Genomic DNA, 144,179 nt, shown 5'->3' on the forward strand with positions numbered 1-144,179 from the left:
AGCTCCTTGCTTGAAATGCTCATTTGCTCACCTTCTAGCTCAATGCACCTAGTCAAACAAGAACCAACACAATAAGTAACCAAAATGAAAATAAAAACAAAGTAAAGGCATGATCAAAAGAGTACTAATTCCTAATTGATTCCACAAATACGACGTTGCCTTCAATCAATCCCCGGCAACGGCGCCAAAAACTTGGTGTGTCGTCAACCCAATCTAAAGTTTGTGCACCAAAAGATAGTGGTGTAGGGCTATGATGAATGTGGCCAAGTTTTACATTTAGAAATTACCACTACTACCTTTCACAAAAAATATAGTTAAGGCGAGTAGGGATCGTCCCAAGGGATTGGTGGGTCGTATTAGGTTGTGGAATCTAGATTAGGATTAGTAGGTCGAGTGATCAAAAGATTGGTTGGTGGTTGAATTACACTAAGATGCAATTTAAACTAAAGTAAACAACTAAATGTAATAAGGGAAAAATAAAAGAGAGAGAGATCTTGGGGTTTAGAGATCACCACTAAGCATAGCTATTCTACACTTCTTAATGAATGATTAATAAAGGGGAACACATGTATTGCAACATAGTGTGTGTGTGTGGTTGTTTCAACAAGCATGGCTGACAAATTAAACATATATTGTCTAAGCAATATAGTGGATAACACAATATATCAAACTAAGCCATTAATCATTTCTTTAAGCTCATAATCCAAATACATCACAAGGTTAGAGATATATGCTACCTGCTTTCGTAAGTATGGAATATCAAACTACAAGCATGGATTGTCCTCCCATTTAACCTCTAAACTACAACTGCACTACAATTAAGTTAATGACATGAAATTAAACTAATTAAACTAAGGGAGAGGCACAATCCATCAAGAAATGAGTATGAACCATCAAATAAACCACAAGAGCATTCAATTAAGCACTATGTCTTGTCAATCTCTAGATCTATAGCATTAATACACATAGACATGCATCAATAACTAAGAAATAGAGACAAACACAAAAACATCTATTCTAGCATACATAGACATATGGATAGAATGAAATGATCAATTGGAAGCATTAAACCACACAAATCATTGAATAAACAAGATATATATATATAAAAGTGTCAAAACATGTATCACAATACAAATCCCCTAAAAAATACATAAATCAAGATGTAGAAAACATATTTAAGGCTAACTCTAGCCCCAAGAGGATGTCTAGCCACTCATGGATGATGTCCTCCAACCCTCAAGGGCTAACTCCATGGTAGAGATTGTTCCTCTTCTTGGTTGATGGAAGAACTCCAAGCTTGTGTCTCTAGCCTCCTCCTTTCTTTTCTTTCTCACTAAGAATATTGAAAATTGTGTCTCTAGTGTATGTATCTAGCCTATGTCAAGAATGGTTTATATTCCTTATATAGGTAGGTTAAATATCACCCCCAATAAGCTGGGCTCGTACACCAATATTCCCCCCAATGATTACATATGAGACAACTTTTAATGAGCTGGAAATTGGATTTTCTTGTATTTTGGGAAGTTCAATCGATCGAACTTGTGGTGAGATAGTTCGATCGATCGAACATGGTGAGATCTATCGAACTTAAGCTGGATCGATCCTCTATGGTGGCGCCTTTTTGAATAAAGACAAATCTGAAATATTTTGAAAATATTTTTGAAAAAGAGACAAATGTGGTAGGTAGAGTGGTATAACTGGATAAGATGGAATCTTTTCAATCGATCGAAAAAAAGTTGGATCAATCGAACTTTGTGGGATCTTTGGATAAGGACAAAATAGCTTGGATCCATCTTGAAATATTGAGATCGATGAACTTTCGATCAATCGAATATTTTCTGAGATCGATCGAACTTGTTGAATTTCCACCACTTGCTTCCTTTTGCTCCCACTTTGCTTCTTTCTTTGATTCATCTCAAGATTGCTTGAATTATGCTCTTATTTAGCTGAGTTAGCTTATTTTAGGGATAAGTACCTGAAAATAAAAATAATACAAAATCAATCTACAGGGGAAAAATAAGATAGATAAAGGTTCTAGAATACCTAAGTTAAAGGGGTTTAAATGTGCACTTTTCAGCGCTCATCAGATGTTGAAGTCTAGAATGTTAAGCAAAGAAAGTGAGCTTGATGAGGATGACCCATTTTTTGATGCTGATGTGCCTGATAAGTATAGCAAGATGAAATTCAGTACATTGACTATGCTTCAATCGATGAGTTTGATTCTGATTATAGCTGCTTTAGTATGTAGTCTTTCGATTCCAAAATTTAGGAAGAAGAAATTGTTTAGGCTTCAATTATGGAAGTGGGTGCTAATGGTTCTGGTTCTAATTTGTGATCGATTGGTGTCTGGTTGTGGAATTAGGATTGTTGTGTTCTTTATAGAGCGTAATTTTCTGTTGCGAAAACAGGTTTTGTATTTCGTGTATGGGTTGAGGAATGTTGTTCAGAATTGCATTTGGTTGGCTTTGGTTTTGATTGCTTGGCATTGTATATTCAACAAAAGAGTTTAAAGGGCGACTGCTGGAAAAGTCTAACGCTATGTGACTAAGATTTGGGTGTTTCTTTTAGTGGGTACCTTGATTTGGATTTTGAAAACACTATTAGTTAAGGTCCTTGCTTCATCCTTCCATGTGAGCATGTTTTTTGGTCGAATTTAGGATAATTTTTTAATCAGTATGTAATTGAGACTCTCAGATCCTCTTGTGATCGAAATTCAGCACGAACAAGAGGAGGAAAAGAAAATCATGGATGAGTGTGAGATATATTTTATTTTTAGCAATTATTGTAAACAAAACAAGTCCAAGTCGAGTTGTAATTTAAGTTACTTGGTCTGTAAGTTATCAAGTTCGACAGCGACTACAGAACTGGAAAGTTGTTCAAACTTACCATGATTGAAGATCTTTTGAAGAAAAAGGTAAGAACAACACTTTAAGAAATATTCTAAATAGGGTTAGACACATTCTACACTTTCCATATTTTTAAGAACTTACCGTAGAATGATTTTAGGCTGAAAGAACCAAGGATATCAAGTCTGCCAAACTTGAACTGGTTTAGCCTCTCTGAACTGATTCAAGATGCTCAAGATTGGCTTCGAATACACTCTGTCAATCTTGAACCGGAACCGGTTCAAAAAGTCCTGATAATATTCCAATTTTAATTTTTTTCTTCTGAATATTTCCTTTTTGATTCCAACTTCCTTCCAAGTCCTATGCATGAAATTTATCATATTTTCTGAGGGATTGGGACTTTCTAAACTCTATATAAACCTTGTCATACACATTGGTTTGAAAATGGCGTTAGGGAAAATCAATTCTATATTTTGAGAAAGCCTTTTAAAGAGAGAAAATTCAGAAAATTAAATCTGATTGTTCTGAATTTATTTATGAGAGCATACACATATATTTATGAGTGATTTAGTAGTGTTATTCTCTATCTCATCGGAATTGAAGCTATATTGAAGATTCAGATATTCTGTATGAAGAGCAGGATTTAATTTTTCTACATCGAGTTCAGATCTTGAACAACAGAAATAAAAGCGATCACACTTTGAAAGGGTTGGAGAATTAGATGAGTGTTGTCTGATCTACTAGCTACCCTTCTACAAAGATCAAGCATAAACCTGAGGTCAGGTTGTTGTTGGACGGGGAGTCGCAAAGCCAGATGATTGTCAGCAATTGGTGTTTGGTAGAATGATAGGGTGTAAGACAGTACTTTGTTTCAAACATAGTGGATCGGTTTACTTTGGACTGAATAGTTCACGAGGTTTTTCCTAAGCAAACAGTTGACGTATTTTATCAACTGGGGTTTCCTCGCTAAAAATCCTGGTGCAATCTCTCTAAACTTTTACTTGTTCTACTTTATAGTATTTATATTTGTGATTATGGATATTTAAATTGATCATATAATTTAACCAATCATAAATTGAGCAAGTTGACCTAATAATCAGATCTAGGTCATTTAAGGAGTTAATCATAATTAAAGTCAACTAACTGTTTCCGCACCTCGCGTAACTCTATTTTCACAATGAGGTCCAGAAGCTTCAGAATATAGGGGCTACTATGCCTGCTGACCTCAAAGCCAATGTTTTCCGAGGAGTGGGAAAGTGACAGGGAGTGGAAGGTACCAAAAGAGACCCAAAGCTCATAGAGTCCCAGATTTTTTACGACTTTGTCTCCAAAAATATATGAAGGGATTTCAATTGACCACTTACACAGGCTAAATTAAAAGAATGTTTTAGCTTGGAACATGTAAAGATTGATGAATATTGTTCAGGAAAGGGTCCTATCGACTTTGGATGACCGCATACAAGATTCGATTGGTGAAGACGAGTCCTCATTGCAGATCACAAGTGAAAACTAAGCAAAAGTTGCAGCCAAGAAAATATTCTACAATGTGGCTAAACCAGGGTCCAAATAAGTTATTATCTATTTCCCTGTAATGTGCATCACTGTAAAGATATAATTTGTAAATATATACCTTGTATTTGTTTTATAAATAAATATGTACCTTGTTATCTTAGTAGAGCGCTGGTTATTTGATTGCTAGATGCATTGTTTTCACTTTCAATCAATCATGCATATATTTGTAATCATGGTTAGTTGGTTACTACCTATTTAATGATGAAGTTCATTTGTTCCATACTTATCCATTTTTCATGTTAATGACAGAGGCATGCATCACTAGGTTGATGCATTAGGTATAAAAAGAGAGAGTGACAGGGCCCAGAAGTTTCGCGGCCTCACATTAGAGTATATGCTTAGGTGTAGAGTTTATATAACATCTCCAAATTAAAAGTCGCATTCTAAAAAACTATATGTACTTCATAGAAGCTGCAGTTAGAGGTACACAAAAATCCGGTCAAACCGAAAATCCAAACCGAACCAAACCGGACCTGACAATTTGGTTCGGCTTGCTAACGTTTTGGTTCAATCACGGTTCCAAATTTATGAAACCGTAAATATATGATTTGGTCATGATTTGAGGTCCTTTAGGATCGAACCGTTTAGTTATATATATGTTAAATTATATATATAATATAATATAATCTTACAATCCAAATCCTTTAGATGTTTGTAGCAACAATTAATCTTACGGTCCACTCTTAATTCTCTTAGGTCTAATCAATTTATTAGATGATTCTTATTTTTTATTGATTTATAATGGCTGAATTTTGTTGATTTTCTGAATTGTGGCTGAATGTTTGTTGTTGAATTAGTAATTCTGAATATATTAGCTTATTAGCAATTTTGAATTTATTCACTTCAGTTCTAGAACTGACAGAGAAGAATGAATTAAAAGTTTTGAATATATTAACAATTCTGAATGTGTTGGTTAACTTGGTTTATTGTTATGCATATGGATTTTGAAATATGAATACTTCTGTATCAAGGAAAAAAAAAAAGAAAAAAAAAAGAAGAAGGAAAAAACAGAAGAAAGAAAAGGAACCGTGGAACCGAACTGAACCGAACTGGTTTCTCACGGTTTGGTTTGGTTTGGTTCCTTTGGTCAAATGGTTTGGTTTGGTTCTATATTTTCTGGAACCATTAGGATTGATTTGGTTCCAAAAAACTTTCAAACCGGTCCAAACCAAACCGTGTGCACCCTTAGATGTAGTCATAATCTATTTTTCCTGGACATTGTATGATCTTATTGTCAAGAATTGGTGTAACATCTACAGTCTATGTTTATCCTATTTATTGTGATAACTTGATGATCTACATATATTTGCCAACGTCTTAGTTTTTTTATCTTTTATTATCAGATATATTTGCTTGGAGGATCTTATGCGCTTTATGAGAGAGGATGAAGCTTTGAAGACCATGCGTCTTTTTGAAGGAGCAAGTGAAGGCAAGGGTATCAAGAAACGAGCTTTTAAGAATTGGGTGGTAAATGAAATCTTCATATTTTTCCTTTTTTTTTTGTCCTTGTGGCAGGTTGATAATAATTAAGTTAAATATTCTTGTATCATAATTGAATGAATTTTTGGTTGTGCTCTCTGCCTCTATTAGGTGAGGGTTTTTAGTCACCAGTTGCAATTGGACAACGGCAGAGCCAGAAAATTTCTTCAAAGGAGTAACCATTAACACTTATATGATAAGAAGTTTTGAATGAAAACAATAAATCTCAAAAGAATGTCTTTTTTGAATTTTAATTTTTTAAAATTTGTGAGACACATGAATTTTGAAAATTATGTTGTGTTAATGAGTTAGAAAATGAGGGGTCTTTTTGAATTTTGGAAGATTTTTTAAAGGTCTTTTGTAAATTTTTAGGGGTTCAGTGGGAGCACATTTATAATTACTAAAGTTTATGTAGAGAAAATAGAAATCACAACAAATTCCAGTCGGGGTAATTTATGGAACGATAGTTTGTGGCATGGTCGGATCGAGGTTCAAGGCCCATTGATCGATAATTGCTTTTGCTGAGTTAGATTTCCAATATCGACCAAGTGTTGGTCATTTTGTCTTTTTGCTATTGTGTTAAGTTGATTTGACTTTTGATGACGTGGCATAAAGTACATCCACAAAGACCAAAACGAAGTCGATGTTTATGGACCTACCAAAGCAAGATCAGAGATCTCATAGGATGTTGAAGTCTGGAATGTTGGGAAAAGGAAGTGAGCTTGATGAGGATGACCCATTTTTGGATGCGGATTTGCCTGACAAGTACATCAAGATGAAGTTCAGTACATTGATTGTGCTTCAATTGATGAGTTTGATTTTGATTATAGTTGCTTTAGTGTGTAGTCTTTCGATTCCGAAATTTAGGAAGATGAAATTGTTTAAGCTTCAATTATGGAAGTGGGTTCTAATGGTTCTAGTTTTGATCTGTGGTCGATTGGTGTCTGGTTATGGAATTATGATTGTGGTGTTTTTTATAGAGCATAATTTTATGTTGCGAAAACGGGTTTTGTGTTTCATATATGGGTTGAGGAATGCTGTTCAAAATTATATTTGGTTGGCTTTGGTTTTAATTGCTTGGCAATATACATTAAACAAAAAAGTTGAGAGGCAACTGTTGGAAAAGTCTTACCTTATGTGACCAAGATTTGGGCGTGTCTTCTAATAGGTTCCTTGATTTGGCTTTTGAAGACACTCTTGGTTAAGGTCCTTCCTTCATCCTTCCATGTGAGCGCATTTTTTGATTGAATTCAGGACAATTTGTTTAATTAGTATGTAATTAAGACACTTTCGGGTCCTCCTGTGATTGAAATTCAGCACGAATAGGAAGAGGAGGAGGAAAAAATCATGGATGAGGTTAAAAAGCTTCAGAATACAAGGGCTACTATGCTTGCTGACCTCAGAGCCAATGTTTTTCTGAGGAATTGGAAAATGATAGGGAGTGGAAGGCACCAAAAGAGCCCCAAAGCTGCAAAGGGTCCCGGATTTTCTACGGCTTTGTCCCCGAAAAAAGATAAGGGGATTTCAATTGACCACTTACAGAGGCTGAATCAGAAGAATGTTTCAGCTTGGAATATGAAGAGATTGATGAATATTATTCGGGAAGGGGTCCAATTGACTTTGGATGAGCGCATACAAGATTCTACTGGTGAAGACGAGTCCTCATTGTAGATCAAAAGTGAAAACCAGGCAAAAGTTGCAGCCAAGAAAATATTATGCAATGTGGCTAAGCCATGGTCCAAGTACGTTATTATCTGTTTACCTATAATGTGCATCATTGTAAAGATATAACCTGTAAATATATACCTTGTTTTTGTTTTATAAATAAATATGTTCCTTGTTATCTTAGTAGAGCGTTGGTTATTTGATTGCTAAATGCATTGCTTTCACTTTCAGTCAATTCATGCATATATATGTAATTCATGGTTAGTTGGTTAGTACCTAATTAATGACGAAGTTCATTTGTTCCATACTTATCCCTTTTTCATGTTAATGACAGAGACATGCATCACTAGTTGATGCCAGCCTCTGAACCAGAAATAAATGGGGATAGAAAGAGAAAGTAATAGGGCCCAGAAATTTCATGCCTTACATTAGAGTCTATACTTAGGTGCAGAGTTTATATAACATCTCCAAATTGAAAGTCGTAGTCTAACAAAAACTATATGTACTTCATAGAAGCTGTAGTTGTGGACCATTTTTCCTGGACATTGTATGACCTTATTGTCAATAATTGGAGTAACATTTATAGTCTATGTGTGTCCTTTTTGTTGTGATAATTTGATGATTTACATGTATTTTCCAACGTCTTAGTTTTTTTATCCTTTATTATCAGATATATTTGCTTGGAGGATCTTATGCACTTTTTGAGAGAGGATGAAGCTTTGAAGACCATGCATCTTTTTTAAGGAGCAAGTGAAGGCAAGGGTATCTGTGATACCCACCGGATTTTCGAATGCAGATTGGTCAGGCCCATGCCTGAATACCCGAGGATATCAAAACAAATCGGCAATAAACGAACACAAAATACATATAAATAAAAATGCTGAAAAGAAACTAAAAGGATAATCCAATAACTCCTCAGAATAAATTCTTATTAAAAAAAAAAAACATTCTAATACACTTAATCCTCCATTAATACAACTTGGGAATCCATACTATATGGATCCCTAGAAAAAACCCAACTGAACAAATGACAGCAATAACTGTCTACATCAGGAAACTGAAATATAGAGGAACTCCTATGCAGATAAACCGGAAGAGTGAAGTAGATGCTCCCTGCTCAGCACGAACAATACCTACTCCTGACGCATACCTGAAAAATAAGGATGGGTCAGGCCTACAAATAAATTCTACTCTACTACAGTCCAAGCATAGACCTGATACACGTATACATCCTAGTCAATCCAACAATAACTAGTAGTCCATATACATATATAGATACACACTATAGGACGCTCACTGTAACATAGGTCGGTCTCAACCTGAATAAAAGGTATCACTCAAATCGCACATAAAGTGGACATGAGCACCTCGACCTACCAGGGCACCCAGATGTCTACTATGTCCAATTATCCATCCTAGACGATATACGCACCCTAACCGTGATCCTGAGACTCAAGCTCATATCACAGTACCATAATCATATATATATATATAATCCATCATATCCAGTATAAAGTAATCATTTAAAGTAATCCGCTATAAGTCATTCAACTTGTTTAGTTGACCTGACTTGAATATAAAGAGGACTTAACATTTTAGTTAATTCATTCCCTTATAAAAATAGGTAGGACTTAACTTCTTTTGTTAATCCGTCTCTAGAATGTCACCGTCCCATATCGGTGCATTAAACCACACAATCCAACAATTGATGTACCAATTAAGGAAATACATCAAACAATCCAGAAATAATTATAATAATATGATATCAAGTTATCACAAAATAGGAATGACTTATTATTTATTCAAGCTTCCTATATCATATGTCCTACACAAACTGAATCTTATACATAATGATATATTATTATACCGTCAAATAAGTATTCTCCATATCCGATTCATCCTACACATTTAATCCCGATTGATTGAACAATTTAAAAGATTAAATCCATCCGTTTGTTTAAAACATTCAAATAGCAAGCATCATTAAGATCGAGTCTATTAAGATTGAGTCTATTTAAGTTTATTTAAACCCATACCTAGTCCCTATTTAATGTTCCCTTCAAAATTAACAAAAAGTAATACTACGCTGTTTACAAAACTTCTCCAAATAATGCTCGAGCTTTTATCCTAAATGCTTGAGCACCCTGTCCAAGGCTCGAGCATCCTACTTCAGGCTCGAGCTTTTCACCCAATTGCTCGAGCTTTACATCCAATTGCTCGAGCTTTTCCTTTCGAGCTTTTCATCCAAGTTGCTCGAGTTTTCCTTCTCAAGCTCGAGCTTTACATCCAATTGCTCAAGCTTTCCTTCTTAGGCTTGAGCTTTTCATCTAAGGCTCGAGCTTTGCCCCCAAGGCTCGAGCACTGTAATAGCGGTCCGAGCACTGTTACATGAATCAACCTAGAAATTCACTGTGCATTCATTCTTTATTTATTTCAGGAATCCTAAGCATGTTTCTACATTCCATCAATATACAGATATGAAAAATATATAATTTAAATATGTAAAAATTCATACTAGAAATCAAATCAAAATCATGAATTTATCAATTCATAACACAAGAACAAATATGAACCAATTTCATAAAACCTATGTTTTAATCCAATTAAACATGCATTATTATTTAATTTTATGTGTTTAATAAATCCTGAAATTTTCTAGACATGTACAGAAACACGAATCAAATGGAGGGAGATAGAAGAAGAATTTGCCTTAAATTTTCGGATCGAAAGTTAAACCTCTTCTTCCTTGATCTTCTCTCTAGAAGATTTTCTCCTCATTCTCTCTCTAACTATCTCTCTCTAGAAAAATCATGTACTTTGAAGCCTCCTACAAACTTATACTTATGTATATATAGGCTAAAGAAAATTAACCCTAATCCTAATTCCATTCCAAGTCAACTTAATAAAGAAAATAAAAAAATAAAATATTAAAAAGGTAACGTAAAATATGTTACGTATATAATTTATGTATCTTTATTAAATAAATAAATTATATACATCCATTATTTATAAACAGATTGTCTAATAATACTTAATTTATCATAATATTATAAAATAACTTAAAACATGATACGTATAAAATCTATGTATATCCTTATTATATAAATATATAAAAATATACACCAGATTAAAAATTAATACACAAGTTACCATAAAAGTAATTTATAAATTACTTTCCCTTTTATATATATATATATATATATACATACACAACTATCCATGGGTAATAATCCATAACCATCCAACCTCCTATCCAAGTAGTCCATGGGACCAATTGGTTGACCTATTACTACTAACCATAATCATAGAAGAAAATAAAAGAAAATAAAACATTATAAAAGAAAAGAAAAGAAAAGAAAATAAAATATTTAATTTACAATTAATCAAAACACCATCTAAGCATATAAATTCGAATTAAACAATTAACACATAGACAAATACAAATTACACATAGACACATAATTCAAATAATCAAGTAACACTTAATTCAATTAAATACATAAGCAATTAGTTAAATAATCAATTAAATAAATAAAAATACAATTAAAACAATTAAATAAAAACTAAGACTATTCTTTTAAAATTAAGGGTATTACAGCATCAGCAAGCGAGCTCTTAAAAATTGGGTGGTAAATGAAATCTTCATATTTTCCATTCTTTTTTTTTGTCCTTGCGGTAGGTTGATAATAATTAAGTTAGATATTCTTGTATCATAATTGAATGCATTTTTGGTTATGTTCTCTGCCTCCATTAGGTGAGGTTTTTTAGTCACCAATCACAATTGGACAGTGGCAGAGCCAGATAATTTCTTCAAAGGAGCAACTATTAACACTTATATAATAAGAAGTTTAGAATGAAAACAATAAATATCAAAAGAGGGTCTTTTTTAATTTTAATTTTTTTAAATTTGTGGGACCCATGAATTTTGAAAATTATGTTGTGCTAATGAGTTAGAAAATGAGGGGTTTGAATTTTGGAAGAATTTTTTTAAGGTCTTTTGTGAATTTTTAGGGGTTTAGTGGGGGCACATTTATAATTACTAAAGTTTATGTAAAGAAAATAGAAGTCACAAAAAATTCCAATGGGGGCAATTTGTGGATCGACAGTTTGTGGCTTGGTCAGATCGAGGTTCAAGGCTTATCGATCGGCAGTTGCTTTTGCTGAGTTGGATTTTCAATATCGACCAAGTGTTGGTCATTTTGTCTTTTTGCTATTGTGTCAGCTTGATTTGACTTTTGATGACGTGGCATAAAGTACGTCCATAAAGACAAAAACGAAGTCGATACTTATGGACCCTCCAGAGCAAGATCAGAGATCATAAAGGATGTTAAAGTCTAGAATGTTGGGCAAAGGAAGTGAGCTTGATGAGGATGACCCATTTTTGGATGCTGATTTGGCTGACGATTACAACAAGATAAAGTTCAGTAGATTAACTGTATTTCAATCGGTGAGTTTGATTCTGATTATCGCTATTTTAATGTGTAGTCTTTCAATTCTGAAATTTAGGAAGATGAAATTGTTTAGGCTTCAATTATGGAAATGGGTGCTAATAGTTCTGGTTCTGATCTGTGGTTGATTGGTATCTGGTTGTGGAATTAAGATTGTTGTGTTCTTTATAGAGCGTAATTTTTTATTGCGAAAACGGGTTTTATTTTTCGTGTATGGGTTGAGGAATGCTGTTCAGAATTGCATTTGGTTAGCTTTGGTTTTGATTGCTTGGCAATGTATATTGAAAAAAAGAGTTGAGAGGGCGACTGCTAGAAAAGTCTTGCCTTATGTGACCAAGATTTGGGTGTGGCTTTTAATGGGTCCCTCGATTAGGCTTTTGAAGACACTTTTGGTTAAGGTCCTTGCTTCATCCTTCCATGTGAGCACATTTTTCGATCCAATTCAGGACAATTTGTTTAATCAGTATGTAATTGAAACACTCTCGGGTCCTCATGTGACCGAAATTCAGCACGAATAGGAGGAGGAAGAGAAAATCATGGATGAGGTCCAGAAGCTTCAGAATTCAGGGGCTACTATGCCTGCTGACCTCATAGCCAATGTTTTCCCGAGGAGTGGGAAATGATAGGGAGTGGAAGGCACCAAAAGAGCCCAAAAGCTGCAAAGAATCGCAGATTTACTACGGCTTTATCTTTGAAAAAAGATGAGGGGATTTCAATTGACCACTTGCACAGGCTAAATCAAAAGAAAGTTTCAGCTTGGAACATGAAGAGATTGATGAATATTGTTAGGGAGAGGTCTTATCGACTTTGGATGAGCGCATATAAGATTCGAATGGTGAAAACGAGTCCTCATTGCAGATCACAAGTGAAAACCAGACAAAAGTTGCAGCCAAGAAAATATTCTGCAATGTGGTTAAGCCAGGGTCTAAGTAAGTTATTACCTATTTTCCTATAATGTGAATCACTGTAAACATATAATCTGTAAATATGTACCTTGTTTTTGTTTTATAAGTAAATATGTACCTTGTTAAGATGCAATGCTTTCACTTTCAGTCAATTCATGCATATATCTGTAATTCATGGTTAGTTGGTTACTACCTACTTAATGACGAAGTTTATTTGTTCCATACTTATCACTTTTTCATGTTAATGGCAGAGGCATGCATCACTAGGATGATGCCACCCTCTGAACCAGGAAAAAATAGGCATAGAAACAGAGAGTGACATGGCCAAAAATTTCATCGCCTCACATTATAGTCTATACTTAGGTGCAGAGTTTATATAACATCTCCAAATTGAATGTCGCAGTCTAAAAAACTATAAATACTTCATAGAAGCTGTAGTTGTGGATTATTTTTCGTGAACATTGTACAACCTTATGGTCAAGAATTGGAGTAACATCTACAGTCTATGCCTGTCCTCTTTGTTGTGATAACTTGATGATCTACATGTATTTGCCAACGTCTTAGTTTTTTTTATCCTTTATTATCAGATTTATTTACTTAGAGGATCTTATGCGCTTTATGAGAGAGGATGAAGCTTCGAAGACCATGCATCTTTTTGAAGGAACAAGTGAAGCTAAGCGTATCAGCAAATGAGCCCTTAAGAATTAGGTGGTAAATGAAATCTTCGTATTTTCCCTTCTTTTTCTTGTCCTTGTGGCAGGTTGATAATAATTAAGTTAGATTTTCTTATATCATAATTAAATGATTTTTTGTTGTGCTCTCTGCCTCTATTAGGTGAGGTCTTTTAGTCACCAATTGCAATTAAACAGTGGCGGAGCTAGAAAATTTCTTCAAAGGAGCAACATTAACACTTATATGATAAGAAGTTTTGAATGAAAATAATAAATATCAAAAGAGGTTCTTTTTTGAATTTTAATTTTTTAAAATTTGTGGGACCCATGAATTTTAAAAATTATGTTGTGCTAACGAGTTAGAAAAAGAGGGGTCAATTTGAATTTTGGAAGATTTTTTTAAGGTCTTTTGTGAATTTTTAGGGGTTCAGTGGGGGGCACATTTATAATTACTAAATTTTATGTAGAGAAAATAGAAGTCACAAAAAATTTCGGTGAGGGCAATTTGTGGCTCCACCACTGCAATTGGATGTAGTGAGAGGGGAGCAAATATGCAATACCATTTGTTCATTTACAAAGATATTTAACATTAACTCTATTAGTATTTATCATAAGACTATTTTGGATGAGAAAGTAACAGAATGACATATTTAATTGAAAACACGATAAAGTATGCAATGATGCCACATAGAACTATATTCTTGTCTTGTCACTGTCAAGGTTGTGACAACCAAAAATAGACCGTCTCATCATGATACATGGCAAGTTCACTTCAGAAACAATTATTTTACTGAAATGTCCTGAAAAAGACCTTCAGAACTTAACAAGATGCCATTATTATTTATTTTCCTTTTTATGAATAACAAAATGGGAGTTTTTTATAAACCCATAATTTCTTTAAAATATAACAATTCTAGTGATTTTTAGCTGAACCAATTAACAAGCCTAAATCAAGCTGGGAAAATTTCTTCTTTTTGACATTCCCGTCTAGAATGTTTTGATTAAATCATTTTACTATTTACTTTGATGGTGCCCTATTTATAGAGACGTTCGATATGCAAGCCATATGTACATTGTAGTCCAAAGTTAGTAATATACAACAATCCTAATATAATGTCATGATCTTGTTTGGCTCACAAAGTGGTCTGAAGTCACTGGCCAATGAATGGCTGACCTGAAACGTGAGCGTACCAGAGTCCTGATGGACTCGAATATTTCTTACCAAACTATTCCTATCGGGCCAGGTCACCAACCTAATGTATGATGCCCCTCGAATCCGAGACATGGGTTGATTAGGCCCAAGCCCAAACCCGAGGGAATATCAGACAATTAATATATAAACGAACATAGAATAATTTTTTTTTTTTTTAAGAATACCATAAAGCTGAAAGAAATACTAAATATAAAATCCTACAAAGTTAAAGATTTATAAAATTTAACTCTCCAAAACCACCAAGAGTACAACTCGGGAATCCATCTAGTGGACCCCTAAATCAAATCCCAACTGAACATAAAATAAGTGGAAATAAAACCAAAAATAAACCATGGAATGAAATCCTACGTCGTCGGTTGAATGAATGATAGTCCCTACTCAGCACGATCAAGCCTAAGACTGGAACCATTCGATATCTGAAAAGTATAAGAGTGGGTTAGGCCCATGAACAAGTTCTAATTTAACTGCAATCTATACAGTGACCCGATACGCAGATACATCCTAGATATCTCACAATATCTATCTAGTCCATAAATATGTATATATCTCCACTAAGGGACATTAACTGGACTACAAAGGGGGCCTCAACCTGAATAGAAGGCAATATGCAAAAACGCACCCAAAGTTAGGGCATGAGTACCTAGACCTAACAGGGTACACCTCAACCTATCATAGCCAGCTACGAATTCATTGCATATACGCACCCTAACCATCGAGCCTGAGACTTAAGCTCATCTCGTGGCACCATAATCATATATTTAAAGCCCGTCCAAAACCAGAGTATGTCATTCAATTGTTCATTGATCTGACATACAATTTATAATCCAGTTAATCACTCAACTTATTCAGTTGATATGACTTAACTACTAACAATAATTAATCCATGTGGTCACTCAACTTACTTAGTTGATCTTACCTAAATATAAGTAGGATTCAATTTTTACAATCCATTCCTTTATTCCAACAGGGTAGGTCTTAGCGTTTTGAGCTAAACCATCCCTAGAATGCCACCGTCCCATACCGATGCATACAATCCACAACATCCAGATAATTGACAGAATTTAATGCAATAATTCAGCAATCATAATCCACACATAAATCTAGATAATTAACAGAATTAAATATAAGAATTCAGCAATTATAATCCAACACATAAATCCAGATAATTGACAGATTTTATTATAAGAATTCAGCAATTACGATCCACTACATAATTCTAGATAATTGATAGAATTTATTATAAGAATTCAGCAATTATGATCCACTACATAGTTCCAGATAATTGACAGAATTTAATATCAGAATTCAACAATTATGATGCAGCACATAATCCCATATAATTGACAGAATATATTTTAATAATTCTTCAATTAAAATCTAAGAGAAATATAATAAAGTCTAATATGTATAAGACCCTATTATGCCTGCAAAATAAACTTAGAAGTTATACTCCAGTCATCTAAGTTGCTAAAATAAGTTTAAGCAACTAAATACGTTATATACATCAACAGTGTGCGACATTGCGTAAAACTTTCACACTGTGAGAACCATTAGCATATAGAGATAATTTATGCATGGTGGATCTAATATAGCATAATATCATGTTTAGAGTCCATGCTACAATCCGTTAAATTGTTAAAATAAGATTAAACAATTTAATCCTTCCTATCCGTTATCAGCGTGCAAAGTTGCTTATTTTTATACTGTTTATTCTATTTGCACTACGGATCAAATTATGCAATTAGAGAGTTTAAAGTCCCATGAAATTACTTTTAAAATTCTCAGTCCAGTCCTTGAAACAATTCAGAATCCCAAACACTTCCAAAACAGTGCCCAAACTGTACAGGAACACGTCCAAACAAGGCCAAATAAGGGAGCCTGCTATCTAACCAATAGAGCAGGCTCTATGCACCATGGAGCCGGCTCCCTAGCCCTTGGAGCCAGCTCTGTGAAGAGGGGAGCCGGCTCCTAACCTCCTGGAGCCGGCTCTCTCCCCCTTTGAGAGCACTGTTCCGCTTCCTGCTCTATTTCTGACCATCTGCTTCATCTCCGGCCATTCCAACTCTTCTGTTCCTCTTTAATACTGAACCTAAGAGTCCTAGTTATACCTAGTAGCATCCCAATGATTTGTTTACAATAGTTGGAATTAATTACAGTGACTTAAACTGCTACCGATTCATTACGCGTTAACACAGAACTTGATCTTCAACTTGCAAGCACAGTTACAGATTACATTAAAACATATACAGTTGAGTAATTTAATGTAAACTAAGCATGCAAGATTCAGTTAATATTTAATTAAACCCTAAAGACCATCTAGGTATGCATAGAACATAAGCCAACGGGAAAGAGAAAGAAAAGAACTTACCTGTGAGGTTTTGGAATCAAAACCTTGTCGCCGTCTTCCTAAGCTTTCCGACGACGTCCGTTTATTGTCGACTCAACCTCCTACTGCTCAACCTTCCCTCGTCCTAGGTCCGATCTTTAATCCACAGCTGAAACCCTTACTGCAATTGCTCTGTTTTTCTCATAATCGCACTCTGTTTTCTCTCCATCTTAGGTATGTGAATAGGGTTTTTCTAACCCTAGTAGATGTGTTGTTCTATATATATATAGGCTTTAGCCAAAACTTAATTCTACTACATTAAGAGACCAAACCCTAGAATCAAATAAAAACTAGTCGGCTATCACATACGGGGTTAATTAAATGAAATATAAACCCTAACTTAAAACAATAAATGAAAACACATAATTACAATAAAACAGTTAATTCAAATAAGTCATAAATTACATCATTTAACAATTTATTCTAACAATCCAATTAATCAAGCAATTTAATTTAATAAACAATTCAACAATTAATTAAAATAACCATAATTAAACAATTAAACAAATAAAATTACACTTAAATAATTTATTAAAATACCAGGACTATCCTTTTAAAATTAGGGGTATTACATTCTTCCCCCCTAACAAAAGGAATTCTATCCTCGGCATTCGCTCTTACCTTCTTCCAATATTCCAGGAAATTGCGAGCGAATGACATCCTCCCGTTCTCAAGTAGACTCAGCCTCATTGTGATGACTCCACTGAACACGCACCAAAGGGATAACCTTATTACGAATAATTTGATCCCACGGTCAACAATACGACACGGTGGTTCTAAATAAGTTGCATCCGGCTGCAACCCAATCTCCCCAACATCGATATGCTGATACCGATCCTTTAAATCAAGAACACACGACCGAAGCATATCCTTCATGATCTGATTCACCCTTTCAGTCTGTCCATCAGTCTGAGGATGACAAGCAGTGCTAAGATGCAACTCGGTACCCAAAGCCTGCTGAAAACTCTTCCAAAATCCAGATACAAAGCTTGAATCCCTGTCCGATATAATAGACAACGGAATACCATGCAACTTCACAATCTCTGTAATGTAGAGTCTCGCCAACTGCTCCGAAGTAAAATCAGTGCGAATAGGTAAGAAATGAGTTGATTTAGTCAATCTATCCACGATGACCCAAATGGAATTGTGATCCTTATAGGAAGTAGGCAATCCCTCCACGAAATGTATAGAAATGCTCTCCCATTTCCACTTCGGTATAGGTAGTGGCTGTAGAGCTCCTGGCGACCACTGATGATCAATCTTGATCATCTGACAAGTACTACATCAAGAGACAAAAATAGCAATGTCCTTTTTCATACCTGCTCACTAAAATTACCGCTTCATATCCTGATACATCTTGTCTCCTCCTGGATGAACAGAAAACTTAGAGTGGTGAGTCTCAGTCATCACATCCTTCCTCAAATCATCAGCAGAAGGTACCACCAACCGTCCTTTGTACCTCAAACCTCCATCAGCCAACATAGTAAAATGGAACATCCCCGGAAGCTATCTCTGCAACTCTTTCAATGCACTGCTGATCCGTGAGTCATGCTTTCAAAACTTTGTGAATAATAGATGTGTAACTACCACGCAAGCCATGAAAGCATCTGATAATTTATCCACCGTTTTCAAAGCATTCCACTCAGTAGTGAATAGAGCAAAAAAAATAGTAACAATTCAGAGACTGAGTGCATCTGCCATCACATTCGCTTTCCCTGGATGGTTCTGTATAGAGAAACGATAGTCTTTCACAAACTCTAACTATCGGCGTTGTCTCATATTCAGCTCTCGTTGAGTGAACAAATACTGCAGACTCTTGTGATCGCTAAATAATCTGAATGACTCACCCAATAGATAATGCCTCCAAATACGTATGGCAAAGACCACAGTTGCCAACTCCAAATCATATGTTGGATAATTAAACTCGTAAGGTTTAAGCTTACGAGATCCATACGAAATCGGTTACTCCTCCTGCATCAAAACACATCCCAGACCTTGCCAAGAAGCATCTGTGTAAACAAGATACTCTATCCCGCTCTGTGGAGTAGACAGAATCAGTGTAGAAGTCAACTTAGTCTTTAGCTCATCAAAAGCTTTCTGACAGTGTTCATCCCACACGAACCGTACACCCTTTTTAGTCAAATGAGTGAGTAGTCCTGATATCTTGGAGAACCCAAGAAAACTTCGAATCTCAGTAGGTGAAGTAGGTGAACCCTACTCAATCACTGCTGAAACCTTGGCTGGATCTACCGTTATTCCCCTTTCTGACACCACATGACCCAGAGACTTCACTTCTCGTTGCCAAAATTCACATTTCTCAAATTTGGCACATAACTGGTGCTTATGAAGCGTCTGTAGGACAATCCGAAGATGTCTAGCATGATTATCCTCTGACTTAAAATAAATCAAAATGTCATCGATGAAGACAATGACAAATTGATCTAAATAAGCCCTGAAGACTTTGTTAATTAAGCCCATGAAAACTGCTGGTGCGTTAGTCAGTCCGAAAGGTATAACACGAAACTCATAAGACCCATATCTGGTGAGAAACGCTGTCCTCGGAACGTCTTGCTCCCTAACCCAAAGTTGATGATATCCAAAGCGCAGATCAATCTTAGAGAAGTATGTAGCTCCCTTCAATTAATTAAAAAGATCATTAATCCTGGGCAAAGGATTTGTTACGAATAGTAACCTTGTTCAACTCCCTATAATCTATACACAGGCGAAGTGAACCATCATTCTTCTTCACAAACAAAACCGGCGCTCCCCAGGGTGACGTACTCCTACAAATAAAACCCTGGCTGAGTAATTGTTGAATCCGATCTCTCATCTCTACTAGTGCCATCCTGTATGGTGCCCTAGCAATAGGCGTAGTGCCTAGAGCTAAGTCAATCACAAAATCGATCTCGCTACTAAGTGGCAACCCCGGAATCTCCTTAAATACATCCGGAAATCCTGTACAATTGGTATGCTATCCAAAGATACAGTAATCCCTTCCTCCGTTTCCTCCTCCATATGGAACAAATAAGTGCTCGTGACCCCGTTAGAACGTGGCATAGCAACGACGTACATATCCTGACCAGGTATTGTGAACACGATAGACCTATCATAATAATTAACTTAGGCATGGTAGTGCGATAACCAATCCATCCCAAGTATCACATCATAAGTGTGCATGTCCAGGACCAAAAGATTGGCTAGAAATCCGAGTCTACCAATATCTAATGTCACAGGCCCATCACTCTTATGTAGAATGGCTGTATTGCCTAAAGATATAGAAATACCCTGAGGTCTACCGCATACCCGCGTCATCATCCCAAAACTATATCCCAAATGTTTTCGAATACTCCGTAGAGCAAAAACAGCTAAGGTAAAACAAAATGCTCCGCAATCTTCCCATTTTTAGATTATCATTCTATCCTGGGAGTTCCTCCTTCTAAACCAAACCTACCACAAGTTCTTTTATAAACTCCTTGGTAATCATCCCGTCTCAACACAATGTACTTACAAGCAAATGTTTGCTTGCCTGTTCAAAAATACCCAATCACTCCACTGTGATAATCATTTATTATCGCAACATACACATCCCAATATAGTCTAATAAAACCATATGTGTATATATCACAAAAATGTTATCACAAAATACAATAAAGATAGCTAAAACTGCTAGTTCACTTTATTAAGAACTTTTTCAAACCATAAACTGTCAAATGAATAATCGTAAGATATTCTTTAACAAAAAAAAAAAAAACTAGTGTACGTGATTAAATCCGTACTACGCTTTTAGTAATATCTGCACTACTACTAGTAATTAAAATTACTCTTAGAAGAGCATTCATCCTTGAACATCGGTGCCCTCCATCTTGGATGCTCGGGTATCTCTTCCATCCTGATCTTCTTCAGGGTCTTCCTCCCCGCTTAGCTTAGCTTTGAGCACCACCGAAGTTGTGTTAGGTCCATAGTATGGTGGCCAATCCGGCACACTAGAAACCTTCCTTGACTTATACTCCGAAGCAACACCTATTGGAACCAATTCATTGGTCTCCAATTCTGTCTTCTTGGTCGGCCTTCGCAGGGGAATCGTCGGAGTAACCTTCTTCTTCCTTGGGTCCTTCTTTGCTTTCATCGCGGACCACATCTTTTTCCTAGTGCCAAACATTCTGAAATTACAGAATAAACTTGACATCAGTACTTGCTAAATGAACCGTAAAGGAATACAATGAATCCTAAACTTAAACTCTAATCCAGAGAAAACGCTTCGCGGAAGTCTTACTACAAAATACCCTAGAGACACTTGAACCTGGAGTCCTCTGATACCAACTATGATACCCCTCGAATCCGAGACATGGGTTGATCAGGCCCAAGTCCAAACCCGAGGGAATATCAGACAACTAATATATAAACGAACACAGAATATAAAAAAAAAAAATTAAGAATAACATAATGAAGCTGAAAGAAATACTAAATATAAAATCCTCCAAAGTTAAAGATTTATAAAATCCAACTCTCCAAAACCACTAAGAGTACAACTCGGGAATCCATCTAGTGGACCCTTAAATCAAATCCCAACTGAACATAAAATAAGTGGAAATAAAACCTTCCAAACCATGGAATGAAATCCTACGTCGTCGGTAGAGTGAATGATAGTCTCTGCTCAGCACGATCAAGCCTAAAACTAGAACCGTCCGATACCTGAAAAGTATAAGAGTGGGTCAGGCCCATGAACAAGTTCTAATCTAACTGCAATCCATACAGTGACCCGATACGCAGATACATCCTAGATATCTTACAATATCTATCTAGTCCATATATATATATATATATATATATATATATATATATATATATATCCATACTAAGGGACATTCACTGGACTACAAAGGGGGCCTTAACCTGAATAGAAGGCAACATGCAAAAACGCACGCAAAGGTGGGCATGAGTACCTAGACCTAACATGGTACACCTCAACCTATCATAGCCAGCTACGCATCCACTACATATACGCACCTGAACTAACGAGCCTGAGACTCAAGCTCATCTCGTCACCATAATCATATATTTAAAATCCGTCCAAAATCAGAGTATGTCATTCAATTGTTCATTGATCTGACATGCAATTTATAATCCAGTTAATCACTCAACTTATTCAGTTGATATGACTTAACTACTGACAACAGTTAATCCATGTGGTCACTCAATTTACTCAGTTGATTTGACCTAAATATAAGTAGGATTCAATTTTTATAATCCATTCCCTTATTCCAATAGGGTAGGTCTTAGCGTTTTGAGCTAAACCATCCCTAGTATGCCACCGTCCCATACCGGTGCATACAATCCACAACATCCAGATAATTGACAGAATTTAATGTAATAATTCAGCAATCATAATCCACACATAAATCCAGATAATTGACAGAATTAAATATAAGAATTCAGCAATTATAATCCACACATAAATCCAGATAATTCACAGAATTAAATATAAGAATTCAGCAATTATAATCCAACACATAAATCCAGATAATTGACAGATTTTATTATAAGAATTCAGCAATTATGATCCACTACATAATTCCAGATAATTGACATAATTTATTATAAGAATTCAGCAATTATGATCCACTACATAGTTCCAGATAATTGACAGAATTTAATATCATAATTCAGCAATTATGATCCAACACATAATCCCACGTAATTGACAGAATATATTTTAATAATTCTTCAATTAAAATCCAAGAGAAATATAATAAAGTCTAATATGTATAAGACCCTATTATGCCTCCAAAATAAATTTAGAAGTCATACTCCAGTCATCTAAGTTGCTAAAATAAGTTTAAGTAACTAAATACGTTATATCCGTCAACAGTGTGCGACATTGCTTAAAACTTTCACACTGTGAGAACCATTAACATATAGAGATAATTTATGCATGGTGGGTCCTAATATAGCATAATATCATGTTTAGAGTCCATGTTAAAATCCGTTAAATTGTTAAAATAAGATTAAACAATTTAGTCCTTCCTATCCGTTATCAGCATGCAAAGTTGCTTATTTTTATACTGTTTATTCTATTTGCACTACGGATCAAATTATGCAATTAGAGAGTTTAAAATCCCATGAAATTATTTTTAAAATTCTCAGTCCAATCCTTGAAACAATTCAGAATCCCAAACACGTCCAAAACAGTGCCCAAACAGTACCGAAACACGTCTAAACAAGGCCAAACAAGGGAGCCTGCTCTTTAACCAGTAGAGTAGGCTCTATGCACCATGGAGCCGGCTCCTTAGCCCTTGGAGCCGGCTCTGTGAAGAGGGGCGCTGGCTCCCAACCTCCTGGAGCCGGCTCTCTCCCCTTTTGAGAGCACTGTTCCGCTTCCTGCTCCGTTTATGACCATTTGCTTCGTCTTCGGCCATTCCAACTCTTTTTTTCCTCTTTAATACTAAACCTAAGAGTCCTAGTTATACCCAGTAGAATCCCAATGATTTGTTTACAATAGTTGGAATTAATTACAGTAACTTAAACCGCTACCGATTCATTACGCGTTAACACAGAACTTGAACTTCAACTTGCAAACATAGTTACAGATTACATTAAAACATATACAGTCGAGTAATTTAATGTAAACTAAGCATGTAAGATTTAGTTAACATTTAATGAAACCCTAGAGACCATCTAGGTATGCACAGAACACAAGCCAACGGGAAAGAGAAAGAAAAGAACTTGCCTGTGAGGTTTTGGAATCAAAACCATGTCGCCGTCTTCCTAAGCTTTCTAACGACATCCTTTTATTTTCAACTCAACCTTCTACTGCTCAACCTTCCCTCCTCCTAGGTCCGACCTTTGATCCACAACTGAAACCCTCACTGCAATTGCTCTGTTTTTCTCATAATCGCACTATGTTTTCTCTCTATGTCTTTGGTACGTGAATAGGGTTTTTCTAACCCTAGCAGACGTATTGTTCTATATATATATAGGCTTTAGCCAAAACCTAATTCTACTATATTAAGAGACCAAACCCTAGAATCAAATAAAAACTAGTCGGCTATCACATATAGGGTTAACTAAAAGAAATATAAACCCTAACTTAAAACAATAAATGAAAACACATAATTACAATAAAACAGTTAATTCAAATAAGTCATAAATTACATCATTTAACAATTTATTCTAACAATCCAATTAATCAAGCAATTTAATTAAACAAACAATTCAACAATTAATTAAAATAACCACAAATAAACAATTAAACAAATAAAAATATACTTAAATAATTTATTACTATCATTTTAAAATTAGGAGTATTACAGAATGTGATTCAGGCGAAAATTGGAAAGTATGAATGACCCTCTCCTTAAGGTTGCCATTGCCTTTAAGAAAGGACTTTAAACATTCAAGATAGATATCAATTAGAAGCAAATTAATTGAGCAATAAATATACCTGAATCTGCAAACCTTTCTTCATTGAACTTTGGATTGATTACAATGATGAATGAATTATAAACTCTTGATTGAAATGGAAACTAAAGTATTGAATGCTGAAAGATGAATTAAGTACTAAATTGATAGTGATAATTGAACTTGATGAAATAAAAACTAAGTATTAAGTGATATGAATGCTAAAGGCTTAAACTTCAGAAATGGTGTTGGACCCCTTCCTTGTGAGACTTAAGTGAGTATTTATAGAAGCTTTAACCTAGCGTTGTCCCTTTCAAACATTTTTTCTAGAAATTAATTGGTTATAAGTTGAAAACGACATCTCCTAACCATCTTGCTGAGCTGGTCAGGTTGACTGACTTACACATCTCTCTATGGGCAGATACAAATTTGTCTGACATAGTATTTTTGATTAAATGGTGAATCTTCTTTCAAGCTTGATGATTTTGGTCTTCAGGCTATTTTCAGCTCTCTGCACCTGTCATGCTTGGCTTGATCTGTACATTGGTTATGGAATCATCTGATTACTGATAATTCTGACTTTCTTCATCAGATGTAGGTGAGAACCTTCCATCTGTAGTTCTGAATCTCTGGACCTTTGACATGATCAAGTTGTCTTTTTCTATTTCAAGCTTTCTTTAAGTTTCCAGACCTAACGTGTTGGGTTCATGGAACATTGGGATTCACGACTAATCTTCATTTGAATTACACCAAATATTCTTCAAGTGACTATGGCCTGAAGAGATATGAGATCCATCTTAATCTGAGCTTGTCCATCAATTAGGCGTACTCTCGATCATTGGTAGAGAGTTTCGACCCTTATTAGTCGAGAAACTTTCTTAGGTCATAATGACTGAGAGATACATGACTGAGACTCTGGATCATGACCATAGTTGGCTATGGGACCTTGGTTAAGACTCTTGGCACTAAGAAATAATGGCCGAGACTCCTGTTCATAATCATAGTGACTAAGAGTCTTGGTTGAGACTCTAGATCATGACCATAGTGACTGAGAATCTTAATCATGGCCATAGTGACATTGAGAAATAATGGTTGAGACTCCTGATCATGACCATAGTGACTAAGAGTCTTGGTTGAGACTCTGGATTATGACCATAGTGACTGAGAGTTTTGATCATGGCCATAATGACATTGAGAGATAATGACTGAGACTCCTGATTATGACCATAGTGACTGAGAGTCTTAGTTGAAACTCTGGATCATGACCACAGTGATTGAGAGTTTTGATCGTGATTAATTATGAGCTTAATGACCTAAGAATTCCATTCTTCTTAATTCCCAATCTTACTTTTGATCACCGTGATTAAAGAAATTAATCTTTCGCCCCGATGGTCATGGGTTGACCTAAAGTTCAGGCCTCGAGATTTTTGACCACGTGGCATGATTATTTCAGATTATATTTTAGGTGTTAACAGATCTTTATTCTTCGACCCAATTAGTTCTTTTTATTATTATTATTATTATTATTATTAATAATAATAATACACACACCCACATCCACATTCAAGTAGAGGAGATGACAATAGAGCTAAGCTCTTGGCGGTGTCAAGCAACCAAACTTGATTCAGTTGAGCTGGGTTATGGGAGAAAAATCTGCAATTCAAGTTGATTTTAAGATATGATTACTTTTGTCTATGTTAACCCATTACAAGAAAAATAGTTTTTTAGAATACCCTTTTTACCACGGTTTTACAATAACCGTGGTAGAAAGTGTCTTTTACCACGGTTTTTAAAAAAATCGTGATAGAAAGTAATATATTTTACCATAGTTATTGTAAAACCGTAGTAGAAAAACTTTCTACCACGGTTAATAAAAAATCATGGTAGCAATTATACTTTCACCACGGTTATTTTATAACTATGGTAGAAAGTGAATTAATTTCACTTAAATTTATTTAGATTTTTGTAGCACTCCTTTTACCACGGTTAATGAAAAAACGTAGTAGTAAGTTATTCCACCGTGTTCCGGCTCCATAATAGAAAGTGAATTTGGATTAAGTTGAAGCGCGGGTCGTGTTCCCGCTACTTTCTTAAAAATTTTAAGGCAAATCATTTTAGACCAAACACACCATACCACACATGTTAGGGCAAATCATTTCAGCCTCCCAAATCGCCTCCATATCTATTCTCGTTCTCAACTCTGAACTTGCCCTCTCTCTGTCTCTGCAACTGTAAACTACAAAATCTACAAGAATCGGATCAGCCTCCCAAATCGCCTCCAACTCTATTCTCGTTCTCAACTCTGAACTTGCCCTCTCTATGTCTCTGCATCTACAAACTACAAAATCTACAAGAATCAGAACCCATATCGGCATATCATTTTAGATTGTTTAAAAAATTAAAACCCATATCCTTTAGTTTCCATCGCCCGCTGTTCCAGTTTGGGTTCGTTGTTCGAAAGCTTCAGCAATCGACCAAAATTGCGGAACTCTACAGGTAAATTTCTAGGGTTTTTCAGCCTTGTCTCACATGGTGATTGATTAGCAAAAAAATCCTAGCGATATCTGTTTTCTCTCTTTAGGGTTTTTATCTCAGATGGAAGGCGTCGATGATGATTTCGGCGATATATATGTAGACGTTGAAGTTCAAGCAAGTACAGCCATCAATGGCTTCCCAAACCGCACTCAATCATACACAATTTAAGGAGTGGAGGGTTTGATGATGAAGAAGAGGAGGAAGGTTGTGATTTTGCAGCTGCAGAGGGGAATGGTTCGGGTAAGAATCGGAAATGGGTTGATCAATGCCAGTTGGGCGATGGATTGGAACAGTGTTCTAATGGTACTGGTAGCGGTGAGAGGGGAAATCTGGTGAAGGGCGGTTATCATTCACAATACAAGGTAGCGTTATATATATATATATATATATATATATTCGGATATAAGAATTTGTGTTATAGGATCGAACTTGGTGTGAATAAAATTGTGAGAGTTGATCAATAATTTGTGTTCGTTTTAGAAATGAGATTGAATTTGGCAATTTCAATGGGTAGCTGTCGGTATAAGGCCTCCAAGGCTCTACCTTGGAGATCGATACCTTTTATTTTGATGTATGTGCTTTGTTCTTATCAAATGTTTGAATTGGGAGCATTTTTGGATTTAAATGGATGATCTCTTGGGAGGAAGCAGTGTGGTCACATAATTCCTGATTAAGTTTTACTTTGTAACTGGACTCATTTCAAATAATAGAACTCTCAGTTTAGATGATAAAGATAGGTTAATGTCTTTCCTTTTATTTTCTTTTCCCTTTTTTTTTTTTTTTTTTTTTTGAGATTCTTTTATTTTATTATGATATGATGATGACATTTACATATGAGTTCTCTCTATTTCTCTGTAGCAGTAATATAATCATCCTACCTGAAGCAGCTGTTTATTGTTATTTGTAATTAATGATTTTTCTGGGTTTTGTGTTGTGTAGTACTTAAGATATCAGACAGCAGCTTATCCTTGTAATTCAAAAGCCAATGGATCCATGGTTTCAGCTTCCTACTCTTCCACCTTGGCTAGAGGCAATTGGGACAATAATGGGTCCAGTCAACATATGGGCTCAAGCTCAGTAGTAACTCAAAGTGGATACAATTTCTCTCTTCCCTGGTATAGGTAAGTGAATTTGGTTATGATCTTGATTGTACTCAAGCTGGGTTCTTTGGCAAACTAGTTGTTGTTTATGACATGTGATAGATATGTCAAATGTATAATAGAATTAATATTAGTTAGGATAATGTAATAATTCAATAGTTAAAAATGTACTGATGTTAGAAGCATTATCTTTCTTACCACATTTATGAGAAAAAAAAGGATAATGTGTATGGTGAGATGCTGAGAACAAATGCTATATGAGATTTCTGGTTCTCATAAGGGCCACTTTTGGCACTAGCGTAACACTTATTCTGTTCTTGATTCATGTCATTAAAGGTTCTGTATGCTGTTGATTAAGCGGCATCCCATTTTTTCTTGCAGGACTATACTAGATGTAAATATTGCTATGTTCAAACAGAGGCCATGGAGGCATACTGGAACTGATATAACAGATTTTTTTAAATTTTGGGTTCAACGAGGAAAGTTGGAAAAGTTATTGCAACTGTCTGGTAAATGAATATTCTTTTAATTTTACCTTCTAGTAAATTTACATTGCTTGTCCGTAAATACCAAGGTTGGTCTTCTTGGGCATACACGTGTATATTAGCTGGGGTGAGGTTCTACTCCATTTCCAGTTGATTTGTTGTTATGCTGTTGATGCACTCAGCATACAACCAACCTGGTTTACTTTAGTTTACTTTCCTCCCTACTCTTCCTTCTTACCTGATTTTCAATTGCATGGCCTATCAAGTACATCAAAATTTGTAAGTGACGCATTTCTTTTATGATTACGCATTTTTAATGCCTTTTATACTCATGCTCAGGGGGTCACGTGCCTTTAAGTGACCATTTTGTGGTGTATAGGGGGTCACGTGCCTTAAGTGACCATTTTTTTTAAAATTTTTTTTTTAATTAGTGTCCATCAAAATCAACACTTTAGTAGTTTAGTGGGTTTGAATATTTAATAAAGTCAAAGCACTATTTGTTACCTTTTCATATTTGATAGATAAAATTCAGGAGAAAAACATGAAGATAGCACAAGCATAGTACAAAAAATTAATAATTTGTCGTAGACAGAATATTATTCGGGTTTGGATTGAATTGATGAATAAGTTGTAGACAGAGTTGTTACTTTGGTAATAAGACGATTGCAGAAATACAGAATAGGAATGTGAAAGAAAGCTACTTCTTCGGTGTACCTTTGCTGTAATATTGTCCTTTCTTTTAAAGCTCATTTTCAGTAGATCAAGGCCAGTACTCTTATCTTTCAACATCAAATTCCTCAGGAATATACCACTTCAAAGTCTTGCATGATTGCATCATCTGTGAACTTAGGTGAGTAGTTGCTTTTTAAAGCGTTTTAACGATGGGATGATATTGTTATTGCGTTGTGAGAAGGAAACTTGGCCTCCTAGACATGTTTTCCACTGAGATAAAAATCTAGGAAAATAAATAAATGGTTAGTGGAATAGATATAACTTAATTCCTATAAAAAAAAAATTAAAAAAAAGGTACAACACACTGATGCCTCATATGCCCATGTTTATACTTATTACTACTTTGTAGGAAATTAACAATGGTGTTTTAATATGGTAATTTATAGAACTGTGTTTGTTGTAGAATTTTTTTGACTATGTGAAAGTCACTGTTGGTTAGCCACTGCATTAAATAAAATGTTGGAGTGAGGCCAACATGCTCTTGTTTTTCTTTGCAAATTAAGGACCTTGTCTTCATGCATGTCTAAGTTTCATGTGTGTGTGTCTGTGTTTTTTTTTTGAAAGCTAGGTTGTGTGTGTGTGTTTGGTGCTACTTTTTGGACACTCATTTTTAAGATCAGAACAAGGAGCAATAGCGCGCGCACACACAAATATATGTATATATTCCCTCTTCTCCTCCTCCTCCCCCATATATTTTTTGTTTTTCAATTCTCTTAACTCAGGGAAAACAGTGTGTTGGATAAATTATAAATATATATATAACAGTAGCTCATATTATTGAATGCCTCCAATAACTTAAAACAGGAGCTACTATCTTAAATCTTAATGTAATTAATGATACATTCCCGGCCTAGTAGCTAAGACAATGAATGACATTGTCATTTTCCAAAATACAGAACTTCTGTTCCGCGTTATCTCAGGGGTAATTTTCTGTATAAACTGGACACAAGTTGATTCTACTGCCCTTCTAGATATACATTGGAATGAATATATTGCCAAGACTGTCTTTTGTAGCTTCCATCATGAATTCATGACGAGTAATGATAAAAATGGTGCTGATAATTGTTTTGGTGAAACAATCATTTTGGTTAATTGATTTGAGGACCTTTCTTTTCCCAATGCTTATGCAGTTGGATTGCTAGAGGATTTGATGACGAGTCTCGCATTTTAGGCTAGAAAACTGCATTTCTTCAACTTTTCTTCGAGTTCCAATTTAGGGAAAAAAAAAAAAAAAAATTTCTATGTCCATATATTATATATATATATATATCCTTAATTTGTTCTTTTCTTGTTAGGTGCCTTAGCAATCAATTTACTATAGTATCACTTCGTATAAGAATCACGTGAGTATTAATTTCTGCTTCTCTCTCTCTCTCTCTCGCTATATATATATATATATATATATATATATATATATATAACTCTAGCGGGTACCTTCACAGAGAAAGACTACCCCAGCTTTAAATGTTGGCTCAGCATATAAGAAGAAGCAAACATAATACATCCTAAAAAAAAAAAAAAACATTCTTTTGGAAATTGATTGTGTTTATGATTGTTTTGATACTTCTGCAATTGCTTTTTGTCTTGGAGGGGGAACATCAGTGGGGACCGATTGGTTTCAGGTCACTTTCTATTCCTGGTGTTTGTCCCTGAAATGTTGCCTTGTGTATGTTTCTTTCTCTTTAGATTGCATGGTAATAGCTGTGTCTTTATGATATACTGAATGGATGCTTATATTTCTCCACAAATAAAATATTAGACAATAAAAAAAAAAAAAAAAAAAAAAAAAAAAAAACATTCTTTTGGAATTTGATTGTGTTTATGATTGTTTTGATACTTCTGCAATTGCCTTTTGTCTTGGTGTTTGTCCCTGAAATGTTGGCTTGTGTATGTTTCTTTCTCCGACAACCCTGAGGACCCTTGTTTGCTATATTTGTCTCTTTAGATTGTTTGCAAATAATAATTAGGTCAGTTTTGAATGAAAAGGACATAACTTTCTTCGGGATTAAAACCTGAGAGCAGTTTAAGTCACAACCACTCAGACTGTTAATGGATGTAAAAGCCTGAAATTTCTTTACCAATAGAACTTCTGTTATATTTTTCAGATAAATCTGGTTTACTTGTTCATGGTCAACAAGATAACTATGTACAACGATGGGAATTGTCTGAATTTATTTTTTCTGTAAGTTTTTTTGATGATATCTGCATTATTAAAAAAACAAAAAGTTGCAAATTTCATCAAACTGCCCAGAGGAGGCTTATACAGCATAGTGTAGTTACACAGCCTAAACTCAAGGACAGTGAAGCCTGTTTCTAAAATCAATCAAGAAATATGCAACTTGCTTTCTGTTTCCTAGAAAATCTTTCATATACATATTGAAAACAATTTGATCATAAATATAATGGGTGGACAATTTGATCAAACTTTGTTTGAAAAGTGGTTTATTTTTATTTGTTGTATCAACTTACTTTACATTAATTCTCTTACTTCAACTATTTTTGTAGGTCAAAGCTAGGATTGCGGGTGCAGTTACTTTTTTTGTTGCCGTTAAATTTTTTGTATGGTTCATGAAGGAGAAGTTACAAGAAGATATGAATAATTTTTGTTTTATTTTGATTAAGTAAAATATATAAGGTGTGGATCATGTACTTCTTTCAAATTTGTATATGGTTAATTTTTGTATAAAACAATGATTTGGAATTGGTTTATGAGTTGTAAATTATTTTGGTTATAATGCTATTTTGTATTTATTTAGGGTTCTGTAAGGCTAGTAGTAGTAGTTTTTTTTTTTTTTTTTTAATTTAAAAAAAGGCCCTCATAAGGTCTGAACTATTATTTTTTAAAAAAAATATATAACACTTTCTATCACGGTTATGCACCGTGGTAGAAAGTCTATTTTTCTATCACGGTTTTGCACTGTGGTAGAAAAAAAAACACTTTATACCACGGTGCATAACCATGGTAGAAAAACGACTTTCTACCACGGTTGAAAACCGTGGTAGAAAAGTACACTTTCTACCATGGTGGAGAACCGTGGTAGAAAGTCGACTTTCTACCACGGCTGTTGTTATCACGGTTCAAAACTGTGGTAGAAAGACTTTTCCACTGTGGTGAAAAGTTATTTTTGTTGTAGTGACCTCTGATAAATATGAAACTGTTTTAAACCCTTTTTTCCAGGTTAATGCATTCAGAGAAAGGAGAGCCCTTGCATTATCTCTCAATGATACAAAGACGGCTGTAAACAAACTTCATCATATGTTGAACGTCATTGTAGGGGATCATCATATTGGTTATCTGGCTTCCTATACTAAAAGTCGCAAAAACCAGTTCTTTATCTTTTTAAGCTCACTTCTTTTAGTGGTGTTTATGTTTGGAAACACATGCAAGACAGATATTTGAGGCAATCATCTTCTTATTTGTAATGCACCCATTTGATGTAGTTGTGAAGTGGAAGGAGTTCAGGTAAATGATATCTTACATAAAGTTGTGATTAGTAAGTCGCTTTCTATTGGATTTTTTTAAGTTTCTAACCAAAAGATCATATATCCAAATAGTGTGCTAGCTACAAACCCTATCAGTAATTACTATCGTAGTCCAGATATGGGAGATGCAATTGATTTCTGTATCCACATCTCAACTCCTCTGGAAAAGATTGCTATGATGAAAGAGAATATAATGCGGTATGTATGGAGATGTGTCTCTTTTCTCAATGACTTTTTCCTCCTTTCTTCAATTTTTGCGGCAACGTCAAAACGGTTTTGTACGTCTTATAGTGATGATAATTGTGCCATTGAGTATTGGTGGAACAACTCAACAATCTTATTAAGTTAACCCAAATTTTGCTCTCTTTGAATTTAGCCTAAATCACACCTTCCAGACTATAATTAAACATCAAGAGTCAGGAGACATAATGGTTGTTCATAAGAATCATAACATATTGATATAGTGTTAAAAAAAAAAAAAATTCTATACTTCAAAGAATAATGTATAGTAAGAAAAAGAAAATCTCTCTAAATTATTGACAAATTCATATGTTTCATTACACAGAAATAATCTATGTTCCCGTATAATTGAAAGATGACCTTCCAGAAACATTATCTCTTCTCTCTCTCTCTCTCTCTCTCTCTATATATATATATATATATATATATTTTTTTTTCAAGTTTCTCTAAAAATGCTAACAAGAAAGGTGACTTCTAGAAATATTATGTTTTTTTAAAAATATATATATTTTGGTCTTTTCTAAAAAGACATATTTGTCAAAATAATTTGTGTTTGCTTAGATGTCTTTCTTTTTCTCTGAGATTATATTTGTTGTGAATAGACAAATTTTAAAACTTAAATATCAATCACTTAAAAGGCATATAATCTTTCAATAATTAATTTTAAAATATATTATATATATATTTCCAGTATCATATGACACGATGTAGAAGTGAGAACTGGGAAGTGCACGACTCCTCAATCCCTTGTAACATATTATTTAAATAAAAATGTATTTTTATTTATAACAAAATGATATGACATTGATCCCAATGAACGAAAACATTTCTACTCAAAAGTTGTGTATGTATATTTTGCTTATCTAAAGGCAAAAATTGATGTTTGTGGGATATCTGGATCTTCAATGGCTAAAAAAATTAATACCATCATCCTCTTCGCCATTCTTGCTTTATTTTCGTAAGGGATACTTGTCCTTAAATATAATTTGTATTTTTTTTACCTACGCACTTATAGGTCTCAGTTATATGTGTCCAAATCATCCAACACTATCATTTTTTATTTTTTGTTATTAATAGGTGTCACTCATAATTTTTTCTCTTACAATTTCATTAATAATAACCATATCCATTCAAACCACTTCAACAATTCACCTAACATTCTTAATTCCCCGTAATATATATATGCGTTATTTTTTATTTTTAAGTCCAACATTCCACTCCTAGCATGTCAATGCTGCTCAGGAGTGCAACTCGATTAGGTTGGACATGTTGGGGTTAACTCTTATAATATTCCTATAAGAGGCTCTCAAGTTTCACGCTCAAATTAGCGTTTGTTATTAAATTCATTATTAATATGTGAATTCAATTTTGTCAATTCTTTTATTCCATTTGTAAAAGAAAATGATTCTTGCACTGAATAGGTGAAGTGAATTGCTAGATTTACCCTTTTAAATGGTTAATTATGCAATAAATAAGGAAGTGAACCCCTCCACTTAGTTGTATTTGATATAAATAACCAATTAAAAATTATTCAACTAGGCAATTCATTACAAGTGTTGGGTGAGTATCACTACTCATTTATAAATTATAAAACTTATTAGGATTTTTTGTTTCTTAAATAACAGGCATTATAGATAACAAAGAACTAAAATAAACCTCTTCAAAAAGTATCAAGTATAAAGTTCGATTCCTCTTGAATACAAATAGTTCTTTTAGGGGAGGAGTCGAGTATCAACGAAAAAAACAAAACAATGAAATAAAATGTTCCAAATACTAAATAAAAACCAATTATTTTGGTGCACATCTAAGAATGAACTTATAATATTAAGAAGGACGAATTGCAAAAAAACTCTTTGGCTATTACCCATTTGTAAGAAACTCTTTTGTGAATGTTTTTGGCAAGAAACCTCTCTCAACTACGAGGAGGGTGTGATTTAACTTACCCCTGTTTAACAATCTTATGAGGTAATTTTTTCTGACCAAATTACCCCTTGGGTCACATGCTTTATTTGGGTCTTCTCCATTAATTAATTAATTAATATATATATATATATATATATATATATATATATGGACTTTGAACTGGTTGAAACTTGAAAGTATCTATATGAACAGATTTAAGGTTTTTTTTTTTTTTTTTTTTTTCTCTTTTTTCCAGGAAGTTATTGCTTTTCAAAACAATTTGCTCTTATGGTTTGTTTATTTATTTTTGTTGGTCATGAATTAAGGAAAAAGGCAAAAGAAAAGAGGTTATCATGTTCTTTATATGATGCTAGTACTCTGTTTGTGGAGATTGTTCTTGGGAGTAGATGCATAAGCTCGGTGTCTAGCTTATGTACTGGAAAGTGGTACTCTATACTTTTAGTGGAGACGTCTTTGAAGCATTTGTATGAGGTGCAGTTATTAAATAATCATCAACATCATTTAATTCCTGCTAAAAACTAACGAAGTAATGATGTTGAACAATAAAAGCATCTCCAGGTTCTACTCATTGAACAATAAAAGCATCTCCAGGTTCTACTCATTGAACAATAAAGCAGTTGGGGTGTGTTGGTTTATAAAAATAAATTTTACAATTTTTAGAAATAATCTGTTATTTTTTTTTAGGTTAAGGGCAAGCAGAATCCAAGTTTCTCCATCGAAACTGATTGTTGAACCATGACAATGCTTCTGCATTACATGCAATTAACGTTATGAACTCAACAACAAGTGTATAAAACAAGTGTAGGAGGTTGATAGCGCTTTCTCACATATGCAACTCTTCTCAGTTTTGTATTTATACAATTTAAATGATTTTGTCAAATCCTTAAACTGCAGAGCCAGAGAGACCTTCAAAGAAGAGGGACAGAAGAAATGATGCCCGTGAGTCTTCGAGGAAGCGACATCGCAGCCAGAGCGGAAGTGAGTTCCCACATCGCAAGTCATCAAGCAGAGATAGTGATAGGGAAACTGACCCGAAAGGTAATTTGGTCAGAAAAAATTATCTCACAAGATTGTTAAACGGAGATAAGTTAAATCACCCCCTCCTCGTAATTGAGGGAGTTTCTTGCCAAAAACATTTATAAGAGGGGTTTCTTACTAATGAGTAATAGTCAAGGAGAGTTTTTACAATTCGCCCTATTAAGAAAGAAATGTGTTTCTGTAACCTGTTTTGTGCATATATATAAATAAATATTTCTATTATTTGCTTGATGGATGTATTAATTATAAGGGAGATTCAAATAAGTTCTTAAAATAATATGGTAGTCTAAAGTGTCAAGTGCATGTGTATATATTTTTGCAAATAGATTGTATAGACACTTGTTAGTTAAGTCGTTTAATTAATTAATTAATTAAAAATTTGAGCTTTTTTTTTTTTTTTTTTTTTCAAATTCAAGATGTGTGTGTGTATATATATATATATATATATATGTTTTTTCTATATTGTGTATTCTTCCCAGTTGTTCCCTCCCACTTGAACAGCATCTTGCAAGATCAAACATTTTGAATTACAATTAAGATACGGACAGCCGTGTGCCAAACTCCGTACCAGGCTTACTAGCTCATTAAACACACCACTTTTTGGTAGGTAGCTCAAATACATTGCACTCAGTGGACTAGGTTTACTTTTAATTCATCTTTCAGTACAATCTTTTCTCTTGTGAATTTTTTTTAAAAAAAAAAGTACAATATTTTCTCTAATTTTTTTTTTCACATGAATTAATACATTTTATTGGAGGACATTACTCAGTGACAAAATTAGAAGAGTGCCAAATTCTCAAAGCCGTGTCCATGTTTGAGTCTTCCTTTTTTTTCTAATTTGTCAGAGAAGAAGAAGAAGAAGAAGAACCAAAAAAACAAAAAAAACAAAAAACTTAATTGGACAAAACTTCTTTTAAAGTTGAGGCTTTGATGTTATTAGTTCAGTTCTTTTGAAGTTGGGCTTAGTCATATGCATTTTGTTATACCACATCGGAAGCTTACAAGAGTGAGCCCGGTGTGAAACTTCTATATAATGCATGGAAAGCTAATAGAGCAACATGGGCGGAATAAATGGGTGATCTTTATTGCACTTTAGAAGGGGGTGTCCGTATAAGATTTATACAAGTGGTGGAGCTACCCAATGTATGATCCAAAGTTTTTACTGGGCCCAAAATATTTTTTTGGAGATGGGCTATCCAGATTTTAAGGTCCAAAGCTTTTAAAATTTTATTATTCTATTGCTTTTCAAATCTGAGGCCTACAAAAGAATTGATTTATGCATAGTGTTTTGATACTTCCAGTTTGAATGATGGGAGATGATAACATTACCTTCTTCTTCTTCTTCTCTTTCATTACACTTACTCTCCTACTTTTGCTTAAATTCCAGGAACTTGACACACAAAAGAAAACATTTTTCACTTCTACACTACAATTTCATCATTTCAAGAAGATTACGCAATGCTTTTCTCTCTCAACACTGTCTTCAATTCCACTCGGCCTCATATACAGAACCAATTGTTGGACCTCTTTTTTTAGCTATATCATCTTGTTCTTCCCTCAGTTTTTGCCGGATACTTCATGCCCGAGTAATCAAATCCTTGAATTATAGTGATGGGTTCATTGGTGACCGTTTGGTGTCTGTATACGTTAAGTTTGGGAGTTTGGACGATGCACAGAGCTTGTTTGATGAAATGCCTAGTAAGGATTTGGTCTCTTGGAATTCTTTGATTTCGGGGTTTTCGCGAAGAGGGGTTGTGGGTAAGAGCTTGATTGCGTTATGTAGGATGAGATCAGTGATGGGTATGCAGCCCAATGAGGTGACCTTCATATCAATCATTTCAGCTTGTACTGAAAAGGGTGCTCTAGATGAAGGGAATTACATTCATGGATTGGCTGTGAAAATGGGTTTTTTGTTGGAAATTAAGGTTGTTAATGCTCTGATTAACATGTATGGAAAATCTGGTTATTTAAACTTGGCTTGGCGATTGTTTGAGGCAATGCCCACACCGAATTTGGTTTCATGGAATTCAATTGTTGCGATTAATATTCAAAATGGGTTTTCTGATGAAGGAATTGGTCATTTTAAGTTAATGAGAAGGGCTGGTATTAATCCTGATAAAGCCACTTTGGTGACCTTGCTTCAGGGTTGTGCAGATTTTGGTGTAGGAAAACTAACAGATGCCATTCATGGTTTTGTCATCAGTTGCGGCCTTAATGCAGATATAAGTATTGGGACTGCACTCTTAGGTATATATGCGAAGTCTGGGAGATTATATGCTTCACAAGAGGTTTTTGAAGAGATGAAAAGTCCTGATAGTATTGCTTGGACTGCAATGCTCGCAGCCTATGCGGTGCACGGGCATGGCAGAGATGCAATTGATCTCTTTGATCTCATGATAAAGAAGGGTGTGGAGCCAGATCATGTTACTTTCACTCATTTGTTAAGTGCCTGTAGTCATTCAGGGCTTGTTGCGGAGGCAAAGGCATACTTTAAAATTATGTCCACTGTTTATGGGGTTGAGCCCAGGTTGGATCACTATTCGTGCATGGTTGATCTTTTGGGTCGTGCTGGGCACTTGAAAGATGCCCGTGTGTTGATTGAAAGCATGCCCATGGAGCCGAATTCTGGCGTTTGGGGGGCTCTTCTTAATGCTTGTCGGGTTTATGGTAACATTGAGATTGGAGAGGAAGTTGCAGAAAGATTGTTTGCTCTAGACCCATCAGATGCTAGGAATTATATCATGCTATCAAATATGTACTCTGCTGTTGGTCAGTGGAGGAATGCATCAAATGTGAGAGCCTTAATGAAGGAAAGAGGTCTCCGGAGAAACCCTGGATGCAGTTTTATCGAACATGGGAACAAGATCCATAGCTTTGTTGTGGGTGATCAATCACACCCTGACTCGGAGAAAATATATGTTAAATTGCATGAAGTTATTGAGAAAATTCGGAAGGCCGGATATGTTCCAAAAACAGAATTTGTTCTACATGACGTTGAAGAGGAGGTTAAACAAGATATGATCAATAAGCACAGTGAGAAGTTGGCCATTGCATTTGGTCTTCTGATGATCGAAGCTGGCAGGCCACTAATTATAACTAAGAACCTCAGAATCTGTGGCGATTGTCACAACACTGCAAAGTTTGTATCACTTGTTGAGAAACGTACGATCATCATTAGAGATCCAAAGCGGTTTCATCATTTTGCTGACGGGTCATGCTCTTGTGGAGATTTCTGGTGATCTTCTTCTTCTTCTTATGCTTATTTATCACATACGAATGCATGACCATATTTAGCAATTGCCAAATATATGAAAATATTCATCTTCTTATTGGTTTAGTATTTGTTTTGAAGGCAGTTGAGTCTGAAATAGTAAGGAACTCTTCCTACAGTCGCACAGAAGAGTCATATGCTAGAAGCTAGGATACCAATTTGTATACACCTCCTATGGTCAGTGCCCAATATTTTAAAAAATGAATGCTTGCTAAAACAAGAGACTACCCAAAATAAGAACATAATTAATTTACTGAAGAACTCATAAGAACAGCATGTGGTAAGAACTCTGCTTAGACTCCCTAGTTTATATGATTTAAGAGAGCCATCACTAGTTCACAGTTGAACCAAATTGGGGAAGAGCCAGTACAATTTCTATATTATTATTGGCTGGCATCACAATAACACGCATTGATTCTGGACCCATCTCCTAACATTTCAGTTTACCTTCTGCACACAATTCCCTTCCCCCCATAACCACTTCCACATTCTACACTCAATGACCCTGCATCTCCACCTGCCTCTTTTTTCACCCCGAATTTTGAGACCACACAATCGGTAGCGAACAGATGAGAAGAGGCAAATTTCTCTGCCCCTCCCATGATAGGCATGGCGGATGCCATTTTAACTCTACTTTGATAACTTGGTCTGTAGGTTTGTCCCAAAACTCCATCCACCATCTTGCTCAGTGACTCGAACCTGAAATTCAGCTCCAGATGTGCAAAGCAATCCTCTTCGGTTACATCATAACCATGCACTCTTGATTCCTCTGGAGTAATTGGAACTACGCGTGCTGTGATTTCAAACAACCCTTCCACTTTCACTTTCAACTTCTTGTTAGTCTCAGGTAACCGTTGGATTGTCAGCCCTGTTTCTGGTGACCTCCATGTTTTGTCCTCAGAAGCTGGTACCATGACCTCTTCTCCATCCAACTGAATCAACATGTTCTCAGCATATTCCTGCCACTGGGCTACTTTCTGCGCACCTACATAGAACTGATGGTGCCCAAACAAGATACCAACGGACTGAACCCAAGTGAAATCTCTTCCTTTCTTGCTTCTCTTGCCGATGAAATGAGCATTTATGTGAATCTGAGAATCAGACACCAAACAGAAATCCTTGTCCTTTCTGCCATGAAAGTAGAACATGATCCCGTCACCACCGATAAATCTTGGATCCTGACACACTGCTCCTGGCTTGTCACAATCTGTTTTGGACCCAAAACATAGAATTTTGAATAGAAAAGAAAAAAGAGATTCAAAAGGGTAATATACATATATATATTTGAGAAAAGTATAATTTGAAGATACAAGAAATGCGACAGAAAGAAACTTTATTTTATGGTAAAATGGCTTCTATAGTAGAGTGATGGATCATCTATTTGAACTTGTTATGAATCTCTCTCTCACACAAGCGGGCGCATGAGCGCACAAACATGCATGGTTAAGTAGAAGAAGAATCAAAACAAGAGCAGATTTTAGTAATCTTACCACAATAAGGCTTGCAGAGTCTGCAATCTACCTCACACAGACTAGGACAACCAGCTGGGCAATTATGAGAGATGCCATAGCAACTCCCAAACATAGGGTCATGGCAAGCAGCTTTAGCAGCACTGACATGAAAAGGGATGAAACTGGAGCAGAATATGCCAAAGAGAATCCATCTTCCTCCCATTTCTTCTTCTTCTACTTCTTGATGTCAGTGTCCTCTTGTCTCCGCTCTTATGTCACTGCAACTCCAAATAATTTAATGAAAAATAATAGAACTAATTGGGTTATGAATACATTAATCTTTTTTTTTTACTTGGGTTTGTAACAACTATGGAGTAAGACAACCAAGTTAGGTGCTTGGTTGCTCTACAAAGTATAAAAATATGAACAAGGTCAACCCCTTGTTTTCGGTGTAGTTGAGAATCACAGGTTCAAGCAACCATTCAAATCTGGTTTTTACCAAGATATAGATTAGTGTGTCCCTTCTCTAGTGTAGTTTTCTCGTCATAAAGAAATAATGAAGATCTAGAATTTTGAACAGAAAATAGGGAAAATTAAATCAAAGCATGTGTGCAAGAGCTATGTGCATGGCCTGAGCATTTAAAGGAAACAAGTTATTTGTTAGGATGGTGGAATTAGGCAGATGGCTTTGACAAAAATAGTGTGTCTCGCATATTCGAGACGTTAAAAGGAAAGATTGAAGACAAACCTAACAATTGATATAATTTTATACAATAGTACTATTGAAAAATTATTCAATCTACATTCATCTAAATGCAATTTAATTTAGCTTCCATCAAACAAAAAAGCTACTTTGATTGAGATTTGGCTTGCAACTTGATTTCATCACTTATAGCAGTCCTGATTGATTGAAAATCCAAAGATTAGAATCATTTTGATTCCAAGATTCCATAAGCCAAATATCAAGTCTCAAACCCTTAATTCAGACACTACTCAATGACTTAGTTGGTAGAGTGCTATTAGCTTAGTTGGTAGAGCACCCAGCTACCCGAATGAGTGTGTCTGTGTTCGAATCCCCCTCCCCCTAGTTTGCTAGGATTTAAAAAAAGAAACTCAATTCAAATTATAAAATGAGTAGTATAATCTTAATTAGTTAATTCCACACCTATTTTGACTTGAATATTCCATAGAAAGGGGGATGTATTACAATGAGATGGCTAAGAAATCCTTTTATTATATGGATTATGGTTAGGCAGATTTAGGCCCAATCATACCCTACTTGTAGTTGGTGAGTGAAAGCATGCTGTGTCTGTCGAGTATCAATCCATACATAGGTAAAATATGGGGCCCAACAAAGTATTCAAGGCTACAGGTCGAACTTGTTTTGGGTCCGTTCTGGTCCATGGTTTGGACAGTTATTGGGTTCAACTTGGACCTTGAGCCCACACAACACTAAGCCGGGCTTGATCAATCATGCTTCACATAAATCCTTTTAATCACAAATGTTCAACACCTAATCCATTCCTATCAAAATGGAGAAAAAATTATATGGATGATTTTTATTTGGGTAAATTTTACTTACCTCCTCCTCCAACGTTTGTTAGTATTTCATATAATTTTTTTTTTTTTTATATTTCATAATTCTACTTAACTCTCCTATAATGTGTTATTTTACGGTTTCATTTATGGAATATTTGCTGTCATTTTTTGGTAAGGAAAAAATAAGTGAGATTATGAAATGTATAAAATGTTTAGGGTTAATTACAATGACACTTCCTGAAGTTTGTCATAATAATAATTATATACAAGTTGGACATTTTTTGTACAATGACACCTCCTTAAATTTAATAAAGTTAACAAGACGCCCCAACTATCACCTGCCACCTCTGACACTAAAGGAATTGACATTGTTGCCCTTTTGACTTATCAATTAATCAATTTAAATAATAAAATTACCCTTCTAACCTTGTATAAGAAAAATTTTAAAAATAAAAAAACAAACCCAAAAATTTCCTTCTCTACAATACCATCCATTACCACCACCTCGATCATCTAAATCAACCTCTACTGCAGTGAATGTCTCACCCACCATCACCACCACCACTTCACTATTCAAAACCCAAATGTTCAACACACACACACACACACACACACACATCAATTTCAATATATATATATATATATATATATATATACACCTCTAAGGTCCTAGCATGACTTCGTCGGTTGCTATGGCGGAGGCGAAGGTGGCGTCGACCCCACCACAACCTTTACCCCAAGCACGAGAATGATCCAAAATAAGAAGAATGTGGTCATCACAGGGATGGGCCTCGTCTCCCTCTTCGGCAATGACGACGCCCAATTTGATGCGTCCAAATTCCCCACTCGATTCGGCGGCCAAAACCGAGGGTTCAACGACACGAATTTTTTGGTGGCGGCGGCGGCCAGATCCGAGGGTTCAACAATGACGGATTTTTTTGTGGTGGCGGCGATAACAGTGGTGTATTTAGGGGTGGAGAGGTCTCAGGATTTGGTGGTGGGTTTGATAGAGGGGGAGTGGGTTGGGTTTGTTAGGGTTAAGGTTTTTTGATGGAGAAGGTGAGAAGTTAAAGAGAGAGTGGTGACTATACTGACGACATACCAAGGGCAAAAACGTCATTTAGGAGTTTTGATTATTTTTTAATTTAAATTAATAAAATATTGAAGGGCAATCTTGACTTTTCACACCTTTTTAGGGTTTGTTTGGATTCAATTTCGGACAGGGGTTGTTATTGTTTAAAAAATGCCTAACTTGTATATGATTGTCATTATGACAAATCTAAAGAGGTATCATTGTAATTAACCTAAATGTTTATATGAATTCACAAACCTCACAAAAAATAAGTAAAATTTATCTATTTTATTTTATCCCTTTGATATATGGAGATATATGTTTGGATGGGATAATACCATTCTTTAATAATGTTATTTATTAGAATTATACTAGTAGTATTATTTATATATGGTTGCTCCTAGTAGCCTCGTACAGTGTAATAGGCACATTCGACTCTTTATTGCCCCGTATTACACCTTACACAGAGTCTAGGGATCTGATGATGATGATTATAGTAATTTGTAACATTAAAGCCAGAATAAGTAAAATTTATCCATTTTATTTTAAAGAGTGAACTACATTAAACCCCTCTTTTCTATCTGTGTTTTTCACTAAATCCCTATTTTTTTTTTTGTCAAAAAACCCCCCTCAACTATCACTAAATCCCTATTTTTTTTTTTTTTTTTTGTCAAAAAACCCCCCTCAACTATTAGAGGGGGTGATTTAACTAACTTCCGTTAACTAATTATTAGAGGAGATGATTTAATTCTCAAATATATATATATAGCAAATAAATTTCAAGAAAAAAAAAAACCTAGATTTATATTGGCAAAAAAAAAAAAAAAAGGCATTATTTGTCCTTTTAATAAATCTATATAAAATGAAAATTAATAAAAACCAAATAAATGAATGCATAGTATAATTCTCAAAAATATATATATAGCAAATAAATTTCAAGAAAAAAAAAACCTAGATTTATATTAGAAAAAAAATCATTGCAACAACATGTACTTTTCTTCTTGTTCAACTTCTTTTATTTATCTATCATTATAATATTGTATATAATTTATATCATAATATAATGGTATATATAATATGAATCATTAAATATTATTTAAATATATTTTCATTTCCATCTAGTCTTCTAACTAATATAAATCTAATTTTTTTTTGCTTTTTTATTTAGGAAAAAAATCTAGGGTTTTTTTTTTTTTTTTTTTTTTTTTTTTTTCTTCTTAAAATTTATTTGCTATATATATATATTTAAGAATTATATTGTGCATTAATTTATTTGATTTTTATTGATTTTCATTTTATATAGATTTATTAAAGGGATGTTACCAGAAATAATGCCTATTTTTTTTTTTTTTCCAATATAAATCTAGGTTTTTTTTTTCTTAAACTTTATTTGTTATATATATATATATATATATATATATATATGAGAATAAAATCACCCTCCTCTAATAGTTAGTTAATGGAAGTTAGTTAAATCACTCCCCTTTAATAGTTGAGGGGGGTTTTTTGACAAAAAAAATAGAAAAGAGGGGTTTAGTGAAAAATACAAATAGAAAATGGGGGTTTAATGTAGTTCACCTTATATATTTTTGAGAATTATATTATGCATTAATTTATTTGGTTTTTATTGATTTTCATTTTATATAGATTTATTAAAAGGACAAATAATGCCTTTTTTTTTTTTTTTGCCAATATAAATCTTAGGTTTTTGTTTTTCTTGAAATTTATTTGCTATATATATATATATATTTGAGAATTAAATCAGCCCCTCTAATAATTAGTTTACGGAAGTTAGTTAAATCACCCCCTTTTAATAGTTGAGGGGGGATTTTTTGACAAAAAAATAAAAAAGGAGAGTTTAGTGAAAAACACAGATAGAAAAGAAGGGTTTAATGTAGTTCACCCTATTTTAAATGTAATGTTGGATGGGATAATACCATTTTTTAATAATATTATATATTATAATTATAATAGTAGTAGTATTTATATATGGTTGACACACTGAACGGTTTATTATCGTGTATTACACTTCACAGGATCCAGGGATCTGATTATAGTAATTTGTAACATTAAAGTCAGAGTCAGTTCATAAATCTATGTGCTGTAGTAATTTATTTTAGGTTCCCGAATACATTATTAGGTCAGAGATTCAGAAGATCGACCATGGTTTATGTGAAATCCGCTGTATGTTGCTTTCTGGTTCGAGAGAATGGAGACCGGAATTAAAAAACAACAAACAAGTCACTAAAAAATATCATATGCGGGATCAAATTAAAATCAATATGAATATGAAATTTGTAAGGCTGAGTCTCATAGACAGATCAAATCAATATTTATTAAAATAATAATAATGAAGCTTCTTGACACTTCTGCCAAGGTGGGTCCAAGTTGATAAATGGTGGGCCCCACTAAAAGTTGTGTCTATCCACTTGAGAGGCCGCCTGCAATTTTTGATGGTTACGTTCATTAAATATAAAAAAGTTTAGGGTTTCGTTTCGTTATGTTTTATAAATTTGACCCAACAAAATTTGTAAATTAAATTATTTACTTTAATTGAACGCTTAAAAATTAAGTATTTTTTTTTAATTATGATTTGTTAGTTTGACTCAACTTGTAAGGAAGAATATGCAATATACTGCATCTTCCATTTAATTTTTTTTTATATCTTTTTAGAATTTAAACACTCAGAAAACATTCATTTTATGCATTATTTTCTTTTAAAAAAATTAAAATTATCCATTTGAAAGTTTATTTTAGATTATAAATAAATAAATAAAAATTATAGTTTAAGAGTTCATGCTGTTAGTTAGGATCTTTTAGAAAACATTTACTGTATATTTTAAATTGAAACTTAAAGTAATAATCCAAACCACAAAAAAAAAAAAAAAAAAAAAAAAAAAAAAAAGGTTTTAAATTGGATCATAACTTTGAGACAACCTTAATCTATTTCATCCATAACCCTCTTTCTTCGATCTCTAGTGCTTCTACTTGAACCTAGTAACATGAAAATTTTATGCTACCCTAAGATTTCATGTCAGAAATTGAACATTAATTTTTTGACGTGAACTTATAATATTTAAGTATATCTCTATTACCATTAGCAACCTTAGCTATTTAAATTGGAAGTGAACCACTTTGATCGCCACTAAATTAATGTTGAACCACTTTGATCGCTACTAATTAATAAATTTGAGATAAGGGAACGACTTTTATCGTTCACTTCATTAAAATAGAAAACGACTCCACAACTACCTTATGTGGAGTATTTAATATTATTGTTTTAATCGCATCATTACTTAATTGGCGGGTAACAATTGTCAACATGGTGGCCCAAAGTCATGAGTGGTTCACTTCTTAATCGGTGATTGGTGATTGCTTACACGTATAAAGTGTTCTTACCATAATGGTTCAGTTCCTATCACTATCTATGATACAAGTCAGATTCTAGATGCACATAAGAAGGTAGATCTTCTCTCCGTGGTAAAAAATAAAATTATCTAAGGCTAAGTGAAAGTGACAACACGGAGACATAAATCAAGCCAAATTAAGACATACAAATTATGAAGTAAAACAATAAAAATAAAGAAGAGGTTCTAAATTCGTTGAGAAAGAGACACCGCTGTAGAACGAAAATCATCAAAGGAGTAGAGCAACAACTGAACTGACCAAAGATCAAGAATCATCAACGCAACAATTCTAAAACTGCATTCACAAGGTACCTCCACACACCTAACCCCGCACAAGATCAAATCAAGTTAGGAAAATAAAAATCAACCCAGATCATAGATTTAGCCGAAAGGAAAACGACAGATTTACTCTATCGAGCCGGAAACAAACCAAACAAGAGCAGATTTAACCACATAAAACAAAAAATGCCGTGAAAAATCATCCATAAAGCGAACTTATTGAGATACGTTGAGATTATTAACATGTGGGAGATAAGCAAGGTCACCTTCCTATTCCCATAAAAGAGAACAAATAGGAAAGAGACGAGCAGCTGAGAGAGAGAAGAGAGAAGGTAGAGAGAGAACCGAAGAAAAGGTAGAGGCGGCTCAAAGCTTCAAGTAAATACCCTAAAAATACTCTAAAAATATTTCTGTCTCTTCTAATCAAGTTTTCATGTCAAATAAGTCTTTTTGGTTACGTTTTTTTTACTTAAAAGTACAAGCAATAGAAAATGACATAAAATATAAGAAATCAACATTATGTGTGGCCCACGCGATGGACTAGTAAGGCCATTGATGAATTTCTATTCCTTGAAAGGTTTATTGATCTCTTAACATACCTTTCACTCAATTTATTAATTTGTCTTGGATTGAATTATTGATCATGGGACACCTGAACCTCAATGATCCACTGGTGACGAAGGTTCTTTTACTTGATAACTCAAACAACACATTTAAAATTAGATTTGGATAATCATTAAGAAGCTGCCTGCAGTGCATCTTAAAATTGTTCGGGTGCCCACCTAGGAATAAAATAACAAAACAAATAAATAGAGTTTAAAAAGAAAAAAAAATGTAAACCGTAAGATTAGATTAAGTAATTATTAGTGGTACATCATATTTTAGTGAACTGGTCAGTTTGTAACAAAATTAAACTTTGTTCATTGAGACTCACCAATTACAAATTTTAAAATTATAAATTAATCAATGAGTGATTGTGATAATTAATTCTGTTACAATATCTATTCCATGACATCGAATTTGCATTGACTATCAATCATGATACTAAATATTACCTACTTTATTGTGTGAGACTGTGTGACACTCTGCGTAAGGTTAAATGAAAGTATGAACATTGCTCAGACAAACTATTTTTCAAATATGTAGTAGGATAAATGAGAATAAAAATATTTAAATAGAATTTTTTTTTTTGTTTTGTTTTTTTGAAGGGTTATTTAAATAGAAATATTGCCCTCATATTTCTTAATTATTATTATTTTTTTTACAAAAAGAGAAAAATAATACAAATTATTCAAAAACACTCTCACACTATTAATGATCTGTAATTTTATTTTATTTTTTAAAAAGACAATATGAAGACTGCACAAATTTGAGGTGTAACATTTTATGTATTATCATAAATTTTTAGAATAATGATTTAAGGATTTAATTTAATTTATGTAAATGTGATGGTTTCACCGTATAATATCATCATCAGGGACAAAACCAAAATTTGGGCTCAGAAGGGGCTACAAGCCACACTACTCTTGGCTCGTATATCCACCTATATATACAAAGGATAATAACAAAACTCACGATAGCATTTTGTGATACTACAGAAGATATATATATATATATATATGGTATTTTATGCTATTAATTATAAAAAAGTATATAAAGCTGCCGTGAGATTAGGTACCTCGATCATCACGACGACATAATGTGATGAGACTAATCAATCATCTCATGTCAATTAAATTCGATAATCACTAAATTTGATCCAAAATCACTTCTCTAACTTTTTATGGAAGAAATATAAAGTTCAAAAAACACGAAAATCAAAATACAGATGCAAGAATCACTCAATCACACGAGAGAGTTGGAAACAGTTTGGGACCATCCGATACGCGATGAGAGACACACAGATGGGACCAAATCCAAAATGACCCCATACGGCGGCCGGTGAAATGAGCTACACTGTAGTTCAGAGTCAGAATACTACCAGTGTGTATACATATACATACTGGATTGTATCTCACTCCAAGTAAAGGAAGATGCTTGAGAATATACCCTTAAACCGCTCACTTTGTCCAATTCAATCTGTCTATCTATCCCATTCCACTTTCAATGCCCAAAACGGATAAGATACCCATATTACCCATCCTCACTTACTCCCCACAACGCTATTTAAACACCATCCCGCCTTTACTCAACCTACCCACCATTATTTCATACCACTCGCCACTACATAACCACCATGAAATCTTCTTCTTCTTCAATTCTCTCTGAATCTGAACAAGAACAACTCATACACAAACTACAAATCTTCAAGATCCATGGCAGAGATAAGCGTGGCCACAAGCTTCTTCTCGTCACCGGAAAACTCTTCCCTGGTAATCTCTCTCTCTATCTCTCTTTTCCAATAAGAGGACTAGTCGGAAGAGAGTGTATGATGTACAGAGTCTGATCAGAAATAGGCTATTTTCAGTTTGGAACTTATGACCTTGGGGTCACAATAATAATAATAATATATTATTATTATTATTATTTATATCCGGAGGTTTTGTTTGTTGATTGTGTTGGTATGTTGTGATTTTTGTTGATCAGCGAGACTGGTGACGGTCCAAGTGTTGAACAAGTATTTGGAGGAGAAGGTATTGCCTAAATTTGGAGACGAGCCTTTCTCTTTGGTGTATCTGCACGCAGGTGTTAAAAAATGCGAGAATTTTCCTGGAATCTCGGCCCTCCGATCAATCTATGAGGCCATTCCGATCAACGTCAAGGATCAGATTCAAGCGGTTTATTTCCTACACCCGGATTTACAGTCCCGACTCTTCCTCGCCACCTTCGGTCGTCTCCTTTTCAGCGGAGGGTAAATTTCTTTTTCTTTTTTTTTTTTTCATATCCCACGACATAGCGAGCATTAAATTGATGTCTTGGTATTAAAATTAGGAAAATAAATAAATAAATAAATTTAATTAGTAAATTAGTGAACCGGAAATAGCTGAGATCAACTTAAAAATAATATTGTTTCTGCCCTTTCCATTTTCTTAGCCGTGAAAAATTGGAAGCATGGAATTAGTAATTTTTTTTTTTTTTAAAAATAAACAATATTGTGATTCCTAACATAAATTTAGTTTAAATTTAAACATATATTTTTTTTCTTTTAATATTGAATTTTAAGATAATCAGTGTAGTCCACTGGCTTCATTGGAGCAATAAAAGTGGATCGTTGAGCGTATTTCACGTTTTTGACTTGAAGGCTGGTGTGAGTTTCCAGCGGCGCACGTTATTGACGTGGTGGAGGGTGTTAAATGTTTACAGGTTGTACGGGAAACTGAAATACCTGACCAGGTTGGAGTTTCTGTGGGACCACGTGAGGAGGAACGAGATCGAGATACCTGATTTCGTGCATGATCATGATGAAGAGTTGGAGTACCGTCCGATGATGGACTATGGGTTGGAGAGTGATCACCCGAGAGTCTATTGTGCGCCAATGGTGGACTGCCCAGTTCCTACCTACTCTATGCGGTATATTGCGTAGGGAACGCTGTGGGGACTAACTTGCGCCGTGATATTTTCGGATTATAATATTGCGGTGTCTTAAAGTTGGATAGGATTGTCTTTTCCGTTTTTGTTGTGGGAGTTTTTAGGAAGAGTGCTCGTCTTGTAAATATAAAAATATGAGTTGAATGAAAAGACAGTGTATGATAGAGTTTGGTCCTAAAGTGCAAAATCAGAGTGTTTGGTAAAAAAGAAAAGTTAAAGAAAGATAGTCCCGATTGCTTTATTCTCCAATCATCAAAGGTCTCTTTGGCTTTTTTATTTTGGATATCTCCTCTTGTCATTGTCATAATTTTAAAATTTCCAATCAATTTCAGTTGCACTTTTTAACTTAATTCATATACCATACAAAATGGCAACAAATCAATTGGATTCGGTTCGAAACTCTCAATTCAATGTGATCCCGTTGGACTGGTGTTGTCCAAATCACAATCAAAATGTGTTGGTTTTATCAAATTGTATTGAGTTACGAGCTCTGTTAGGGTGCATCATAGCATAGAGGATCTCAATTCCTCAAGTTAGACTTGGTTTACTTCTTCTTGTTTTAGTGCTTGTATTACTTATTAAGAACTTTGGTAAGGACTTGTGTGCCACGACTCAAAAAATAGGAGTCCGAATCGCTAATCACACATGAAAATCACCAATGCATTGGTGGTTTTCATGTATGGTTAGCGGATTTCGATTTTGGATTGTGACAAAAATGGTACCAGAATTTTATCCAATTGAAAGTGTAGTCAACGAGGATGTTGAGTCTCAAGAGGGGTGATAGTGGCAACCTTATGGGCGTGTGTGTGAGTGTGTGCAGGTGGCACTAGTAGGCTATCACACTAGATGAGCTATAGGTGCACAATCCCACATTGCCTGGGTGTGAAAGTGACTAGTGATACACAATGCGTTTAAAGTTGTGATGGCCGTGAACCCATCTTAACTCTATAATTAAGAATGCTTAACCCGCAGTAGTATCAGGATGGGTGAGCCCCTAAGAAGTTGGGGAGAGCAAAAAATGGACAATATTGTGTCTTATCAAGGTGAAAGTTGTTACATTGTGGCTTAGTAATGTTTCATCTATTTTTCAAACTAAAAAGTGAGGGTTCGAATTTTTTTCTTACCAATAAAAAAAAATATAATACTTACTTTACCTTTATAACATGAATAAACTATGAAAATTTCGTGTAATAGTGGAGCAAATCATCAGTCGAAGAGAGCTTCTAGTTGTGTACACCACCGGTCCCTACTAATCCATATGTGTATCTATATATATATATATACACACACACACACACACACACACACACACACACACATACATAAAAGTTGAACTCAACTCATGTTTCATTCACATTGAGATATTAAATATTTTGAAATACCCATTTAAACAAACACTTTGAGGTCAAACTAGTAGGTAACTCTTTCTTGAACTAGATTTAGAAAAAATGCTACTTCAAGAAAAGGTCAGGATATGGAACATTGACCTAAAACCTCCTTGTAATTAATCAGGCTCTACTTGGTAGTGGAACTGGTAGTGAAAGGGTGGATTTAATATGTGGACTAAAAGTAAAACAGTATGAAAACTTAAACATGGTTCCTTTATTCTTTTCTTTTTCCCTAGAATTTTATTAAAAAGAAAGAGTATTGAACCTTGGATTATCATTTTTATAATTTTGTGTAACGAGGATTAATTTTGATCTCTCGTCTAAGTGAGAATTTGTTTGAAGGATTTTATCTATCCATTGGCCTAAGCAGCTCGTCTAACTATTTTTCTCTATCATCTTCTTCAATCTTCATTATGACATCTCGTTGTTATAAACTTATAATCACCAGCATGAGGTGATTAACCATTGCATCAATACGGAGAGAGAAGCAAGCAAGTTCTTTTGCAGCTGGCGTTAGTGAAATGCATTTTATTGTCCCACACCAAAAATTTACATAGTGAGACGGTTGGAGAACTACTATATAATGCATGGAAGGCCAATCAAGCAACATACATACCTGGATGGGATCAATGGGTGATCTAGAAGACCTATGGTTTAGGTTGGTGACCTCCATTGCACCTAGAAAGGGTGCCCACTTAAGGTCTACCTAAGTGGTGGAGTCTACGTCATAATTTATCATAATTTGTAGTAGTGGGTTTTGTGTTCGCGCGGCCCTGCCCAAAATAGATTTTAAGGTCCAAAACGTTATTACTTGAGGCCTTCAAATGTGAAATATACAAAGTTATCTATATCTAAATTTTATTATGATATATGTAACTGATAACACCTTTTTTTTTTCTTTTTTTTTTTCCTTTTCTAGAATTTAATAAAAATAAGAGTATTGCTTGATGAAGTGATCAATTGTAAAAACTCGGGTTTGGACTCGCAACTACAACATAAACTCTAAATATTCACAATCACTTACAAACTACCTTATATCATTTAATAAACTACAACTTAACTTGATACTTCAAAATATTTCAATCAGTTCTCAAGACTACCACTTTGTGCAAAGAATTCAATCAGTTCTCAAGACCACCACTATGTGCAAATAATCTTTAAAGGTTAACGACTATCTAATCCATCCCTCAACATCTTCAATTAACTAGTGAGGGAAAGAAACCGATGTAAAAATAGAAACAGCTTTTGAAACAAAAGAGACTAAGCAGGAACAAGAGGAATCCACCGAAAAAGATCTTATTGGTGACACTTCTAAAATTTGAGAAAATAGTATTTCAATTATATTCCATTCTCGTAAGTCTGAATTGATTAGGGTCTACATGGTTGTGGAATTGGTGGGAATTTGTATTGGAGTATTCAGCTGAGACCAAAGAAGCAATCAGACGGATTTTCCTCTTACTATAAATTTCATTATTGTAGGTAATGTAGAATGATACTCTAATCTTTATTCTCGTTCGATTAATCAATTCTTCAAAAGATATATCGAAGTACGGAGTGAATGATTTGATCAATGAATATTTGATTCTTTCTTCAATTTGAAATTGATTCACAACAATTCTTTAATTTTTCATGTTAGAAAATAAAGATTTGTATCGTCAGTAATCATTTGATATAATATTTCAGTACATATACATATGTATATAGTTTTATCCTTCATCCTTTCTAAAGTTTCAATGAAAAAAGATTTTTTTAACAACACAATTTTTAGTCAACTCCATGTGTTAGAACAGGTTTCATTGAGTCTCTCCACCTATCCCTTTTTTTTTTTTTTTTTTTTTTTTGTGGAGGCTTTGATGTTATTGGTGAAATGCATTTGATTATGATCCCACATCGGAAACTTACAAAAGCAAGACTCAATGTAACTTCTATATAATAAGTCGAAAGCTAAGTATGCAACATACTTATTGACGGGGTCAATGGGTGATCAAGAAGGTCCATGGCCTAGGTTGGTGACCTTTATTGCACTCAGGAGGGGTGCCTAAGGTCTACTCAAGGAGTGGAGAACTCAGGAGGGGTGCCTAAGGTCTACTCAAGGAGTGGAGCCTACGTCATAATTTGTGATAGTGGTAGTGGGGGCTTGTATTGCTCCTGCCCAATATATCATCAAAAGTTTTTGTTTGGCCCAAATTATGTTTTTGGGCTCATAGTTTTTTTTTTTGTTATTGTCTAAACTTTATATGAAATTTTTATTTTTTTTTGAGTTTTGAAAGTCAATAAAATTCACTTCTAATGAGAATATTTAGTAGCCAGTGGGAAAAATATAAATGTCTGCCCCGTGACCAATAGACTTCATTACAAAGGTGGGGCAGATTTAAGGGTGGGCGAATGTGGGCTTAAGCCTATCTCGAAAAAAAAAAAACTTAACCATACTACTTTAAGCCCAGCCCAAAATAAATAAAATAAAATAGTAATAGTAGCCCATCTCAAATTAGCCCAATTCAAAGTTAGCCTACCCCATTCAGAAATCCTGAATCTGTCCTTGATTACAACGTTCATAAACATCTCTTTTACACATTTACACTTGTAAGCATAAAAATGAATTATGTTGTTCCTTTTGAATCATGATTTTAAATCATTTTTCAAACTTATTTGGAACATTCTTTAAGGATTAAGGATTGCAAATTGCATTAAGGATTGGTTGGGTTATTAAATCATTTTTCACTTGTAACAGAGTACATCTCTGCAGCTTTTATATATACAGTAGTAAACAAGCAATGCTATGTAATAAGTAACAAACTCCATCTTTTTGTGATCAGCAACATCAGTCTTTTGATCAAACGGCTAATGTTTTTTCTCAATCTTTTACCACTGACCTCTGAATCTTGACTTGTAAGTGCATGTATATCATGATCTGTGCTTTATATAATATGTTTGTGGTTATTAGTAATTCGTCATTATAGATTAATATTATATTTTTATGCTATATATATCATAACCTATCATCAGTGTATACCCGCATATGATTTAAATTTACATCATGAGTCCATCTCTAAGATGGTCTAATGAAAGATAATATTATTAATTCTAATGATTGGCGGACTCAAATTTTAATTAAAGAAGAGGTCACTTGTAATGTATAAAATTTAATTAAAAAAGTGGCCATTTATAATGTATACGAAGACTGTAAACGAGTAGTAAGTTACTCAGGCTCGTTTGACCTCGGTCTGCTCAAACAAAAAAATTGGCATTGTTAAATAAACGAATTAATTTCAAACATTTCTATACTCAGCTTGTCCAAGAACATATTGGGGAATAGGCTGTTTAGTTATTCATCTTGATGAGCTCCACAAAAATATACTATGTATGTGTGTATATTAGGAATAAATATTCGAGGCCCCATCCAACCCAAATAGCTGTTGCCAGTTGTCACAGTACAGCCTCTGGCTTCATAAAGCAAAACTAGCTCTAAACACCATCAATGGTAAAGAAACTTTCTTTCTAATAAACATCATCAATCTATATGTATCCAACGGCTTATATATATATATATATATATATATATTTCATTTCAATCCCCCCTTCCTATCTTTTCTCACACACTGAGCACCTGTGCATTACCGGTCAAGAACACCTTTGATCCTTTGACTGGTACGTTACTGCTACTTAAGTCTAACACCAACCCACTCAACCACTCAGGGTTGCATTCACTTGAGAGTTAAGGAGCCTCTCTTTAAATACAACATTGCTCTTGTTTTTTATTTTTATTCTAATTTTTTAGGCCATGTTTGATACGGTAGAAATGAAAAAAATATATATATATGTTAATTATGGGCCTTCAAAATTTATTGGCCCATGGATGATGGGCCACCAGAAAAACAAAATATATTTTTAGGGCAATCATATTATCTCATTCTCAACTCTAAGAGCGTTCGGGGCGGCATTATGTTTAGAGTAGAAATGTGTCAGTTAGGAGAGAGAAATGGGCGGTGTGGTGAAAGAAGTGGAGTATATCTCTTGTGGGACCTTCCGCCATTGTCTAAGCTATTGTCCACAGATATAGCTGCCTTTAGAGAATACTCCATTCTTTTTTTCCTTTGTTTAATGAATCTGATTGAAGGCAAAAAAGCAAAAGGCAGCAACGGCTCAATTTACTTCCAAACGTTCCATTAAATTCAAACGGTAATAAACGGTTCTATTTTTAGCTTATAAATACTATATTTCATCTTCAATAATTTTCACCTTCAATAATTCTCTCTCTCAATATTTTTTTTAAAAATTCATCTATATGGATCATCAACCTCCATTCTATAACCCCCATCTCAATCAATCTCATAATTCTGAATTACCACCGCAATCCAATTATAATGTGGATTCTTCAATTTTTTTTCAATCTGAAAATCCATCTCAACCCCAATACTCTTATTTCCCATTCCAACCTACTCAATACCAACCCGTACCACATCTCCAATTCTAACCTTATTACCAATTACAACATTGTCAAAATATTGTTTATTCATCAGCAATATGAAAATTACATTTTATTATACTACAACCGTTGGGAAGAAGACAAAAAATTATTAAATTCAAATTCAAATTCAAATTTTTTATTTTATTTTTAAATTAAATTAATAAAATAATAATAAAATAATAAATAGAGAATAAGATAATTGGGTTCCACATTATGGAACATATGCATAAAAAAAAGTAGAGTACCATATCATCACTTTTTAGGTTACGTGGCACTTTGCTTTTTAAAAAGTAGATAGATAACTTGTGGTGCCCACACCACTTGCTCTAAACCCCCCCTTTCTCTCTCTCTCTCTCTCTCTCTCTATCTCTGCACCAGCAAACTAGAAAATCTACAAGAATCAGAAGTTCAAAACCCATATATTTCAGTTTATCTATCTGTCTACAAGAATCAAAAGTTGAAAACCTATTACCTATGTCAAAACCCATATCGGCATATCATTTCAGATTGTTCAAAAAATCAAAACCCATATCTTTCAGTTTCCATCGCCCGCTACTCCAGTTTGGGTTCGCCGTTCGCAAGCTTAAGCTTCAGCCGCTGGCCCGCTGTCTCTCAACTCTCTTGCCCCCCTCTCTTTGCAACTGCTAACTTGTATGTATGGGTTTTGTTTAAATTTTTTTTCTAAATCAACTAATCAAGGTCTGTAATTCTTGTTTTGCAGATTAAATCCTAAAATCAAGTGTAATCTTGATTTTGTGTAAGGGTAAATTTGGTATCAGAAATAATACAACAACTCTAACCTTTCCTTTCCTTCCATTTCCTCCCATTTCTGGGAGGATATCAAAAACTGATGTTGCTACCTTGTTGAATCCCTCCGTTTCTCCCTGTTTCCTCTCTTTTCTTTCTCATATTTTACATCAAACACAAAATCTCCTCTCCCTCCATTACCTTTCTTTTCTTTTCCTTCCATTTCTTTCCAACCAAACTGGCCCTTAGAGAGAAACTTTGGAGAGAGAAAGTGTTGAGAGAGAATGAGGCTACTCCTTATTCACATCAATGGCTTCCAAGCCTTCCATTGTAGAGTCTTTGTTCAATGGGTAAGGTCTTCTTTGCCCTGTTCATTAACTATTCTCGTAAATGCTATCCAATTTTTAAAATTTTTATTCTTTGATCTCAGGTAATAAGAAACTTCTCAATCACAAAAAGTAGAAGCTGATTGGAATGGGTAGTGTCGGTAAACAATTTCAGGTACCAATCTTAAAATGCATTTTACTTTTTCTGTTTGCGTCAAATATTAATAATTGTTTTTCTCGCATATTGAAAAATTTTCATATTACATTGATACATTTGTTTTCATTATTATTGTTGAAAAAAATAACACAGGTTACTTTTATTGTTGTTTCTCATGTATTGAAAGTTATTATTACCTTCTTCTTTTTTCCAAAGTAGTTATTATTATCTTTCTTTGACGAAAATTATTTCTTATTCATTAGATGATGACCAAATTTGATTTTTTTAATTTAAATTTTTGTCATACTTGTTAAACATTTCATTACCCTAAATCATATCTTACCCAAGAAATTGTGTGAAGGGGGCAATGGGGGTTTTTATTTATTTATTTTTTTCTTTCTTTCAAGAGATCAACAGTAAAATTTCATTGATATATAATTCAAAAAATGAAAATCACTACTATATAACACCAAAAGAAAAAAAAAAATCAATGAACGGCTGTGCGTTGGCCACCTGATAAACACTCACACTAGCTGTCTATACATATATTTTATTGTATATATGCGTATGCAAAACATGAAATCCGAATGGGTCCCGTGTCACCACTAGTACATTATCGATACACATATATACATAAAATATAAGTTGTGCAATTTAGTTTTTGCCAAAGGGATGTACAATTTTTATATAAGTAATATAAGTCATTGTATATGACAAATATAATAACACATTACACTTTACAAGATGAAATAACAAAAGAGAGTATTGTCAACCGAGTACATAGTTAGTGGGTTTTCCGACTGATAATTTTTTTTTTTAGTATTATATAGTAGTGATTTTTCATTTTTTTGAATTATATATGAATGAAATTTAACTCTTGCTCTCTTGAAATTACAAAAAAAAAAAAAAAAAATCCCTATTGTCCCTTAACACAATTTCTTCTGTAAACATAGGCCATTTATATCGAAATTGTAACGAGACTCCTTATAGGATAGGATAGTGATGATCTAAGTCAGTCGCTTTTTTTATTGGTTGTTTTTGTTTTGTATTAATTACTTATTTTTATTTTTAAAAAATATTTAAAAAATAAGCTTTTAAAGAAAAACTAACCTTTTAAGTCTTTTTATTAGACTTTCTTACCATCCTACCCTCTCCTCCTCCCTCAACTTATACACATACATGTGTATTTGTGTTTATATAAACAATTATTCTTATGGAATTCCTTTTTTTTTTTTTTGGTCAATAGTATCCTTATGTGAATTGTTCCCATCCTTCCTTTCTTTTTTTCAGTGATCCCATTAGTCCTATTTATATGCTTTAAATGACGACTTTAATATTTCGACAATATGACGTGTTATTCTTTAATTGGTATCATTACTACTCTTATTTGTTTCCATAAAATATGTCCATTTTTTTAGTTTTCCATACCCTATTATTTTCTTTTTCGTTTTCACAACAACTTTCATGGTACTCAAATATAAGAATTTGATTTGTACAAAATCTAGAACAAAAACTGCAATGTTTTACAATTTTTCAATGCTCTGCCGTTTTTCTTCTTTAAATTCTTCTTTGTTTTTGTTCCTTAAGTCACATAGATCATTAATTTTGATCATTATAGTAATGAACAAATACCTATCAAAGTAATAAATGGATATTAATGATCAAATACACAATCTTTTTTTATATATAACTAGAGATACACAATCTAATTATAAATAGGAGATGCAATCTTAGGTATCTCAACGGTTCTTAGAGAGATGCAATGTTATATATATATATATATATAACACATATATAATTTGATATACACATAGGTAGCTGCATAGACTCGGTAAAATAGTAGGTTTTTATTTGTCAAGATAAATAGCATGACTCTTTTTATAATTATAAATTTTAATTGAAGTATGTATATATGCACACAGGGATAAATAAATGAGAAGATTGAAAGAAAGATTTAAAAAGGTAATTTTATATTTAAAAAGTTAGGTTTTTAATGTTAGGAACAAGTAACTAATGAAAATTAAAACAACTAATAAGAACCACCGTGAAAGGACAGTGGCTTAAGGCTTTATCGAGCCTAGCATTGCTCATCAAGAATATAGAGATCCTATTCATTATAAACATAATGTTTTAATTATCATTGAATTACATATTGAATATTTATAATAATACTACTCAAAAATATAATAGTACTATTGAAATTTTTATTTTAAAAAATGAAAAAATATCATTAAATTAGAAGGCCGTTGGTAGTATTGTCAATTCGTGACTCCACCACTGCAATTGGATGTAGTGAGAGGGGAGCGCAAAACCATTTGTGCATGTACAAAGATATTTAACATTTATCAGTAGTATTTATTAGAAGACTATTTTAGATGAGAAAGTAACAAAAAGATTGATATATCACATAATTGAAAACACGATAGAGTATGCAATGATGTCACAAAGAACTATATTTTCGTCTTGTCACTGTCAAGGTTGTGAGCAACCAAAATTAGACCGTCTCATCATGATACGTGGCGAGTTCCTTTTTATGAATAACAAAATGAGAGTTTTTTATAAACCCATAATTTCTTTAGCTGAAACAACTAACAAGCCTAAGTCAAGTTAGGAAAATCTCGTAATTCAGTAATATACAACCATCCTAATATAGTGTCGTGATCTTTACCCTCTAATCCAATTAGAACTTCTTTTTTTTTTTTTTTAATACACACCCACATTCACATTGGGAAGTAGAGAAGATGACAATAGAGCTATAATCTCTTGGTGGTGTCAAGCAACCAAACCTGATTCAGCTAAGCTGGCTTAGGGTGGAAAAATCTGCAGTTCAAGTTGATTTTAAGATAGGATTGCTTTTGTATATGTTAATCTCTGATAAATATGAAACTATTTCAAACCCTTTTTTCCAGGTTAATGCATTCAGAGAAAAGGAGAACCCTTGCATTGTCTCTCAATGATACAAAGACGGTTGTAAACAAACTCCATCATATGTTGAACGTCGTTGTAGGGATCATCATATTGGTTATCTGGCCTCTTATACTTAAAGTCGCAAAAACCAGTTTCTTTATCTTTTTTAGATCACAACTTCTTTTAGTGGTGTTTATGTTTGGAAACACATGCAAGACTTCATTTGAGGCAATCATCTTCTTATTTGTAATGCACCCATTTGATGTTGTGAAGTGGAAGGAGTTCAGGTAAATGATATCTTACATAAAGTTGTGATTAGTAAGTCGCTTTCTATTGGATATTTTTGCGAGTGTTTCTTTTGGTCTCAGATGGTAGTTGAAGAGATCAATATATTAACTAATTTCTTTCTTAGGTACGATAACCAAAAGATTATATATTATATAGTGTGCTAGCTACCAAGCCTATAGTAATTACTATCGTAGTCCAGATATGGGAGATGCAATTGATTTCTGGACAATTGCATCTCCCATATCTGGACTACGATAGTAATTAGTGATAGGGTTGGTAGCTAGCACACTATTTGGATATATGATCTTTTGGTTATCGTACCTCAGAAAAGACAGTAGTTAATATATTCATCTCTTCAACTACCATCTGAGACCAAAAGAAACACTAGCAAAAATATCCAATAGAAAGCGACTTACTAATCACAACTTTATGTCAGATATCATTTACCTGAACTCCTTCCACTTCACAACATCAAATGGGTGCATTACAAATAAGAAGATGATTGCCTCAAATGTCGTCTTGCCGGTATGTATGGAGATGTATCTCCTTTCTCAATAACTTCTTCCTCCCCCCTTCTTCAATTTGTAAGTCAAAACGGTTTTGTACGTCTTATAGTGATGATGATTGTGCCAGTGAATACTAGCGGAACAACGCAACGATCATATTAAGTTAACCCAAATTTTGCTCTTGCTTTTGAATTTAGCCTAAATAACACCTACCAGACTATAATTAAACATCAAGAGTCAGGAGACATAATGGTTGCTCAAAGTACGTATATGCATGTATATAGTTTTATCTTTTATCCTTTCTGAAGTTTCCATGAAAAAAGATTCTTCTAACAACACAACTTAGTCTACACCAAGTGTTAGAACAGGTTCCATAGAGTCTCTCCACCTATATATATATTTTTTTTACTGAGGCTTTTATGTTATTGGTGAAAGTTGTTTTGAAGCTGGGGTTATGAAATGCATTTGATGATGATAACACATCGGAAAGTTACAAAAGCAAGATGAAACTTCTATATAATAAGTTGAAAGCTAATTGTTCAACATACTTACCTGACGGGGGGTCAATGTGTGATCAAAAAGGTCCATGGCTTAGATTTGTGACCTCCATTGCACTCAAGAGTACCCCTTCTAAGGTCTACTCAAGTGGTGGAGCTTACGTCATAATTTGTGGTAACGGGGGCATGCGTTTTTTGGACCATAAGATTTTTTTATTTTTTATTTTTAAGTTTTGAAAGTCAATAAAATACACTCTCCCTTCCAAATATAAATTTTTTATTTTGTTTCAAATTGTTGTACCAAATCAAATGTATGACTAATTTCCCAAGTACTCCTTGTGGTGAATACACAGTTAACACTTGTAAGCATAGAAACTGAGTTATGTTACCGTGTCCAACATGCAAAATCTCCTCACAAAGAGACATGAAGACAACTAAGCATAAAATTGAATTATGTTTATGTAACATAGTTTTCATTATTGTCATTTCACTCGTTTCAAAGCAATAATATAATCAAATTAAATTATTAGACATGTTTTTTAAGTGTGTATCCAACCAAAAGCGTCGGACACAAATTCTATACTCATGTCTGAGCAAAGTTATTGACGCGGTGTGAGTTTGAAGGCTGGTGTGAGTTAGTGAATGTTTCTTGTCAATAAAAAAAATTACTTATTTTACCTCTATAACAAGAATAAACTATGAAAATTTCGTGTACTATTGGAGCAAATCATGAGTACAAGGGAGCTTCTACTTGTGTACACCAGCGGTTCCTATTAATCCATCATACATAAAATTTGAACTCAACTCAAGTGTTATTCTCATTAAGATATTAAAAATTTTGAAAGACCCCTTTAAACAACACTATGAGGTCAAACTAGTTGGCAACTCTTTCTTGAACTAGATTTAGAAAATAGAGAGAAAAGATAGTGAATTAACCTACAAGTTCTAGCATTCTATCAAAATCTACCTCAAGAAAAGGTCAGGATATGGAACACTGACCCAAAAACACCTCCTTGTAATTGATTAGGGTCTGTCTTGGTTGTGGATTTGGTAGGCAAAAGGGTGGATATAAGATGCGGACTAAAAGTAAAACAGTATGAAAACATGGCTCCTTGTACAATATCTTATTTAGCACAATAATCGTTTATTCTTTTATTTTTCCTATAATTTAATTAAAAAGAAAGAGTACCGAACCGTGGATTATCATTTTATAATTTTTGTGTAACCGAGGATTAATTTTGATCTCTCTTCCAAGTGGGGAATTTGTACGAAGGATTTATCAATCCATTGGCCTACACAGCTCTTGTCTAACTATTTTTTCATCTTTCTTTTTCAATATTTATTATGGCATTTCGTGGTAATAATCACCAGAAAGAAGGGGATTAAGTAAGGGAGTATTCAGCTGAAACCATTTGCTACTCATAGACTAAGGGAGTATTATGAGTCATAGTCTCATAATAGAGAGAGAGAGAAGCGAGCAAGCGAGGCCTTTGATGTTAATGGTAAAAGTTCTTTTGAAGCTGGGGTTAGGGTTGGGGTTGTGAAATGCATTTTATGATCCCACATAGGAAACGTACAAAAAGGAGACAATTGTGGAATGTCTATATAAAGCATGGAAGGCTAATAGGGACGGGATCAATGGGTGTTCCCATGGTCTAGGTCGGTGACCTCCATTGCACTTAGGAGGGGTGTTCGCCTAAGGTCTACCCAAGTAGTGGAGTCTATGTCATAATTAGTGGTAGTGGGGACTTGAGTTCACGCGGTCCCTGCCTAATATATGATTCAAATTAGTCCCAATATATGTTTCAAGTTTTTGGTCTTAGTTTTGTTATGAGCTATCTAGTTTTCAAAGTCCAAAACTTTTTTATCTTTTAAAATCTTGAGCCTATTGTCACGCCCCGCCTATGGAGGTTGTACCACGCAGGTGACACGCAGACGCTAAGGAGGACGCTGCATGGCAACTGCATGGCAAGTGGAGTTTCTAGAGTCTTCCGGAGTAGTCTAGAGTTGTGTGGAAGATTCTAGATATGTGTAGTATATTCTAGAAGTGTGTGGAAGGTTCTAGAATTCTCTAGAATTGTGTGGAGTAGTATGGAGGGTTCTAGAATGTTGTAGATATGTATGGAGATGTGTAGAAGGTGGAAGAAGATTCTAGATAATCAATCTCCACCGTTGGTTAGAATGCATCCTAGCCATCCATTAGGGATGGGGATGCCTATAAATAGGAGTAGGACTCCATTTTGCAAACAACAAGTCCTAGAGTGAGTCTTGAGAGCCTTGTAGAGAACTTGAGTGTTAGCCTTGTACAAAGCATTCTTTGAAGTAATAGAAGTGTTCTTTCCTTGCCAACTTAAGTGCCTTAGTGTGTGTGAGTGTGCAAGCCAAGTGAGGAGAGGGCAAGGGCAACTACAACACTAGTAAGCGCACGAGGGGAGTGTGTTGGCTAAGGTGTGCACGGGAGTTAGGCTGACCAAGTACTTGCGAGAGTGAAAGCAACGTCTTGGTGCCGCACGGGAGCAGCTAGAGTGGTGCTGAAACTCTAAGCCCGTGACAGTTGGTATCAGAGCAGGTTCGTTAAGGGAGCTTTGTTGGAGTAGACATGGCTAGCGGAGGAGACCACCAAGTCCACATCTTAAAGCAGAGCTTGGAGGAGAAGCTTGCCACACACTTGGTCTACACGGAGACCAAGTTTAATAGGCTCGAGAGAAGGATGGCGGAGCTCTACGAGCTGATTGATGGCATCGCCAACAAGGCGCAAGAGAAAGAAAGGGACTTGCATGATTTGGTAGACGACTTGCGCGTGGAGATTGCCGAGTGCAAGAAGGAGTTCTCCCAGGCGCGCGAGGTCGTGGTGAAGCCAAGGAAGAAGAAGGCGCCGGAGCCCAAGGAGTACGATGGGGCAAGGAATGCGCGCCAGATTGACAACTTCTTTTGGCACATGGAGCGGTACTTCGAGTGCATGGAGATCGAGGATGATGAGGAGAGGGTGCAGACAGGCACTATGTACCTCACAGACACCGCCGCTCTATGGTGGAGGCAACGCTTCACTGGTAGAGGCGCAAGAGCAGTTGACACATGGGAGGAGTTCAAGAGGCAGCTCAAGAGGCAGTTCTACCCTGAGTGCGTTGAGGACCTGGCCATGATCAACCTAAGGCGCTTGAAGCAGAAGGGCAGCATAAGGGAGTATGTGAAGGAGTACTCCAATTTGATGCTGGAGATCCCAGAGATGCCGGAGCGGCAACGCGTGTGCTTGTTCATAGATGGGCTGCAGTCTTGGGTGGCCACGGAGCTAAGGAGGAGGGAGCCTAGAGACTTGGCATCCGCAATGGCTATAGCGGAGCGCCTCGAAGACTTTAGGCGCGATGACAAGAGGGCCACGTCTCCCAGGAGGGACCACGGCAAAGGTGGGGGAGACCGACGTTTCAAGAAACGGGGCTCGCCCAAGTCTAGTGATGATGAGCACAGCGATGAGGAGAGACGCCCACGCCATGATAAGGGCAAGGACCATGGAGAGAGGTCCAAGTCTAGTGGCAAATGGGAGCGTCGCGATAAGGGCAAGTGGGAGCCGAAGTGCTACTTATGCGAAGGGCCGCACATATTGCGACACTGCCCCAACAAGAAGACCATGAGCGCCCTTGTGAAGGATAAGGGCAAGGGCAAGGTGGATGATACGGGCAGCGACGAAGACAGGTGCATGGGGGCTATGCAGATGCTGAGTAGCATGGCGCATGACACCAAGAAAAAGGGTAAGGCGAAGAAAGTAGCTGGGGTGCGCTATGTGGATGCGCAGGTTGGTGGCAAAGCCGTGCAAGCGTTGGTGGACACGGGCGCCACACACAACTTCATTACCCCAGAGGAGGCGCAACGACTTGGCTTGGAGATGCGCAAGACGGAGGGATGGATCAAGGCCGTCAACTCCGAGGAGGCACGCGTGAGTAGAGTGTGCAAAGAGGTGGAGCTATGCTTGCAAGGATGGAAGGGCAAGGCCGACTTCCAAGTTGCGGAGATGGACGACCATGACATGGTGCTGGGGCTGGAGTTCATGGACAGGAACAACGTCGCGCCACTACCATGCCTTGGTGCGTTGATGATACTTGGAGGCGAGGAAGGCAAGGCCGCATGCATGGTGCCGCTCGTGGGCAGGAAGGAGAGTCCAGAGGTGGCAGTCAACACGATGGAGCTCGTGAGGACTTCACATCTCCCGAAGGGCGCTCGTACGTTTGGGCCAAGGACATATGCGCAAGTGCTGATGACCTGCGAGAGGCTGGGTCAGTTGAAGAAACCGTGACGAGGGCGTCACGGAAATGGGTGGGGGAGAATGTCACGCCCCGCCTATGGAGGTTGTACCACGCAGGTGACACGCAGACGCTAAGGAGGACGCTGCATGGCAACTGCATGGCAAGTGGAGTTTCTAGAGTCTTCCGGAGTAGTCTAGAGTTGTGTGGAAGATTCTAGATATGTGTAGTATATTCTAGAAGTGTGTGGAAGGTTCTAGAATTCTCCAGAATTGTGTGGAGTAGTATGGAGGGTTCTAGAATGTTGTAGATATGTATGGAGATGTGTAGAAGGTGGAAGAAGATTCTAGATAATCAATCTCCACCGTTGGTTAGAATGCATCCTAGCCATCCATTAGGGATGGGGATGCCTATAAATAGGAGTAGGACTTCATTTTGCAAACAACAAGTCCTAGAGTGAGTCTTGAGAGCCTTGTAGAGAGCTTGAATGTTAGCCTTGTACAAAGCATTCTTTGAAGTAATAGAAGTGTTCTTTCCTTGCCAACTTAAGTGCCTTAGTGTGTGTGAGTGTGCAAGCCAAGTGAGGAGAGGGCAAGGGCAACTACAACACTAGTAAGCGCACGAGGGGAGTGTGTTGGCTAAGGTGTGCACGGGAGTTAGGCTGACCAAGTACTTGCGAGAGTGAAAGCAACGTCTTGGTGCCGCACGGGAGCAGCTAGAGTGGTGCTGAAACTCTAAGCCCGTGACACTATGTTATAATTTGTGGCAGTCGGATGAATTTTTTATAGTCAATAAAATAAACAAAATAATGAAATAAAAAATCTTTAATTTGTTTCAAATTGTTGTACTCTCATTGGTTTCTAAACTACGGGAGAAAATCATTTCTCTCCTCCCGTCATATGAAACTTACATAAATCAATAGTTACATTTATCAAATTCATATACCATAAAAAATGGCAACAAATCAAGTAGATTCGGTTCGAAACTCTCAATCCAATAAATTCAATGTGATTAGAAGCATTTTTAACAAAAGAGATGGTGATTTAATTCTTAAAATTCCCCTTCGAGAACAGGGAGGAATTGACAGTAAAATCTTAAAAAGATTACAAGTATCTTTTATTGATCCTAGTAATAGTACCACTAATGCATTTAATGATGCGTGGAAGGATATTTGGAAAATCAAAACCAAAGAAAAGATTAAGTTCTTCATATGGTAGTGTTGTTTGGAGCGACTTCCAGTTTTGAAGAACCTCCAGTCTAAAGAGATTGTTTTTGATGCGATTTGTCGTGTCTGTGAGATGAAAGAAGAGACAATTTCTCATATGCTTTGCAAATGCCCCATTGCGCAGGTGGTATGGAAAAGCAGTCCTCTTAGGTTGACTTTTCCAAACTCTAGTTCTTGTTCATGGCAACACAACTGGCTATATCTTCTGAACTTATGGCATGATCATCAGGCCTTGGAAAATTGTCTAAGGCTATGTTTGGTACGGTGGGTTTGAAGGGAAATGATAACATTAGTTATGAAGAAAATGGAAGGAAAGGGAAGGGAAGGATAATTTTAACCTCCTATTGTGTTTGGTTGATTAATGAAGGAAAAGAAAGGAAAGGATAATAATCATTTTTGGGAAAAGAAAGGAAAGGGAATTATTTTAATAAATTGACTATTACACCCTTTATATTTAATAAATAAATAAATAAATATATATATATATATATATATATATAGTCTCCTATACTTGATGGGCCACAAGAAAAGCAAAAAAAAAATTAGGGCAACTCATTTCAGCCTCCCCAATCTCGCCTTCATCTCTATTCTCGTTCTCAACTCTGAACTTGCCCTCTCTCTCTCTCTCTGCACTACAAGAATCAAAAGTTCAAAACCCATATATTTCAGTTTATCTATCTGTCTGCAAGAATCAAAAATTCAAAACCCGTATCGCTATATCATTTCAGATTGTTCAGAAAATCAAAACCCATATCTTTCAGTTTCCATCGCCGCTGTTCCAGTTTGGGTTCGCCATTCGCAAGCTTCAGTCGTTGGCCCGTCGTCTCTCATTCTCTCTGCAGTTGCTAACTTGTATGTATATTGTTTTACAAACTTGTGTAATTTTGAAGGTAAAATTAACATTACAACTCCTCCATCAGTCATTGCCTTCCCTTTCCTTTCATTTCCTCCCATTTTTGTGAGGATAAGCAAATTACCATACAAAGTTATACATAACCCTCCAAACCCTTTCCTCTCATTTCCTTTCCTTCCACCTATTTTACCCAAACACAATTTTTTAATCACCCTCCATCACATTCCCTTCCCTTTCCTCCCATTTCCACTCTACCAAACTGAGCCTAAGTCTTGTCTCATTTATCATGTGGCAGTTATGGAAAGGAAGAAATGATTAACACTTCAATAGCAAGAAATGGTCTCCCCATGAAATCATTAATCGAGCTTTATTCAACTTCCATGAGTTCTAGGCAGTTCACCATCAAGATGCTTCCATTCATAGTCCCCAATCTTTCTTGTATCCCCGACCATCTTTTTGGCAAGCCCCTATATTGGGTAGATCAAAGCTAAACATCGATGCCACTTTCAATTCCATCTCCCATCTCGCGGGGGGTGGCGCCATTCTCAGGGATGACAAAGGGAGACCGGTTCGCTGTGCCTCTGTGTTTTTTTTAAGAACGTGGGATCGCCTGCAGTGGCAGAAGCTCTCACTTTAAGGGAAAGTCTAAACTTCTATCTTCGTGGGGCCACACAAATGTTGATATTGAAGGCGATAATCAGCGCATTATGCAGCTCCATTCGGTAGATAGATTTTCCTCTGTTATTGTAAAGGATATTACTTGTATGATTCATCATTTGCACTCTTGGAAGTTTCTTTGGACTCCTAGAATTTGCAACAGAGTTGCTCACTCCTTTGGCAAATGGGCTCTCAGGTCTAAGTGTAGTGATCTTCAATGGGTTGTTTGGCCTCCTGGATTGATCCAAGCCATTAAGGCTGATCTCTAGTTTCTAGTCTGTATTTTTTTTTGTAGCCTGAAAAAAAAAAAAAAAAAAAAAGGTGATCCCCATTTGACTGGGATCATATGACATGGTGTTGTGCAAATCACACTCAAAATGTGTTAGTTTTATCAAATTGTATTGAGTTACGAGCTCGGTTATGGTACATCATAGCATAGAGGATCTCAATTCCTCAAGTTAGACTTAGTTTTTCTTTTTTTTTTTTCTTTTTTTTGTTTTTTTTTCCTTGAAGTTAGACTTGGTTCACTTGTTCTTGTTTTGGTACTTATTTTACTTATTAAGAACTTTACTAACTATTGATATTTCATCTACTTTGCAAACTAAATATTGAGGGTTCGAATTTTTAAATAGGAAAAGTGAATGTGTGAATTATGCTTGTATGTTTCTTACAATTTTTTTTTTTTTTTTTTTTTTAAAAAAAAAAAAACCCTTATTTTACCTCCATGATTATCATTTTTATAAAGTCTAAATTGATTAACGTCTACATGGTTGTGGAATTGGTAGGAATTTGTTTTGGAGTATTCAGCTGAGACCAAAGAAACAATCAGATAGATTTTCCTCTTACTATAAATTTCATTGTTGTCGGTATTGACATGTAGAATGGGAATCTATCTTTATTCTGGTTCGTTCAAAAGATATACCAAACTACGGAGTGAATGATTTGATGAATGAATATTTGATTTTCTCTTCAATTTGAAACCGATTCACAACAATTCTTTAATTTTTCATATAAAAAAATAAAGATTCGTGTCGTCAATAATCATTTGATATAATATTTCAATACGTATACGTATGTATACAGTTTTATCCTTCATCCTTTCTGAAGTTCCGATGAAAAAAGATTCTTCTAACAACACAACTTAATCAACTCCACGTGTTAGAACAGGTTCCATTGATAGGGATGGCAACGGGGGCAGTGTTGGGTGGGTGTACCCTTCCCCGCCCCCGCCCCCGCCCCTGCCCCTGCCCCTGCCCCCGCAACCATTTAGAAATCCCACCCCGCCCAAAACCTTCTAAACGGGGGCCTTTCCACCCCATTTTACTTTTTCATCCCTGTAGACACCCGCCACACCCCGTTTAGTTCTAAAATTTCTTCTCATTTTTTTTTTTTTAATTTTTTCCCTCAAATACAGTTATATAACTATTGAAAAAATTCATAAAAAATGGACAATCAATAATTTAATATAAAATTCAAGAGTATGCGTTTATAGTTTGTAGGGTTCTGCCACTCTCTAGAACGGGCTAAGAAAGTGAGTGAATGTTACATAGGGTTTCTAAAACTAACTATATATACTAATAAAATAAGGGCAATTTAAAAAAATTACCTACTTAAACGGACGGGGTGACCTTTCCTGCCCCTGCCTCAAACCCGTGTTGACTTTCATTAATAAAAATCATCCCCACCCAAATAAGCTAAACGGTCCCCCAAAACTGCTATTAACGGGGCGGGTACCCGTCCCCGCAGGGAAAATTGCCATCTCTATCCCTTGAGTCTCTCCACCTATCCTTGTTTTTTTTAATGAGGCTTTGATGTTATTGGTGAAAGTTGTGAAATACATTTGATGATGATCCCACATCGGAAACTTACAAAAGCAAGACTCTGTGGAACTTCTATATAATAGGTTGAAAGCTAATTGTACAACATACTTACCTGGACGGGGTCAATGGGTGATCAAAAAGGCTCATGGTTTAGGTTGGTGACCTCCATTGCACTCAGGAGGGGTGCCCACCTAAGGTAGGTCTACTCAAGTAGTGAACCTGTGTCATAATTTGTGGTAGTGGGGGCCTGCGTTTGCGCAGCCCTTGCCCGTATCATCCAAAGTTTTTGCTTGGCCCAAAGTATGTTTTTGGGCCCATAGTTTTTGCTTTTGTCTATAGTTTTTTATGATTTTGTTTTTTAAGTTTTGAAAGTCGAAAAAATACACTCTACCTCCACATAATATTTAGTATCTTACACATTCCCATTGTTATGAGACAATGAGCTCAGAACATTTTAGTAGCTTACACATTTCCAATGTCATGATACAATATGGTGGAAACAATGAAAATCAGGATTCGAATTGAGAGAGATCAAGAATTCTCACTATTTCTTAAATTCATGGACCCAATTTAATTCAGTGGGATCTTTTCATTCATATTGGTGAAAAACGTTTTATAAAACTCTTTTGACCCCTAAATTTAGAGTATCCTACTTTCACGCAAATCACCACAATTGATATTTCACGATCAAGGGTGTAACATTAAAAAAAGTGATTGATTAGGGTCTGTCTTGGTTGTGGATTTGGTAGGCAAAACGGTGGATATAAGATGTGGACTAAAAGTAGAACAGTATGAATACATGGCTCCTTATACAACATCTTATTTAGCACAATAATCTTTTATTCTTTTCTTTCTCCTATAATTTAATTAAAAAGAAAAGAGTACTAGACCTTGGATTATCATTTTTATAATTTTGTGTAATCGAGGATTAGTTTTGATCTCGCGTCTAAGTGGGAATTTTTACGAAGGATTTATCAATCCATTGGCCTTGGCAGCTCTTGTCTAACTACTTTTTCATCTTCTTTTTAAATATTTATTATGGCATCTCGTGGTAATAATCACCAGAAAGAAGTGGATTAAGTAAGGGAGTATTCAACTGAAACCATTTGCTACTCATAACCAGAGCAGCAATACAGAGAGAGAAGCAAGCAAGCGAGGCCTTTGATGTTAATGGTAAAAGTTCTTTTGAAGCTGGGATTGGGGTTGGGGTTAGGGTTGGGGTTGTGAAATGCATTTTATGATCCCACATTGGAAACGAACAAAAAGGAGACAACAGTGGAATGTCTGCATAAAGCATGGAAGGCAAACGGAGTAACATACTTACCTGGACGGGATCAATGGGTGATCAAAAAGGCCTATGGTCTAGGTTGGTGACCTCCATTGCACTTAGGAGGGGTGCCCGCCTAAGGTCTACCCAAGTGGTGGAGCCTACGTCATAATTTGTGGTAGTGGGGGCCTGTGTTCGCGCGGCCCCTGCCCAATATATGTTTCAAATTATTTTCGAAGGTATCTTTTGGCCCATAGCTTTGTTATAGGAGACTTCAAAGTGCCCAATATATGTTTCAAATTATTTTCGAAGGTATCTTTTGGCCCATAGCTTTGTTATGGGAGACTTCAAAGTCCAAAACCTACGCGAAATTTGTAATTTTATAAACATAACTTTTGAGAAAGAGAGGGATAAGAAATATTAGGAATGCGAACGAGTTAAAAAAATAATGAAATTTCTATTCAAAGATTCAGTGATAGTTAAAATGAAGACTCTTAATTATTTCAAAAGTGATCTTAAAATTTAAGTTGTCAACACAATATTCAGTAGCTTTACAAAGAGACGTGATGCACTTTCCCATTATTATGATATAAGTAATTGATAACTCCTTATTTTGCACCAGAATCCTTTATTATTTTTTTATTCTTTCTAGAATTTAATATTTCTAAAATGTAATAAAAATAAGAGTATTGCTTGATCAAGTGATCAATCATAAAACTCGATTTTGGAACTCGTAAATTCTAAACATTCACAATCTCTTACAAACCACATTATATCATTTAGTAAACTACAACTAAACTTGATACTTCAAAATAGTTCAATCAATTCTCAAGACTTACCACTTTGTGCAAATAATCTTTAAAGGTTAAAGACTATCTAATCCATCCATCTCAACATCTTCAATTAACAGTGAGGGGCCAATTTTAAATGACGCCATTCTGAGAAGTTTGAATTGATTAGGGTTTACTTGGTTGTGGAATTGGTGGGGACAAAGGTGGATTTACTTGCACACACACGTAACCCTAAACATATGTGGACTTCTGTGCGAATGCTTTGCAATCGGACCAAAAAGTTTAAACAAAATTTAAGCTATTAGGTGGGACTAACACCCAACCCATTTCACTACTCATCTGGATTCGATGTGGCACAAACCTAAAGTTTAAGCTATTACCTGGGTGGGGGATCCGAACGCCTCCAGACTTGTTGCTTGGCTTGACACCGAATCAAGGTTTGGCTATGATACCAATTATAACAGGCGGATACTTCACGATTCGACCCAAAAACTTAAATTATTAGGTGAGGCTAACACCCAACACATATATACCCATTTCACTTCCCATCCGGATCCGATAGCGGATAAACGTCTAATAGTTTTTCTCACAAGTTACACAACTTAAACATTGTGGAGTAACCAGGAATTATCAGTTTTATAATTTTGTGTAACCAAGGATTAATTTTGATCCCACATCTAAGTGGGAATTTGTATGAAGGATTTATCAATCAATCCATTGGCCTAAGCAGTTATTTTCTAACAATGAAGGGATAAAGTAAAGGGAGAATTCAGTAGAAAGCCTGAAACCAAAGAAGCAAATGAGGCTTTTATGTCATTGGTGAAGTTGTGGGTTGTGAAATGCATTTGCTGATCCCACATCGGAAACTTACAAAAGCAAGACTCTCTGGAACATGTATATAAACCATCAAAAACTAATGTTGCAACATACTTACCTAGACGGGGTCAATGGGTGATCAAGAAGGCCCATGGCCTAGGTTGGTGACCTCTATTGCACTAAAGAGTGGTGCTTGTCTAAGGTCTATCCAAGTGGTGGAGCCTACGTCATAATTTGTTGCAGTGGGGACCTGCGTTCGCGCGGCCCGTACCCAATGTATTATTCAAAGTTTTTGCAACTTTTTAAATCTGAACTATTGGAGAAAATCGTTCTCCTCACATCGTATGAAACTTACAGATATCAATAGTATTTATTTCTAGAATATACTAGAATATATATATTTATGAAGATGCAAGAAATTTCTTCTCCTCTTTCTCTCTCTAGAATTCTTACACCTCAACCCAAAAGATCCCTCTCCATTTCATTCCATCTCCTATTTATAGATATTTACAAGATATTTACAAGATATTTACTAATTGCTGGATCTGGGCCTATTCCTTCGTAAGCCTTGGTCACCTTTGATGGGCTTACTCTCGTTCGGCCCATATGGCAGTGTCCTTCTATGGGCTGGCCCAGCTGTACGGACTGAATGCTATGTTTGCGAGTCGGATCTGGCCCATGTCATCCGGGGCCTCCTCAACTGCCCCCATAATTGCCCCTTATTTAATAAGGGGTAATTATTGATGGTGTCTCATCATGATGTTGACGGCTCGAGATAACCACGTGGGGGAGCGGACGGTCAAATCCAGAATCAATGTTCCGGGGCTCGAGGGATTTCTCGCCTTCCCGACGCTTCGGCCCTCGGGCCCCCTCGCCTTTATAATGCTCTAGAATTCCACTTCGCTTCCCTTTACCGTCTCCATCATCAGCCAAGTCTCTCTCTTTTCTAGTACAGTGCTAAGCTTTCTCTGGTGAAATCCTTCAAGAGTCATTCTTCCAGCGATCTTGCAGTCCTCCGAGGTTAGTTTCGTTCTTTTTACTTTCGGCAGGCTTCCATTTACCCTCTTGTAGATTCTTCTAGCACTTCCACCATGGTTGTAGATCTGGATGTTCTTCGTATGAGACTTAGACTTCCTGACAACATCGAAGTTAGGGTTTGCCCCCAAGACGTTAACATTACGACCGGCGCCGGCCTCCTGCCCGGCGAAGTCTTATTCACGAACCTTCAATTGAATGTTGTTAGGTTCCCTCTGCACCCTTTCTTTAGTTATGTCTTCAATAGATTGGGGATATCCCCTCTGCAGGTCAACCCCAACTTCTTTAGAATCATATCTGTTATGCTCTTGTTGATGCGTGACAGAAATCTGGACCTCGACCTCATAGACCTCCTTCTGTGCTATAAGGTGAGTAAGATCCGTATTAACGAGCCCTTCTACCACCTCTACCCGTTCGAGAAGATGTCCATATGTACTGACACAATAAAATCTGAAAAGGGTTGGAGGGATAGCATAGTGGGCATTAGTGGGGCTTGGTCTTCGCCGGCTGCAGAGGGTTACCCAATCCCGAGCGCCTTTGGTGTCTGCTCTGTCTCCTCCTATAAAAAATTCAAATCCCATAAACATGACTGCCCCTGTGAAACATGCGTTCCTCGTTTTTGCACTTACTTATGCCGCTCCTTGGGAATACCTTGTGATGACTTGAGCTATAGTGTTTGCAGGGATAGGAGTAACTACTTGAAGAGATACGTTCTGAACGATATTCCTTCCTACTCAGATCTCCTCACTTCAGACAACCTCTTAGCGCTCTCATCACTCGGCTACAACATGAGCAGACTTCAGATTCCCTCTTTTGGCAGGAGGAAAAATACTCCCCCAGCCACTCCTGCTGCTGGGGCGACCTCCTCTCCAGCGTCAGCTTCTTCTTCAGCCACTATATCTGACACTGTCCCGAACGCAGTGGCTACTAACCCTGTTGCCAGCGCCCCTGCTGCCAACCAGAACGCGCCCTCCCCAGCTACCATAGCTCCTGCTGCTGCGGGGGGCGGTCGGGACAAAGAACGAGGCAAAAGGCCTCATCCTGACAGTGAAATCGATCCTGAGGAGGAGCCTCTCATTAGAAGGACCCGGGTCTTTGGGCCGGGTACTCTCTTGCACCGAGCGATCAGAGCTCCTTCTCCCTCTGGGCCTCCTGCAGCTGGTGGCTCTGCTTCTGCTTCAGGCCCCCCTTCTATCCCCAGCTTACCGCCATGGGCCCCTCGGTACACCCGAACGGATGGGACGTTCGTGAAACCGAACGAGACCATGCTGAAGGATGGCCAGACCGCTATGGCCTACTACAGGAGCATGTGGACTCCGAAGGACCTTGAGGCGGCAAAGGGCCTTTCCCAGAAGGACGTGTTCAGTCGCTTTCCCCAATCTGCTATGGAGGTGACTTTTATTTTCTAACTCATAAATTCTCTCATATTACTTGGTCTTGCCTTCGCCCGTTCTGACTATTGGTTTAACCGTTTTTAATGTGCACCTATGCAGACATTGTTCGGGATGATGGCCATGCAGAAGCAGGTGGAGATGGGGAACGCCAGGGCCCGTAAGTATTCTGACAGCCTGGAGGTGGCTAATAAAGAAAACGACCTCCTTGCCATGAAGAATACCGAGGTGCTGGTTCGGCTTGACAAAACCGAGCAAGAGAGAGATGTCCTGAAGAAGGAGAATGATTCCCTTCAGGATGAGAAGGACGCCCTCCAGCTTGAGAAGAGCGTCTGGCAGACCGAGCGGGAATCAATTAGAGAAGAGAAGGCAGAACTCCAGCGCCTTCTAGCTGATGAACAATCTGCTCGGATGGCCTTTGAAAGAAGAGCTCTGGACGAGCGTACCGCTCTGATCGACGCGATCAGCAGAGTGGGTGGTGGGATGCTGGCCCTTCACGCCCGGTTCTCAAGGGTCGGTGCTCTTAGGTATGCTCAAGGATTTCGGGAAGGTTTCGCCGACCGGGTTCCGGATGAGGGACAGACCAGCTCCACTCCGGATGAGGTAGACAAGGATCTGGGGATCGAACCTCTGGGGGTCTATGTCGACCCAGAACCTACCGAAGCGGAGCGTATATTTGATGAGTGCCAGGACATCGCATCCTCAAGGATCATCACAGCTCCTCCTACCGCTCTGCCACTGACCGCTCCCCAATCGTCAACCGTGGTTCCTTCTGTAGCCACTGCTGACGCTGAGCCCCAGCCGAACGATTCAGTCATTCACCTTGATTCCCCACCTCATGAAGGTGAGGCGGCTGATGGGGCCGAGGAGGCGAGTCGGCACGACCAGGATGCTGTTGGTACTGAGGCGTCTAGCTAGGGCTCCTTCGAATTCTTCTATTTCATATCTTCTTGTAATGATGGACATCTCTCTTTTGTAAACTCAATGTTCAATATTAATGAAATGACAGAACTCTTTTTCCCTATGTGTTGTGCTCTATTCAACTTATCTTCAGTACATACATATCTTTTCTCTTTTTTTCTTTTATATTAGCTTTGCCGTGTGTTTGTTTACGGCAAGTGCCTGGCGCTCGGCTAGGATGCCACTTGCCACTTGGCTTTAAGCTTTTAGCAAGTGTCTGGCGTTCGGCTTATAGTGCCAGCTGCCACTTATCTTGCTCAAGTGCCTGGCGTTCGGCTAGAATGCCACTTGCCACTTGGCTTTAAATTTTTAGCAAGTGTCTGGCGTTCGGCTTATAGTGCCAGCTGCCACTTATCTTGCTTAAGTGCCTGGCGCTCGGCTAGAATGCCACTTGCCACTTGGCTTTAAATTTTTAGCAAGTGTCTGGCGTTCGGCTTATAGTGCCAGCTGCCACTTATCTTGCTTAAGTGCCTGGCGCTCGGCTAGAATGCCACTTGCCACTTGGCTTTAAATTTTTAGCAAGTGTCTGGCGTTCGGCTTATAGTGCCAGCTGCCACTTATCTTGCTTAAGTGCCTGGCGCTCGGCTAGAATGCCACTTGCCACTTGGCTTTAAATTTTTAGCAAGTGTCTGGCGTTCGGCTTATAGTGCCAGCTGCCACTTATCTTGCTTAAGTGCCTGGCGCTCGGCTAGAATGCCACTTGCCACTTGGCTTTAAATTTTTAGCAAGTGTCTGGCGTTCGGCTTATAGTGCCAGCTGCCACTTATCTTGCTTAAGTGCCTGGCGCTCGGCTAGAATGCCACTTGCCACTTGGCTTTAAATTTTTAGCAAGTGTCTGGCGTTCGGCTTATAGTGCCAGCTGCCACTTATCTTGCTTAAGTGCCTGGCGCTCGGCTAGAATGCCACTTGCCACTTGGCTTTAAATTTTTATAGTAGACCGTTGGAAAAGAAAATTCTTTTTTGTAAATTCCAGTAACTTGCTCATTCATACGTATTTGATTGACAACAAATAACATCCAATTAAAGCCAGAACTTAGCTTTTATTGGTAGTACCTCTTCAGAGACGTGGCGTTCCAGGGCTTGCTGACCAACCTTCCCGCCATGGTTTCCAACGTATATGCCCCCTTGCCAATGACTTCTGCAATTCTGTATGGGCCTTCCCAGGGTGGCATCATTTTTTTGACCATCCCCACCTTTCTTTTCAGAACCAGATCGCCAGGGGCAAAATCCCTGTGTTTTACTCTCTTGTTGTGACTATTCGCCAGCACTTGCTGATACGATGCTAGCCTTATAGCCGCTGCGTCTCTCCTTTCGTCTATCATGTCGAGGTTCAATCTTAACATCTTGTCGTTCTGATCCCGACTCCATGCTAAGCTTCTGATAGTGGGGACTAAATGCTCAACCGGTATAACTGCTTCGGTACCATATGCCATTGCGAACGGGCTCTCCCCAGTCGGCCGCCTTGGGGTGGTTCTGTAAGCCCATAGAAAGTTCAGGAGTTCATCCAACCACTTCCCCTTATGATCTTCCAGCTTCTTCTTAATGCAGGCGAAAATGGTTCTGTTTGTGATTTTTGCTTGTCCGTTGGCCTGAGGATGACTTACTGCAGCCAACTTCTGGTTGATTCCATACTCCTCCAGCAGCTTTCTTACTTGCCTGCTGTCGAGGTTTGTGCCATTGTCCATGACTACTGATCTGGGAACACCGAAACGGCAGATAATGTTGTTCCAAATAAATCGTCTCACCTGAGTCTGAGTCACGCTAGGATACGGTTCTGCCTCCACCCATTTAGTGAAATAATCCGTGGCCAGTAACACATACTTGTTCTGAGCTCTTGCAGTTGGCAGAGGACCGACCACATCCATCCCCCATTGCGCGAAAGGCCACGGCGAGGCCATTACGTGCAATTCCTCAGGTGGTTGGTGGATCAATGGTCCATATCGTTGGCATTTATCGCACCTTCGAGAGAACTCCTCCGCATCTTTTGACATGTTTGGCCAGAAATACCCTTGTGTCATTGCTTTATGCGCTAACGATCGCCCGCCAGAATGATTGCCACACACACCCTCATGAATAGCTCGCAATACCTGCTGCGACTCCGCGGGGGTGACACATTTCAAGTACGGGCCAGAATAGGACCTTCTGTATAGCTGGTTCCGCACGATGGCGTACTTGGCAGCATTCTTTTTGAGTCTCCTAGCTTCATCCCTTTGCATAGGCAAAACGCCATCCCGAATATAGGTAATGATTGGGTCAATCCAACTCGGTTCATACGGTATGACGTTGACTTGCCAAGGGTCAGAGTCCAACGGTTCTTCGAAAATAGATGGCTGGGTCACTATTCCTACTGGAATCACCCTCGCCAATGTTTCACCGCAACTCGAAGCACTGCATGCTAAACGGTCTGCATCTGCATTCTGTTCCCTCGGCAACTGTATGAATTCAATCTTTGCAAAGTCCTTGGCTCTATGCAGAACGGCAGAGCGATATGCCCCCATCGTGTCATCCTTGGTCGCGTACTCACCATTTACCTGCCGAACAATCAGCTGCGAGTCACTATACACTGTCAAACTTTTGATCTGTAGCTCTCTGGCCAACTTTAATCCATTTAGCAACGCCTCGTATTCCGCTTCATTATTGGTGGCTCGGAACTCAAGTCTGAGTGCTTGGCTCAAGGAAGTACCCTCTGGGGTTTGCAGTTTGATCCCAATCCCAGCCCCCATCTGGTTAGAGGAGCCATCCACAAAAAGTTTCCAAGAGCCGCTTCTAAGGTCCTCTTCCGTATCTTCGGCGTCACATTCTAGTAGGAAATCGGCTACCGCTTGCCCTTTAACAGCTGTTCTCGGCTCATACGTTATGTCGAATGAACTCAACTCTATGGCCCACTTTGTCATTCTGCCCGAGAGCTCTGGCTTGTGCATAAGCGTTCTGATTGGGAAAGTTGTTAGAACAGCTATGGGGTGGGATTCGAAATAATGCCTCAACTTTCTTTTTGCATTTACAAGTGCAAGTACCACCCGTTCAGCCTTTGAGTATCTTTTTTCTGCCTCCATCAGTGTTTTGCTTACATAAAATACCGGGTATTGCACCCCTTCCTTGCAACGAATCAGAACGGCACTCGTCGCGACACCAGATACTCCAAGATATAGAAATAACTTTTCTTCCGGTTCTGGGGCTAACAGGACTGGTGGATTCTGCATATATTGCTTCAAATGAGTCAATGCCTGTCGTTGCTCATCCCCCCAGACCTGCCTTCCATGGCTCCGAATCGTGTCAAAGAATGGTTTGCAGTGATCTGACAATTTTGAAATAAATCGACTTAATGCAGCTATTCGTCCTGTTAGGGCTTGCACCTCTCTGATCGTCTTTGGCTCGGCATTCTTAATCAAAGCCTCTGCTTGAGCGGGGCTAACTTCGATGCCCCTGCGGTTGACCACGTGTCCCAGAAACTGCCCGGAACTCACACCGAACGAGCACTTGGTCGGGTTGAGCCTCATCCCATATCGCTTTAGTACATCAAATACCTCTTGCAGATGCTTCAGATGATCATCCTTTTTCCTACTCTTTACCACCATATCATCAATATAGGCTTCGACAATCTTACCCATTTGATTCTTAAAAACTTTGCTAACAAGTCGTTGATAGGTTGCTCCCGCATTCTTGAGCCCGAAAGGCATAACTTTGTAGCAGTATGTTCCTCGCTCGGTGACAAAAGAAGTTTTTTCTTCATCTGCGGGGTCCATAGGAATCTGATTATAACCTGAATATGCGTCCAGAAAGGTTAAACGCTCATACCCAGTGGTGGCATCCACCATTTGATCAATCTTAGGCAACGGGAAGCTGTCCTTCGGACAGGCTTTGTTCAAATTGGTGAAATCAATGCATACTCGCCATTTCCCATTTTTCTTCTGCACCACAACGACGTTGGACAACCACTCAGGGTAGTGCACTTCTCTGATAAATCCCGCATCAAGCAGCCTATCGACTTCTTCCGCTATGATCTGATTACGTTCTGGAGCAAATCTTCGCTGCTTCTGTTTCACTGGTTTGAAATTAGGATTGACATTCAGGGAATGACAGGATACGGAAGGACTAATTCCAGGCATGTCTAGGTGACTCCATGCAAATACGTCGACATTGTGGGACAAGAAATCCACTAGCTCTTGCTGCTCTTCTCTGGTCAGTCTTATACCTACTCTGGTAGTTCGTTCTGGCCTGGACTGATCGATCTGCACATCCAGAAGGGGCTCCTCGGTCAAGTCGACTGACTCCTCCACCCCATTCTGCTCGAGCGGAGGTTCCTGTAATTGCTATCTGGGGCTTGTCGAACGGACGGGCGCCTTTCCTTTCCCAGCATGCTTTAGTGTGACGGAATAACACTCTTTGGCTGCGACCTGATCCCCCCGAATGTCTATTACTTTATCTCCATCGGGCCCGAGGCACCTCATGACCTGATGCAGAGTTGAGGGTACACCTCGGACTCTGTGAATCCATCTTCTTCCCATCAGGAGATTATACGAGGGGTGAATTTCCACAACCACAAAAGTTTCCATAAGAGCTCGTTCTGCAGCTTGAACTTCCACTTCCACTATCCCGACGGGTTCCACCCTCTTCCCATCGAATCCTAGTAAGGGATTTCCGGTGGGCTTGAGCCTCTCTGGTTTAATGTCGAGCCTGTCAAATGTGTCCCTCGGCATGACATTCGCACTGCTCCCAGGATCGATCAGAACTCTGCGCACCAAGCAATCTGCCACTGTCAAACTGACTACCAACGGGTCGTCATGAGGCAGTTAAACACGCTGCAGGTCTGTCCAGTCGAACTTTATCTGCATTGACGGGCTCTGCTGGTGTAGAGTAGTCACATTGCCGACCCTTTTCTTCATCTGCGCCTGCCGCAGGCGCACCCGGAGCAGCTCATCTGACTCTTCACTAGGCTCGGGTCGACCATGGATAGCATTGATTATACGAACCGGTTGCGAATTGTGGGAGCTTTGTTTATGGCTCCTTTTTATTTGTTCCACCGGTCGATTCTGCTCCATCGCCGAACCTTGAACATAACTCGCAAACTCCCCTCTAGCTATCAACATCTCCACTTGCCTCCTCAGGTTCCTGCATTCGTTAGTCTGATGACCGAAATCAGAATGAAAAGCACAATGTTTAGTTTGATCCCTCTGTTCGAGGGGTTGCCTAATTGGCAGTGGTGGATGAAACTTGTCTTTGTTCTCCTGATACAGCCTCGCCAGAGTGACCTTCAGCGGAGTAATCAACTCTTCCTCCCTGGACCTTTTTTCGGCCTTCCAAGTGGTCTGACGTTGCGGCTGAGCCTGCTTCTGCCTGATCTTGGCCTTGGACTTTTCCTCGGTCGACACAAGCGACGTTGTCCGAGCATTAGCTGCCTCCTCTTCTTCTAGGCGCACAAAGCCATCGGCTCTCTCATTGAGTTCATCCATAGTAGTCGGCGTGTTCACTACCAGACTGGTGTGAAATGGAGTTCCGCGTGTCATGGCTAACTTGAAGGCTTGAACTGCCGTAGAAGGGTGGCATTCGATCACCATACTCTTAGTGAGATTAAACCTGGTAAGAAAGGCCTGGAGACGTTCATCCTTGTGCTGCCGCATCGTGAATAGGCTCGAGATGTCCTTCGGCGGGCGTTTGTTCCCATAGTACTGGCTTATGAACCGATCGCACAGGTCCCTGAAACTACCAATGGAGCTCCTAGGCAAGTTTTTGAACCAGCTGAGCGCCGGTCCGGCCAGGCTTGTAGGGAAACATTTGCACATTAAAGAGTCGTTTTCCGTATTCAAGGCCATTTTCAACTGGATATGATACACATGATCGATCGGATCGGTCGTTCCGTCAAACAGAATAAAGACTGGCATAGCAAACTTCCTTGGATGCGGCGCATTCAAGATCTCGTCGGTGAATGGTGAATCCACCGTCCGAGCTGCGGATCGGAGAGCTTCATTCTCTCTCTGGAGTCCAGCAGTAGCTCTGTGAGTTACGGTTCTGCCCTCCGAACCGTGATGAGTGACAGTAACCATGGAGGGCCGGTAAGACGGATCGAACGACCGTTCCTCTATGAACTCTCTTTGCCAAGGCGACGCTACTCGACGGCGATCAACCTCCATCACTTCCTCTTGGTCAAACCTTTCCCGCTGCGGATCAACGTGAGTCGATCCTTCGTGATCTTCAACTCGACGAACATTTGGCGGCAAATTGTCCATCATCCTTTCATCACGGTGGTGAGCTGACTGATTGTTCTCGTTCTGATCGCCTTGATGCGCGATATTGGATTGAACACCTCCTTCTCCGACCGGAGGTGGATGCGAAACTGCAGGTATTTGCCGATGTTGCAGTCCAGCTTTCAATTCTGCATTTTCTTTTCTGAGAGCTTCAATCAAGTTCATCAACTCTTCAAGCTTTGTTTGCTGGACAGCCTCCATCGGATTGGAGCTTTCACCTATCATTATTCCCGAACGGAGTAAAGGCATTAATCTCAAGCTCGCGAGTAGATCTGAGCTTCGTGAGTAGGAATTTTTTAGATCTGGCTTCTAATTCTCCGAATTATGCTCACTGTTTACGAGATCTGAATTGTCTGAACTCTAAATCCGTCAGACCCTGCCACAATCGAACAACTCGTAGATCTGAAGTCACTCCAAAGCTTCAAGAATTATAATTCCTCCAGAGCAGGTCACAATCGCTCAGCTCTGGATTCAAATCCCAAAGATCAAGTCTCGATCAACCGAACTGGTTTGAATCCATTCGATATTCCTCATTGATCAACCAAACTTCCATGCCTTTCCCACAGACGGCGCCAATTGAAGATGCAAGAAATTTCTTCTCCTCTTTCTCTCTCTAGAATTCTTACACCTCAACCCAAAAGATCCCTCTCCATTTCATTCCATCTCCTATTTATAGATATTTACAAGATATTTACAAGATATTTACAAGATATTTACTAATTGCTGGATCTGGGCCTATTCCTTCGTAAGCCTTGGTCACCTTTGATGGGCTTACTCTCGTTCGGCCCATATGGCAGTGTCCTTCTATGGGCTGGCCCAGCTGTACGGACTGAATGCTATGTTTGCGAGTCGGATCTGGCCCATGTCATCCGGGGCCTCCTCAATTTAGTTTGGGAAATTGTTCTTAATGATTCCTATTGATCATTGAAAAAAATTATAATTTCATAAACACATCTAAAGGAACTCATAATCTGTGTGTGTGAGAGAGAGAAGAAATATTAAGAATACAAATGAGTTAATAAAAATAATGAATTTCCATTCAAAGATTTAGTGATAGTTAAAATGAACAAGATATCTTAGTCTAAATTTAAGTTGTATACACTCAGAATATTTAGTACCTTATAAAGTTCAGTTCAAGACATGATGCACATTCCCATTGCCATGATACAATATACACTTGTTCATTAAAAAAAAGTGAAATTTTCAAGCCAAGCTTTAAAAATAAATCCAAACTAACTTCAAGTCAACCACAAATGTATCTAAGCTCGCATGGCAAAATTTAGAAAATAAAGGGAAAAAACCTGATTAACCTACAAGTTCTAACTTATTTCTCAAATACTCCTTGTGATTTTAGAAATAAAAAAAGTGGGAAAAATAGAAATATCCGCCCCCTTTGACCAATAAACTTCCTTACAATATCCATAAACATTTCTCTTACATAGTTACACTTGTAAGGCTCTATGTGAAAGGGGTCTGGAATGCAATATTTTGGGTTGCGTAAATCTATCTTTACATTAACTCGAGTATGTATGTCGGATTCAGGTATGCATCCGTGTGTCGGACGTGCCAAATCTCCAAACAAAGAGAGACATGAACACAACTAAGCATAAAACTGAATTATGTTTATGTAACACAGTTTTCATTATTGTCATTTCACTCATTTCAAAGCAGTAATATAATAAAACTGAATCATTGGACATGTTTTTAAAGTGCATATCCAACCAAAAATGTCAGACACGTATTCCATACTAATGTCCGAGCAATGTGTGTCGAACGTGGACACTCTACCAACTTTTGAAGCGTCCATGTAACATAGGCGAAGATATCGGTCCCCTCATGTCTTTAAATTTTCTTTTCTTTCTCCATTTTCTCTTTTCAAAGTTTTGGAAAGGTTACATGCCTTCTAATTTAGATAAGACCATTATCTAAGGTTGGTCTCACCTACATGAGATGTTGCAAGGAAAAGACTCTGGATAGATCTAATCCCAAGTTTCTACCATCGAACAATATGGCCTTTTAAGTTGGACCATAAATCCTCCACTATTTGTAGTTTCTTTTTCATTTGCTTTCACTAGTGCTAAACTTCAAGGAGCTAAGTTGGCTAGTTTTTGGCCTGGTTGCATAAGCTTAACTTTATCTTCAACCCAATTTCAGCTTCATGTACTAGAGTTTTTTTTTTTTTTTGATAAAATTCATGTACTAGAGTTGTAGAGCGAGGAGCACACACTTTTCAAAGTTTTGGGTCTCATTATGTAGGCCACACAATGGAAGGTAGCTCTTTCCTTTCTATGACCCTTCCCAGAATCAATCAATGCTTCTACAAGGAGGCTCTGAATATTACACCTTTCCGAGGGCAGAAGGGGAGTAACACCTGACTTCAAGACCATAAGGACAACAATCAAATTCTATCTAGAGGTGCAATTTTCGGTAGAAGGGCACAAGTTCAGGTCAGGCTTGGTCCAAACCAAGGTTCAAACATGGTCATTCTCTAAAAAAAAGAAGAAACTACTGAGCACAATACCAGTTGTATCATTCTTAAACAACACAATATCCTTACTTAAAGCAACCAGGGAGTAGAGGAGAACACAAGTTGAAAGCTTGAAGCAATTAAACAACTTACAAGTTTCTGCATTAACCAATCATATTTACAGATTTGAAAGCCGACCGCCTCCTTATGAGGAAGGCATCAATCAGTTGATATACAACAAAGCTAACAATTTGCATGACACTTCACCCGGCTGGTGATCGTCATGTCCTTTACTGATTGTTACGGCGGCTGTCTCCTGCCATGGCCATCACAAAATTGAAAGCTAACAGAAAGTATACACGTTTTGGGTGTTTTGTAAATTAAATGACTTCTTTTTTGTTTTACATCCAAAAACATATGAAGAATTTAAATGTATCAATTGTGGGGAGAGAGAGAAGGAGAGGTAGTAGGAATCACAGAGACAAACATGATAAAACATATGGATTCCATTGAAGAGGTTGAGGACTGTTGGTGTGCATCAATGGTTACTCCCACCCCTGTGAGCAATATATCTATCTCCAACTTAAACTGGGAAACAAGTTAAATTTTTTAAATAAAAAAAAAAGACAAGAACAGAGCAAACTCACACCAATTACACTCAAGAATTGTACTAAGACACTTGTTATTGCTTAGACTAGGCCTCTCGAGTCTTGTATACAAGAATACAATGTAACAGTCTTTTACCACTATTTTTCATATATTTCCCTTAGTCGCCTTTCTCCTATTTATACAGAGAATTATACTCGACTTCCGGCCCATCTAATCCCTGATTTTATGGGGACGGGGCTAAGCTCCCCCTTTGGGGATATAATTGTGATACCAAACATAAAATTAGTTTAAATTTTAACATTTTTTTTTTCTTTTAATATTGAATTTTAAGATAATCAGTGTAGTCCACTAGCTTGATTGGAGCAAAAACATTGGATCGTAGATCGTATTTCACGTTTTTCACTTGAAGGCTGGCGTGAGTGACCAGTGGCTCACGTTATTCACGCGGTGGAGGGTGTTACGTAAATGTTTACAGGTTGTACGGGAAGCTCAAATACGTGACCAGGTTGGAGTTTCTGTGGGACCACGTGAGGAAGAACGAGATCGAGATCCCTGATTTCGTGCATGATCATGATGTAGAGTTGGAGTACCGTCCGATGATGGACTATGGATTGGAGAGTGATCACCCCAGAGTCTATTGTGCGCCCATGGTGGACTGCCCAGTTCCTACTTACTCCACGAGGTATATAGCGTAGGGAACGCCGTGGGAACTAACTTGCGCCGTGATATTTTCGGATTATAATATTGTAGTATCTTAAAGTTGGATAGGATTGTCTTTTCTGTTTTTGTTGTGGGAGTTTTTAAGGAAGAGTGCTCGTCTTGTAAATATAAAAATATGAGTTGAATGAAAAGATAAATGTATGATAGAGTTTGGTCCTAAAGTGCAAAATCAGAGTGTTTGGTAAAAAGGAAAAGTTAAAGACAGAGTCCCGATTGCTTTATTCTCCAATCATCAAAGGTCTCTTTGGCTTTTTTATTTTGGATATCGCATTTTGTCATTTGTCATAATTTTGTGTCCGAAGCGCCTATTTTTTGGCTTTAAAATTTTTAAAAAGATCACAAGTATCTTTCTCTAATCCTAGTAATATTACCACTTATGCATTTAATGACGCATGGAAGGACATTTGGAAAATCAGAACCAAAGAAAAGATCAAGTTCTTCATATGGCAGTGTTGTTGGAAGTGACTTCCAGTTTTGAAGAACCCCCCGTCCAAAGAGATTGTTTCCGATGCGATTTGTCGTGTCTGTGGGATGGAAGAAGAGACAATTTCTCATATACTTTACAAATGCCCCATTGCCCAAGTGGCATGGAAAAGCAGTCCTCTCAGGTTGACTTTTCCAGACTCTGGTTCTTGTTCATGGTAACACAACTGGTTATATCTTCTGAACTTATGGCATGATCATCAGGCCTTGGAAAATTGTCTAGGTCTTGTCTTGTTTATCATGTGGCAGTTATAGAAAGGGAGAAATGATTGGCACTTCACTAGCAAGAAATGGTCTCCCCATGACATCATTGATCGAGCTTTATTCAACTTCCATGAGTTTTGGGCAGTTCACCATCAAGATGCTTCCATTCACAGTCCCCCAATCTTTCTCGTATCCCCGACCATCTTCTTGGCAAGCCCTTATATTGGGTAGATTAAAGCTAAACATTGATGCCGCTTTCAATTCCATCTCCCATCTCGCAGGGGGTGGCACCATTCTCAAGGATGACAAAAGGAGACCTGTTCGCTGCGCCTTTCTTTTCTTTTTTTTTTTGAGAATGTGGGATCGCCTGCAGCAGCAGAAGCTCTCACTTTAAGGGAAAGTCTTAAACTTCTATCTTCGTGGAGCCACACAAATGTTGATATTGAAGGTGATAATCAGCACATTATGCAGCTCCATTCGGTAGATGGATTTTCCTCTATTATTGTAAAGGATGTTGCTTGTATGATTCATCATCTGTACTCTTGGAAGCTTCTTTGGACTCTTAGAATTTGCAACAGAGTTGTTCACTTCTTTGGCAAATGGGCTCTCAAGTCGAAGTGTAGTGATCTTCAGTGGGTTGTTTAGCCTCCTGGGTTGATCCAAGCCATTGTAGTTGATCTCTAGTTTTTGGTCTACGTTTTTTTTGTAGCCTGAAGAAAAAAAAAAAAAAAATGTGATTCCGTTCAACTGGGACCATATGACATGGTGTTGTCCAAATCACACTCAAAATGTGTTAGTTTTATCAAATTGTATTGAGTTACGAGCTCGGTTATGGTACATCATAGCATAGAGGATCTCAATTCCTCAAGTTAGACTTTGTTTTTTTTTTTTTTTTTTTCCCTGAAGTTAGACTTGGTTCACTTGTTCTTGTTTTGGTACTTATTTTACTTATTAAGAACTTTACTAACAATTGATATTTCATCTACTTTGCAAACTAAATAATGAGGGTTCAAGTTTTTAAATGGGAAAAGTAATGTGTGAATTATGTGTGTATGTTTCTTACCCAAAAAAATAACCAACCTTGTTTTACCTCCATGATTATCATTTTTATAAAGTCCGTATTGATTAACGTGTACATGGTTGTGGAATTAGTGGGAATTTGTATTGGAGTATTCAGCTGAGACCAAAGAAGCAATCAGATGGATTTTCCTCTTACTATAAATTTCATTGTTGTCGGTATTGACATGTAGAATGGGAATCTATCTTTATTCTAGTTCGATTAATCAATTCTTCAAAAGATATATCAAACTACGGAGTGAATGATTTGATAAATGAATATCTGATTTTCTCTTCAATTTGAAATCGATTCACAACAATTCTTTAATTTTTCATATAAAAAAATAAAGATTCGTGTCGTCAATAATCATTTGATATAATATTTCAGTACGTATACGTATGTATATAGTTTTATCCTTCATCCTTTCTGAAGTTCCAATGAGAAAAGATTCTTCTAACAACACAACTTAATCAACTCTACGTGTTAGAACAGGAACCATTGATAGGGATGGCAACGGGGATGGTTTTGGGTGGGTGTACCCTCCCCCGCTCCCGCAACCGTTTAAAAATCCCACCCCGCCCAAAACCGTCTAAACGGGGGGCCTTTCCACCCCCATCCTAGCCCCCGTTTTACTTTTTCACCCTCACAGACACCCACCCTGCCCCGTTTAGTTCTAAAATTTCTTCTCATTTTTTATTTTTTTATTTTTTTATTTTTTTCCCTCAAATACAATTATATTACTATTGAAAAAATTCATAAAAAATGGAGAATCAATAATTTAACATAAAATTCAATGGTATGCGTTTATAGTTTGTAGGGCTTTACCACTCTCTAGAACGGGCTGAAAAAATGAGTGAATGTTACATAAGGTTTCTAAAACTAACTATACATACTAATAAAATGAGGGTAATTTAAAAAATTTACCTACTTAAACGGGCAGGGTGACCTCCCCCTGCCCCCGCCCCCGCCCCCGCCCCCGCCCCAAACCCGTGCTGATTTTCATTAATAAAAACCATCCTCACCTAAATAAGCTAAGTGGTCTCCTAAAACCGCTATAAATGGAGCGAGTACCCGTCCCCGCGGGGCAAATTGCCATCCCTATCCATTGAGTCTCTCCACCTATCCTTGTTTTTTTTTAATGAGGCTTTGATGTTATTAGTGAAAGTTGTGAAATGCATTTGATGATGATCCCACATCGGAAACTTACAAAAGCAAGACTCTGTGGAACTTCTATATAATAAGTTGAAAGCTAATTGTACAACATACTTACCTGGACGGGGTCAATGGGTGATCAAAAAGGCCCATGGACTAGGTTGGTGACCTCCATTGCACTTACGAGGGGTGCCCACCTAAGGTCTACTCAAGTAGTGGAACCTACGTCATAATTTGTGATAATGGGAGCCTGCGTTCGCGCGGCCCCTGCCCAGTGTATCATCCAAAGTTTTTGCTTGGCCCAAAGTGTGTTTTTGGGCCCGTAGTTTTTGTTATTGTCTATACTTTTTTATGATTTTGTTTTTTAAGTTTTGAAAGTCAATAAAATACACTCAAACCTTTCAAATATAAAATATTTATTTTGTTTCAAATTGTTGCACCAAACTCTCACCCTAACCGTATGCATATACGCTCCCTAACCGTCGATCGAACTTATCTCAGATCGATCTCACAAAGATGGATCTCACATTTTTGTGATCAATCGAACTTCATAGATTTGCATCCCACACTTCACATCAATTCAAATTTTGCATCCCACACTTCACATCAATTCAAATCAGGATTTGAATTGAGAGAGATCAAGAATTCTCACCATTTCTTAAATTCATGGATCCAATTTAATCAGTTGGATCTTTTCATTCATATTTTTTTCAACCAAAAACGTTTCATAAAACTCTTTTGACCCCGAATTTAGAGTATCCTACTTTCATGCAAATCACTACAAGCAATTGATATTTCACCATCAAGGGTGTGACATTAAAAAAAGTGATTGATTAGGGTTTGTCTTGGTTGTGGATTTGGTAGGCAAAAGGGTGGGATATAAGATGCGGACTAAAAGTCGAACAGTATGAATACATGGCTCCTTATACAACATCTTATTTAGCACAATAATCTTTTATTCTTTTATTTCTCCTATAATTTAATTAAAAAGAAAGAGTACTAAACCTTGGATTATCATTTTTATAATTTTGTGTAACCAAGGATTAATTTTGAGCTCTCGTCTAAGTGGGAATTTGTACGAAGGATTTATCAATCCATTGGCCTAAGCAGCTCTTGTCTAACTATTTTTTCATCTTTCTTTTTAAATATTTATTATGGCATCTCGTGGTAATAATCACCAGAAAGAAGGGGATTAAGTAAGGGAGTATTAGCTGAAACCATTTGCTACTCATAACCAGAGCAGCAATACAGAGAGAGAAGCAAGCAAGCGAGGCCTTTGATGTTAATGGTAAAAAAATTTTGAAGCTGGGGTTGGGGTTGTGAAATGCATTTTATGATCCCACATCAGAAACGAACAAAATGGAGACAACAGTGGAATGTCTATATAAAGCATGGAAGGGGAACAGATTCATACTTATCTGGATGGGATCAATGGGTGATCAAAAAGGCCTATGGTCTAGGTTGGTGTTCTCCATTGCACTTGGGAGGGTTGCCTGCCTAAGGTTTACCCAAGTGGTGGAGCCTACATCATGATTTGTGATAGTGAGGGTTTGCGTTCGAGCGGCCTCTGTCCAATATATGATTCAAATTATTTTTGAAGGTATCATTTGGCCCATAGTTTTGTAAATTATTTTTGAAGGTATCATTTGGCCCATAGTTTTGTTATGGGAAGACTTCGAAGTCCAAAACCTATGCGAAATGGATCATTGAAAAATTTATGATTTCATAAACACAACTTTTGAGAAAGAGAGGGAAAAGAAATATTAGGAATGCAAATGAGTTAATAAAATAATGAAATCTCTATTCAAAGATTCAGTGATAGTTAAGATGAAGACTCTTAATTATTTCAAAACTGATCTTAAAATTTAAGTTGTCAACACAATATTCAGTAGCTTTACAAAGAGACATGATGCACATTCCCATTATTATGATATAAGAAATTGATAACTCCTTATTTCGCACCAGAATCTTTTATTCTTTTTTTATTCTTTCTAGAATTTAATATTTCTAGAATTTAATAAAAATAAGAGTATTGCTTGATCAAGTGATCAATTCCAAAAACTCGATTTTGGGACTCATAAATTCTAAATATTCACAATCTCTTACAAACCACATTATATCATTTAATAAACTACAACTAAACTTGATACTTCAAAATAGTTCAATCAGTTCTCACGACTAAACACTTTGTGCAAATAATCTTTAGAGGTTAAAGACTATCTAATCCATCTCAACATCTTCAATTAACCAGTGAAGGGCCAATTTTAAATGACGCCATTCTCAGAAGTCTGAATTGATTAGGGTTTACTTGGTTGTGGAATTGGTGGGGACAAAGGTGGATTTACTTGCACACACGTAACCCTAAACATCTGTGGACTTATGTGCGGGTGCTTTGCAATCCGACCAAAAAGTTTAAACAAAGTTTAAGCTATTAGGTGGGGCTAACACCCAACTCATTTCATGTAATACCCCGATAATTTTAAAAGATTTATTAATTAGGATTAATTATTTTATTTTATTTTTCAATGATTTATTTTATTTTATTGAGTGTTAGATTAATTATCTTATTTTAATTAAGTTATATTTCGTGATTATGTATGATGATTGATTGTTTGTGTGGTTGATTATTGATTGAATTATTGGTGTGTTGATTTTATTGGTATTATATGATTTAGTTGTAAATTCTTGTTTGTTTATGTGCTTCATGTAATTAGTTATTTTAATTTCTGTATTTAATTAATTATCTTATTTATTTAAATTAATTGGATTGGGCTTAAGGAAAGTTGGACCAAAAGATGTGGTCTTGGGCTTGTATGAAACCTTATTGGGTTAATTAATGAAGGTCCGTGGTTATTTAATTATTTAAATGATCACTTTTGTATCAATTATATTTATATATATATATAATTATATATAAATATAATTAATTAATAATTGTTATGGAAAGATATATATATAGATATATATTTATTGATATTTATAAGTATATATGATTTAATTAACTAATGAGTTAATTATGGAAGGAATATATATTTATATATATATATATGTTTATAGATATAAATTATTTAAAGATTATTATTTTAATTCATAATACTAGTTGGAATAGGATTTGGAATTTAAGGTGTATAAAAATACACATAAGGCTTTAGGGTTAAAGGTTTTACACGTTAGAAAAATAAAACAGACAGAGAGAGAGGAAGAAGAAGGGCTGACAAGGAGGAGGTCGGATCTGAAAAGGAGGACGTCGGAATTGGAAGAGATAATTAAAGCTTAAAGCGTCGGTTTCGTTTCGAAACCTTCAGGCGAGTTTTCTCTAACTTTCCTCTTAGAACTCATAAGGATTTCACCTTGAGTATCAAGGCTTTAATTAAATTTATTTGTTTAAAAATTATGGTTAGATCGGAATAATTAAAAAGTATAAACTATTATATTTGATTTTTTAGATTATTGGATTTTAATTGATATATATAGGTGTTATGTATATTTTAAAATCAATCTATAGGTGGATTTGTGACCCAAGAGAGTTAATTATGGTTTCTTTATTTTCTAGAATTGTTCTGTAATTTTCTGAATTTTTTTTTGATATTTTTAGGAATTTATTAGGATTTATTTTCCTATTATTTGTTAGGAAAATAATTATATATATATATACTAGGTAACTGGCGCATGTGGAGCGGCGGCACAATAAAGAATTGATCCAGTGCGGCGCGGTGTAGGATAATAGGGTGTATACGCCAATTAGGGCCATTAGATTAATTAAACTTATGTGAATTGATATGGTGCATCGCGGCGCATAAAACTTTGGTGCGCATGTATATCTGGACCATAGAAGTGGTCTGGTCAACTATGGGATTATTTGGTGTATTGCAGACCATGAGAAGATGGTGCACTCGCTGATCTGGACCTTAGATCTATTATAGTTAATAGAAAATAATCTAGTGTGAGCGTGTTCATTTGCGCACTCATTTATGACCATTGGATGCGGCATAAAAGAAGTGATGGATTCAGTGTGGTGAGCTCACGGTAGCTGAAAGAGCTTAGCCAATACCAGCACACAAGGAGGCTTGAATCCAGCGCGTGCAAGTGCATAGTAAGCACGTGGGCGCGCGTGGGAAACTATGTTGGCCTAATTCGACACTAGAAATTAAAACGGTCATAACTTAGTCATTTTAAATCGAAATTGGGTCATTCTTGAGCTCAAATTCAAGGATTTTTCGTCTTCTTTCTAATGGTACCAATTTCATTATCAGATTCCCATCCTACTAGGAGATATTTATGTTTTAGTGAGAAAGTGTCGGAAAACTATTTAAACCAATATGGAGTATTTAAAGGAAACTATTTCTGACATATTTAGTTGCACTAATTTGTGTAAATATAATAAATTAATAATTTATTATGGAAGGAAGTGTATATATATATATATATATATATATATATATATATATATATATATATATATATATATAATTATTTATATATGTGTATATATAGTTTAATTTGTCTATGAGTTGTATGGAAGGATGAATATATATATATGTATGTATGTATGTATATTGATTTTAAATAATCAAGGATTATTAAAGAAGGTGTTAAACACATAAATACATTAAATAACATATGTGTAGGTATATATATATATAAATCATTTAAGATGATTAATATTATCATTCTTATTTGGCATATCTTAATAGGCTGGTTGTTAAATTAATGATATGCGTATAATATGCATGTGATGGCTATGTATGATTTAGCGTATTGTTAATTTTAAAGTTAATTCATGGTTAAAGTGTGGGCATGGATGAATTGTCAAGTGATTAAATATATTATCTAAATATTTGTATGAATAGAATACATATATGGAAAGTATGGATGAATTGCTAATTAAATGTATGAATAAATATACATGTGGAGGCATGGTTGAATTGCCAATGTATAAATATACATATACGGAGGCATGGTTGAATTGCCAATGTATAAATAAATATACTTATGGAGGCATGGTTGAATTGCCAATATATAAATAAAAATATTTACAATGGCATGGTTGATTTGCCAAAGCATAATTACGTTGTTATGTGTTAGATGATTAAAATATCATCTATGGTTGTTGTATGTATGGATTGGATTAGGGTTAGATATTTTTAAATGAGAATAGTTTAGTACTTACTGGTTAGTGTATTATTTTACATTAATAAAATAATATTGGGGAAGACGTGGATGATTTGTCAAAACTTGGATTTTTGATATGTGATTTAAACAATTAAAATCATTATCGGGTTGGGATTAAATAGAGTATTTCTTTTATTATAATTTGTTGTTTAAATGATTAAACAACTGACTAGGATGGGATTAAGGTCAAAGGAGTTTTTATAAAATGAAATGGTAGATTGGTCTAGGTATGAATATTATTTTAATAATTATTTAATAGGTATGGAAATTTAATAAACCTATTAATGGATGTGATTAGTATAGTATATATAATTATATATAGACATGTATATCGTGCTTTATTAAAGTTAAAACTTTATTAGGTTTGGTTTTGATCAGAGATGATCTGCTTATTGGTTTTCAGAGGCCTGGTAGAGTGAACTTGCTCGTAGGGTTTAACCCACGATTTATTTTTCAGGTTATTAGAGGTTCCAGTCTCGAGGTTGAGGATCCGCAGCTGGGAGACTGTCATTCGTCTATTCATCTTGTGTACTTTTAAATAGTATTGGATTATTGGATAATGTTTTAAGGGGTCCTTGAGTTATGGGATTTCCGAATTGTAATTGTTGGAGAATCATTAAGTAATATTTATTTATTAGTTTTCTTCAGCGGTTTATTTATTCTTTATTATTCATCTTTGTATTCTGTGCTTGTTAAATACTTAAATTGTTTTGATATCCCTTGATTTTGTGCGCGGACTTGATCAATCCGTGTTCCAAAATTAGGGGGTATCACATTTCACTTCCTATCTGGATTCGATGTAAGATAAAACTAAAGTTTAATCTATTACCTGGGTGGGGGATCCAGACGCCTCCGGACCTGTTGCTTGGCTTGATACCGGATCAAGGTTTGGCAATGATACCAATTATAATAGGCGGGTACTTTGCGATCCGACCCAAAAATTTAAATTATTAAGTGATATATACTCATCTCACTTCCCATCCGGATCCGATGGGGGATAAACGTCTAACAGTTTTCCTCACAAGTTACACAACTTAAACATTGTGAAGTAACCAAGAATTATCAATTTTATAATGTTGTGTAACCAAGGATTAATTTTGATCCCACGTATAAGTGGGAATTTGTATGAAGGATTTATCAATCAATCCATTGGCCTAAGCAGTTCTTTTCTAACAATGAGAGGATTAAGAAAAGGGAGTATTCAGCAGAAAGCGAAACCAAAGAAGCAAATGAGGCTTTGATATCATTGGTGAAGTTGTGGGTTGTGAAATGCATTTGATGATCCCACATCGGAAACTTACAAAAGCAAGACTCTGTGGAACTTCTATATAAACCATCGAAAGCTAATGTTGCAACATACTTACCTGGACGGGGTCAATGGGTGATCAAGAAGGCCCATGGCCTAGGTTGGTGACCTCCATTGCACTCAGGAGGGGTGCCCGCCTAAGGTCTACCCAAGTGGTGGAGCCTACGTCATAATTTGTTGCAGTGGGGGCCTGCGTTCGCGCGGCCCCTTCCCAATGTATTATTCAGAGTTTTTGCTTGGCCCAAAGTATTTTTTGGGCTCATAATTTTTGTTTTAACTTTTTAAATCTGAAGAATTTTTTAAACACAAAAGTGTATTAAATTTTTTTTGAACTATTGGAGAAAATCATTCTCCTCACAACATATGAAACTTACAGATAGTATTTATTTCTAGAATATATATATATATATTTATTTTGGGAAACTGTTCTTAATAATTCCTATTGATCATTGAAAAAAATTATAATTTTTTAAACACATCTAAAGGAACTCATAATCTGTGTGTGAGAGAGAGAGGAAATATTAAGAATACAAATGAGTTAATAAAAAAAATGAATTTCTTTTTTTTTCGGAAGGTAAAAATAATGAATTTCCATTCAAAGATTTAGTGATAGTTAAAATGAACAACATATCTTAATCTAAATTTAAGTTGTATACACTCAGAATATTTAGTACCTTATAAAGGTCTGTTCAAGACATGATGCACATTCCCGTTGCCAAGATACAATATACACTTGTTCATTAAAAAAAGTGCAATTTTCAAGCCAAGCTTAAAAATAAATCCAAACTAACTTCAAGTCAACCACAAATGTATCTAAGCTCGCATAGCAAAATTTAGAAAATAAAGAGAAAAAAGCTGATTAACCTACAAGTTCTAACTTATTTCTCAAGTACTCCCTGTGATTTTGGAAACAAAAAAGTGGGAAAAATAGAAATGTCCGCCCCCCTTTGACCAATAAACTTCCTTACAATGTCTATGGACATCTCTCTTACACAGTTACACTTGTAAGGCTATGTGTGAAAGGGACTGGAATGCAATATTTTGGGTTGCGTAAATCTATCTTTACATTAACTCGAGTACGTATGTCGAATTCATGTATGCATCCGTGTGTCGGACGTGCCAAATCTCCAAACAAAGAGAGACATGAACACAACAAACTATAAAACTAAATTATGTTTATGTAACATAGTTTTCATTATTGCCATTTCACTCAATTCAAAACAATAATATAATAAAACTGAATTATTGGACACATTTTAAAAGTGTGTATCCAACCAAAAGTGTCAGACATATATTCCATATTAATGTCCGAGCAATGTGTGTCGGACGTGCCCACTTTACCTACTTTTGAAGAATCCATGTAACATAAGCAAAGATATCACTCCCCTTTAAATTTTCTTTTCTTTCTCCATTTTCTCTTTTCAAAGTTTTGAAAAGGTACATGCCTTCTAATTTAGATAAGACCATTATCTTAGGTTGGTCTCACCCACATGAGATGTTGCAAGGAAAAGACTCTGGATAGATCTAATTCCAAGTTTCTACCATCGAACCAAATGGCCTTTTAAGTTGGACCATAAATCCTCCACTGTTTGTAGTTTCTTTTTCATTTGCTTTCGCTAGTGCTAAACTATTTCAGCTTCATGTACTAGAGTTGTAGAGCGAGGAACACCCACGCTTCAAAGTTTTGGGTCTCATTATGTAGGCCACGCAATGGAAGGTAGCTCTTTCCTTTCGACGACCCTTCCCCGAATCAATCAATGTCCTTCTGGCTTCTACAAGGGGACTCTGAACATTACACCTTTCCGAGGGCAGAAGGGGAGTAACACCTGACTTCAAGACCATAAGGACAACAATCAAATTCTATCTAGAGGTGCACTTTTCGGTAGAAGTGCACGAGTTCAGGTCAAGCTTGATCGAAACCAAGGTTCAAACATGGTCATTCTCTAAAAAGAAGAAGAAACTACTGAGCACAATATCAGTTGTATCATTCTTAAACAACCCAATATCCTTCTTATTTAAAGCAACCAGGGAGCAGAGGAGAACACAAGTTAAAAGCTTGAAGCAATTAAACAACTTACAAGTTTCTGCATTAACCAATCATATTTACAGATTTGAAAGCCGACCACCTCCTTATGAGGAAGGCATCAATCAGTTGATAGCCAAACTCAGACAACAATTTCATGATATGAAGTGCTATTAAGGAGCTAACCACGCCGGCTCTGCAGAGAAAGAAAACCATAAATCAAGGGAACTCCCAAAAAACAAAACCAAAATAAATCAAAGATCTTGCAGATATCTTACATACTTTCTAGTCATGAAGATTTCTAGCTATCAGACAACACAAAAAAAAAAAAAAAAAAAAAAATCTCTAGCTATCACAGTTTGTGGACCAATTGCATCTAGCTGTACCCTCAGCCTCCAGGTCACAGATTCTATATCCATGAGAGGAGAAAATTTTTATCTCAATTTTCTTTTAATTTCTAAACCAATCAATATATGTTATATGAAAAATTCACATATACAACAAAGCTAACAATTTGCATGACACTTCTCCCTAAAAGCCACATATACAACAAAGCTGCTTCACCCGGTTGGTGATCGTCATGTCCTTTACTGATTGTTACGGCGGCTGTCTCCTACCATGGCCATCACAAAATTGAAAGCTAACAGAAAGTATACACATTTTGGGTGTTTTGTAAATTAAATGACTTCTTTTTTGTTTTACATCCAAAAACATGTGAAGAAATTAAATGCATCGATTGTGGGGAGAGAGAGAAGGAGAGGTAGTAGGAATCACAGAGACAAACATGATAAAACATATGGATTCCATTGAAGAGGTTGAGGAGTGTTGATGTGCATCAATGGTTACACCCACCCCTGTGACCAATATATCTATCTCCAACTTAAACAGGGAAACAAGTAGAGCTCTTTTTCTTAAATATTAAATGGACCTTAATTGCACCTTCAAAGTAAGTTGAAGATGAACGAGGCGATGTAATATCAATCAGTAAGCAATTATTTAGGGGATGTCATTCCGAATGCACCCTCATAGCTTACATATGTGCTGAAGAATTGATCCACTGTACTTTTTTTTTTAATTCATACAAATTAAAAAAATCACTTCCCCGTAGGTGCAGAAATTTACAAAAAGACAAGAACAGAGCAAACTCACACCAATAACACTCAAGAATTGTACTAAGACACTTGTTATTGCTTAGACTAGGCCTCTTGAGTCTTGTATACAAGAATACAATGTAACAGTCTTTTACCACTATTTTTCAGATATCTCCCTTAGTCGCCTTTTCTCCTGTATAACTTTTCTCCTATTTATACAGAGAATTATACTCGACTTCCGGCCCATCTAGTCCCTGATTTTCTGGGGTTGGGGCTAAGCTCCCCTTTTGGGGATATAATTGGGTCATGTCAATCCCAATTTGGTTCTTTGCTGATTCCATGGGATCCTGGCTTATCATTTTGCTAATTTGGGGGGCCGATCGGTCTCTTAGGTGCATTCGACTGGCCACGAGTGTTGTTCATGTTGGCAAGTGCATTGTCATGTTGTGTTTCGTACAGGTGCTGTACCTTCATTGGTGGGAAATTTCCCTCCACACCTCATTTTTGGATCTCTATGATTCCCTCACATGCACACGAACTCAAACACATAAATATACAAGCTCATTGTAGTAGACTCACAACATACGCATGACATAACTGAGTTCTCATGCTAGAAATGGAGAGAGTTGTGTCCCCAACAGCTCAAGTCCATGTCACTATACAGACTAAGTATCCACATCTACAATAGCTGGGTGTAAATTGAAGATATTCCAGGATCTCATTTATTTTATCTGATCTGTAAGTAGTAAAATTTTGTGTTCTTGCCTTCTAAATGGTGCATGTGTTCGGCTTAGACAGAATTTCAATTTATTAGTTGCTCTATACGCTTAAAATTTGTCTACCAATGTGTCAATTAGCTAATTCAATATGTCCAAACTCAGACAGAAGCAACATGTTCTTGTAACTCTTTCAAATATCTAAAAAGAAAATTTCCAGATTGTTCAAGTACAATTATACAGTTTCTTTGAAGAGGGTTGAAATGACAATAACAAGTTACATCAACAGGCATAAACTTCAACCGTTTTAAAGGGCAACAAAGATCCAAATAGACAACTACTTGGGTATCACACGAACAACTCCCATCTATCATTTTTCTTCAACAATCAGCCAGACTATAATACAATAAGCAAAGGCAAAATATCCATATCTATTTGTTTTCTTACAACAAAATTCAGCCAGACCATAAGACAACAAGCACTTCAAAATATCCATTACAACTATCTTTTCCCTATCAATTCTGCTGACATCGTGTCTCTTGGCCTCAGTTCTGATAACTAAAGATGTCAAAATAGTTAGATTTAACTTATTTTCCTGAAGATAATTTTACTGTGATTCTGTATATTTGACCATCTTTATATCACAAGTGTAAACCAGTTTAAGAAGGAAGAAGAAAAGGCAAGGCATTACACGTGAGGAATATCAACAAAAAAAAAAAAAAAAAAAAAAAAAAGAATGGCTCTAGAATTTAAGAACAATACAAAAATTCCTCTGCAGAGAACACCAACATCATAAGAATTTGATCCAACAAAAAATTTAAAACTATATATCTCGAAAAAATTGACAAGGCAAACCAAAAGTAATTTAATTAGACAATTATCTATTGATATCAAACCAGACTATAACTGCTTCGCAGAAACCACAACCTAGATACAATTGCTTTCTTATTTGACATATTAGTTTTACATATGTTTAATACTTCACTTCACTAGTTTGATAAACAAGTCTATATTTGCCTTGAGTTTAACAAAAAAAAAAAAAAAAAGTCTATATTGACATTTAAGATTTTGCAATAATAAGTTAAAGGCTTCTGAAGCAACGTCATTTTCGTCTCTTTTAAGCAACAGTATATTGGAATCAAAATCAAATGTGATATTCCATATCAAAACCAATTGTGATATTACATGCACTTCTGGCTTTTATGAGATGCTACAGGAAAATTCTTTGAATGTTATACAATTACATGACCACAAATTAGCTTATTTACAATTTAATGATTAGAATCTTCCGTGTAAAGTTTAAATTTTTTTAGTTTTCATCTTTTATTAAAAGCAGCCACGTTTGTAAGCACTTGAGCCTCAAGAACAAGAGCAAGACCCCACACTGTCAATTCCTAAGAGCCTCTTCCGACAACCCTTGAATTTTAATGGCACCACTATGATTTACATAACATTTTAACGCAATCATCATCATTTAAATGGTGTCATTTAGACCAATGGAACGTCATTGAATTTCTTCAAACATGGTTATTTTAAAATCCTTACTTTGACAGAATTCAATATCTTGAAATCATTTTTGAGATGCTACCATTTTCAAAATGACTCCATTATGATAAGGAATTTTTCACGGAAAAGCTATGTAAATAGCTAACTGGCCAATTCAAATTCAAGGAAAATCCAAACATATCCTAAAACCATAGCCTTGAATGAAATCCCACCTGATTTCCGTATCATCCTAAATTATTGTCTATCCATTGATTCATGTTCATGAATGAAATTTCAAAAAGCAGCGTCAAGAACCTCATCCACATTATTATAGAATTACTGAGAAACAAACAAAATAAGGGCCCTAAGTTATCACATATAGAAATTGTGGTTGCAGAGTAAAGACACATAATCAGAAAGAATTAAAGAAGCATATGAAAAATGTAAGCTTGAAAACTAGGGGGAAAAAATGTAATGTAAGCTTGAAGGAAGAACACTGAAAATCTCAATATACCCGTAATCAATCAGCTCAGCTATGAGATGAATAAAATATCATACATATTTCAGAAATACAAATCACAGCACTTACATAGTCAACATGCATTTGGAGTAATCCAAATTGGCGGAGGCCAACCGGACGGAGAATGATAACAGGGGAATGTTTCAATAGTACCATCTTCTAAGTTGTAGATACCCAAATCATGATCCCAAGGAGCATCATCATAATTTGACTCAGAATAATCATCAGTGTAATAGATGCAATTTCCTTCACATCCAGGAAAATCCGAAGCTGACAAAGCAAATGAAGAATTTTCCCCCAAGAACAACATCTGATCACCCAAATTTGTCACTTCCTCCCAGTTTGAGTTACTCAAATTCAGCCTATACACTTTGAATAACACTGTCTTATATACAAAAATTTCAAATAGATCCTCATCATATTCAGTGTCTAAATACCTAGTTACCAATAGGAACTGGTTCATCGAACGCACCAAATACTGCATATCACCACCAAACTGTGGCGGTGTATCCATAATTGAAACCCTAGGTGACGGACCACAAACATCACAAATAGCAATAGCTCCATATTTATCCACAGCATAAAACAATCCATTATAGTATATAACATCCTCACAGTAAGACTCTGAACCTTCTATACACCTCCAAGACTTGTCTCCCTTTTTGCAAAAAGCAAGATCACCTGTTCGATTGAGTATCGCTAAAGCAACGAAATCGGAATCATTCGAAGGACTTGACGAGAGAATCACTTTCTTAATGAAATTGTTTCGCATGTCCTTCAAATTGCAAGTGTAGACAACACCGGCCGGTGACCTGAGAGAGTATTCGCGGCCGATATCGGAGAAATTGAAGCCAATAACGTTCGGAAACGTCGATAACGGAGGGAGGTGAATCTTGGATCTGGTGAAGGGATTGAGAAGGTAGATCTCCGGCGACTCGTGGAGGAATACGAGCCAGCCGTGGGAAGATCCGCAGCGGCGACGGTGGTAGGGGATTTCAGGGAGGTCGAGGCGGTGGGTTTTGTTGGTGGAGAGGTTGAAGAAGCTACGGCGGTGGGTTTGGTGGGTCCGGGGAGGGGGAAGCATCAGCCATGGGAGTTGGCAGGGGAGGTGGAGAGGGGTTCTAGGGATTGAAGATCTCCATTTGACGCATACAGCTCGGCATCTAATGTAGTCGATGAGGATGGTGAGTTTCCCGGCGATGGTTTCGAGCAATTCCGGCGGGAGTTCAGTCCAGTCGGCGGCCATGTCTGGCCGCCGGTGTCCCTATTAGTGAGATTTTTTTTCCCTCTTCTTTTTGATGTTTTTTATGCAGCGTTGAATGATGATGAATTTGGCAGGATTTTTGTATTTTAGCGTAGGATTCTTATTGTTAGTAAAGAGTTTTAAATGGAATTGAATTTAAAGGAATTTTGAATATCAAAATATAATATTTTACAAAATTTCATAAAAGTATTAGATAATGATTTTTTATTATTATTAGTCTTACTACTATTTCATAGGAAATTTATCAAAATTGAATAAATATAAACTCGGGCAAGTCAGGACTGCATAAATATAAATTTAATTATCAGATTCGGTTGTATTATATATAAGATTAACAACAAAGTTAATGAAAGAACAATTCCTTGGAATCGACTCTGAAATAATGATCTTGGTGTGGACTTATTTTAATCAAGTGGAAAATAACATTGCCTTCAACTAGGAATCTGCCATTTAACCCCTGAGAATACTTAGGAATGAACGAAATAAAGCAAGCCTATATGTGCTACTAATCAATGTCATACCGGCTTAAACAAGTTTAATACTCAAATGAAACATTAAATTTCAATACCTATAAAATTTAGATTTTTTTTTTTTTGGGTAACTCTATAAAATATAGATAACTTACCTAAACAGAAGAATAAAGATTGCATTGCATTTCAGTTCCTGTTAGGGACTCACTTGTCCTATAAAGTACTATATTTTATCTACTTGTTGCAGGATTGATAAATCAACTTTAGCATATCATCTTGATGTATCATCATCAGCTCTTATAAATAATTATGCTGCAATATGTTTTGGTTTTGATTAGTGCAAATAATTTATTCATGTGCTTGTGGAACTTTTGCAGATTGAACTCTTACCTGTTCGGATTGGATCTTTGTGTACACAATGGGTGCATCTTTTGCATGCTTGTATAGGATCTGTTATAAGAGCACTAAATGCCATGCATTTTCTTGAGAATTTTTCGTTCCACAAGTATTGGAATTTTAAATTTTGTTATATTCCAATTTTGCTTCTTTATTCTCCACTTCTCCTTGTAATTTGATCAGTAATAATACAAATGATGTCGTTCGGTCATTCAGGGAGCTGTAAGGAACCCTAGTTTTCATTGAACAACTCTAATGACTTGATGTGCAAGGGCCTCTAGCCCAATGGTTTAGCCTCCTCGCCCTCAAAGAGGAGAGGAAGGATTCGAAAGTGTGGGGCTGTACCAGAACTCTAATGACACTATGGAAATGCAACTTAAGATTTAATTGGAGTGGAACTCTAGTGACTTAATGGTAAAGATTTTTATCTACAGTATCAGTTGGCCCATCTTGTGCTGAAAGTAACTTTCTATGGACTGCCGACTAAAATAACTAAGTAATCTGGAACCATCTGAAAGTTCATCTCTAGGTCCCTTGGCAACCTTAATTTTACGAGATTTCAACTTCCTGGTCAAGCCTTTATAATAACGGCTACTGCAAAAACAGTTCGTCGAAGCTCTATTTGGGTAATGTTTGGGTAATGCCAGCCGCCACAAATGGTGTTGTCTCCTCAAAGAGGAGGCTACTTTGATCCGGAGGCTTTGGAGGAGGACGGTGGTGTGGAAACATCTGATCTCAGATTTCGGACAATATGGCAATTTCAGAAGAGGAAGAATCCTCGAAGACTCTGGAACGGGGCTCCTGCCATATGTGGTAGATGCATGCTGAAAAAGCGAGAGATTAAAGGAGTGGGATAGTAGAAATATGCACAACATTAGGCTCAATTCCCTATTTTGGTTTAACCAAACAGGCAAGACCAGTAGGTTTAAGTGCCTGACTAAGATTTTACCAACTGAAGTCCAACAGCATATGAGAGAAATTTGCTCTGCTCGTGATCTTCTCAACAAGCTGCTTTCAGTCACTTGTTAATGCTTAGTCCAGAAAGCTTGGTGAATTGGCCTAATGCTAATTTTAGGGTTATGACTGAGTCGAAATCCCCATGGGCAAGGAGCATTAGGTCAACAAAGATCTTGCAGATTTCCTACATACTTTCTAGTAATGAAGATCTCTAGCTGTCAAGACTCATAAAAGTAAAAATAAAAATAAAAGATCTCCAGCTATCACAGTTTGTGGACCAATTGCATCTAGCTGTGCCCCAATCACATATAGAAAAAATTTATCACAGTTTCTTTTATATCTAAACCAATCAATATATGTATATATGGAAAATTCACATATACACATGAACTAACACATAAACATACAAGTCCAATGTAGCAGACTCACAATTTACACAAGATAGAACCGCGTTCTCATGCTAGAATTGGGGAGAGTTGTGTCCCCAACAAATCAAGTCCATGTCACTACGCGGACTAATATCCCACATTTACAGATCATAGAACAAATCATGTAATAGCAGGATGGCAGGATCTCTTTTATTTTATCTGATCTGTAAGTAGTTAAAATTCGTGTTCTGACCTTCTAAATGGTGCATGTGTTCAACTTAGAGTCAATTCCAATTTATTTGTTGCTCTATCTGCTTAAATTTTGTCTACCAATGTGTCAATTAGCTAATTCAATCTGTCCAAACTCGGATAGAAGCAGCATTTCCTTGCAATTCTTTCAATATCTACAAAGAAAATTTTCAGATTGTTCAAGAACAGTTGATATACAGTTTCTTTGAAGAGGGTTGAAATGATGATACGAGTTACATCAACAGGCTTCACCTTCAAACATTTTTAGAGGGCAGCAAAGATCCAAATAGACGACTACTTGGGTATCACACAAACAACTCCTACCTATCATTTTTCTTCAACAATCAGCCAGACTATAGGACAATAAACAGGCAAGATAATAATATCCATATCTTTACTACAAAATTCAGCCAGACCATAAGACAACAAGCACATCAAAATATTCATTACTACTATCTTTTCCCCGTCAATTCTGCTGATATTGAATCACTCTTGGCTTCAGTTCTGATAACTACAGATGTAAAAAAAAATTAGATTTATCCTATTTTCCTGAAGATAGTTTTACTGTGATTTGTGTATATTTGGCCAACCTTATAGCACAAGTGTAAATCAGTTTAAGGAAGAAGAAAAGGCAGTGCATGTGAGGAATATCAACTAAAAAAAAAAGGATGGTTCTAGAATTGAAGAACAATTTAAAAATTCCTCTGCAGAGAACACCAACATCATAAGAATTTGATCCAACAAAAAATATTTAAGTCCATATCCCAAAAAAACTTTGACACGGCAAACCAAAAGTAGTTCAATTAGACAATTAGCTAATGATATAAAACCAGACTATAACTGCTTCATAGAAACCACAACCTAGATATGGTTACTTTCTTATTTGATATGTTAGTTTTACATATATTTAACACTTCACTTTACTAGTTTGATGCACAAGGCTAAAATTGGCATTTACAATTTTTTGCAATAATAGGTTAAAGGGTTCTGAAGTGTCATTTTCGTCTCTTTTAAGCAACAGTATATTGGAATCAAAATCAATATTCCATGCACTTCTGACTTTTATGAGATACTACAGCAAAATTCTCTGAATGTTATACAATTACATGACCACAAATTAGCTTATTTACAATTTAATGATTAGATTCTTACATGTAAAGTTTAAATTTATAAGTTTTCATTTTTTATTAATAGCAGCCATATTGTAAACACTCAAGCCTCAAGAAAAAGAGTAAAGCCCCACAATGTGAATTACAAAGAGCCTCCTCAGACATCCCTTGAAATTTTAATGCAATGATCATCATTTAAATGGAATCATGGAGATCCACTTAAATGATGACAGCAGCCATAAGGCTAACATCATGGAGTGATCCATCGCTTCATAGAATGAAATTTATCATAGAGTTCTTACAAAAATGCACAATTGAAAGTCTGAAGTCATATTCAAAATTGTCAAAACATCAAAAATTGAATACATATCACAGACCACTGATTTGAGAATTAGTCTCACACCAACGGGCTAGTGGCCTAACGGTATCAGCCTCTTACTTCCCAAAAGGAGGTCAGGGTTCAAGTCTCAAAAGAGACAAGTGTGTGTGAGTACCAATTAGGAAAAAAAAGAATTAGCCTCACCTAAGATTGAACCAACTAACTTACAGAAATATAGCCACCTTATATCCACCAAATCTCCCAGGCCACTGATTTGAGAATTGGCATCCCTTATTTATTGTTTAAAAGTAACATTTCGTAAGCACCAGTGGTCCAACTTATCCTAACACATCACTACGTCTCATTCCATTATCTAATACCTAATCCGATGAAGTAATGGAATTAAATTAATGAGTCTCCCAGAGATGATGTCGTAAAATGCAAGTTATGTAACTTATGTTCATATTAAAGAAGCCCAAAAATATTTAGGATGGAGGTGGCTAGTCGCATAACTACATTTTAGAAGATGTAAACAAGTTGAAGAGACAAAATCCAATAAGCCTTTTAAACTTTCTATGGATCAAAATTTGAAGAAGATGCATTAGAAAATTATGAAATTATCTTGACTCTTTAAAGGATAGCATGTTATATGTACTAAAAACACAACAAAAAGCAAAGAGCAAATCTATGCTATATAACCATAGCAATGTAAATTTCTATAGTATCGACTATTCGAGGTTAGGAGGGTAGACTAAATAAAGGCCTAAACTTTGTCATTACTTGCATTTCAGTTCTAGTTAGCGACTCACTTGTCATATTAAGTACTTAAAAAGTTATTTTTTAAATAATTTTCTTAAAATTAAACCATAAAATTTACTTCTTAAGGCTCATTTTCTAACTTTGGAGCACAATTAGTTCTTTTTCTTGGAAATTGTGTCACATGATCCAGACCTAAATAAAGTATGAAGGTAATGACTGAAGAATGCACTCCAATAAATTAGGGGATTTCTCAAAAATTGAAAATGTTACAAAAGCTTTCAAAGTCTAAACCCTACCAATACAAAATTGTGCAAGCATAGAAGTAAATCAGAGAGTAAAAATAGAAAAGTTATATATCTAGGTGCAATTATAGAGAGAGGAGAAAGAAAAAGCAAGGAAAGATAGCAACAATTTTGAGTGCTGACTGCTGTCGATGGTCATGAGAAAGAGAGAGATAGAGAGAATGAATTAATATGTGTGACAGGGAATGGAAGCAAACAAAAGACAAGGGAGTTTGTTAGTCTGATTTAGTCCTGCTTTAATTCTTTTATTCCCCAACTCACATAGAGGAATGAGCATTCCAATCTATATATATATATATATATATATATATATATATATATATAAGTCTAACATCATGGAGTGATCCATTGCTTCTTAGAATGGAATTTCTCATGGAGTTCTTACAAAAATGCATAATTGTAAGTCTAACGTAATATTCAAATTTGTCAAAACATCAAAAATTGAATACATATCCTAGGAGTATATATTCCTGCTTCTCTGGACTAGCTCTTTTATTGTATATTTCTTACCTGCAATTGGAAAAAGGCAACCCGATAATTCCAGAAACTCCACGGTTAACCACCATGATCAGATCACGCCTTAACACCCTCCTTAACCTCTCGCCTAATTTGAGAATCATCATCTCTTATCAACGGTTTAAATGTAACATTTCATAAGCACCAGTGGTCCAACATGTCCTAACACATTACTACGTCTCATTTCATTATTTGACACCTAATGCCAATGAAGAAATAGATTTAAATTACTGAGTCTCCTAAAGATGATGTTGTAAAATGAAGGTTACATTCATATTAAAGAAGCCCATAAATATTTATGATAGAGGTGACTAGTAGCATAACTACAATTTAGGAGGTGCAAACAAGATGCAAATCTTAGAAATGAACATCCTAAAGAGACAAAATCCAATAAGCCTTTTAAACTTTTGATGGATCGATAATTGAAGATACATTAGAAAATTATAAAATAACCTTGACGGATTAAAGGATCCACATGTTATATGCACTAAATGCACAACATAAAGCAGAGAACAAAACTATGCTATATAACAGTAGCCATGTAAAGTTTCTCGCCAATCAAGTTTAGGAGGTTAGATTAAATAAAGGCCTCAAATTGACAAAGTGAGTACTTTCAGACTCGAGTCCGCAGATCATCAACTAAGTGATGTTTAAAAGCACCTACCAGCATAACAATTTACTCAGCCATGTCCTCCACTTCAGCACTTTTCACTTCAGGGGTTCCCCCATTGCTCACATCACGAAGGTCGGGATAATTCCGGTGGTTCAGGGAATGCAACCATAGGCCAACGACTCCTTCCTTATGCTCCATTGATGCAATATGAGAGTATATGTGCTTCATTTTGAATTCCTCCGCCTCTACTGCATAAGGTTTCATAGACAGTTCCTCATGACTGTCTTTCCATTTCTGGTTATATGAAGCAAAGAAGCACTCGTCCAAGTACAAGCCAACCTCTGGAGCAGTAGGAACGTTGATGTTAACATCCCTAAAAAATTTAAAACAAAAGTTTAGTGAAAACATATGTATATATATATTCTGATACAAACAATGCAGCAGCCAAAGCAACAGAGTACTTACTGCTGCAGAGCTGTTTCAAGCAACGATTCAGGCGCACAATGCCTCATAATTGCCACAGCAAGACCAATCATCTTCCGAATCTGATGAAGCATGAAGCTTTGTCCCACAACCTCACACTTCACAAATTCAATACCTTCAACAGTAACTATGGTGTTAGCATTGAAGGAGATGATGTAGCGCCGAGCAGAAGGATCCTCAGCTTTCGTTCGCGTAGTGAAGTTATGAAAATTGTGCGTTCCCTCGTACTGCTTCAAAATTCCATTAAACCGTTCCTTCTCTTTTTCGCCATAACAAAAGTCACTCCTTTTCTCATGTTTTGCATCCCCATTGCTGCACTCATCCATTTTACCTTCAACTTTGTAATCCTCAATGGCCGACTCTGAATGCAAAACATTGCACTCAATTTGGGTAATACCTTTGTCTACGTCCTTCGCAGGTTCAGATTTCGAATCGTTATCAATGCCATTTTCAAAAGAAACTATATTTACCTCTTTTACTTCCAAATGTGATATATTGTTCGATGAAATGTCTGACTCAACTGTGGTTTCAGAATGTAAAACAGTAATATCACTTGACATAACCCTAGAAACAGCTTCTGATTCGAAACTACGTTTACCCATCACTCCTTCGACCTTTCGGCCTCTCTCCGAACACTCCAAACACTTCACAAGTTCGTTTTCGGAACCTAAACTAGCCAACACACTCTCTCTATCGCGATGCGAATTTGGGTCGAGAGCAAAAACGGGTATCAGATAAACATACCTTCGCCGATCGCAGAACTTCTTCGCATTGAACGACCCGGTCACGCGCTTGAACCCGAAGATCCGTATCTGTAGAGGGAGGTTGGAATTGAGGCGATCGACTAGACCGGGCGGGTCGATGTAAAACCGGCCGGAGACGACCTGGCCGACGGCACTGACGCCCTTATCGGTTCGGGCGGACCGGGCCCAGTCGAACCGTTTGGGTTGGCCACGGTCATGTTCGGGGACGGCACCGGAGAAGAAGAGTGCTTCTTCGAGGTCGCCTTCGATGGTTTTGGCGCCAGGGTTCTTTTGCATTCCTTGGTAGCCGACGCCGCAGTAGGCGAAGAATATAGCAATCTTGCGGCGTTTGTACCTCGGTTTTTTCTCCGATGAGGTGGTGGTGGTGGTGGTGGTGCCACGGTCTTCGTCGGAGGAGGTGGTGGTGGTGGACATTTTGAGTTTCTTGGGACTTGGTTGTTTTGGGGGTGATGGAGGGTTTTCCATGATTACTGATGAGTGATCGAGTTTACCATGGCTGTTCGCTACTTGTCCAATTGATGGCCCTGAAAAAACCCTAGACAATAACAGTCAAAACGGTCAATATATATATTGAAATGGTCTTACTTTTTTCTTTTGGTATTAGTTTTTTCAAATGCACACTTTGTTTTTCTTTTTCCTTTTTTATGCATTAATGGTAAGAAATTAGGTTAAGAAAATAGTTTGAAATTTATAAAAGATTGTTTTAGAATTAGATTTTATTTTTTAACTCTCTATTTTCATTTCAAACTGACAACAGATTTTCTAATGCTTTTTCGGAAAACAAGAAAATTGTAATCCAAAATTTGAACCAATTTGACGTTTAATTTGTATGAATTTCAATTTATCTGTTTTATGCATACACAGGCGAATTAAGGCTAGGGTTGCAACTGTAGCAGATCAAATTAAAGTCAAAATTATTTGAATTTTGACTCTTTATTTTTTATTTTTACTAGTTTTAGGTTATATTTAAAGCCGGCTCAATTTACTTATGAAATCGGGAAACAAATTTTTTTATTTTTTATCTTATTTATATTTTATTAATTTCATATTAATATCCTTTATTAATAAATGGATATAATCTTCAATATTACAAAAAATAAATAAATAAAAGAATATGAGTGAAGTTCAATTTTTTTTTTTTTTTTTGTAAACAATTTAATTGATATAAAAATCATTAGTCAAAATATTTCAAGTTTCTCAAGTGAAATGTCGGATTTCAATCCTTTATAAGGACAAGTGGGTGTGTGATTTAAAAGTTTAAGTTTACACGAATTAAGATCCTCACATGTCCTCTTTTTTATTCGAGAACGGACCTAAAATGGAATCCATGGGTCAATTGCCCTCACCGATTTTTTTTTTTTTTTTTTTTTCTTTAACGTTATATTTTAATGTTCACCTAGATTACCAAAAAAATTCACTTTTACCCCTTACACAATTTCTTGGATTATTCTATCCCTAACTTGAATTTGATTCAGCAGACAGACAAATACCAACACTTATTTAATTGTCTACATTTTGTGGCTTCATTCATGATCAGAAAGCACTTGTTTATGCTCTCTTAAGAACTACCACCATTCACTGGGCCTTTAAGTTTCTATATAAGATTTTGGGTTAATTAGTGACACCCCCCGAGGTTTGATGTATTGACAGCCATATACAACTTAGCTATTTTTTGGACAAAGACACCCCCTGTAATTATTGTAATCCAAACAATCCCTTAAAACATTAGAAAAGACGATATAGCCCTTCAATTTAAATTCATTTTTATTGCAAAATATCTGAATTCATAAAAAGTCAAATTTGCCCTTATATATATACACTATATACACTATTGCCCATATATATATATATGGAATAACAGAGAGGAAAAGAGGAGCAGCAGCATCGCCACCACTACCACCCACCATCGCCAGCTGTCACCACCACTACCACCCACCATCGCCAACCATTGCCACCAGTACCACCATCACCCGCCATCGCCGCAGATCGATGTCACATATTGGTTTTTATTGGCCGACGACCGCAACAAATCGTCGATTAGCACCCTGATCATGGAATTGGTCTTCTTCATTTGTAGTAATCAGTGGTGGGTCTTCGGGCTTTTTGGCGTCGTTAAACAAGAAGAAGGGTGGGTCTTCGGGGTCGTTGAAGAAGAAGAAGAAGAAGAGAGGTGGGTCGCCACCGCAAAAACCCCAAGTTCCACCGTCCGATAAAGATCAAATCAGTCTGAATTGATTCACAAAATTTCGCAAACCCTAGGGGGTGGAGGAGTTAGCTTTGGTATCATCCTTTCATGGAAGATAAAGTTAGTTCCTGTTCCGGAAATTGTGACAATTTTTACAGTTACTAAGACCTTGGAAGAAGGCGGAACAAAGATCCTCTACAAATGGCAGCAAGTTGCAGACAAGCTCAATGAAGATCTCTTCATTAGAGTCATCATAAAACCGGCAAGTATCGGTAAGAAAGCTTATCAGAGGACTATAAGCACTGCCTACAATGCAATGTTTCTTGGTAAAATTGATAGACTCCTAAATATAATGAATGAGAACTTCCCGGAATTGGGGTTGCAGCGAAAGGACTGCAGCGAAATGAGCTGGCTTTAATCGGTGCTATACATCGCCGGCTATCCAAGTACTGTACCCCCTGAAGTTCTACTCCAAGGGAAGTCAACATTCAAGAACTATTTCAAGGCCAAATCAGACTTTGTGAGAGAACTAATTCCTAAAGATGGCCTAGAAGGGCTCTGGAAAAGGCTCTTGGAAGAGGAAAGTCCATTGGTGATATGGAATCCATATGGTGGAATGATGGGAAATATTTCAGTGTCTGAAATTCCTTTCCCTCATAGAAAAGGTGTCATATATAAAATACAGTACCTGACGCTCTGGAACGACGCAAACAGTGACACAGCGGCAAAACTGTAATACCCCTAGTTTCCAAAAGGATAGAATAGGAATTTAATTTTGATAATTTTGAGTTTTATTGCATTTTTAATATGTGAGCTGTGTTTTGGTTTGTTTAAACCCCTAGTTTCCAAAAGGATAGAATAGGAATTTAATTTTGATAATTTTGAGTTTTATTGCATTTTTAATATGTGAGCTGTGTTTTGGTTTGTTTAATTGATTAAGTCTGAATTTGTGTGTATTTATTTTTAAATAAATGATTCACTTAAATTTGTTTTAATTAATTACTTGAATAATTTGATTGAGTTAATTGTTTTATTTGAATTAATTGGCTTCTTTTTGGTTTAGTTGCATCTTCGTTTTATTTGACTTAAGTTATTTGATGTAGTTATTTAATTATGGAAATTAAGTAAATGAGTTGTTTTAAAACAATACGTTAGTTAAACAGTAGGGTTAAGAAGGTTGTATAGTGAGCCGCCGTAAATTAGAACTGAGATAGTTCATGGGCCGATTAGGATGGGGATTAGGGCTTAGTCTCCGATTATTCGTGGACTAGGGTATTCATAAACACCTATAAATATAAAGCAAGATATGGTTTAGGGTTTGAAGAACAAAATAAACTATGTTCTGTAAACCACAAACAAAGCCCTAAATTGGTAGTGAAAACCAGAGAGATACAGGGAGAACCGGAGTGGGAGGTTGGGTGGTTCACAAAACAGAATCACAGAGGGAAGTTTGGTGTGTGTTACTAGACTACAATAGGAGCAGCAAGGGTGGTTTAACACTCAGAGACGTGGGATTAGCTTTGCAAGTTTGAGTTTCAAAGGCAAGTTATGTTCTATTCTTTCTCGTTAATTCGTGTTCTGTGCATGCTTAGGAAGACTCCAGGGATTAAACTAATGCTTAAACAATCTATTATGCATGTTTAAACTGATAATTAACTTCGTTGCATGGAACTGTTATACCAAAATTCTTTAGGTTTCTGTTAGTTGGTTTCTCTTATAACATGTTTATTTTTCTTGTTTAATTGAGATCAACGATTCGTATGGTTGCCTAGTAATTAATCTAGGACTGAGTTTGAACTCTAGAACAGGTGCTTAGAACAGTATTTAATTGCATCAAATTAATCTGAATTAAATCTGTCGCAGCTTGCTTAAAATTGGTTAACAGAGGTGTTGTAGTTGTTGTTTTAGAACTTGTGTTCCTACACATGTTAGGGTTGGATCTCAGTGGTTTAAACTTGTTTAGGACTAATATTGAACCTGGAATAAGAATTAGAACATACAACAGAGGCTCTGTAATCACCGGAGTTGGAGAAGAAGACGCAAAAACAGACGACGGCATCTAAGAGAGGAAGAGCAGGCTCCTCCTACTCTTAGAGCCGGCTCCCAAGGATGGGGGAGCCGGCTCTCCCTTTAAATAGAGCAGGCTCTCAAATTTTGGAGCCTGCTCTTGCCCAGAAATTGTATTACTGTGTGATTTTGTGCATGGTTTTGACTGTGCAGTGTATTAGGACTTCGTTTAAATTATTTTAAACACTGTATGGAACTATTTTAAACCTAAACTTAGTCTTTAGGAACATTATTTTAAACTGGGATTAATTGAGGGAGAAATACAAAATCTAAGGGAAACTTAGTGTAGTGTACACTTTGTATCCACTGGAACTTAACAAGTCGTATGGATGATTTAATTGGGTAAAATTGTATTTTTCCACAGTGTTAAGTATGGTGAATTAATTAGAAATCAACTATACTTAGGTTGGGTTTAATAGATACTCAAATTTCTATTAACTGTATCAATTCATGGATTATATTGGAGGATTTGGTAGGTTTATATATCGGAGCTTGGCAAGGTTGTTATGTATGATTTAAATATACATATAAATCATATTTCTATAGTATTTGAAGTATTGGGAATTAACTAATTTTCCTTATGCTTAGTTTGGATTTATTTGATACTTAAATGGTACTAAAATGTATCAATTCAGGGATTATGTTGAAGAATGTAAATGTGTGCAAATTATGTATCAATTTACATTATTGGAGTTGGATTTTAGGCTCTGCATTAAATGTCTAATATTTATGTACATGAATTAACTTGTCTTGTGCATATTATGGATAATGGTTGATGGTTATTTAATATTGATTTATCAACTATGTTTACTGGAGGATTGTATGTACCGGTATGGGACGGTGACATACTAGGTAAGGATTAGTTCAAGCACTAAGTCCTACCTAATTTGGAATGAGTTGGATTAACCATAAAAAGGTTAAGTCCCACTTATATGGATGTATATGAACCGGTATGGGACGGTGTCATATTAAGGATGACTTAGTTCAAAACACTAAGACCTACCTATAATGAGAATGGATTAGTTCAAAACACTAAGTCCGACCCAATTTGGATTCAGGTATGGATTAACTATAAAGGTTAAGTCCATCACCTACATGTGTCATATCAATTGTGAATTGAATGATCTACTATGGTTTTAGAATGGATTTATTTTTATACAGATATCAGACCACTACACAGATGGATGATATTCTGTATTAGGAGGAGTATGGACTTTATATATTTATTATACGTGCCATGGTATGAGCTTGAGTCTTAGGATCATGGTTAGGGCATGTATATCGCCTAGGATGGATAACTGGACATAGGTGTTGTTCCTTGGTAGGTCTAAGTACTCATGCCCACCTTAGGGTGTGTATTTGCATGTTACCTTCTATTTAGGCTGAGACAGACTTACTGGACTAGCGAGCGTACTATAGCGTGTACTATATATACATATATGGACTACTCTAGATATTGTTTAGTCTTTTTAGGATGTATCTGCGTATCGGATTACTGTTTGGATCGTAGTAGATCAGGACTTGCATGTAGGCCTGACCCACTCTATTATTTTTTAGGTGTTCGACAGCACTAGGCTTAGAGCTGGATCGTGTTGATACAGATACAGACACTCACTCTTCCGACTACATAGGATTTCTTTTCTTATTTTAGTTTTGGATTTTTATTCTGTAAATTTATTTATCAATTGGAATTATTAGGGGTCCACTAAATGGATTCCCGAGTTGTACGGATTTGGAGGATTTTAAATAATATTAATTTATTATTCAAAGTTTGGGGATTTTTATTTTAGTTCTTTCAGCGCATAATTCTTTATTATTAATTCAGTTTTTATTTTTATTTTATTCCTGCTTGTTTACATATTGATTGTTTGGTATTCCTCGAATCTGTGCTCGGACTTGATCACCCGTGGCTCTAGAATCGAGGGGTATCACAGTTGGTATCAGAGCACTCCAGGTTCAAGTGTCCTTAGGAGTGTCTTTCGTTCGAAGTCTTCCGCGTTGCGTCTCTTACAACTTAGAGCCATTTTAGGATTCGTTGTACTCTTTTACGGTTCATTAGGAGGAGCTCCTGATGTCAATTATATTCCATAATTATGGCATGGTTGACACTATAAGGAGGATGGAGACTGCGGCGACAACAAATGATGAGCACTAAAAAGTGCGCATTTAAACCCGTTAAGCTTAAGCATTCTAGTACCTTTATCTATTTTACTTTGCCGTTTTAGACTTATTATGTATTATTTATATTTTCAGGCACTAATCCCAAAATTGAGCTAACTCAGCCAAATAAGAGCTTAATTGAAGCAATCCTGAGATAAACCAAAGGAGGGAGCAAAGTGGAGAAAGAAAGGAGCAAAAAGGAATCAAAGTTGTGCAGCTGAAAAGTTCGATCGATCCAACTTAGAGTTCGATCGATCGAACATCTATGATCGATCACAGTACTTCTCGATAGATCCAACCTTGGCCTTTGCTGAAATTCAAAGTTCGATCGATCCAACATCACCTTCGATCGATCGAACCCATATTTTGTCCTATTCAAATAATTGATCTTATCCACAGCTGTACGCCTACCAACCACTTTTGTCTTTTTCCCCATAAATATCTTGAAAATATCCCAGCCTTGTCATTATCCGGAGAAGTCAGACCACTTCGATCGATCCAAGATTCAGTTCGATCGATCGAACCCATTTTCGATCGATCCAAGTTAAGGTTCGATCGATCGAACTTCCTCCAGCGAGAAAAAGTTAAAGTCCAGCTCATTTATTCCGTCCTTCATCCAATCATTGGAGAATATGCCTTGCACGACCACAGTTCATCATGGGGTGTATTTGACCTACCTATATAAGGAATATGATACACTTTTTGAGAAATCATCTTGTCATACATTGAAAATCATCTTGGAGGCTATTCTTGGAGAGGAAGAAGGGAGGAAGCTAGAGCAACCATTGGAGGAGATCTTCACCAACAAGGAGCAGCCATGGAGTTAGCCCTTGAGAGTTGGATCATCACTACCATGAGTGGCTAGACATCCTTTTGGGGCTAGAGTTAGCCCCAAGCATGCTTTTTATACTATAATCTTGTGTATTATTGAGGGATTAGTGTTGTATGATACATCTTGATATTCATGTATATATAAATCTTGATTATTTCATGGTTTGTATGGTTTAATGCTTCCAATTGACTATTCTATCCTATCCATAGGTCTATGTATGCTAGAGTAGGATATTCATGTGCTTATCTCTAGATTTAGTGTTTTTGATGTATGTCTATGTGTATTGATGCTATAGATCTAAAGATTATCAAGATGATATGCTTAATGAATGCTATTTTGGTTCATTTGATGGTTTATGCCTATTCTTGATAGTTTGTGCCTCTGCCCTAGTCTAGATAGCTTTATTTTCATGCTAGTGGTCTAGATTTAGTGTAGTGGTAGTGTAATGTTAGATGGGAGGACAATCTACTCTTGATGTTTGATGTTCCATGCTTGTGAGTCCAAATAGCATATTCCTCTAATATTGTGTTGTATGTGGATTGTTAGCTTAATGAAGGATTAATGACTTGTTTTGATCTATTGTGCTATCCCCATGTTGTCTAGACAATATATGCTCTATTGTTTAGATATATTGTGCTCTTCACATGATGTTTAGACAATACTTGCTTGATTTGTCATCCTTGCCAATTGAATCAACCTAATGCACACACACCCTTATCATATTGCAATACATCCATTACCGTCAATTGATCACTTGTTAGTAGTATAAAAAAGTATTGCTTGGTGGTGATCTCTACACCCCAAGACCTCTATCTCTCTTGTTTACTTCATATTATTTTATTTAGTTGAATTCAATCTAACTTAATCAATCAACCAATCAATTGTGTGATCACTCGACCTACTAACCCTAATTACCATAGTTTCACAATTCGATATACCATCAAATCCCTTGGGACGATCCCTACTCGCCCTATCTATATTTTATATAGAGAAAGGTAGTAGTGGTTTTTTTATAAATGTAAAACTTGGCCACCTCCTAAATTCACAACTGATCAAGCTTTGTTGGTTGTGGCGACTCCATCAAGGAAACCGACAGCAAGTTTTTGGCGCCGTTGCCGGGGATTTTAAATTGGCAACGTCGAATTGTGAAATTCAATTAGGATTAGTACTCTTTTGATCGTGTCTTTATTTTCTTTTTATTTTTTGTTTTTGATTGCTTATTAAGTTTGTTCTTCATTAACTAGGTGCATTGAGCAAGGAGCTAGTAAAGAAATTCCAAGCTAAGGAGCAAAGCAAAGCAAAGGAAAAATGCTTAAAATGAAAAATTGTTAAGTAAAATTGCTAAGCTAAGCTTTTAATTTTGGAGTTGAAGTGCTAAAGGACTATTGTGAGACCTTCTTACTCAATCTCCTTAGTTAAATCGGGGGCCCACGTGGAGGCATTGCATAGCATCATTAGATAAATCGGGGGCCCATGTGGAAGCATTTTCGTGTTGCATTGTGCATGCATGGTCGTCGTTCATTGAGACCTACTCTTGTCCCTCTTGATTTGCATTTAGAATCCACTATTAGGAATCCAAGGGGAAGAGGAAGTTCACATAGAACCAATCTACCAATGGACGCTCTCAATAATGATCATGTTGAAGACCTTGGTCGCATAGACCAACAAGGCATCCTTCATCCTAATGTGCAAAATGATAATATGCAAGTTCCATTAGGCATGCCTAGGCCATACATTTATCAACCTCCTGAACAACAAGGCCAAATTCCAATGGGAATTCCAAGGCCAATGTATGCACCACAACCCCCCATCATTAATCAAGCTCAATATAACCAAGGTGTCCATGTTGCACCTCAAGTTGCTAATCCACCACTCGCATTGAGAGATCACTATGTGCCTAATGAGTATAATGCACCCACATGCATTCAATTGCCACCATTTAGAGCACACCATTATGAGATTAAAGCACAAACTATCCAAATGCTACCTAACTTTCATGGACTTCCTAGTGAAGAACCTTACAAGCATTTGGATGAGTTTCTTGAAGTTTGTTCTACCGTTCGATACACAGACATGCCGAAAGAAGTTTTAAGGCTGAAACTTTTTCCATTCACCCTTAAAGATAAAGCGAAGTATTGGTTTAACAACCTTAGGCCTTTTTCTATAACTTCTTGGGCAGAACTGCAACAAGAATTTTTGAAAAAGTACTATCCGGTTTCTAAGGCCAATGCTATGAGAACCGCCATTAGAGAATTCACACATGGGGAAGGAGAAACTTTCCACGAGGCATGGGAACGCTTCAATGAATTGCTTAGGAAGTGTCCTCACCATGACATGCCTAAATGGCAATTGGTCCAATTCTTCTTTGAAAGCTTATCGAACAATTATAAAGGCATGGTTGATGCTTCAATGGGAGGTTCTTATATAGACCGGCAAGAGGAAGACGTGTGGCGTCTTTATGAGAGCATGAGTGAAAACTCTTTGCATAGAACATTGTCATCTAGGAATGGTAGAAATTCTCAAGGTATGAAGAGTGTTGGCTTGCATCAAGTTGACCACTCAAATGATATAACCGCCGAGATGAAGTCTTTATCTCAAAAGTTTGATCAATTGATCAATCAAAACTTGGCAAATCAAGTGTCTTCCTTTCCTAACCATTCTCCTAGAGCTCAAAATGAATCATGTATGACTTGTTCTAGTGTTCTTCATTCTACTTCTAATTGTCCTCATAGACAAATTCAAAATAAACCCATTGAGCAAGTTAATGCAACATTTGTAAACCAAGGGAACAATCCTTATGGTAACCATTACAATCCCGGTTGGAGGAATCATCCTAATTTTTCTTGGAAAAACCAAGGGGAGGGCTCAAACTCTTCCCAAGGCGGTTTTCAAGGGAAATACATTCCACCTCCACTTCAAAACCAAGGATCCCAAGGTTCAAGACCATATAACTCACAAGGAAATCAATTTGCTAATTCTCATTTTCCTAACCAATCATATTCTCAAGGAAATTCTAGAGGTTCCGCTTTTGAGGAAAAGGTTTTAAATGCTTTGGGCACTCTAGAAGCAAATACTCAATTGTTGCATTCTCATTCTCAATCAATTGCCAAGCTAGAAACCCAAGTAGGGCAAATAGCTGAAACACTTAATGCTAGAGAGAAGGAAAAGATGCACATGAATGCCCCAATCAAACAACAATGTGTTGTAGAAACCAAATCCTCATTGGAAGGGCATAATGTTGAGCATGTCAATGCGGTAACAACCTTGAGAAGTGGTAGGGTAGTAGACAATCAAGTTAGAATGCCTAATGAAGAGAGTGAACCGGTACAACCTCAAGTTGTCACCCGTCCCGTTCCACACACTATTCCTCCTTCATTGCATGTGCATGATCTTGAGAATGAGAAGCCTTCAAATTGTGAGTTGAAAGATGATTTCCAAAGAGATTCATTGAAAACAGTGTTGAAAAATGTGTTTGAGAAAAGTTCTTTGAAAAATGTTATTCATGATTCTTCTTTGAAAAGTGATTTGAAATCCAATGAATTGAACAAGTCCAATACTGAAAATTCTTTGAAAGAAAATGCTGAAAGAGTTTTTGAAAAAGCTCCATTTCCGGACGCCTTGAAAGGGTCCATTTCAAAAGAAAGGCAAAAGACCAAGAATAATGAGATAATGGATATGTTTAGGCAAGTCACAGTCAATCTTCCACTTTTGGATGCAATTAAGCAAATTCCGGCTTATGCCAAATTCTTGAAGGACTTATGCACCCAAAAGCGGAAGAACAAGAGCCAAACATCAAAGAAAGTGGTCTTAACCGAACAAGTAAGTTCCATTCTACAACACAACACTTTGCCAAAGTTTAAGGACCCCGGTGCACCTACAACATCTTGTATCATTGGTGAACATGTCATCAACCGGACACTTCTTGACTTAGGGGCTAGTGCTAACCTTCTTCCCTATTCGGTTTATGTCAAATTGGGCCTAAGTGAATTGAAACCGACGTCGGTGGTTTTACAACTTGCCGACCGATCCATTAAGAAGCCTAGGGGGATAATTGAGGATGTGTTGATTAAGATTGATAAGTTCTTCTTCCCGGTTGACTTTGTTGTCATTGACACGGAACCGGTGCCCAATCCAAAGAACCAAATTCCGGTTATCCTTGGCCGTCCTTTCTTGGCAACCTCAAATGCCAACATAAATTGTAGGACGGGGATAATGAAGATTTCTTTTGGGCACATGAGAGTGAAGTTGAACATCTTTAACCCCACACCCAATCCATTTGACAAATATGAGGAAGAGGTTAATGTGGTAGAGGAATATCATGATCTTGCTTGTGAAAGGAATGAGCTTTTGTGCATGAACAATGTTTCAAAGCCTTCATCTTCATCTTCAGCATTACATGCAAGAAAAGTGATTTCGAACTCTTGTTGTGAAAGGGCGTGGAAACCCAAGGAAAGTTTTGACAAGGAACTCAAGACGTCTTTTGAGTTTACCCCAACAAGTTCTTCTAAGAACCATTTGTTGGGAGTGACTAGAAACATCTCTCATCCCAAAAAGGAGGGGATGCATTGCAAGATCTTTGATCCGGGCTGAAAGAGCCCAAGGTCTTGCTAGAGACATTAAAGACTAGCACCGAAATTCGTAGGATGTCAAAACCCTATTCCTCCCTCATTTCTATCTTGCATTTTGATTCTTGCGAAGCCTAGATACTGTTTTTGTGGTTCATATACATTGGAAGGAACTGAGTAAGGGATTGCATGAGCATTCAAGTCATTTTGAGCATTTAGGCATAATTTCGATCGATCCAAGTTTTGGTTCGATCGATCGAAAATTGGTTCGATCGATCCAACTATGGACTCGATCGATCCAGCTCTTATTTTGCACCCAACACTTAGAAAAATTTTGGACCTGCATCCAAATTCTAAAATGCATGCTCTCGGGATCTCCAAATTTTCAAAAGTTCGATCGATCGTAAACCATTTCGATCGATCGAACTACCCTTCGATCGATCCAACATGTGGTTCGATCGATCATGAGTCCCAACACTTAGAAAAATTTTGGACCTGCATCCAAATTCCAAAATGCATGCTCTCGGGACTTTTCAAAATTTTTCATGTTCGATCGATCGAATTCCAAGTTCGATCGATCCAAGGTTCCAACACGTGTCAACTCTTGAGCCTTTAAACTTGTACATTCTTTATCCTCTTCGATCGATCGAAATCTTTCTTCGATCGATCGAAATTTACATCTCATTAATTTAATTTCCTTTGATTTTTTTCAAAATTCAAAAAAATCCAAAATTTTAAAAAAATGCCATTAAGAGTGGAGACCTAAGTTCGATCGACCGAACTCTGCATATCTTGTTTTTAAAATATAACCGAGTTGGACCGATCACTTTGGATCGATCCAACTTCAAAAGGAAACCGAACCCTAGTCACCCTCTTCTCTCAATCTCATCCTAATCCGGCAAAAACCCAATTCCCAATCATCTTCCCTATCTCCGGCGAGTAAATTCCGGCCAACTCAAGTCTCATTTTCCCCGCGGCTTCACACCTTTCTCTCATCTCATCTCTCTCGGTTTAGAGGTAAACCGAATGCAATTTTCTTGATTCCAAGCTTAAATTGATGCATGTTATTGATTTTCTATGTTGAATCATGTTATAAATGTGTAAATCATCCATTATTGAAGCTTGAATTTCCTGTTACATGATATACGTATACATATCCATTCGGCCGAACCAAATTGGGGATTGTGATGTGATTTGTGGCATTTGGGGAGTGTTTGGGTGTTGAGGATTGGATGTTTGGTGTGTAGATGGGCCCACAAACACGTTTGTGTGGGCCCCGTGCTCTAGATCTCACAGATCTGCGACTTTTCAGATTCGGCATTCGTACAGTTCGATCGATCGAACTTGTGCTTCGATCGATCGAAGTAGTGAACTTCATTTCACTATCTTCGATCGATCCAACCTGTGCATTTTCATGCTTCGATCGATCCAAGTGTTGGATTAATCCAATTCACTTCGATCGATCCAACTTTTGAACATTTTTCACTTCGAGCGATCGAAAATTTTCGGTGATCGATCGAACTTTCAAAGATCACACATACACACTCCATTCATCTCATGTTGTCTTCATGCTATCTTTATATGCACAATGCCTGTGATATTCCACATTGGATGCATTTCGTACCTACATTGCTTAGCATGACTCACATTTCATTATTATCATAGATTTATGTCATCCATATTTTGTCTATCTTATTTGACATACATGTTTCTATTATGCACTTAAATTCTTATATCTGGCACTGACTTATATTGAAATTTTCTTGTCTTTTTGCAGATCATGGCTCCGCGGTACAAGAGTACAGCCAGGAGATCTTCGGGGCCACAGCGACCCCGCAAACATATACGGCCCAGGGTAGAGATGGTTGCAGAGCCATCTCATGCTCAGGAGGAGCCCGCACAGGCTACTCCCCCTCAGTCCCCATCCCACGAGGCTGAGGAGGGAGCTGACCACATGCCATCTACATCCCAGGCTCCTCCAGCCTTCACACCATCACCTTCTCCTGCGCGCCATCAGGCAGATGCAGCCGCCATGCCATCACCGCAGCCACCTCTACCGGCTCAGCGCCGTAACCAGTTGCTGCCGAGATATGCAGCCATGACCGTGGCTCAGGAGTCGTACTTCGATACTGAGTATTTCTCCGAGTCTATCCTGACCCGGTCTGGCTATCAGGATATCATACAGCGGGGCCTCTCAGCCATCCTTGCCCCAGTCACCGGCCTTGTATACCCGCGACTGGTGCGGCTATTCTTTCAACATCTCCGGCCCTCGCCACGATCTACCGCAGAGATGATCACTACAGTGGACGGCCACGAGATTGTCATCACAGTTGACACTCTGGCCCGTGCTTGCCGGTGCCCACACCGGAGTCCACCTGAGCTTGCAGAGACATACCCGAGGCTGCATAGGCCTTCATTTTCTGACATGGCTGTCTTCTTGACAAGACATCATACCGGTGGTCAGACATTCGCCACCAGGACCTTCTTGCCTGACGACCTCTGGTTCATCGACACAGTTCTCTTCCAGAACATTTACATGGAGGGCCACAAGATTCAGAGGCGTCATGACTACTTGACAGCTCTTTACGCTTTTTACACGGGCTGCTGGGTATCTATCCCAGCCCTCATCTAGAGCGTGATGAGGTTGCTGTATGATTCTTTCACTTCCAGGGAGGACCCTAAGCGGTCCAAGGTCTTGCCCTTCGGACACCTCATCACGCAGATTCTTATTGACCAGCGCTACAAAGTGCCCCCAGATGAAGAGCCCCTTGCACGGTCCAGCCTCTATGGGAGGATCAACTGGAAGAAGAGTTACAATGCTCTTATTCGGAGTCTTCAGGAGCCAGCTGTAGAGGCAGCAACTGAACTAGAGGAGGAGGAGGCAGCCCAGGCACAGCCGGCACCTCCAGCAGCAGCAGATATCGCAGCGGACGACGCACCAGTCGTTCCGGCTGCCGATCGCATGGACATTGACCTGGAGCGACCTGCGGAGGAGTATGCCGATGCTGCAAATGATGTTGATGCCGATGATACCAGTGATCGAGCCGCTGCTCAGGAGCGAGTTCGGGAGTCTTCTTCAGAGGCATCTCTGCCTGAGTCTCCAGTTCCCACTCCCGGATTCGGAGCACGCTTGCAGACACTGGAGGAGGACGTAGCAGCCATGCGAGCTGACATCATTGCCAACCGAGCTGAGTTCACCTTTTTCAGGGCGGATGTCATGGCTTGCTTTGCCGATCTCTCCAGCCGACTCCCGGCACCTGCACCTGCACCCGCACCTCCAACCACTGCAGATCTTCACGATCAGGCCTCCTGAGACTCCACTTCCAGTTGTTCTATGCTTTCATTTCTTTTATTCTGGATCTGTATTATACTGTCACTGTTACTGTATTATACTTTACGGCCGGTCTGTCGGCTTTATTATTTTATTGATGTACCTGCACTTTATATTCTCTATATATTGCTTTTTGATTATGGATGTCTCTTAGTATCTCATATTTGTATGTTTGACTCCATCAGGTATACCACAGTGACTTCAGTGAGAGAGTGCTGCCCAAGTTTTCAGGACCACTCTTACACCTCTCTCTCTATTCTCTATCTTTTATCCCATTTTACACTTGCATGTCCACTGTGCACTGATTATCCTATCTTGTTATCTAATGAGTTTATCCAAGTGCAAACTTTTCAGGACTACAGTTTATCCCAAGTTTGGGGGGGCCATGCCACCCACTTTGGATACTTCTATCTCGATCATTTATGTCTAAAGCACTGGTATACTTTTTCCTTTGTTCTCTTCACACATTGAGGACAATGTGCAGTTTAAGTTTGGGGGTATTGGTGTATGTTTCAGTGTTGCTTTAAAATTCAAATTTTGAGCATGTTTTGTGTATTTGAGGGATATTTCTATACTTGGTCCATTTCTAGCTATGATTTTGATCTTTTGAGGACTATATTGCTTAAAATTTAAAAATTGTTTGACTTGAGAGTCCAATACTCCTTGTATGCCTTTTGAATGCCATTTAGGAGTAAATTTTTCAAAAATTAATATCATGCTTGCACTTGTGGTCTACATCATCCTGAATTTGTGATTGTTTTGAGATTCATTCTAGGATTCTACACTAGCACCGGCGCACGCTAGCATTCAATTGTAGGGCACATGCTTTGTTGATTATTGAATTGGTTATATCCCAATTGGGCTAGTAGTGCATTGAAAGTTTTCATTCTTGATAAAGGCGGATAACAACCCCTTTTCATTGAGTAGCCGGGATTCTTGCCTCATTAAGCAGTGAACTTCTCGCGCCAAAAGGTGGAGGGCCCAAACTCTAGGTTAATATTTCAAAAAAAAAAAAAAAAAAAAAAAAAAAAAAGATAGAGAAAAAGTTGCAAAAGCAATAAAAGTGAAGACTTCTCCCAAAAGGCGAGAAGTGGGAAATGATTAGATGGTTGTTGTCTTGATTTGTAGCCTAGTTGATTTGAGTTTATAAGTCCGTTGGGGTGTCTTAACACCTAATGCCCTAAAGCCATCTGGTTTGGGAGTCATTGACCTAAAGCTCGCTACATGAATCTTCTAGAAAGCTTAAGAGATCAACACATTGCACAATATTTCCATCTTTGATCCTCAATAAAAAATAAAAAATAAAAAAGAAAAAGAAAAAAAGTGAAAAGAATAAGCGCACCTAGAACAATAAAGCTTTAATAAAAGGTCCACTCTCTTATCTTGATGATTGGTACTAGATTTGTATGCTAATTTGAGGGTAAGGATGTGATTACTTCTCTAGTTGGCTAAGATAGCAACACACTTGATGCCGGACCTCTCACATGGATTCTAGACTTGTTTCGATTTTCATGATCATTTTCTTGATGTGTGGAGGACCATGCTTGCTTGTTTGATGTTAAGATTTTGGGAGATTGCTTGGAAATGGTTGAAAAATTGCATACTTGAGGTAGTTTTCTCCCAATGTTTGTTTGCAATATTGGTGCCTCTTTTGAAAGAATGAGCTTAATGTTTCTGGGTACCATTTCTGGAAATCCTCACGAGACTTTACTCGTCCACTAGGGGTAACCTAGGGGTTTAAAAGGCTTATTGCATATGCTAAATGCAATCGTGTTCCCTACGAAAATGGTGTTATCATTTTACTTGCTTTCCAGTTTATACTTGTACAGTTGTTTATTTCATTCCTTTACTTCTTAGTTCATTGCTTGGGACTAGCAATATTTAAGTTTGGGGATGTGATGAGTACTGAAAAGTGCGCATTTTAACCCGTTAAGCTTAAGCATTCTAGTACCTTTATCTATCTTACTTTGCCGTTTTAGACTTATTACGTGTTATTTATATTTTCAGGCACTAATCCCAAAATTGATCTAACTCAGCTAAATAAGAGCTTAATTGATGCAATCCTGAGATAAACCAAAGGAGGGAGCAAAGTGGAGAAAGAAAGGAGCAAAAAGGAATCAAAGTTGTGCAGCTGAAAAGTTCGATCGATCCAACTTAGAGTTCGATTGATCGAACATCTATGATCGATCACAGTACTTCTCGATAAATCCAACCTTGGCCTTTGCTGAAATTCAAAGTTCGATCGATCCAACATCACCTTCGATCGATCGAACCCTATTTTGTCCTATTCAAATGATTGATCTTATCCACAGCTGTACGCCTACCAACCATTTTTGTCTTTTTCCCCATAAATATCTTGAAAATATCCCAGCCTTGTCATTATCCGGAGAAGTCAGACCACTTCGATCGATCCAAGATTCAGTTCGATCGATCGAACCCATTTTCTATCGATCCAAGTTAAGGTTCGATCGATCGAACTTCCTCCAGCGAGAAAAAGTTAAAGTCCAGCTCATTTATTCCGTCCTTCATCCAATCATTGGAGAATATGCCTTGCACGACCACAGCTCATCATGGGGTGTATTTGACCTACCTATATAAGGAATATGATACACTTTTTGAGAAATCATCTTGTCACACATTGAAAATCATCTTGGAGGCCATTCTTGGAGAGGAAGAAGGGAGGAAGCTAGAGCAACCATTGGAGGAGATCTTCACCAACAAGGAGCAGCCATGGAGTTAGCCCTTGAGGGTTGGATCATCACTACCATGAGTGGCTAGACATCCTTTTGTGGCTAGAGTTAGCCCCAAGCATGTTTTTTATACTCTAATCTTGTGTATTATTGAGGGATTAGTGTTATATGATATATCTTGATATTCATGTATGTATAAATCTTGATTATTTCATGGTTTGTATAGTTTAATGCTTCCAATTGACTATTCTATTCTATCCATATGTCTATGTATGCTAGAGTAGGATATTCATGTGCTTATCTCTAGATTTAGTGTTTTTGATGCATGTCTATGTGTATTGATGCTATAGATCTAGAGATTATCAAGATGATATGCTTAATGAATACTATTTTGGTTCATTTGATGGTTTATGCCTATTCTTGATAGTTTGTGCCTCTGCCTAGTCTAGGTAGCTTTATTTTCATGCTAGTAGTGTAGATTTAGTGTAGTGGTAGTGTAATGTTAGATGGGAGGACAATCTACTCTTGATGTTTGATGTTCCATGCTTGTGAGTCCAAATGGCATATTCCTCTAATATTGTGTTGTATGTGGATTGTGAGCTTAATGAAGGATTAATGACTTGTTTTGATCTATTGTGGTATCCCCATGTTGTCTAGACAATATATGCTCTATTGTTTAGATATATTGTGCTCTTCACATGATGTTTAGACAATACTTGCTTGATTTGTCATCTTTGCCAATTGAATCAACCCAATGCACACACACCCTTATCATATTGCAACACATCCATTACCCTTAATTGATCACTTGTTAGTAGTATAGAAAAGTATTGCTTGGTGGTGATCTCTACACCCCAAGACCTCTATCTCTCTTGTTTACTTCATATTATTTTATTTAGTTGAATTCAATCTAACTTAATCAATCAACCAATCAATTGTGTGATCACTCGACCTACTAACCCTAACTACCATAGTTTCACAATTCGATACACCATCAAATCCCTTGGGACGATCCCTACTCGCCCTATCTATATTTTATATAGAGAAAGGTAGTAGTGGCTTTTTTATAAATGTAAAACTTGGCCACCTCCTAAATTCACAACTCTTCAAGCTTTGTTGGTTGTGGCGACTCCATCAAGGAAACCGACAGCAAGTTTTTGGCGCCGTTGCCGGGGATTTTAAATTGGCAACGTCGAATTGTGAAATTCAATTAGGATTAGTACTCTTTTGATCGTGTCTTTACTTTCTTTTTATTTTCTGTTTTTGATTGCTTATTAAGTTTGTTCTTCATTAACTAGGTGCATTGAGCAAGGAGCTAGCAAAGAAATTCCAAGCTAAGGAGCAAAGCAAAGCAAAGGAAAAATGCTTAAAATGAAAAATTGTTAAGTAAAATTGCTAAGCTAAGCTTTTAATTTTGGAGTTGAAGTGCTAAATGACTATTGTGAGACCTTCTTACTCAATCTCCTTAGTTAAATCGGGGGCCCACGTGGAGGCATTGCATAGCATCATTAGATAAATCGGGGGCCTACGTGGAGGCATTTATTTGACATACATTGCATTTGAAAATTGTGGTTGTGAAGTTTAATTGCATTGTTGAGAAAATTGCTTATTCGTGTTGCATTGTGCATGCATGGTCGTCGTTCATTGAAACCTACTCTTGTTCCTCTTGATTTGCATTTAGAATCCACTATTAGGAATCCAAGGGGAAGAGGAAGTTCACATAGAACCAATCTACCAATGGACGCTCTCAATAATGATCATGTTGAAGACCTTGGTCACATAGACCAATAAGGCATCCTTCATCCTAATGTGCAAAATGATAATATGCAAGTTCCATTAGGCATGCCTAGGCCATACATTCATCAACCTCCTGAACAACAAGGCCAAATTCCAATGGGAATTCCAAGGCCAATGTATGCACCACAACCCCCCATCATTAATCAAGCTCAATATAACCAAGGTGTCCATGTTGCACCTCAAGTTGCTAATCCACCACTCGCATTGAGAGATCACTATGTGCCTAATGAGTATAATGCACCCACATGCATTCAATTGCCACCATTTAGAGCACACTATTATGAGATTAAAGCACAAACTATCCAAATGCTACCTAACTTTCATGGACTTCCTAGTGAAGAACCTTACAAGCATTTGGATGAGTTTCTTGAAGTTTGTTCTACCGTTCGATACACAGACATGCCGAAAGAAGTTTTAAGGCTGAAACTTTTTCCATTCACCCTTAAAGATAAAACGAAGTATTGGTTTAACAACCTTAGGCCTTTTTCTATAACTTCTTGGGTAGAAATGCAACAAGAATTTTTGAAAAAGTACTATCCGGTTTCTAAGGCCAATACTATGAGAACCGCCATTAGAGAATTCACACATGGGGAAGGAGAAACTTTCCACGAGGCATGGGAACGCTTCAATGAATTGCTTAGGAAGTGTCCTCACCATGACATGCGTAAATGGCAATTGGTCCAATTCTTCTTTGAAAGCTTATCGAACAATTATAAAGGCATGGTTGATGCTTCAATGGGAGTTTCTTATATAGACCGGCAAGAGGAAAACGTGTGGCGTCTTTATGAGAGCATGAGTGAAAACTCTTTGCATAGAACATTGTCATCTAGGAATGGTAGAAATTCTCAAGGTATGAAGAGTGTTGGCTTGCATCAAGTTGACCACTCAAATGATATAACCGCCGAGATGAATTCTTTATCTCAAAAGTTTGATCAATTGATCAATCAAAACTTGGCAAATCAAGTGTCTTCCTTTCCTAACCATTCTCCTAGAGCTCAAAATGAATCATGTATGACTTGTTCTAGTGTTCTTCATTCTACTTCTAATTGTCCTCATGGAAAAATTCAAAATAAACCCATTGAGCAAGTTAATGTAACATTTGTAAACCAAGGGAACAATCCTTATGGTAACCATTACAATCCCGGTTGGAAGAATCATCCTAATTTTTCTTGGAAAAACCAAGGGGAGGGCTCAAACTCTTCCCAAGGCGGTTTTCAACGGAAATACATTCCACCTCCACTTCAAAACCAAGGATCCCAAGGTTCAAGACCATATAACTCACAAGGAAATCAATTTGCTAATTCTCATTTTCCTAACCAATCATATTCTCAAGGAAATTCTAGAGGTTCCGCTTTTGAGGAAAAGGTTTTAAATGCTTTGGGCACTCTAGAAGCAAATACTCAATTGTTGCATTCTCATTCTCAATCAATTGCCAAGCTAGAAACCCAAGTAGGGCAAATAGCTGAAACACTTAATGCTAGAGAGAAGGGAAAGATGCACATGAATGCCCCAATCAAACAACAATGTGTTATAGAAACCAAATCCTCATTGGAAGGGCATAATGTTGAGCATGTCAATGCGGTAACAACCTTGAGAAGTGGTAGGGTAGTAGACAATCAAGTTAGAATGCCAAATGAAGAGAGTGAACCGGTACAACCTCAAGTTGTCACCCGTCCCGTTCCACACACTATTCCTCCTTCATTGCATGTGCATGATCTTGAGAATGAGAAGCCCTCAAATTGTGAGTTGAAAGATGATTTCCAAAGAGATTCATTGAAAACAGTGTTGAAAAATGTGTTTGAGAAAAGTTCTTTGAAAAATGTTATTCATGATTCTTCTTTGAAAAGTGATTTGAAATCCAATGAATTGAACAAGTCCAATGCTGAAAATTCTTTGAAAGAAAATGCTGAAAGAGTTTTTGAAAAAGCTCCATTTCCGGACGCCTTGAAAGGGTCCATTTCAAAAGAAAGGCAAAAGACCAAGAATAATGAGATAATGGATATGTTTAGGCAAGTCACAGTCAATCTTCCACTTTTGGATGCAATTAAGCAAATTCCGGCTTATGCCAAATTCTTGAAGGACTTATGCACCCAAAAGCGGAAGAACAAGAGCCAAACATCAAAGAAAGTGGTCTTAACCGAACAAGTGAGTTCCATTCTACAACACAACACTTTGCCAAAGTTTAAGGACCCCGGTGCACCTACAACATCTTGTATCATTGGTGAACATGTCATCAACCGGGCACTTCTTGACTTAGGGGCTAGTGTTAACCTTCTTCCCTATTCGGTTTATGTCAAATTGGGCCTAAGTGAATTGAAACCGACGTCGGTGGTTTTACAACTTGCCGACCGATCCATTAAGAAGCCTAGGGGGATAATTGAGGATGTGTTGATTAAGATTGATAAGTTCTTCTTCCTGGTTGACTTTGTTGTCATTGACACAGAACCGGTGCCCAATCCAAAGAACCAAATTCCGGTTATCCTTGGCCGTCCTTTCTTGGCAACCTCAAATGCCAACATAAATTGTAGGACGGGGATAATGAAGATTTCTTTTGGGCACATGAGAGTGAAGTTGAACATCTTTAACCCCACACCCAATCCATTTGACAAATATGAGGAAGAGGTTAATGTGGTAGAGGAATATCATGATCTTGCTTGTGAAAGGAATGAGCTTTTGTGCATGAACAATGTTTCAAAGCCTTCATCTTCATCTTCAGCATTACATGCAAGAAAAGTGATTTCGAACTCTTGTTGTGAAAGGGTGTGGAAGCCCAAGGAAAGTTTTGACAAGGAACTCAAGACATCTTTTGAGTTTACCCCAACAAGTTCTTCTAAGAACCATTTGTTGGGAGTGACTCGAAACATCTCTCATCCCAAAAAGGAGGGGATGCATTGCAAGATCTTTGATCCGGGCTGAAAGAGCCCAAGGTCTTGCTAGAGACGTTAAAGACTAGCACCGAAATTCGTAGGATGTCAAAACCCTATTCCTCCCTCATTTCTATCTTGCATTTTGATTCTTGCGAAGCCTAGATACTGTTTTTGTGGTTCATATACATTGGAAGGAACTGAGTAAGGGATTGCATGAGCATTCAAGTCATTTTGAGCATTTAGGCATAATTTCGATCGATCCAAGTTTTGGTTCGATCGATCGAAAATTGGTTCGATCGATCCAACTATGGACTCGATCGATCCAGCTCTTATTTTGCACCCAACACTTAGAAAAATTTTGGACCTGCATCCAAATTCTAAAATGCATGCTCTCGGGATCTCCAAATTTTCAAAAGTTCGATCGATCGTAAACCATTTCGATCGATCGAACTACCCTTCGATCGATCCAACATGTGGTTCGATCGATCATGAGTCCCAACACTTAGAAAAATTTTGGACCTACATCCAAATTCCAAAATGCATGCTCTCGGGACTTTTCAAAATTTTTCATGTTCGATCGATCGAATTCCAAGTTCGATCGATCCAAGGTTCCAACACGTGTCAACTCTTGAGCCTTTAAACTTGTACATTCTTTATCCTCTTTGATCGATCGAAATTTGCATCTCATTAATTTAATTTCCTTTGATTTTTTTCAAAATTCAAAAAAACCCAAAATTTCAAAAAAAATGCCATTAAGAGTGGAGACCTAAGTTCGATCGACCGAACTCTGCATATCTTGTTTTTAAAATATAACCGAGTTGGATCGATCACTTTGGATCGATCCAACTTCAAAAGGAAACTGAACCCTAGTCTCCCTCTTCTCTCAATCTCATCCTAATCCGGCAAAAACCCAATTCCCAATCATCTTCCCCATCTCCGGCGAGTAAATTCCGGCCAACTCAAGTCTCATTTTCCCCGCGGCTTCACACCTTTCTCTCATCTCATCTCTCTCGGTTTAGAGGTAAACCGAATGCAATTTTCTTGATTCCAAGCTTAAATTGATGCAAGTTATTGATTTTCTATGTTGAATCATGTTATAAATGTGTAAATCGTCCATTATTGAAGCTTGAATTTCCTGTTACATGATATACATATACATATCCATTCGGCCGAACCAAATTGGGGATTGTAATGTGATTTGTGGCATTTGGGGAGTGTTTGGGAGTTGAGGATTAGATGTTTGGTGTGTAGATGGGCCCACAAACACGTTTGTGTGGGCCCCGTGCTCTAGATCTCACAGATCTGCGACTTTTCAGATTCGGCATTCGTACAGTTCGATCGATCGAACTTGTGCTTCGATCGATCGAAGTAGTGAACTTTATTTCACTATCTTCGATCGATCCAACCTGTGCATTTTCATGCTTCGATCAATCTAAGTGTTGGATTGATCAAATTCACTTCGATCGATCCAACTTTTGAAAATTTTTCACTTCGATCGATAAAAAATTTTCGGTGATCGATCGAACTTAAAGTTCGATCGATCGAACTTTCAAAGATCACACATACACACTCCATTCATCTTATGTTGTCTTTATGCTATCTTTATATGAACAATGCCTGTGATATTCCACATTGGATGCATTTCGTACCTACATTGCTTAGCATGACTCACATTTCATTATTATCATAGATTCATGTCATCCATATTTTGTCTATCTTATTTGACATACATGTTTCTATTATGCACTTAAATTCTTATATCTGGCACTGACTTATATTGAAATTTTCTTGTCTTTTTGCAGATCATGGCTCCGCGGTACAAGAGTACAGCCAGGAGATCTTCGAGGCCACAGCGACCCCGCAAACATATACGGCCCAGGATAGAGATGGTTGCAGAGCCATCTCATGCTCAGGAGGAGCCCGCACAGGCTACTCCCCCTCAGTCCCCATCCCACGAGGCTGAGGAGGGAGCTGACCACATGCCATCTACATCCCAGGCTCCTCCAGCCTTCACACCATCACCTTCTCCTGCGCGCCATCAGGCAGATGCAGCCGCCATGCCATCACCGCAGCCACCTCTACCGGCTCAGCGCCGTGACCAGTTGCTGCCGAGATATGTAGCCATGACCGTGGCTCAGGAGTCGTACTTCGATACTGAGTACTTCTCCGAGTCTATCCTGACCCGGTCTGGCTATCAGGATATCATGCAGCGGGGCCTCTCAGCCATCCTTGCCCCAGTCACCAGCCTTGTATACCCGCGACTGGTGTGGCTATTCTTTCAGCATCTCCGGCCCTCGCCACGATCTACTGCAGAGATGATCACTACAGTGGACGGCCACGAGATTGTCATCACAGTTGACACTCTGGCCCGTGCTTGCCGATGCCCACACCGGAGTCCACCTGAGCTTGCAGAGACATACCCGAGGCTGCATAGGCCTTCATTTTCTGACATGGCTGTCTCCTTGACAAGCAATCATATCGGTGGTTAGACATTCGCCACCAGGACCTTCTTGCCTGACGACCTCTGGTTCATCGACACAGTTCTCTTCCAGAACATTTACATGGCGGGCCACAAGATTCAGAGGCGTCATGACTACTTGACAGCTCTTTACGCTTTTTACACGGGCTGCTGGGTATCTATCCCAGCCCTCATCTGGAGCGTGATGAGGTTGCTGTATGATTCTTTCATTTCCAGGGAGGACCCTAAGCGGTCCAAGGTCTTGCCCTTCGGACACCTCATCACGCAGATTTTTATTGACCAGTGCTACAGAGTGCCCCCAGATGAAGAGCCCCTTGCACGGTCCAGCCTCTATGGGAGGAGCAACTGGAAGAAGAGTTACAATGCTCTTATTCGGAGTCTTCAGGAGCCAGCTGTAGAGGCAGCAACTGAACTAGAGGAGGAGGAGGCAGCCCAGGCACAGCCGGCACCTCCAGCAGCAGCAGATATCGCAGCGGACGACGCACCAGTAGGGCCGGCTGCCGATCGCATGGACATTGACCTGGAGCGACCTGCGGAGGAGTATGCCGATGCTGCAGATGATGCTGATGCCGATGATACCAGTGATCGAGCCACTGCTCAGGAGCGAGTTCGGGAGTCTTCTTCAGAGGCATCTCTGCCTGAATCTCCAGTTCCCACTCCCGGATTCGGAGCACGCTTGCAGACACTGGAGGAGGACGTAGCAGCCATGCGAGCCGACATCACTGCCCACCGAGCTGAGTTCACCTCTTTCAGGGCGGATGTCATGGCTTGCTTTGCCGATCTCTCCAGCCGACTCCCGGCACCTGCACCTGCACCTGCACCCGCACCTGCACCTCCAACCACTGCAGATCTTCACGATCAGGCCTCCTGAGACTCCACTTCCAGTTGTTCTATGCTTTCATTTCTTTTATTCTAGATCTGTATTATACTTTGCGGCCGGTCTATCGGCTTTATTATTTTATTGATGTACCTGCACTTTATATTCTCTATATATTGCTTTTTGATTATGGATGTCTCTTAGTATCTCATATTTGTATGTTTGACTCCATCAGGTATACCACAGTGACTTCAGTGAGAGAGTGCTGCCCAAGTTTTCAGGACCACTCTTACACCTCTCTCTCTATTCTCTATCTTTTATCCCATTTTACACTTGCATGTCCACTGTGCACTGATTATCCTATCTTGTTATCTAATGAGTTTATCCGAGTGCAAACTTTTCAGGACTACAGTTTATCCTAAGTTTGGGGGGGCCATGCCACCCACTTTGGATACTTCTATCCCGATCATTTATGTCTAAAGCACTGGTATACTCTTTCCTTTGTTCTCTTCACACATTGAGGACAATATGCAGTTTAAGTTTGGGGGTATTGGTGTATGTTTCAGTGTTGCTTTAAAATTCAAATTTTGAGCATGTTTTGTGTATTTGAGGGATATTTTTATACTTGGTCCATTTCTAGCTATGATTTTGATCTTTTGAGGACTATATTGCTTAAAATTTAAAAATTGCTTGACTTGAGAGTCCAATACTCCTTGTATGCCTTTTGAATGCCATTTAGGAGTAAATTTTTCAAAAATTAATATCATGCTTGCACTTGTGGTCTACATTATCCATAATTTGTGATTGTTTTGAGATTCATTCTAGGATTCTACACTAGCACCGGCGCACGCTAGCATTCAATTGTGGGGTACATGCTTTGTTGATTATTGAATTGGTTATATCTCAATTGGGCTAGTAGTGCATTGAAAGCTTTCATTCTTGATAAAGGTGGATAACAACCCCTTTTCATTGAGTAGCTGGGATTCTTGCCTCATTAAGCAGTGAACTTCTCGCGCCAAAAGGTGGAGGGCCCAAACTCTAGGTTAATATTTCAAAAAAAAAAAAAAAAAAAAAAAAAAAAAAAAAAAAAAAGATAGAGAAAAAGTTGCAAAAGCAATAAAAGTGAGGACTTCTCCCAAAAGGCGAGAAGTGGGAAATGATTAGATGGTTGTTGTCTTGATTTGTAGCCTAGTTGATTTGAGTTTATAAGTCCGTTGGGGTGTCTTAACACTTAATGCCCTAAAGCCATCTGGTTTGGGAGTCATTGACCTAAAGCTCGCTACATGAATCTTCTAGAAAGCTTAAGAGATCAACACATTGCACAATATTTCCATCTTTGATCCTCAATAAAAAATAAAAAATAAAAAAGAAAAAGAAAAAAAGTGAAAAGAATAAGCGCACCTAGAACAATAAAGCTTTAATAAAAGGTCCACTCTCTTATCTTGATGATTGGTACTAGATTTGTATGCTAGTTTGAGGGTAAGGATGTGATTACTTCTCTAGTTTGCTAAGATAGCAACACACTTGATGCCGGACCTCTCACATGGATTCTAGACTTGTTTCGATTTTCATGATCATTTTCTTGATGTGTGGAGGACCATGCTTGCTTGTTTGATGTTAAGATTTTGGGAGATTGCTTGGAAATGGTTGAAAAATTGCATACTTGAGGTAGTTTTCTCCCAATGCTTGTTTGCAATATTGGTGCCTCTTTTGAAAGAATGAGCTTAATGTTTCTGGGTACCATTTTTGGAAACCCTCACGAGACTTTACTCGTCCACTAGGGGTAACCTAGGGGTTTAAAAGGCTTGTTGCATATGCTAAATGCAATCGTGTTCCCTACGAAAATGGTGTTATCATTTTACTTGTTTTCCAGTTTATACTTGTATAGTTGTTTATTTCATTCCTTTACTTCTTAGTTCATTGCTAGGGATTAGCAATATTTAAGTTTGGGGGTGTGATGAGCACTGAAAAGTGCGCATTTAAACCCGTTAAGCTTAAGCATTCTAGTACCTTTATCTATCTTACTTTGCCGTTTTAGACTTATTACGTGTTATTTATATTTTCAGGCACTAATTCCAAAATTGAGCTAACTCAGCCAAATAAGAGCTTAATTGAAGCAATCCTGAGATAAACCAAAGGAGGGAGCAAAGTGGAGAAAGAAAGGAGCAAAAAGGAATCAAAGTTGTGCAGCTGAAAAGTTCGATCGATCCAACTTAGAGTTCGATCGATCGAACATCTATGATCGATCACAGTACTTCTCGATAAATCCAACCTTGGCCTTTGCTGAAATTCAAAGTTCGATCGATCCAACATCACCTTCGATCGATCGAACCATATTTTGTCCTATTCAAATGATTGATCTTATCCACAGTTGTACGCCTACCAACCACTTTTGTCTTTTTCCCCATAAATATCTTGAAAATATCACAGCCTTGTCATTATCCGGAGAAGTCAGACCACTTCGATCGATCCAAGATTCAGTTCGATCGATCGAACCCATTTTCGATCGATCCAAGTTAAGGTTCGATCGATCGAACTTCCTCCAGCGAGAAAAAGTTAAAGTCCAGCTCATTTATTCCGTCCTTCATCCAATCATTGGAGAATATGCCTTGCACGACCACAGCTCATCATGGGGTGTATTTGACCTATATATATAAGGAATATGATACACTTTTTGAGAAATCATCTTGTCACACATTGAAAATCATTTTGGAGGCCATTCTTGGAGAGGAAGAAGGGAGGAAGCTAGAACAACCATTGGAGGAGATCTTCACCAACAAGGAACAGCCATGGAGTTAGCCCTTGAGGGTTGGATCATCACTACCATGAGTGGTTAGACATCCTTTTGGGGCTAGAGTTAGCCCCAAGCATGCTTTTTATACTCTAATCTTGTGTATTATTGAGGGATTAGTGTTGTATGATACATCTTGATATTCATGTATATATAAATCTTGATTATTTCATGGTTTGTATGGTTTAATGCTTCCAATTGACTATTCTATTCTATCCATATGTCTATGTATGCTAGAGTAGGATATTCATGTGATTATCTCTAGATTTAGTATTTTTGATGCATGTCTATGTGTATTGATGCTATAGATCTAGAGATTATCAAGATGATATGCTTAATGAATACTATTTTGGTTCATTTGATGGTTTATGCCTATTCTTGATAGTTTGTGCCTCTGCCCTAGTCTAAGTAGCTTTATTTTCATGCTAGTAGTGTAGATTTAGTGTAGTGGTAGTGTAATGTTAGATGGGAGGACAATCTACTCTTGATGTTTGATGTTCCATGCTTGTGAGTCCAAATGGCATATTCCTCTAATATTGTGTTGTATGTGGATTGTGAGCTTAATGAAGGATTAATGACTTGTTTTGATCTATTGTGCTATCCCCATGTTGTCTAGACAATATATGCTCTATTGTTTAGATATATTGTGCTCTTCACATGATGTTTAGACAATACTTGCTTGATTTGTCATCCTTGCCAATTGAATCAACCTAATGCACACACACTCTTATCATATTGCAACACATCCATTACCCTCAATTGATCACTTGTTAGTAGTATAGAAAAGTATTGCTTGGTGGTGATCTCTACACCCCAAGACCTCTTTCTCTCTTGTTTACTTCATATTATTTTATTTAGTTGAATTCAATCTAGCTTAATCAATCAACCAATCAATTGTGTGATCACTCGACCTACTAACTCTAATTACCATAGTTTCACAATTCGATACACCATCAAATCCCTTGGGACGATCCCTACTCGCCCTATCTATATTTTATATAGAAAAAGGTAGTAGTGGTTTTTTTATAAATGTAAAACTTGGCCACCTTCTAAATTCACAACTCTTCAAGCTTTGTTAGTTGTGGCAACTCCATCAAGGAAACCGACAGCAGCAAATTAGACCGAAGAAGTAGAGGAGTACGTTATCAAGTTCTCTATCAGAAGCAGAGCTTGGGATCGAAGGTTTAGTTCCGATTAGCGCTACCTTTAGACGTATAAGCCAAGAAAAATTTAGGAGTGTGTTTTTGGTCACCATATAAAGGGACCAACACGATTTCAGTTGTTCTCATAAAGGAGACAACCGAGGGAAAGAGTCCAAAGAGGATTCTAGTGGATGAGATTTCAACATACCCAAGAAAGAGGGTATTGAATCTTGGAAATTAAGGATCACGCGAGAGTGATCTTGTTCGCTAATATTATAGTGAATGATGATATAGTTGGTGTGGATCGACCTACATATGGTTAGACTTTCGTTTTACCTTTAAAAGAGGTATATAAAAGAGAACTCTTCAGGAGTTTAGGATAGGATGGAGTTCTTTTCAGAACCAATCAATGATTTGATGTCACGTTTTGGGAAGTATAGGAAGTAGGTTGAGACGTTCTAAGTTGCCTTATAAAGCTACATTAGACGGTTTATATTCCACGTATAAGGAGGATGAAGGTTAAGCCTTTGGAATTTGCTTGGGCAAATGGATTTAATTTGGAGCTGTGGTTGGAGCTTATGTTTTGAGGTTGGTTGATTACCTCCGAAACTGGAAAAGTAGATTGTGAACCAATCAGGCACAGTTGATTTCTAAAAAGAGATTTTCTTTGCAAGGAGGAACGATGTTTTACGTAGATTTTATTGTGTTTTATTGTGTGTGCATTATATGTTTCTTTTTGTTAAATGTTCAGGAGGGGGAATGTGGTTTAGTTGGGGACACGAGTATGTGATCAACCAACTATAATTTTGGAGGAATAGCGATAACTATACTAGGATTTTGGGCATGGGGTCCAAGGATTTGGTAGTATACCTACCCTTAGCCAATTTAGTGAACTTAGATATGCGTAGTTATAGTATGTGTTCAGGATGGGATAAGAAAAACCAGCAGTTTTGAGTCAAATGATATAGATTCATTGGATAAGCTGTAACGTCATACTGGTTCATCGAAGGAACTGGCTTGGCTGAATATCTTCTAGGAAAATTTTAGACAGGTGTTCCTAAGTCAGTAAGAGGATTTTGGTACTTGTTTAAGTACTTGTTGGAATGACACCGACTGAGGATAGTAGACGAATTTACTAGTCATCAGTCAATTCTTAATCAAGAATTTTATTCTCATCAGGGGGTGTCATTAGGAGGAGGTGCTGGCAATGCATATCAAGGAGGAGACAGAGTCACTCATTTGCATAAATAATATGAAATTTTTTTTTTTATATACCGTTCGCAACGAGTAGTTGTTGCTCGAATTTTTTTTTTTTTTTTTTTTGACTATTTGGAGGATGAAAAGATTTCCATATGCGGTTGTAGTTAAACGGGATGTCTAATAGACACTTCCTTGTGTTAGAAAAGTAAGATGTCAAGGACTTGAAGATGAGACCGAACATCTAATATCTGTCTCAAAGTCTGATATCTGGTAAATAATCTAGATGGGCTGTCAGAGATTATTAGATCCTTGCGGCCACTTCTCATGCTAGAGCGGGACTGACAGAGTAGTTTCCACGGATCTAGATGAGAGATTATTGATTCTACACAAGGGTGAGGATTCTGGTTGGGAGATCATTGACTGATAAAATTAAATCAGTTTCATTTTTTGTCTATTTTGGGAACTAGTAAGATATCAGTTCCTACGAATAGCGCGGATCACGAGATGGCTTAGATGGATAGATGTGGTGATTCACACTTTGCGTTAAGCTTCGTCTGGTGGAAGTAATAGGGAATATGATGATCTTATCAACCGGTATGGTAATTGAACCTTCGGTGGTTATTGCACAATCCGTTATGGCTTAACATATGGAAATTATAACACCTGCTGTTACCAGGAAAATGGAAGTGGTTCACTTAGAATATTTAAGCTGTTTAAGGTACTGAAGGAAGATTGGTAGTTATCTTTCTGCTTCTAGGAAGGTTGGAGTGACTGAGCTGTAAAATTCATAAATTTTACGGTGTAGTCAACTGGTTATGGTTTGCATCCCGACATACAATGTTAGTTTTGGTGCGGTACGGATAGGGACATGTACATAACTATCTCCAAGAGTATCATCTGTTAGTAAGGTGGAAAATTGATACTTGGATATCACTGGAAGTTTTAGCCACTTCCTATTTCGAAATGGGAGTAGGACTAATCAGGAGGGGATGGTTGGTAGAAGTTACCAACATTAGTTGGAATTTTAATTCCATATGGTTTAAAAATAGGGGATAGAGCGAGTTCGCTTATGGACTACGCCTTAGTGGTGTTTACTTAGGCGCTTCTTATTCGTTCTCCATTGCGCTAATAACGAAGTTTTTAGCATGTGGTTATTCAATATAGAAGATAACCGGGGTTATGTCAAAGGAGTTTTCTGAAGGTGTTGGAGCAACAACTATGCTTCGCATCTCTAAAGGCGAAATGTGATCGCGGTATTATTTTTTTTTAGTCACGGCATATATGCTTAGGATATATCCTAGGTTAGCATGGGTAATTGGACGTGTTACGTACATTTTTCCAATATTATCTGTGCTATTGTTGACACAAGAGGGTTCGTGCGACAATGTCTGGGATTTTGGATAGTAGGTGGTGCCGATCTCTCACTGGTTGGTCTGGCCTGGAAGCGAGGTTATATGATAATACCTTGACTTTATGTAAGGATACATTAGAGAAACATACTCTCTTTTAGTAAGGAGTGTATACGGTTTGGAGGCGGCAATCGGATTTTGTAGATAGTTGAACTCGTACATAAGAGTTCTTTATCAAGAAATGGTTGTTTAGAAGGAAGGTTAGTTTTCTGTATTACACTGCCTTTTCACGGATTTTGCTAATTGAGTTAAGCAGTTACTTATATTATAGCGTTACCAACTTGTTAAGCGCTGCATGCATAAGAATTCTATGAGTCTGTTCTATGGAACATGGAGGAATAGGGATCATTACCCTTCACTAAATATTGGGTACGATTGGATCGTTGATAGATACAATCTCAGAGTTGTACATATATGTTATTTCTTATCCATGGAAACTGAGTATATTGTTAGATATGTTGGAATTTGGTGGAGCTCATCTTATGAAGCTGTGCCACAAGAAATCGAAAATGAATTTTGTAAAGTCATTAATTCAGAGTTTCGTGAATTCCGAGGACGGAATTCCTTTTGTTAGGGGGGAAGAATGTAATACCCCTAGTTTCCAAAAGGGTAGAATGGGAATTTAATTTTGATAATTTTGAGTTTTATTGCATTTTTAATATGTGAGCTATGTGTTTTGGTTTGTTTAATTGATTAAGTGTGAATTTGTGTGTATTTATTTTTAAATAAATGATTTACTTAAATTTGTTTTAATTAATTACTTGAATAATTTGATTGAGTTAATTGTTTTATTTGAATTAATTGGCTTCTTTTTGGTTTAGTTGCATCTTCGTTTTATTTGAGTTAATTTATTTGATATAGTTATTTAATTATGGAAATTAAGTAAATAAGTTATTTTAAAACAATACGTTAGTTAAACAGTAGGGTTAAGAAGGTTGTATAGTGAGCCGCCGTAGATTAGAACTGAGATAGTTCATGGGCCGATTAGGATGGGGATTAGGGCTTAGTCTCTGATTATTCGTGGACTA

The 144,179-nt window shown here is 37.1% G+C and overlaps 6 protein-coding genes, 1 long non-coding RNA gene, 8 other non-coding genes and 4 pseudogenes across 21 annotated transcripts; 14 read left to right on the forward strand and 5 right to left on the reverse strand.

Annotated features, from left to right (window-relative positions):
* Positions 1 to 2,105: 2,105 nt before the first annotated feature.
* Positions 2,106 to 34,366, forward strand: LOC132277887 (mechanosensitive ion channel protein 8-like; annotated as a pseudogene).
* Positions 26,694 to 32,193, forward strand: LOC132276090 (uncharacterized). Of its 5 annotated transcripts, XM_059777356.1 has the most exons (6): positions 26,698 to 27,082; positions 27,168 to 27,483; positions 28,061 to 28,242; positions 28,603 to 28,730; positions 31,544 to 31,620; positions 31,944 to 32,193. In XM_059777356.1, exons 3-6 carry the CDS (start codon positions 28,115 to 28,117, stop codon positions 32,061 to 32,063), a joined length of 453 nt encoding a protein of 150 aa, XP_059633339.1. In that variant the 5' UTR covers positions 26,698 to 27,082; positions 27,168 to 27,483; positions 28,061 to 28,114; the 3' UTR covers positions 32,064 to 32,193. The 5 variants fall into 5 exon arrangements, 4 of the variants coding, with proteins under 4 accessions (XP_059633338.1, XP_059633336.1, XP_059633337.1 ...); XM_059777353.1 differs by having other exon boundaries at positions 26,697 to 27,082; positions 31,544 to 32,193; XM_059777354.1 differs by having other exon boundaries at positions 26,697 to 27,082; positions 27,222 to 27,483; positions 31,544 to 32,193.
* Positions 34,367 to 37,373: 3,007 nt separating the features above from the next.
* Positions 37,374 to 39,459, forward strand: LOC132279265 (pentatricopeptide repeat-containing protein At5g40410, mitochondrial-like). Its single transcript, XM_059781196.1, has one exon. It carries the CDS (start codon positions 37,439 to 37,441, stop codon positions 39,359 to 39,361), a length of 1,923 nt encoding a protein of 640 aa, XP_059637179.1. The 5' UTR covers positions 37,374 to 37,438; the 3' UTR covers positions 39,362 to 39,459.
* Positions 39,460 to 39,836: 377 nt separating this feature from the next.
* LOC132277888 (uncharacterized) lies at positions 39,837 to 41,067 on the reverse strand. Its single transcript, XM_059779729.1, has 2 exons — positions 40,884 to 41,067; positions 39,837 to 40,600 (listed from the first exon to the last, which is right to left on the reverse strand). The coding sequence occupies exons 1-2, from the start codon at positions 41,065 to 41,067 to the stop codon at positions 39,837 to 39,839; spliced, it is 948 nt and encodes a 315-aa protein (XP_059635712.1).
* Positions 41,068 to 49,292: 8,225 nt separating this feature from the next.
* On the forward strand, positions 49,293 to 50,952 carry LOC132278875 (uncharacterized). Its single transcript, XM_059780770.1, has 3 exons — positions 49,293 to 49,513; positions 49,728 to 49,992; positions 50,445 to 50,952. Exons 1-3 carry the CDS (start codon positions 49,378 to 49,380, stop codon positions 50,662 to 50,664), a joined length of 621 nt encoding a protein of 206 aa, XP_059636753.1. The 5' UTR covers positions 49,293 to 49,377; the 3' UTR covers positions 50,665 to 50,952.
* A 1,713-nt stretch (positions 50,953 to 52,665) lies between these two features.
* Positions 52,666 to 52,835, forward strand: LOC132280241 (U1 spliceosomal RNA; annotated as a pseudogene).
* A 1,064-nt stretch (positions 52,836 to 53,899) lies between these two features.
* LOC132279292 (uncharacterized) lies at positions 53,900 to 54,362 on the forward strand. The gene is made up of 2 exons (XR_009471285.1): positions 53,900 to 54,100; positions 54,141 to 54,362. It is a non-coding gene; the product is annotated as an uncharacterized LOC132279292 (long non-coding RNA).
* Positions 54,015 to 54,211, forward strand: LOC132280243 (U1 spliceosomal RNA; annotated as a pseudogene).
* Positions 54,363 to 63,570: 9,208 nt separating the features above from the next.
* Positions 63,571 to 63,722, forward strand: LOC132280242 (U1 spliceosomal RNA; annotated as a pseudogene).
* A 7,125-nt stretch (positions 63,723 to 70,847) lies between these two features.
* Positions 70,848 to 71,010, forward strand: LOC132280240 (U1 spliceosomal RNA). The gene has a single exon (XR_009471526.1). It is a non-coding gene; the product is annotated as a U1 spliceosomal RNA (small nuclear RNA).
* A 1,049-nt stretch (positions 71,011 to 72,059) lies between these two features.
* Positions 72,060 to 72,220, forward strand: LOC132280676 (U1 spliceosomal RNA). Its single transcript, XR_009471676.1, has one exon. It is a non-coding gene; the product is annotated as a U1 spliceosomal RNA (small nuclear RNA).
* Positions 72,221 to 73,727: 1,507 nt separating this feature from the next.
* LOC132280239 (U1 spliceosomal RNA) lies at positions 73,728 to 73,888 on the forward strand. The gene has a single exon (XR_009471525.1). It is a non-coding gene; the product is annotated as a U1 spliceosomal RNA (small nuclear RNA).
* Positions 73,889 to 90,047: 16,159 nt separating this feature from the next.
* On the forward strand, positions 90,048 to 90,207 carry LOC132280681 (U1 spliceosomal RNA). The gene has a single exon (XR_009471681.1). It is a non-coding gene; the product is annotated as a U1 spliceosomal RNA (small nuclear RNA).
* Positions 90,208 to 91,347: 1,140 nt separating this feature from the next.
* Positions 91,348 to 91,508, forward strand: LOC132280680 (U1 spliceosomal RNA). Its single transcript, XR_009471680.1, has one exon. It is a non-coding gene; the product is annotated as a U1 spliceosomal RNA (small nuclear RNA).
* Positions 91,509 to 96,465: 4,957 nt separating this feature from the next.
* LOC132280663 (U1 spliceosomal RNA) lies at positions 96,466 to 96,626 on the forward strand. The gene has a single exon (XR_009471667.1). It is a non-coding gene; the product is annotated as a U1 spliceosomal RNA (small nuclear RNA).
* Positions 96,627 to 97,644: 1,018 nt separating this feature from the next.
* On the reverse strand, positions 97,645 to 103,622 carry LOC132278688 (F-box protein SKIP23-like). 3 transcript variants are annotated; one of them, XR_009471104.1, is made up of 3 exons: positions 102,320 to 103,622; positions 98,494 to 98,634; positions 97,645 to 98,241 (listed from the first exon to the last, which is right to left on the reverse strand). XR_009471104.1 is itself a non-coding variant. In XM_059780535.1 (2 exons), the coding sequence occupies exon 1, from the start codon at positions 103,494 to 103,496 to the stop codon at positions 102,324 to 102,326; it is 1,173 nt and encodes a 390-aa protein (XP_059636518.1). In that variant the 5' UTR covers positions 103,497 to 103,622; the 3' UTR covers positions 98,403 to 98,634; positions 102,320 to 102,323. The 3 variants fall into 3 exon arrangements, 1 of the variants encoding a protein (XP_059636518.1); XR_009471103.1 differs by having other exon boundaries at positions 97,645 to 98,245; XM_059780535.1 differs by lacking the exon at positions 97,645 to 98,241 and having other exon boundaries at positions 98,403 to 98,634.
* A 5,715-nt stretch (positions 103,623 to 109,337) lies between these two features.
* Positions 109,338 to 111,371, reverse strand: LOC132278717 (uncharacterized). Its single transcript, XM_059780577.1, has 2 exons — positions 110,038 to 111,371; positions 109,338 to 109,945 (listed from the first exon to the last, which is right to left on the reverse strand). The coding sequence occupies exons 1-2, from the start codon at positions 111,282 to 111,284 to the stop codon at positions 109,636 to 109,638; spliced, it is 1,557 nt and encodes a 518-aa protein (XP_059636560.1). The 5' UTR covers positions 111,285 to 111,371; the 3' UTR covers positions 109,338 to 109,635.
* Positions 111,372 to 120,290: 8,919 nt separating this feature from the next.
* On the reverse strand, positions 120,291 to 120,399 carry LOC132280606 (small nucleolar RNA R71). The gene has a single exon (XR_009471619.1). It is a non-coding gene; the product is annotated as a small nucleolar RNA R71 (small nucleolar RNA).
* A 10,602-nt stretch (positions 120,400 to 131,001) lies between these two features.
* LOC132280458 (small nucleolar RNA R71) lies at positions 131,002 to 131,108 on the reverse strand. The gene has a single exon (XR_009471577.1). It is a non-coding gene; the product is annotated as a small nucleolar RNA R71 (small nucleolar RNA).
* Positions 131,109 to 144,179: the final 13,071 nt, after the last annotated feature.

Source organism: Cornus florida, unplaced genomic scaffold, assembly GCF_030987335.1.
Source record: "Cornus florida cultivar Cherokee Brave unplaced genomic scaffold, ASM3098733v1 CherokeeBrave_3.0.0_Hap2_Chr10, whole genome shotgun sequence".
Classification (NCBI taxonomy): Eukaryota; Viridiplantae; Streptophyta; class Magnoliopsida; order Cornales; family Cornaceae; genus Cornus; species Cornus florida.

What these genes read in the sequence shown, in the direction of transcription:
- LOC132278717 (XM_059780577.1), bottom strand. Translation starts at nt 111,284, where the DNA reads ATGGAAAACCCTCCATCACCCCCAAAACAACCAAGTCCCAAGAAACTC. An exon ending in CTTGAAACAGCTCTGCAGCA is followed by an intron (nt 109,946 to 110,037) that starts GTAAGTACTCTG and finishes TAAATTTTTTAG; the next exon opens with GGATGTTAACATCAACGTTC.
- LOC132279265 (XM_059781196.1), top strand. Translation starts at nt 37,439, where the DNA reads ATGATAACATTACCTTCTTCTTCTTCTTCTCTTTCATTACACTTACTC.
- LOC132277888 (XM_059779729.1), bottom strand. Translation starts at nt 41,067, where the DNA reads ATGGGAGGAAGATGGATTCTCTTTGGCATATTCTGCTCCAGTTTCATC. An exon ending in ACTCTGCAAGCCTTATTGTG is followed by an intron (nt 40,601 to 40,883) that starts GTAAGATTACTA and finishes GGTCCAAAACAG; the next exon opens with ATTGTGACAAGCCAGGAGCA.
- LOC132276090 (XM_059777355.1), top strand. Translation starts at nt 28,115, where the DNA reads ATGGTTTCAGCTTCCTACTCTTCCACCTTGGCTAGAGGCAATTGGGAC. An exon ending in TTCTCTCTTCCCTGGTATAG is followed by an intron (nt 28,243 to 28,602) that starts GTAAGTGAATTT and finishes TTTTTCTTGCAG; the next exon opens with GACTATACTAGATGTAAATA. An exon ending in AAAGTTATTGCAACTGTCTG is followed by an intron (nt 28,731 to 31,543) that starts GTAAATGAATAT and finishes TATATTTTTCAG; the next exon opens with ATAAATCTGGTTTACTTGTT.
- LOC132278875 (XM_059780770.1), top strand. Translation starts at nt 49,378, where the DNA reads ATGAAATCTTCTTCTTCTTCAATTCTCTCTGAATCTGAACAAGAACAA. An exon ending in CACCGGAAAACTCTTCCCTG is followed by an intron (nt 49,514 to 49,727) that starts GTAATCTCTCTC and finishes TTTGTTGATCAG; the next exon opens with CGAGACTGGTGACGGTCCAA. An exon ending in CGTCTCCTTTTCAGCGGAGG is followed by an intron (nt 49,993 to 50,444) that starts GTAAATTTCTTT and finishes AAATGTTTACAG; the next exon opens with GTTGTACGGGAAACTGAAAT.
- LOC132278688 (XM_059780535.1), bottom strand. Translation starts at nt 103,496, where the DNA reads ATGGCCGCCGACTGGACTGAACTCCCGCCGGAATTGCTCGAAACCATC.